General features: G+C 37.6%; 1 protein-coding gene across 1 annotated transcript; it reads right to left on the bottom strand.

Annotated features, from left to right (window-relative positions):
- Positions 1-2,935: 2,935 nt before the first annotated feature.
- On the bottom strand, positions 2,936-63,160 carry LOC137258167 (suppressor of tumorigenicity 14 protein homolog). The gene is made up of 12 exons (XM_067795741.1): positions 63,077-63,160; positions 43,164-43,235; positions 41,039-41,294; positions 20,513-20,697; positions 18,933-19,126; positions 14,639-14,807; positions 12,573-12,776; positions 11,646-11,858; positions 10,568-10,702; positions 9,771-9,812; positions 9,106-9,240; positions 2,936-8,613 (listed from the first exon to the last, which is right to left on the bottom strand). Exons 1-12 carry the CDS (start codon positions 63,117-63,119, stop codon positions 8,507-8,509), a joined length of 1,755 nt encoding a protein of 584 aa, XP_067651842.1. The 5' UTR covers positions 63,120-63,160; the 3' UTR covers positions 2,936-8,506.
- Positions 63,161-121,896: the final 58,736 nt, after the last annotated feature.

Below are 121,896 nucleotides of genomic sequence, written 5' to 3'. Positions count from 1 at the left end.
AATTGCTGCTTGTGTTTAGTCTGTGTTTCTTCTCAAATGTGCTGTTATACAAAGCAGTGTTTGCCTTAAAAATGACAGTTTAACATAAAACAGTTGTAGCTTACAAGGTGTACAGTTACACTTGTTACATACGTTGGCAAGTTCATTGTTGCCAGTCATGTGAATTGGGAGGGCGTTAATTTTTTTGTTGGAATTTAACCTTTGATGTTGATTATACTGTAGGGTACAACATGAAGATTATTAACAATAGAAGTTACTGGTGGACTTCTTCCAAGTGGCCCATGGGAATTCTTTTGGCTCATGTCATGAAAAGGTCATAGGTCATGAGATTGAAAAGTGCTTACAGTTTCAGAAAACAGTTTATGCAGTTACTTTTAAGTTTGGTATGTACCATTATTTGACCTTTGAAGAAATTTTCATCTGAATCAATTTCTCACAAATATGGCTTGAATATAACTGATAGCATATTTCATAATGGTCTTGTTCCACTTGGACTTGTAGTGACGTCAGAGTTACAATATAGGAAGATTTCACTCAAAAGTTTGTTTAACTCTCAAATAATGTAGTGATGAATGTATGATATAACTTGTGAAATGTCAAGGCTATCTCAGAGGGCATTGTGGTAAGATATTATGGTGTGAATGTTTTTTGACTGGAAGTACTTGGTGGTAAAATTAAGACTTTAAGCTTTTAAGAATTTCTGATGCTCATGCTTTTGATCACTGGATTGTCTGGTCCAGACTTGTTTCCTCATTGAATGCAGCATTAAACAAAGTAGAGTAGTAGTAGTCAAAGGTGCTCCTTCAGAAAGTAGCCATGGTTGAATGTGCAGTTTCAGTTTTCATGGCAAGTGTTCCTTATCTGACATCATAGTGAGGGCAACCCCTCTTATGGAAACAACATGAATAGTAACAGACTTAGTTTAATTTTATCTAGTTTTTCCTCATTTAATTTCATTTGTATGTATTGATATTTCAAAGAAAGTAGAATTAAAATATTATGTGATATACATATCTTGCTGTATTTTAGTAAATTCTGAAAAAGCATTGAAATCAAGTTTTCATGTGTTTGTAATTTAAATAATAGCATACTTTTAATATATTCAGCTTTCAAAGTTTTATCATGTGACTGGACTATTCTTTCAGGAACTTCATATTGATATGAGTACTAATCAAATGAAGTTAATGAACAATATTTTTTTTATCTTACTATGATTGGTTTATCATAATTGGTGAGCATTACAGCTAAGATATTTAAAAAATGGCTGTTCTTAAATAGTATATTTTTTGTAAATTTTAAGCCCATGGTTTTATCATCAGACTTCACTTTCATTTGTCGTGGCTCGTGACCATGACAACAGACAGCCTTACTATATTTTTTAACTTGCTTTTAACAGTTTCTGTTTTGTAGACATGTGGGCTTCAGATTTTATGTTGGCATTTAATGTTTCTTAAACATTCTGTGTCTTTGTTTACAATGGCAGATATTTTTAACATTCACACATAATTGTTATGGTGAAAAGACACAAGTCAAAGTGTTGCAGTTTCTTCTCAAGGTGGTTATTGTTGTTTTGGGTTGTTTTTCAAAAATGCTAATTTCATCAGAAAAGAAGTCTTAGAAAAGGAAATTGTGAAATAATTTCCAATAATTGCCTTGAAACAATTAAAGATTCTTGCAGCAATGCTCCCAAAGTGTTTAGTGATTTTAATATGTATTTGTGATGAATGCAGTCTTTGGGCAACTTCTCCACACTTGTCAATACGGTGTTATTTATTTTGTGAAAAGTCATCCTACTAGACATCACAGTGTTATTGCTGAATAATCAATTTTCAATCAAGACGTTTTCAATTGTACACAGAAAACATTGTTGTATTGTTTGTATTGTTAGTCCGAACATGCCTGATGCTTTGCACATGCAAACCTTGTTACTTTAATAACTGGAATAAAACAGTTTTATACAGAGGTGGTTGTTGAGTATACTCAGTTTGAAATTGGGGGGTGGGGGTGATGGGGTAGGCTAGGAGTTAAAACACTTGCTTGTGATGCTGAAGACCCGGGTTGGATTCCCTACATGGGTACAATGTGTGAAGCCGATTATTGGTGGCTCCCATTTGTGGTGTATCCTGCTGTGAGGTTGCTGGAATATTGCTACAACTTAACGCACTCAATTTAAGTTGTTTTTGAATTCCTGAGAGATTTGATCGAGGGAAATAATTTGAATCAGTTGGAAAGATTCTGTAAACTGGTTGATTTATGTGTGATCTTACACACAGAGACACTGCTCATGATATCAATCACTGGCATGTTGAGCCCAGACTCAATCATCTACAGGGCACTGTGATATAGCTGGAATATTTCTAAGCATTGAAACAAATTTCTCTAGAGACACATATAGCAATATCCAGGCAGAATAGAGGCAGTAGGGTAGCATAGTAATTACTACCAAAAACCCTGTTCAGTTCCCTGTATTGGTACAACAGGCTATTGTGGCATTGCAGGAATATAGCAAAAGGTGGCATAAACCCAAACCCAAATGCCTCCTTGCAAAAAAAGGACAACATTATTGGCTTAAACATTCCCATTGGGTCATGGTAGCTATTACCTTGTCCAGTCCATGGTGTGTTACACACTATTCTCTATACAGCATAAACTATTTATCAAAGTACCTGGTAGAAGGTTAGCTGAGAAGGATTGATTCCTTCCCCTAAAGAGCTCTTTTGAAACTCAAACAAGTTCATTTTTTTCCTCTGTATTCATACGTCTTCTTGCACGAGAAGTAAAAAAATGAGGTAAAACTGCTTGTCATTCACAGCCAGGACACATCATTAGCTTGGGATGTTGCAGGTGCTTTGCTTTAGATGAACCACTCCAACTTTAAAACAAACATGTCAAAAATTCATATTCTTTAAAGTTCAACACAAGCAAGAAGGAGCTAGTTATTTAAATATTTTTATTTGGTATTCATGCTGTGATATTAAACTCTCAAAAACATAAATATGTGCCCCGCTTCATCCTGGGTGCAGCTGTCGAACCATGTACACCATGTTTGAGAGACAGACAACGAATATACAGAGTCGTATATACAAAATGCTTTGTACATTAGAAGAAAATTTTCCCCCATCACATCATCGTATCAGAAGTATTCTTGTATATGATTCTATTTTGGATTTAATGCTTTACAGATCTGCTAACTCCAGATAATTAATATCGGCAATTCAAAAAAAACAACAAAAAAAAACCATCAAAGAGGGACAAAACTGTAGAAACAAGCATACTTAGTACTCACTTTCATAACATGTGATTCATACATGTACTTTTTATTTATTTCTCTCAATCAATAATACTGTAAGTGGCAAATGTCAAATGTATAAAATATTATTAAAAAAAAAAAATACTGTAAGTGTCTCACTGTAACAAATTACGTTTACAAAGGATTAACTTTTTCCATTACACCAGCTATATATATATTTTCCAAACCAAACAAGTCAAAAAGTACAAAAAAAACGTAGTTTCTATCTTAGATATTTTACCATGTTTGACCTATTAATTTTCCAGCTTCATTTCCCTAGGATGCTCAGACCACTTCACTGTTCCAAGAACATAATACATATTTATATATTAAAAGATTCATGTTACTAGCAGTCTCCATCAATGTTTATTAAAGTCCTTCCATTCTGAAGAATGTTTAACAATGCTTAGGCTAGACTAACAGCTAGTCTCTAAAATGAACATATTTTACTGAAAGAACATTCATAGTGAAAAAAAGTAATACAATGAAATGGAGCACTGAGACTTTCTTCATTTTCAGAAGCTAAGGAAATCTAGACTTGCCACATTTTCTATACTTGCGTGGGCTTTCTTGGATATATATATACTCCAGGGTCTGTACGACAGACTATGCTTAGGCCAGACCAATTTTATTTCTTGTTTTACAGATCTTCCTGCCATATTTTTTAAAGAATAAGAAGAATAAAATTAACTCCCCCACTAAAAAAATAAAATCCTAATGTTTTTATTGGCTAAACTCACAAGGAAATACTTTTAAAGTTGTTTTTTTATCTATATTCATTTCATAAATTGTTATGAGTAAAAATTTTATTTTATTTTTTTTCTTGTCTGCCTTTGGGTTTTCAGAGGACAAAAATATGTAAAACAAGAAATAGAATTGGTCTGGAATTACTAACAAATACAGTACAATGTAATACAAAGAGTGAGCTCCAAGTTCTGAACCTATAATATAAAAATATACCCAAAGAAGGCAATTATTTTCTTTCCTTGAAAATGGAGTTGGCAATATCAAATACAAGAACAATAACAGACTTTCTCTGTTACATCCAAGTTAAAATTGATTACACATTTACATAAATATTAACAAAACTGTAGACAGAATATTTAAAATGATGATTCATTCACAGATATACACCCATATATCTTACTGACTACAAGCAAGAAAGAAAAGACATGGTTTGAACTTCTGAACCTTTGATGTTAGGTCAAATACAAACCAAGAGAGCAAAATGGGTGTGCCAAGCTAGAACAGTCGACATAAACACCTAAACAGGAAGCTAATCAACCTTGAACCAGCAAAGCTCAAACAGGGACACTGACATAAACATGACAAGGCAATACTGACATACAATCATAGAGAAACAAAACAAGTGTTTTTTACACCCAACAAATGTTAATGTAAATTATTCTAAATATTCAATTCAAAGTAAAGATTATGCAAATATATATATTCGTCCTGAAGGATAAAAAATCAACTTTCACTTTAAAGATTTGACAAATGCTACACAAAAGATTCATTTGGCCTCCTCGTAAGACACAATATGTAACATGAACTTTGGCAAGTAAGTAACTCCAGCAAAGAGGAGGGCGTACTTATATATGAACAATATAACCGTAAACAATAGTTATTCTTAGTTTCAAAGGACCTCAAATCCATGTTGATAAGAGTGAAATGTCAATTGTCAGTCTGAATTTGAGAAACGTGAAGATGAACTGCAAGGAAAAAGTGTCTTGTGGTCTCATGACAAAATGCTTGTACATGCATAAGGGGAAGTCTGATACAATACTGCTGTTGCAAACAACGAGTTAATGAATTAAGTTTACGATATTGTGAGACTCCTTCAGATAGGAAACATTCCATAACAAGAACAATATCTCTTTTGTGTGTGTTGCCAAAAACAAGTGGTGGATATACAGTTTATACCCCCCTTCTTGTCTTGTTACCATGGTAAATCTGTAACAGTTGTGTTAAAGTGGTATCCTTCAGTCATCTACTGAGAAAGGGCCAATAAAGCTATCTGCATAGTTCATGAAAACAAGTGGGCTGATACACACTTTACTATGCAGCTATGATGAAGGCAGACACCTTATAATCACTGATGAATATACAATGGAACTATCTTTAATTGCAAATTGTATTTTTGGAGGACCTCAGGCCAGTATTTCTTGTTTTAAGGAGCTGCCACTCATATTTTGTTCAAGAACATTTAAAAAAACTTAAAATTAATTTTCCCCACTCAAATGAAATTCTCTTAGCCAAATTTTAACCCTTTTACACTTCATAAATTGCCCAAATTAAAATAAAGGAGTATTACTTTGACTGGTGAGCTTTTATTCTCTTTTATTTTTTATCTCCTGTCTTCGGGTTTGCTGATGACAAAACTCCATACAAGATGTAAAATTGGTCTGGATTTACGTAAAATACAAATTATTCTGTGAAAAGATTAAGTTTTGATGACTCCTTCTTGCTGCTATGCCATGTCACATGGACTCAGAATCAGGGCCCAAGCTTTAAAACAAGACAGGGATGCTTTGTTTGAAATTTGCAGACCTGAATTCTAAACATTTTGGAAAAATAATCTGGTTCTGGAAAGAAAACAGTCAAATTATGTGAAACATCTGTTGTGATGTGATGATCACACAGGTAACAAATGAATACCTTGATCTATTTCTGCTGTACTGAATCAATTGAGCAAATAGAAAGTGAATCCTGAGGGAAGGAACAACCTAACCATAGACACAGATCAGAAACAACAGTCAACCCTTGCTAATGGAGGAACAACCTTCAATAAATCCACAAAGAGTACCTGCCCTGGAAATTGGGTAGGATGTTATAAATGATATTATCCTTACACTTGTGTTGAATGTCTCTGGTGGCTGTTTCTAAACGCTTGTCATCTTTGTCCGATAGAGTCTTTGAATGGCATTTAGAAGTGATATACATAAAGGCACGAGTTTTTTTATGGATGACAACTTCTTTATTGTTTGTCCGATGACCATGAGGTTGCGATTCAGGACGTCAGGCGAGCAGTGGGGTAGCCTAGTTGTTAAAGCATTTGCTTTTCACAGCAAAAGACTGGGTTCAACTCCTAACATGGGCAAAAAGTGTGAAGCCCATTTCTGTGTTCCCCACCATATTAGTGGAATACTGTTAAAAGCAGTATTACTCACTCCCTGACTCAAAACTGACTGTCTACTGGTTGAATTTTGAGTAAAATCTGTTTTAGGGAAGAGGGGCACCTACCTTTCTTGTCATATTGGTCAATATTTATCATATTTCCCCACCTTTATATACAGCAAACCATGGTCTAACACTTTCAAAGTCTGCCACCAAGTTAACTGCTCATTTCATGTAAGGGCCTTGAACAGTGAATAGGTTTACCCTTCCTATCACACATTATAAGAATACAAGAATAACTCAAATATTGAACTTGTTATTTGTTTCTGTTGATTGTTGATCCAGTGAATACAACTTGAAATGAACAGCAGACGGACTCCAATATATCTGGGTTAGGCATGTGTCTGCAAACAGTCCTTGTTTTCTACATATTTACAGTATTACATGAGTGAACAGAATGCAGGAAATGGGGACTTCCCTTGAAGTCTGTGTGAAGGCAAGTGGAGAGGAACATGACAAAGGTGTGTTGCATAAAGCAATTGATATCACAATGGCAGCACGGGAGGAATATGTACATCCGATATATGTAGCACCTCAAGCCAACGTCTGGCACAAGAAACTTGCAGAAGTAGATATTGCATAGGCAGATCCAGAGGAAAGGTGCAGGGGTGCACACACCCAAACCCTCACCAACTCTCTTTGCCCTTAAAGTTTAATAAATGACCATTTCAACTCTTGTGAAAAAAGTGCGCACCAAAACTTTCTCAAAAATATGCGCCCCTACTTTCTCAAAAAGCTGGATCCGTCCCTGGTTATTGTAACAAGTGATTTTAACAAACCTATGACTCAGGGTCTACTAACAAAATACAACAAACACTCTTGTAGTTTATTTTTTGAGTATTGAAGCAACAACTATTGCAGCACTAAGATTGTCTTTTTACAAGTATCCCTTGCCCTAAGACTCAGATCAGAGGCACGTGTTGATGATGCAACTTTAGAATGACATCTCTGAAAATATCCCACACCTAAATGAAACAAAATTCTGCTTGTTTAAGTGGCAGTTCTTAATAAAATCCATTGAACAAGACATAATATCAACAGTATACAATAACGCTGGTACTGAATAAGTGAATATTGCTTAATGCTACATCAACAAATTTTGAAACTTATTCTTCCAGAAAGATATTGAGTCTGGAAGGATTTAACGTGCCACAGGTCGTAAACACACCTGCTCTATCAGGTGGCAGCACTCTATAGTGCAAGCAGGCACATGTGGAATGTGCGTGTGTGCGTGCGCACTCATCTTCCTACGGGACAGAAGTCAGTCCTATTGCTGAAGCTGGGATGTACGGACACCAACCCACCTCCCTGGGTAAATGTTTTATTGACATGTATTTAGAAGGGAGGTTTTTATGTATTTTATGAACAGTTAGTCATTCTTATATGCGTCAATTGGAATAAAATTGACATTGTATCCCCAACACCTATTATGTTATATATTGAAAAGAGTTAAGTGTAAGTACACTACATTACAAAAAAGAACAATCATATTTGAGATTGTGTGGTATCATATAGATGTACATCTTGATTGTTACATAATACTTTCTGTGGAGCTGAGAAATAAATTTCAGGGAGTACTGATACAAACACCAGGGAAATCATTATGTAGCTTTATAAGAATTTACTTAGTTAATGAAATCTAATAACTATTTTTGCTGTTAATCTTATGAAAATTTGAGGAGAATATTACAGTATTTGCAACTTTGTTGCTATATCAAACCTGCTACCCCAATGATATGGCATTTAACTTCTGCAAGTTTCTCAAACATCAATATTACCACACCCACCAATTATAAATAATACCTGCATTTACTGCTGCACTGTATGAAACAAAACCAGCCAATCCCAGCAGATGCCCCTCTTAAGACACCCTTTGATTGGTTGAATGGCCAACAGGTACATATCATTGTATACAACACTCTTTTATCCCTGGTATTAAATAAGGATAATCAGTGGGTGTGGTTGTTATACAATCTTAATTCTCTTGCACATATTCATATGTTCTCATACATTCTCAAACACACATTTTCACAATCTTGGCTACCTGTTATTGAGGAATATTACCAATAAAAACAATACACATATGAGATATAATCCATGTTTAGGATGAGATGATACGCCTGCTGAATGATCTGTTGTGGGTGTATCTGAAACAGGTAAAACATTTCAACATTAGAATTCACCCCACATAGCAAACACTGAAACATAATTCATTTTACATTTATTATTTCCCCCCAAACAAGTATTTATGATTTAAGCGATCTTTCAGAGAAGATGCTATAAATGTAATATTTTGGGTAATAAAATTTTGTAATTCTTATTGTATCCATATTAATGCTGCCATCCTTGCAGTAACAATCACAGACATGTTATCTCTGATATTAAAGTTAACTATATTACAAATGTATTAGAAGTTGTATTATCGGAACAAAAACACAGTAGCATTATGTATGATGTTGGGTAAATAATGACTGTAATGCTATAGGAAGTACAACAACAGACACATGGACAGAAACTAGTAAGATTTGGGGTAATCAATAGTTGTAATGCCTACAGCATGCATATTCAACTGAACTTTCCAAACAGAGGTATTAACATGGCCAAGCAACATGTCAGTAATAAATGTTCCTAATGCTTACAGCATCCATATTCATCGGAACCATCCTGACAGTCCAGGAGCCCGTCGCAGCGCTTGCTATGGGATAGACACTCTGTGCCACTTGCACACAGAAACCCGTCCTCACATCGTGGAGATGGCCCAGGGCTGCTCACATCTGCAAAATAAACGAACAGACTAAATCAACCCAAGAGGTACTAGAACCTGAACTTTACCAAGTGTAATCCAAAATATAACATACGTTACATCTAATCACTTTCTAAATGTCAGTGTGTACTCAGTGTATTTATGGGCAACTTCTAATGTTATTTCACTGGGATATCAGTGATTATTATAAGAATGATTTCATACGATAAAGAGATTATCGTCTATGTGTTTCCATTATGTAAATACCATGTTTGGGATCTAAAATATGTATTATGCTAGTTAAATATTTTTTTTTATTTATTAACAGTGATTCTTACGATATAGCAACATACTTAAAAACAATATCTATTTAAGGAAAGGAACACATCAACTGTTACCGTTACTCAAAACTATGATGTTGATGGACTCAAAGTGAAATTTTAGTTTGTTATATCCAAAGGTCAATATACACATTTTGACCAAGAGATAAAGCATGTGGCAAACACTAATAACCAAATTTGATACATCCATCAAATTGTTATAAATGTTCTTGGTACTTACCCATAAAAGGCATGGACCACTTGAAGCTCAGTCTCCACAGAGCTGAAAGAGAAGAGATGGTATTAGGATGGAGAGATTGTTGGGATATGTATAGTTCTCATTCACAATATGCAGATCAATAATCGATTTCTGTAACTGGCCAATAATCGATTATAATAGTGCATAACATAGGGCAAATAACAGGTCATCGAAGATGGTCAAGAATACTTCCATTTGAAAACAGATGCACGTTTGTTGTGTACAATGCAGTTTTACCAGTTATGAATAGGCATCAGTTGTCTATATCTTGAATTAAGAAACATAACTAACATAGTTTCTAAAGTTTCATGTTTCATTGAGCTCATTCTTAATTTGTCATATAAGCAAGATCAATTGATTGACCGATTATTCAATCAAACCTTCCAGTACTATTAAGGCATTACAACCCAACCTGTCCATTGTAGGCCTGTATGGTATCAAGTCTGAATTGGTCAATCCAAGGACTGACAATATCATGAGCATCGATCCATGCAATTGGGATAAGATGTCATACACACAACGAAGAGAGTTTTATGGATGTTCTTTTTATTATGAGGAACACGACATTTCAGAGTATATCCTTATTCTTTCTTCAGGTGAATGACAGTTATCCTGATGAAGGAGTAAGGATATACTCTGAAAACTGACATCCACTCAACTCTCTTCCTTACACTTCAACAAAGAGATCCCACCACCCAATCACATTAGTCGTCTCTAATAACAAGCATGTTTTGTTGATGATCTTGCACTTCCTGGTCCTGATGAATGCATTCCCTCACCTGATACTGAACAGTCAAGAGCTGGACTCTCGTCTGAGTTGTCTCCACAGTGGTCAATGCCATCACACATGAGCTCCTGATCAATACACATCAGATTCTGACACAGATATTCGAAGTAGCCAGGACAACTCCCACCTGGAAAACAAATAATAAATAACAGAAATTGTGGTGTTATTGTAGAAGTGTCTGTGTTTATGTCATTTGTATGAACTAACTTTCATGTACACTGAGACTGAATTGTGTTTTCTAGAAAAAAACATGTGATAACTGATCCAGGGAACAGATTGCATGAACAAATCACTGAAACAAGCTGCAGTCACTGTATCCGTGTTGCTTGATACAGTGTTTTCTTCACAGATTCCTGATTCATGTCGCACTACCCCTGCCATAAAAGACATGAACCGTGATCCCACAAAACTGGTACATGATCCGTTTCCTGACAAGCTTGCCTTCCTTTAGTAGGCCTGAGACCAAAGTTCCCCCTTCAGTTTTGCCATAACCCAGAGGGGGAACAGGACAACAGAGTGCCCTATTAAAAGTCTGTTCTCGCTTCTCTTGATTTGACTATGTTAGGTTGTGTGTTTCATCATTGTTGACAGTGGTTACTACAGATTTCTTAATGATGGACCTAGCATGATACTTTTAGATAGAAGTGATAGGTGGCGGTTCAAACAGCCTGCAACAGGAGAACAGCCTACTGTCTGGTGCTCAGTCATGACTTCACAGACAGCAAAGGAGGAAAGTGGCCAAATCAAAGCTTTGGTCAAGGGGAGATAACTCTTAACCTTCTAAAGCAAGATCCTTAGAAGTTAGAATCCATTTGTTTAAAGACCAATTTTGTTTGGATGATATCTTAAATAATGCAGTGTAGATCACTCTAAGCAGTTAATAATAACCTACTTCACTGTGGAAATATATCAGTTTCAATTATCATACAAACTGCTTGAACTTTCACTTCAATGTTCAACAGTTGCCTGCTACAGTTGACAGACTGCACTGAAATGCTACTGTCGTAAAATGCAGAGTTCATGTTAATTTTTCTTTTGTTTGATAAGTAGTTACTCCTACACTGACTCACCTGCAGATATATTTTTGACTGCTGTGAATATGAAGGAGAGTTTATCTGTGGAATAGAAACCTCCACGGAGTCGGATGTACAGTCCCTGCCCAGAGGTATAGAATGTCTGAGCGTAAGTCAAGTTTTTAGCCGTATATTTGTGCTTGATTGGACTCAGTGACGTTGTTCCCTGACGAATCTCCAGGCTGTTCAACTTGCCATACTGTAGCCAACCTGTAAAACAAGGACAATGTCAAAAGTTCAGGAAGCAGAATTCAATGTCACTAAATATCAATGACATTTGTCTTAAAAACGTTGTTAAACCTACAAGGATACTGGTCAACTAAAGATATTGTGCAGTCTACACAGAATGTAAAGTGGGAGGCTGGATAATACAATGAAAAGTATAGGTTATCTCCCTTGAATTGGAAAACCAAACTGTGTTTGAAATTGGCATGTTTGAGATGATGTACGCAGAAATTTGTAGTTATCCCCCTTAGGACACACAAAGTTTCCTGCAGGTCAGATTTAATGGATGTAAGGGTAATCTCCCTTGAATATCAGGGAAATTAATGTGTTTGATGGCGTGTTGAGATAATGTGCAGTCATCTCACCTCTTCTCACTGATAGCCTATAACAGAATTGTAGTACAGTGAACCACATAGAGTGAGTGAGTGAGTATGGTTGTATGCTGCTTTTAGCATAACTGCAGCAATATTACGAGTGGGGCACCAGAAATGGGCTTCACACACTGTACCCAGATCTTCAGTGAACGCTTTAACCACTAGGCAACCCCACCGCCCCAACAATATACATGACATAACTGTTAGTTGATAATGTTCACATTTCTTGTGAAAACACAAATTCATTTCTCACCCTGAATTATTTGGTGAAGATAAGATGTGAGATATTTGCATCACCATTTATTTCCGAGTTGTTGCCACTCACCATCTCCCAGAAGGACCTCCCTCATCCTCAGCATCACTCCGTCTGGTCGGTCTTCTCCAGGATATCTCTTAATGATCCACACGCAGTCAAAAAAGTTGGGCTGGCCTGGATGTGACATCGACCCAGTGAAGTCGATCATACCGCCGGATCTCATTGCATATGTTCTACTGCAGTCAGTTAGCGGTTTGTCTGGCCAGTCCTTCTCTGTAAAAAGAATTGGTAGCCTGGTATAAGAACAGATGGAGGTGACTATGCTTGTCCTAAGAGACAACTAATGGGATTGGGTGGTCAGGCTCGCTGACTTGGTTGGCACAGGTCATCAGTTCCCAATTGTACAAATCGATGCTCATGCTTTTGATCACTAGATTGTCTGGTCCAGTCTCAATTATATATAAACCGCCATCATACAGATGGAATTTTGCTGAGTGCAGCTTAAAATTAAACTCATCACTCACTCACTCAGAACAGATAGAACATCACTGAAATCAGGATGAACAAACACAACAAAATCACAACAAAGAAACCAAGACAGACAGGACAAATGAGATCTGACCAGGGCTGGAAAGAGTTCAACTACTACTACATGCTGCATTGGTACTGTTTTAAGTTCAAGAGTTGGGTACAAAATTGTCCAGTTTGTCCAGAGTTTTGAGGTTGAATTTTATGTCATACTGGCATTGTTACAGCCACACAGACCAAGTCTGCGCATATCCACAAGTAAATTTTAAGTACAAAGTTTACTGGAGCTTCCTTGAATATATATTTGTCCAGCTGGGAATTGTTTTATGACATCCCCACAAAATACCTTCTTTGAATACAAGAAGAGAAATAAGTCAAGATAATATATCAACTTTTTTGCCCATCTTTCTTGCTGATCATCCTGATTAGATTCATAGACTATATGAGGAAGAGTTTTGAGTGTCAATGTTTTTGTCTTTTTCAGCTGCAACTATCTGCAGTTATATGTACCACAGGCCCTTGTGTCTTTGTGATGATTTAAGATTTAAAAACATACACAAATATTGAACTACCTTGACACTAGTCTGTCGTACAGACCCTGAAGTACATATCCAAGAAAGCCCACGCAAGTCTAGAAAATGTGGCAAGTCTAGCTTCTGGAAAACGAAGAAAGTCTTAGGGCTCCGTTTCATGATATTATTTTTTTTTCACTATGAACGTTTTTTCAGTAAAGTATGTTCATTTCAAAGACTAGCTGTTAGTCTACCTTGACACAAATGGATGATGATATATCTTCACAAAATGAGGGTGTGGTTGAAACATGCCCTCTGATTGGTCAACGCTTGTAAATCTGCATTCTTTATAAATTCACAGGAATTTTTACTTTCATCAACTGCTTGACTTGGAAATGTAAGAATCTTTTTCCCAGCAATGGCTTGTCAAAAGAAAGCATCAATTGTAAATGTCTCAAAAACGAGCATCAACCAGAGGGCTGATATATCATCATTCATTTGTGGCAAGATGGTTTAGCTAAGAATCAAAATTGGGTTATAGTTGACTTGCAGAATTAGTGGGCATCATCAATGATCATGTTGACATGAAGTTTTAATCAGTTGCATGCGGCTATAGCTTAGCGAACAGCAATGCAGGCAGGTGGGGTAGACCAAAGTATCTGGCCTTGTCATGATGTCTTATGAGTGAGTGAGTGAGTGTAGCAATATTCCAGCTATATGGTGGCGGTCTGTAAATAATAGAGTCTGGACCAGACAATCCAGTGATCAACAACATGAGTATCGATCTGCGCAATTGGGAACCGATGACATGTGTCAACCAAGTCAGCGAGCTTGACCCCCAATCCCAGTAGTCGCCTCTTACAATAAGCATAGTTGCCTTTTATGGCAAGTATGGGTTGCTGAAGGCCTATTCTACCCTGGGAACTTCACAGGTCCATGATGTACTATGAAGCATTTTGAGTCGGGGATCATTTCCAAAGCAATATTCTTTTCAACTTTAATCCCCGCAAAGATGCGAGGGCCTGTGATATGTGCACCATATATCACATGGACATGGCAACTGATCAGAGTTCCCTCGCTTGATGGGGCACTCACCTGAGATAAATTGGTACGCAGCCTTGAAACCGGCATATTTACAGCAGCCTTTAGGATTGACACCTGTGTCAAACACAATGACCAGAGTGCTGGAGTCAGACACAAGCGCTGGACGCTTTTTTCGATCTAGCACCACAGAAGGGGATTTGGTAGATAACCCATCGTATAACTGGAAAAAACAAAGACTATGTTGTTATGGAGTTTATTTCCGCCGTAAATGATAATTGACATAAAGATAAACATATTGCTGAAATGCTTGAAAAATAAAATAATGCTTCAAACAGATGAACAGATTCAACAAGTATATGCAGTTTTAATAATAATATATTTGGTTTTGCAGCTGTCTTGCCAATTGGTGATAGGCACGAGGCCATCATAGTAGTTTTACTCATATTTATGTTTTTGAGCACTGGAACTAGTAATTGTATGCCATAAGAGAAACTGTTGTCAGTTAAATTAACTATTCCAAAAACCTAGGTCTCATCATCTGATAAATATGCAAATGAAGTCTTCTAGCTGCAATTACATTTACTGTCAGTCTCCTTACACAGTATGTTTTTTAACTAAAGACGACAGATTTCTTTTCCACAGCTGAATATAACCCAAGGGAAATAACTCTTCATGGTTTACATGACTACCATCTTGTAACCAAGGTGAGGTTGAAACTAAAATAGTGCAAGGTACTGGTGGCATGCTTCATTTGTTTTAAAAGAAACTTAAGACTTGATGTCAAATATCTGACAGTGAACATGCACAAATATTAAAATATTTTTCACATTAAAACATTGATGAACTGACAGATGTGACATTAACTAAGGAAAACATTGATACTAGTCTGTTGTAGCAAGACCTGTGAAGGTTATCTTACTTGGCCAAACAGGTACTGGAATCTGTAATTTACTGATAAAGAGCAATCCCAAATATTAATGTCAATATGTCAATATCAACAAATATGTCAATATGTCAATATCAACAAATTATGTAAATATTAACGTGACTCTTAATATGCCGTTACATTACAGCATACACAACTGTTAGCTCCTTTTTAACATCTTTCAACTCTAACAAACACTCTGAGAAGATTGAGTTATGAAGCCCTACATTTTTTTTCAGAGAAAAGCAAAAATGGTACATTTCAATGCTTTACATTAAAATAACACACTCCCAGGACAATTTTCAGAATCCTGAACAGCAGCATCATGTGCTGTCAAGCTATAGACAATGTCTTTGCAACTTGAACTTCAGCTAATCTTGTGTAAAACAGGGTCCATCCCAAGATAATATCCGAGAAAGTCACATATATGCTAAGTTTGAGGATAAACTTAAAATTGTCATTATCTTCCAACAGTACGGACAAAATGGAACAAACACTTATTTTGATATGTTTAGACATTTTAATAATAATTAACAATGAAATCACAAGATTTGAAGAAATTATGTCACCATAAACAGACGCCAAAGTGAGCATCATCAGATGTTTACACTCACAATATATACTGGACAACATAAGTTAAGGATATTAGCTTTTTCATCATTGATATCTTATCCATGTGTCAATTTGTAGATAGATCATTAGTTATAATTTCAAAATTGTATATATTCCTAACTATACTTGTCCAGTATATTTTGAGGAGTTTTCTCCGAGTTAAGGTCAAATCAAGGTCAAAATATCAAATGTAAATAAAATGCAGCAAATATGTGGAGCCCCAGCAATGATTTTGACCAGAAATGGCTGGGAAATGACTTAGAAATGTCAACAAAGGGTTCTTTAATTAGCCAATGGTTTCTGACAAGCCGATGTTCACTGTGCCATACTTTTCACAACCAGGCATGACATAAACTCACACTGTGTCAGACCCTACAACAGGGAGCTGAGCTACACACAGCTATGTAAACCAACAGATGTCAACCAGTCTTGATTTCTGACACATTAGAGATGTATACTTCTGATAGCAAGATTTTGATATTACTGACAATATATACCCAGGTGGCACCTTTATAGCTGCTGTTTCCAAACAAACCTTGGATAAATTGTAACCCCTTGCCCTCATATAAGGCTTATCTGATACAAGTGATAAAAAACATAACATTTCTTATCGCTCACATCAAAAGACAACAAATCAAAAGCATAATTATGTTTGGAGAGGAAAATTTCGTGTGAAGTTGTTTGTTTATTCAACACTACAAGGAATACATTAGCTGTAGATTCAACAAGCATGCCCCCATGATAGAGGGCGAGGTTACTGTTCAATAAGACCTGCACGAACACCTCCCCATTAACTGGGAGTTTATCAAACTGATGAATTGTAAATCACTTGAAGCTGAAATCCGTGAAATCTAAAAGATATCTGGCGTAAATACTATTGCTTGCGTAAGTTTACATAAGTTTTTAGACCTAGGCTGCTTATCACCATCTGTTACTGACATTGGGATACCTGTAGATAAGAGGGACATGTTCACACTACAGAACTACTCAAATCCTAATTCTGGCAATATGCTCCTACTGTTGCTGTACAGATGTTGTAAGTTTATGAGAGAGTACTTTTACATTGCATGTAGCAACATAACTGTTTGTTGGTACTGGACCCTTGACGATCTGGATTAGAATTATCGTCAGTAGCCCAGGCTTGTCAAGGCAACTAATGGTATTGGGTGGTCAGGTTCGCTGAGACTGGATTATTAAAGATGGAAACCATATAGCTGGAATATTGTTAAGTTAAACAACAACAAACAAAGTCATTGACTTCGAACATGAGCTTTGGTGCAATGAGCCACCACTTTTACCACCTGGCTACCTCACAGCCCCATACATGTAATAGATTGAGTCAGGGTTGTTGTCACCTGCTTCTTACAGTATTTGAGCATCATCACATTGGTGGTAGCAGGGACATCAGTGTGTGAGTTTGGTTTTAGCAATAATCCAGCGATATCACAGCAGGGGACACAAGAAATGGGCTTCACTCATTGTACTCATGTAGGGAATCAAACTCCTGCCCTCAGAAAGAATGACAAGCAAACACTTTGACCACTAGGCTACCCCAACACCTCAAGGGACAATAGGATTAAGCTTCATTAGTTGTACAGACATCTGTAATCAAACCCAGGTCTTTGGATAAATTAGACTAATGTCTCAATTTCATAGGTTTCTTAATTATGCTCCTAAAATACTATCAAAAGGAAGCGAGAGACTTTCTTCATTTTCGGAAACTGTGGTAATCTAGTCTTGCCACACATTCTCGACTTCCATGGGCTGTACTGAACTTATGACTATGGAGATACCCCCAAGAATTGGCTTTGCACATTGTACCTGAGCAGGGTATGGGATCTGGGTGTGACCAGCAAGCATTTCTAACCCCTTGACTATCCCATTTTCCTGAAAAAATATCAAGGTGATAAGATGTTGCTATGTCAACAACACCCCACCCCCCCCCTCCCGCCCCCCCCCTCCCATAACCAACCAGTTTTCTTTTACATCAGTTTCCAACAAGCATCGTACCGATGACCTACTTTGGCATACCTGTTTGTCCCACTACCAGACATTGCTCATTGTTTGGTTGTTGTATTATGACACACTCATCAATATTCTTCAGAAATACTCAGCAAAAATATACGAGTCAGGATCAGACAATTCAGAGATTAACAACATGAGAATCAATCTACAATCTGGATACGATGACATGTGTCAACTGTCTGTAGCCTTGACATCAGCTTGACCACACTTTGTTGGGCTTTACCAAAACAAACACTTGCCCAATTTCAAGGTCTTCATCATTATTTTATAGGATATTTATGTAGCGCACATATCCATGCAACTAGTGCTTGCTCAAGACACTGGTATTTGTTTCCCTCAATAACTGGATGTCTATCTCCACGTGTCTATCTCCAGCACACAAAGCTGACTCTAAGGTTTTTACACCCGGTCACAGGTGGGCTCGATCCCAACACCTCAACCTTGCTGGATCACTAGCCTGGCGCTTTAACCAGCTCGCCTATTGTGCCCCCATCAAAACTATCCCTGACCACACAAGTCTCTGACCATTCTCTAAGTGTCTGCATTGAAACATTGCACCCACCTCCATCCAGCCCTCACCTTGAAAAACTGTAGACATCACATTGTGAGTTTTAGACTCTAACTTGTTCATTCTGTATGTGTCAGTATTGAAACAAGCACCTGCCTCCTTCTAGCCCTCACCTTGAAAAACTGAAGACATCACTTTGCTAGTTTCAAACTGTAACTTGATCATTCTGTATGTGTCAGTATTGAAACAAGCACCTGCCTCTACCTAGTCCTCACCTTGACCACACTTTCAGGGGCAATATCCCAGTCATCAAATGTGAGTCGGACGTGGCCATATGGGTCCAGGTTTTGTATCATGTAGGTAAAAGTCTCTCCATTCAAGGCATATCCTTTAGGAAAATTTGGTGACAACACTCGGCCAATGGTGGTGCCGTACTCTGCCACCATCCCTTGTCGTAGCTCATTCTTGTCTGCAATGTAAAAACGAAAAAAATTATTCTGTACTGAAAAATATACCCACCAATTTCCTGCAAACTCTACTGAAGGAGTATTGACAGGAATACAATAGACCAAAATTCATTGGACTTGTGGAAAGTATATAGTGACCCCTTATATACCTCTGAACTCCATGCAGCTAAGTCATGCGGGAATATTATAACTCCTGATTACTCAAGACTTATCACACTGGATACCTATTTTCTGCTTGGTGTACAGAGACTATTTTGACCATGCTCACTTTCCTAAAGGGAGACCACATGTGTCATTGTGGGGCAGGACAGAAGTCCTAGAAACGCTAGGAATGAACAATTATCGAAGATTTAATTTCAAAACAGCATTATGAATAGTTAAAAACTATTAAAAAAACCAGTGAACATCTGGGGTGGAATTGACCCCATGCTGAAGGGGTCTGATGGGATGGTCAGACTTGCTGACTTGGCTGACACATGTCATCAGTTCCCAGGTGATTGTCATTTTGCTGTGATCAATGATTGTCTGATCCAGACTCGATTGTTTACAGACTGATGCCATATGGCTGAAATTTTGCTGAGTGAGTTGTTAAACTAATATAATAAAGGGTCATTGCATAGTAAAAAATAAAACTAAAAACCAACATTTTTATGCTACTAATACAATAAATCTCCTATACAAAGTTAAATAATGGACAATAATAACGTGTTGAACTGGATGCAACAGCGGCCATGTTGAAAATTACATAAGCATTCTGTCCATGAACTTTCAATCTCACCACTGCTGGTATCCATATATGGAGACATACAAAAAATAAAAAGAATGACATGTGGACGGGCAAATAGACACAATGAAACGAGCTCATCTTGATAACATATCTTCTCAGGTGCATGTCCTTCGTGAAAAGTTGCTATCTGCCTTTTGCAATCAGCTAAAACTTTGGGTGTCAAAACATGGTGGAAGAACGTATAATTTATGATTGAAAAATTCTTTGTATCTGACCATAACTCTTTTCTCTAGATATTACATGGAGTGTTTATCGTACCAAATTACAGAGGCAGTAAATAAACAGTCACATAAAGAGCACAAGGTAATAACACTCTCCTCTTATCCCCTCTTATTTTAATTCCATGTTGTAAAAATACCATCAACTGTTCTCAAATAATTTTTCGAAATTTGTTTTAATACTTCACAAATGAGGTCAGGTCTCTGTTGAATACTATCTGTTTTTGAAGAAAAATGATTGCAACTATAAATTTTACACAAAATGAGTGAGTGAGTGAGTGAGAGAGTGAGTGAGTGCATCAAGAATTATCAACTTTTCCTCAAACCTTGCATAAGGTCTACATTCAATGAAGTATTATTGACATATATATTCTTGTACTTACCTAAAATTAAAAATGAAACTTGGAATTTTTGGGCCATATCTGTTGTTCCATTTGCCATGCAGTGTGAAAGCTTGAGATGTGCTGATATGGAAACATATGTGTTTCCTTCGTCCGAATCGTAGTACACATTCTCTGTGATGGCATTGTATGGGTTGTCCACTTCATGGAGGAACAGGTGGTCACACCTACAAGGCAATAAACACATATACAACACTGTAGGCAAACAACAGTTACACTGGTCAATCCGGAACACTGTCACACAAACATCAGCACACCAAGATACAGGTATACTATTACTCAAAGAATAGAACAGATATAGTGATAAACCCAGAGCATCATTATAGACACAGCAACAAACACAGAGCATCGTTATAGACACAGCAACAAACACAGAGCATCGTTATAGACACAGCAACAAACCCAGAGCATCGTTATAGACATAGCAACAAACCCAGAGCATCGTTATAGACATAGCAACAAACCCAGAGCATCGTTATAGACACAGCAACAAACCCAGAGCATCGTTATAGACACAGCAACAAACCCAGAGCATCGTTATAGACACAGCAACAAACCCAGAGCATCGTTATAGACACAGCAACAAACCCAGAGCATCGTTATAGACACAGCAACAAACACAGAGCATCGTTATAGACATAGCAACAAACAGAGCATCGTTATAGACATAGCAACAAACAGAGCATCGTTATAGACATAGCAACAAACACAGAGCATCGTTATGGATATAGCAGTAAACCCACAAGATAGGCATACACATAGTAGTAAACCCATAGCATCGTTATCATTATAGCAGTAAACCCAGAGCATTGTTACAGACATAGTGTTAAACCCAGAGCATTGTTATATAGTATTAAACCCAGAGCATTGTTATAGATGTAGTATTAAACCCAGAGGATTGTTATACATATAGTAGTAAACCCACAGCATTGTTACAGATATAGTAGTAAACCCTGAGCACTGTTATGGTTAACCCAAAATGTCTAGAGCACTGTTATGGTTAACCCACCATGTCTAGAGCACTGTTATGGTCAAACCACCATGTCTAGAGCACTGTTATGGTTAACCTACCATGTCTAAAGCACTGTTATGGTTAACCTACCATGTCTAAAGCACTGTTATGGTTAACCTACCATGTCTAGAGCACTGTTATGGTTAACCCACCATGTCTAGAGCACTGTTATGGTTAACCCACCATGTCTAGAGCACTGTTATGGTTAACCCACCATGTCTAGAGCACTGTTATGGTTAACCCACCATGTCTAGAGCACTGTTATGGTTAACCCACCATGTCTAGAGCACTGTTATGGTTAACCCACCATGTCTAGAGCACTGTTATGGTTAACCCACCATGTCTAGAGCACTGTTATGGTTAACCTACCATGTCTAGAGCACTGTTATGGTTAACCTACCATGTCTAGAGCACTGTTATGGTTAACCCACCATGTCCAGAGCACTGTTATGGTTAACCCACCATGTCTAAAGCACTGTTATGGTTAACCCACCATGTCTAAAGCACTGTTATGGTCAAACCACCATGTCTAGAGCACTGTTATGGTTAACCCACCATGTCTAAAGCACTGTTATGGTTAACCCACCATGTCTAAAGCACTGTTATGGTTAACCCACCATGTCTAGAGCACTGTTATGGTTAACCCACCATGTCTAAAACACTGTTATGGTTAACCCACCATGTCTAGAGCACTGTTATGGTTAACCCACCATGTCTAAAGCACTGTTATGGTTAACCCACCATGTCTAAAGCACTGTTATGGTTAACCCACCATGTCTAAAGCACTGTTATGGTTAACCTACCATGTCTAGAGCACTGTTATGGTTAACCTACCATGTCTAAAGGACTGTTATGGTTAACCCACCATGTCTAGAGCACTGTTATGGTTAACCCACCATGTCTAGAGCACTGTTATGGTTAACCCACCATGTCTAAAGCACTGTTATGGTTAACCCACCATGTCTAGAGCACTGTTATGGTTAACCCACCATGTCTAGAGCACTGTTATGGTTAACCCACCATGTCTAAAGCACTGTTATGGTTAACCCACCATGTCTAGAGCACTGTTATGGTTAACCTACCATGTCTAAAGCACTGTTATGGTTAACCTACCATGTCTAGAGCACTGTTATGGTTAACCCACCATGTCTAAAGCACTGTTATGGTTAACCCACCATGTCTAAAGCACTGTTATGGTTAACCCACCATGTCTAGAGCACTGTTATGGTTAACCTACCATGTCTAGAGCACTGTTATGGTTAACCCACCATGTCTAAAGCACTGTTATGGTTAACCCACCATGTCTAGAGCACTGTTATGGTTAACCCACCATGTCTAAAGCACTGTTATGGTTAACCCACCATGTCTAGAGCACTGTTATGGTTAACCCACCATGTCTAGGGCACTGTTATGGTCAAACCACCATGTCTAGAGCACTGTTATGGTTAACCTACCATGTCTAGAGCACTGTTATGGTTAACCCACCATGTCTAGAGCACTGTTATGGTTAACCTACCATGTCTAAAGCAGTGTTATGGTTAACCTACCATGTCTAGAGCACTGTTATGGTTAACCTACCATGTCTAAAGCACTGTTATGGTTAACCCACCATGTCTAAAGCACTGTTATGGTTAACCTACCATGTCTAAAGCACTGTTATGGTTAACCTACCATGTCTAGAGCACTGTTATGGTTAACCTACCATGTCTAAAGCACTGTTATGGTTAACCCACCATGTCTAGAGCACTGTTATGGTTAACCCACCATGTCTAGAGCACTGTTATGGTCAAACCACCATGTCTAGAGCACTGTTATGGTTAACCTACCATGTCTAGAGCACTGTTATGGTTAACCCACCATGTCTAAAGCACTGTTATGGTTAACCTACCATGTCTAGAGCACTGTTATGGTTAACCCACCATGTCTAGAGCACTGTTATGGTTAACCTACCATGTCTAAAGCACTGTTATGGTTAACCCACCATGTCTAGAGCACTGTTATGGTTAACCCACCATGTCTAGAGCACTGTTATGGTTAACCCACCATGTCTAGAGCACTGTTATGGTTAACCCACCATGTCTAGAGCACTGTTATGGTTAACCCACCATGTCTAAAGCACTGTTATGGTTAACCCACCATGTCTAAAGCACTGTTATGGTTAACCTACCATGTCTAGAGCACTGTTATGGTTAACCTACCATGTCTAGAGCACTGTTATGGTTAACCCACCATGTCTAAAGCACTGTTATGGTTAACCCACCATGTCTAAAGCACTGTTATGGTTAACCCACCATGTCTAAAGCACTGTTATGGTTAACCCACCATGTCTAAAGCACTGTTATGGTTAACCCACCATGTCTAAAGCACTGTTATGGTTAACCCACCATGTCTAAAGCACTGTTATGGTTAACCTACCATGTCTAGAGCACTGTTATGGTTAACCCACCATGTCTAGAGCACTGTTATGGTTAACCCACCATGTCTAGAGCACTGTTATGGTTAACCTACCATGTCTAAAGCACTGTTATGGTTAACCTACCATGTCTAGAGCACTGTTATGGTTAACCCACCATGTCTAAAGCACTGTTATGGTTAACCCACCATGTCAGGAGTTCAAAAATATTTTGAAAACCACTTGCCACAGGGCAAATGACTTCAAGAAAGTAACTGTCCTGACCTTCAGTGTCAGGCACCTAATCACCAGCACCAGAGCTTCAAAAATATTTTGAAAGCCACTTGCCACAGTGACTTCAAGAAAGTAACTTGTCCTGACTAATTTTCCACTTGCCCTTATTTTATGACACAATGCATGATCTTAATGTTTACTGGACTATCTATCGAAGAGTGATAATTTCACTCTCTGCCAGCTCTACTTTATCACTACTGCGAATTTTAATAGTTTTGTTACGAGCAGATATGAAATGATTATTTGCAGTTTGAAACCATAAGTAGAAATTATCTAGTAGTCCACGAACAAGTTAGATGCCATTATTTCATTGCCTGAAGTGGAAACCGACTTGCCCAGGCATCGGCGATGGAATTCTTGAACCTCTGATTGTTATGGATAATATGCCTGGGTTATTGTCATTGGTACTTCATCATGTTAAGAGTATTGTCACATATAAAACACACATTTAAAGTGTCATAAATACACCACCTCTTGAGCATTTACACATCCACACTTTCTAAATATCAAGTACAATTAGAACTTTAACAGGATTTCAACTTGTCAAAATCAGAACCTCTTTTTCTTATCTGGACTTTATGCACCACTGCAGAAGTTAGTAAAATAGTTCTAAAATCAAGATAATTTTAAATAATTCATAAAATTTCATGGAAATAAAATAACAATTATTAGATTTTAACTACTTAGCCCCTTTGAATTAAAATAATGTGAAAAAGAACAAAGCAAATCTGAACATAGACAATGTCAGTCTCCATTACATAACTTCAACTTTTTCAAGTGGACTTTATTGGAACTAAAACAACAAAGAATTCACCAAATACTGTAAATGTTACAATGTTTTAAGAGTGTAACAAAGTATTTCCAACACACAAGAGATCCTGGTAGATATTTGTGTTAAACAACATCCCACCATGGCCGACATAGCTTGATTACTTAACATTGCTCACTTTTACAGGCCTGTTGACAGTTTTCCTCAAGCTGCTCAGAGCATCAGTTGACTCAATAACACCAAAGATTAAAACAATGTCTGGTGCCATCACAAGGTGAGTCTGTGGCAAACACCAGCTGCCTTCATAAATAGGCTGTAAATGTGCCACCCTCATAAAGCCTGACTGGGGAATATCACTCTAGGAATGACGGCTGTGATACATCACATTTGGGAAATAACACTCTTACAGCATGGGATTTTCACTGTTGTTACTTCAGTTGGATGTTTGCTGCACTATTGATTCTCTGCCATATCAATCTTGACAAAATGTAGTTTATTCCCTCTCTAACAAATAATTGTCACTTGTCATTTCCAATTATATGTTTATGGGGGTGGAGGCCACAGGTCATATTTAATTAGTTGTGTAATATTTAACATAGCAAAATAACAATACCATAGGGAATATGCTTACCATATTTAAGAAGAATTATCCATAATGTACACAAATGTTATTGTCTTAAATTTTGAATATGTGTTTGAACAATTCGTCTAACAAGCAGGCTGTCTGCAGAGGTTGTGGCTTAACAATCACTGCACCAAAGTACATTTTCAAATGTTGCAAAAATTCATGTGTTATACGCTCATTACACTTTAATATAAACATATCAAGTTCAGATTACAGGGGTTCAATTTGTTTTTGATAAGCGACTTGCCACAGGGCAAGTGACTTCAAGAAAGTAACTTGTCTTGACTAATTTTCCACTTCCCCTGATTTTATGGCACAATGTTTGATGTTAATGTTTACTGGACTATTTATCGAACAGTGATAAATTCCAAAGAACAATAGCTCTATATTACTATTATTGAGAAATGTAATAGCTTCATTATGAGCAGATATCAAATGAAATTAAAGTTCATTTGCAGTTTGAAACCATAAGTGGAAGTTATCTACTAGTCCACAGACAAGTAAGATACCATTATTTGATTTTCCGAAATGAAAACCTATTAATACAGAGTAGTCCTCGGCGTCAGGTGATGGGATGTTTGACCCCTGAAGATTGCAAGGAAACTAAAACCACTTGATACATGGTACCTGTTGCTACCTTGCCTAAAGCAGGTTCAATACCAAAGGAATACAACGAGATGAAGTGAAATAGGGTTTAACATCCTACTTAAGAATATTTTGCCCACATGACGACATGCATTTGTGAGCATGTGTGGCTGCTTGTACAAGCCTAGACTTAACCTGGTTTTATATTGGTAGTTCACTGAAATACCATGCCATAGTTAAGCATGAATACACCACTCAACACATTATGCAGAGTGACAGTCAGTGACCAACAAGTACCATATTTTAGTCTTTAGGCAGTCCTTGTACCTTATTAATACAGGGTGACAGTCAGTGACCAACAAGTACCATATTTTAGTCTTTTGGCAGTCCTTGTACCTTATTAATACAGAGTGACAGTCAGTGACCAACAAGTACCATATTTTAGTCTTTAGGTAGTCCTTGAACCTATTAATGCAGAGGGACCACCAAGTACCATATTTTAGTCTTTTGGCAGTCCTTTTACCTATCATTTTGGCAGTCCTTGTACCTATTAATACAGAGTGACAGTCAGTGACCAACAAGTACCATATTTTAGTCTTTTGGTATGAAGCGGTCGGGGATAAAAACAGTGAACTTTCACTCTTAGGTGGATGCTGTAACCACTACACAATGGAGGTAGTCAATAAAACAAGGACTCATTGCCTCCGACTCAGCAAACTGGGAGTAAGGTATTTATGCTACTATTTCAGAATCTCCCATTATAAGACCAGGATTGGTCCAAGTTAATGCAAGAAACCACACATACCCATCAATATATGTTGCTATTCAATTGCAATAAAGATGAACCCAACATAACCCCTCCTTCTGCCTCACCTGATCATAATGATATGGCTAGTATCAACTCTCAGATTATTAAGAATCTCAAGAATTTGCCAGACATGGGCAACAAGGATTAAAAATTGCCCATTCACTTACTTCCTGACTATGCAATACAACACCATTAATCTTTTAGAAGGAGGTAATAAGGAATCTGCTTTAATTCTGTCCAGAGTGGTAAACAAGAGTCCCTGTTACCCAGCCAATGTTGATTGAGCTGTCACGCTGGTTTCAGTGCACATCATAAATTGTCAGAATGCGGATGACTCTGTGTGTTGAGAAGCCCCAATTACTTCCCCAGTAGGGTGCCGACAATAACCTTCTCCAGGTGATTACTGAGCCATGGCTGCAGCACCTGTCTCCAAATTTACCACACAACTTGACAACACAGCTCCTGCATCCAGAACGCCAATATCTTCACCCATAAAATGTTAATCTCCCCTCTGACATACACATGCTGAAACTTGCTTTCAGATTCCAACCCTTGCTTCTGAAGACACACAAGTCTTTCTTTTTTTGTTAGACACCATTTCTCCCACGATACCCTTCTATTTGAAAGAGACTCTAAACTTCGTTTCCAAAGACATTAACCATTGGTTCAGAGACCACCAAGACCCTTCCTATCAAGACACATGAACCTTTCCTTCCAAGTCCATCTTTCCCTCAACAAACATTTACTGAGACTGATTATAGACACATTAGCCATGGCTTCTAAATACACCTACCCTTGTTTCCAGGAACACCAACCTTTGCTTTTTGACACACTGGCCATTGCGTCTAATGAAACCAATGAGTCCACCTGAACACACTTCTAAAACACATCAACCTTTGTATCTAAACTTACTGACTCCTGATTCTAAACATACTGACCCCAGTTTCTAAACATACTGACCCTTGCTTCTAAACACATGGACTCCAGGTTAATACTAAACCCTGCTTCTTAACATACTGAACCCTGTTTCTAAACACAATGATCCCAATAATCAGTTACATTCTGACCCCTGCTTCTAATCTCTCTGACCCCAGTTTCTAAAGACTCTGACTCCTGCTTCTAAACTCACTGACCCCTGACTTCTGAAGTCACTGGTCCCTGTTTCTAAACTTGCTGGTCCCTGTTTTTAAACTTGCTGATTCTGACTTCTGAACTCACTGATGCCTGTTTCTAAACTCACTGTCCCCTGTTTCTACTTCCTGTTTCTAAACTCACTGGTCCCTGTTTCTAAACTCACTGGTCCCTGTTACTAAACTCTCTGATTCTGGCTTCTGAACTCACTGATCCCTGTTTCTAAACTCACTGGTCCCTGTTTCTAAACTCACTGGTTCCTATTTCTAAACATATGGACACACTCACCCAGCCTCCAAACATATGGGTCCCTGATTCTAAACATACCATCCATACTTTGAAACACACTGAACTCTAGAGACATCACCCCTATTTCTAAACACACTGTCCTTCTCTTCAAGACACTTTAATCCTTATTTCCTTATGATTCCATTATGTCCTTACTCCCCATGTGAAGTCCTCACCTTCCCCAAACCTGCCTTCCCTCCTATTCCTCATGTATCCACGCAAGCTATAACATCCAGGCCTCCTAAAGAGAGCCACATTAATATTTCAAGGAACTGGTAAAGCAGGCATAAAGTGTGATGGTAGAGCTGTGTGCTGAGAGATGTACATTACCAGCTTGTAGCAGACCCATCACTCATTTGGCAGGGTACACTCACACAGGCATGAATGGAACACAACCATATTATATACAAGGGACAAAATGAAGAACCTTTTCTTTGAAAGCAAGCACCAAACAAACATCTTTAGTTCACATTTTTTTTATTAGGAGGGGGTATCCAGGGTGAATTTTTTAAAATGTTCTTGCAGGCAGTTAGATTTTTTTCCCCAGCATTCGTCGCATAAATCATAATTTTTACACAAACTCCCAGAATTTGGTTGGTTCTTCCAACTGACATATTGTTGGTCAGGTTTTGCGTTTCAAATTGCAATAAAGGCACCCCAGAATTTCTCAATACAGGTAAGAATGAAAATGGAAATGATTAATTGCATTAACCTAAGAAAATATCCCTGCAAATGTATTTTAACAATTCAGTGCAATTAATGCAACAATCAATAATGTGAAGCATCCACTCAATACAGTAAGGGAGACAACTATGCATGAATGTTAGCCACAACTGCGATATTCTCCATGTGAAGGCAATTAACACTTTCCATGCCCATGTTGACAGAAATAGCTGTTGAGCTGTGTAAATTAGGAGTGTTTCAGCCTTAAGAGCATCAATAATTACGGGTTAAATCTACAGGGGCTGATCCCTGGAGAGAAAATCAGTGGGTGTCCGTGTTTATCCAGGGTTTTACTGTCCATCTGTCAAAACCTCTAGTAGCCACACCATCTACAGTTGATCCCTTCCATGTCACAGGTTCACGGTTACAATTGCAATAATTAGTCTGTTTCACAGTCCCTGAACCACATTATTTTCCTTACTGCCAAGCCATCTCTGCAATGCTAAAGTCTCAAATTAATCTCTGGTCACCCTGAGGCTCCTTTTCAATTTATATGGGTTAGTTTTCTTTTTCAAAATAATATATGTATTCAGATTGAGCATTAACCTATTTCAATCATCTACACTGTTAGTTCTTTAGTAGTCTGTCTCATGGTCCCTGAGCCACATGTTTTCTCTAATGCCTAGCCTTCCCTGCAATACTAAAGCCCTATATAAAGCAAGTCTAGATTTCCCTTTGTTCAGGTTCCTGATCTCCCTGGTGCTCCTTTTCATTTAAAATGGATTCATTTATTACTATCAAAATTATATATATTCAGTGACTAAGCATTAGTCTAGATCTTAAGTAGCACTATTCAAAATAACTAGATATTGTGCAATAATGGCTCCCCTTGGATCCCTTCTCTAGCAATTAGTCTGCTAAGATTAACCAGAGGCCAGAGGTTCTTGTGTTGCATAATGTCATAAAAAGGCTAATTAATATTTTCTTATTCATTTGAAATATTTAATTTCACCATTTGTTTGTTTCATTACAACTCAGTTAATATCTTCCTTATAACTCTCTCAGATGCCGGTTTTCTTCATCATTATGCTGATGTTTGGCAACAATATGAGCGTGATTTAGAGAGGCTGACTGTCTAGCAGGGAGGTAGGTGAGAAGCACAATATGATTTGTAAGGATGGCTGGGTAACCGAGTGGATAATGCACATGCTTATCTTGCTAAAGACCCAGGTTTGATTCCCTACAAACCCACTTTTGTGTCCCTGCCATGATATTGCTGAAATATTGCTAAAAGTGGGGTAAAACTAACCTCACTTGCTCACTCTTCATCACGCTATTGAAGATAAATGAGCTGTGAAGATTGATCTTCACCAACCCAAGTGTGTCAAAGAAGCGACTACCATATGAGGACTGGGTGGTCTGACTTGGTCGCATCACTGACTATGATTGTATCACTATCACTTGACTTTATATCGATTTGGTTTCTTACATATATCGATTACTATTTCAAGTCTTAACACATTTGTCTCTTATATCTTTTACACAAAACAGCAAACATGATTGTTGAGAGTGAGTGATATGTACTTGGCTGGTGGATAGTTGTCCTTTCTCTAATAATAAACCTATAACAGACATGACTTGGATTAGTTGCTAACAGGTATATTCAGTGAGCTATGGTTTCAACATCAGACTTCCTCCCATGAAGGCAATCTCTGCTCGTTATGCAGAAAATGTCGGAAACACTATATCGTGATACATATCATATTGTGACATCAGTGTCATGATATGTACTGTATGGTGAGGCACCTGTATCATGACACCCCTACTATCATAGTATTCTGATTGTGTACTGTGGGTAGTAGGGGTTGTAAGCATGGTGGGATGAAATGGAGGGAAATGTCACAATTGTTTCATTGTCATAGTGGCATGCATGCACATATGGGAATTGTACTTATACCAATCCACACTTAAACCAGTTCTATCACAGTGCGGGTTAGACATGGTCTTCAGTAACTCATCCTTGTCGTAAGAGGCGACTAATGGGATCGGTTGGTCAGGCTTGCTGACTTGGCTGACCTATGTCATCGAGTCCCGTAGATATCGCTGTTGATCATAGGATTTTCTGGTCTAGACTCTATTATTTACAGACCTCCAAACTACAGCTAGAGTATTGCTGAGTACTGGATTCACCAACCAACCAACCAACCAACCAACCAACCAATAAGATGAAGAATAAGTCAGTTCAGGTAGACACTTGATGAACCTGTGGTAATTGTTCTCTGAATCTTAATTTCATACATTCTACAATGCATCAGGAAACTTTTCAATGTGACATACTGATCACCTGAATCTTCAACTGACACTCAACTTCTGCAGAATTTCTAAGGAAATAACGACATGCAGTCATATCTCCATGGATACCACCGCCTCAATTCCCAGTGTGATTTCAAGTTTTAGATTAGAAAAGATATATTTACAGAAAAACCTGGCATTCCATTGCAAAAAGGAGGCATTTTATAGACATGAATATGACCAGTTCACATAAATATTCAGGTAACATTCATACGAGCATATGTTCAAATATAGGGAAATACAAAAATTTATGGTACATAGTGATAAGAACATAATGAGTGAGTGCGTGGGTACATGCGTGTGTGAGTGAGTGAGTGAGTGAGTGAGTGAGTGATCTGTTTGGCATCTTAGAAGTTGGTTATCAATAAGGAAGTAAGATGTGTGAACATAGGTTTATACCACTTTAGCAATATTCCAACAATATCACTGCAGGGAATACTAGAGATGGGCTTCACAAATTGTATCCATGTAGGGAATTGAACCAAAGTTTGGGGCATAATGAGCAAACACTTAAACAACAGACAGATACGTCTCCTATTTCCTTGAGAATAAATGAATGAATACTAAGTCTGGAATCATTTGGGAAATCTAGACTGGCTCTGATGTTAAGAACTGACTTGAGGTTTATTTTGCCCTTTGTAGACATATGTTGTGGAGTACCGAAGTAAAGCTTGAATGCCAGAAATAGAACAGGGTCTATGGAGAGAGACATGAATCCTTGTTCTTCAGGTTGCCTACAAAAGTACTGAAAAAAGTCCTGTTGTAATAAAAACCTTTATATTCATCAACTTTGTAGTCAAAGATTTTAGAAAATCATTGACTACTCTGTTCTATTAAATAGATTAAATGATCTTTTATCTTTTGAATGAGGATTTTAAAAAAATGAAGCACTTACATACAAAGGATGATTAAAAAGACGCATTAAATATTTAGGTAGGTCTTAGATCTTTTAAATGACCATCAGAAACATGAAGTACTTGCGTCTTATGATTACAACAAACAGATTAGACATTCAAATTGATCTTTGATCCTTAAAAAATGTTTTCAAAGGAATGAGTTGTAATTTGTAAGTTTTCAATTTAGGACTATTTTTTCCAGAACACTTTTTACCTAGACAAATTTAGGACTTTTTTTTCACACACCGGCCAAAATACCCTAAACAGACTAAAACAAACCCCCCAGAAATCCTTGAACCCTGGTTGTCTGAATTCTTTGACTCTTTACCACTCCTTTGCCTGACCTTTGCGAGACCTCCCATCATCAACATAATTCCAGTTACCACTGTTGGTTGTACTAGCTCTGATGGACAGTTACAGAGGTATGTACCAATCCTTCAGCATTACACCATGGCCAGTTAGGATATAACAAACTGTTATTACCCTCCCAACTCTGGCTCTGGTCAGATAATTAACCTGACAAGTTACAATGAACAGTATCAGTGAATTATTCCTGGTGATGAGAAGTAAGGGTCAGTGAAGATTAAAGAAGGGTTGCTTCTTGTAATGGCACATCTTAGTCCCTCATGTTCTGTTATTTGAATTCCCTGTCAGGTTTAACAAGGATAATTAAGTGTAAGATTGGATAGTAAAGGAGTAATTTGTTGGTTACTACCACAAGTTGGATACAGTCTGTATGGTCAACTAGAGACTAGGAGGAGGTGTAATAACTTATATATATATACTGCTTGTATAACATCTTTACTACCAAGAAACAGATATGATAACAGTTTTTTTACCAAGTACAAATAGGGTGTGTATCGTTGGAAAGACACAACCTTTTAATATACGTTCAGGATGTTACTTAATTCTTTTAAAATATTCTTATTAAATTTCCTATATAACATGATGAGTGAGTGAGTGAGTGAGTGAGTGAGTTTAGTTTTACGCCATGCAGCAATATTCCAGCTATATGGTGGCGGTCTGTAAATAATCGAGTCTGGACCAGACAATCCAATGATCAACAACATGAGCATCAATCTGCACAAAAGGGAACCGATGACATGTCAGCCAAGTCAGAGAGCCTGACCCCCCAATCCCGTTAGTCACCTCTTACGACAAGCATAGTCGCCTTTTATGGCAAGCATAGGTTGCTGAAGGCCTGTTCTACCCCGGGACCTTCATGGGTCATATAACATGATGAAATCATAAGGATGCTTTTAAGTTATTTAAGTCATTCTATGTATCTATATAAGAGGCAGGTCAGAATGATTTATTTTGATATATATGTTGATACACATACATTCAGTGAGCAGAATAGCCTGTTACTAGTTAAAATCCAGTTGGGTCAGTAAATCTCTACAGTCACTGGTGTGACTGGCTAGTGAATTTTCATGATGGTACTTTACCTTTCTGTAATCATTTGGCTAGTGAATTTGTTTGCCGGCCGCTAACCTTCAGGCATAGCTAGCCAATTTGAGGACTACATACCACACTGCATACATTATCTAGATTCCTTAACAACTGGAAAAGTCATAAGAAAGTTCAGGTACGCAAGGAAATGATTTTTTTAGACTATTGAAAACACAAATATACTGACGTCTTTTACAGATGACACACATCCATCACAAACAATGATTCTCACTACATTGTATTGTACTGTGCACTGACTTCTCGGGATCGTTCTATCTCCATGGTGGAGTGGATGAAGTGAAGTGAGTGGGTTTAGTTTTATGCTGCTTTTAGCAATATTCCAGCAAAATGGGAACAAGAGAAATGGGTCTCACACATTGTGCCCATTAGGGGATAGAACCTGGGTCTCCAGCATGACAAGCAAACACCTTAACCACTAGGCTACCTCATTACAGCTATGAATAATAACAGGATTAATTATTGGTGCCAAGAGTGTGGAAAGTTCTGAGTTTGATTCCCTGGCTGTGAATAATGAGCATCAATCTACAGAATTTGGACGCAATGACATGTCAACCAAGTCAGCAAGTCTGACCACCTGATCCTGATGGTCACCCCTTATGTCAATCATGCATTGCTGAAGGTCAATTCTAACCCAGAACTTCATCAGTGAGTGAGTGAGTTTAGTTTTCGCTGTACTCAGCAATATTCCAGCTATATGGTGGCCGCCTGTAAATAATATAGTCTGGACCAATGAAGTGTCAATCAAGTCAGCGAGTGAGTGAGTTTAGTTTTACGCCATACTAAGCAATATTCAAGCTATATGGCACCGGTCTGTAAATAATGGAGTCTGGACCTGACAATCCAGTGATCAACAACATGAGCATCGATCTGTGCAATTGGGAACCGATGAAGCCTGATCACCCAGAACTTCAAGCGTCTTGAGCATCAAGAAAATGTGAGACAACTCACAGTTATTTTTCTCAGGGTCAGCATATCATGTCTGTTTTGGGAAATCCATATTTAGCTATAACAAGGTATCTCAGTGCGATAGCACTACAAAACTTTTTAAGTCCAGGGTTTGTTAACCCAATACTCAGAAACAATACAGTTATATGGCGCAATAATCAAATCTGGACCAGACAATCCATTGATCAACAGCATGAGAATCAATCTACTCACTTGGGATACGATGACATGGGTCAAGCAAGTCATCAAGCTTGACCGCCCAATCCCATCAGGCATCTGTTAAGCCAAGCACGGCTTGCTGAAGACAAATAAGACTATCCTGTATGCTTACCAGTACTGACATTGTCAGCAACTGACCATGTTGCACATGAGCTGGTACTACTATTCTGGTCTATATGACTGGGCTAGAATGAGTAGTACAACACACGAGTGCATACATGCCACTATGGAAGTGGGACAGTGGGGTAGCCTAGTGGTTAAAGTGTTTGATCGTCATACTGAAGGCCCCAGTTCGATTCCCTACATGGGTATAGTGTGTGAAGTCCATTTCTGGTGGTCCCTGCCATGGTATTGATGGAATATTACTAAAAGCAGCGTAAAAACATACTCACTCACTTACTGAGAAAGTGAAATAATTGTGATGTTAAACTCCATTTCACCCCCAATATACCTACAATCCTACCATTTAGCCAGGCTTGCCATACTCTATAACCTGAGAGTACAAGCAAGTCCATTTACTGAAGCCTACTATAAGTGGCACATGCAGGGTTAAGTAGGGCTCATCTCTGACTCAAGTGGCACACACAGGGTTAAGGAGAAGCACTCTGCCTGACAGGTGTCAAAACAAGTCGGACATTCTGTGAGCCCTGTCAGTACACAAGAACCACCTGGGCTGTCTGTTGCAAAGAATGGACTCCTGATTGTACAGATTTCCTTCACACCATTGTATAACACCACTGATACATATGGGTTACTAAAGTTACAATGACTGTGAGGTTGGGTAGTAATTAAAAAAGAAATTCAGCCAAAACAGAGCGCAATGCCTAAAGTGGGTTGTCTGTTCTTCAGCTGAATTCAAAATATCTTCCATGGCTTCTGGCTGTCTGGAGATCAATGACCTTTGACTAAACCTATACCACTCCATTTCATAGCAAAATTGTTTATCTAGCATGGATTTTGTTGCCACAAATGGTCTTCAGACATAAACATGACATTCTTCTGTTCATTTGTAATATCTCTTTACAGTTATTCAGGGCATGTTGAAAGTGCAGTTCCTCAAATTTATAAAATTTGGGCAAATATGAAACGCTGTATTTCATACAAATTGTTTAACCAGGTTAATGTGTTGTTACGGCTGTGACAGAGGTTTGTATGTATAGGAGAAAACAATTCTCCTCGGTTTTGGTAGACAATGCAAAACTGGGGAGGGAGGGATTTCATATATACCGTCAGCCTGGTGGCCATGCGGTAGAGCGTCTGCCTATGGTTCTGAGATCTGCAGTTCCAATCCTGCTTGGGAAAATATTTGTTTTATTGTGAGTTTAATCTTGAACGATATTTTTCGATCGATTTCAAACACTCATGTATCATTTGAATGTTGATGTTCATATAAAGTTAGGAAAAGTAAAACCTGGGAAGAGGTCTTTCTAGCTAAAAAGTAAAGCCTGTCCCTCCAAAACAAAAACCTCAACTGCGGTTATTCTGGGAAAACAAGAGATGACCAAATATATAGTGAGAAGCACACTTTAGGTTTATATATGATGAGAGGAGGATCACTGAATGGATAATGGGAACTCCTATGAACACTCTACCAAGGACTAAAATAGTCATATGTTTGTAGATGCTATGCAAAATCCTTGGGAAGCACACTAAAGACAAATTATAGTGAAAACAACTTCTATTTTGTGAGTTTTGATGTTTCACTAGCCTTGTGGACCATTGTTTTGCAGGAAATGTTCATAAAATTTGTCATTATTATGTAGAAACCTGTAATATAAAGATAACCTCTAAACTCTAAAGACAAACGTAATCGCCTTTTGAGGCAAGTATAGGTTACTGAAGACCTGTTCTACCCCAGATCTTCAGGGGCTTTTTAAAACAACCCTTTTATTCATAACTTTTCAGAAGAAACTGACATTTTCATTTTCCATCCATGTTTCTAGTGTCTTTAGAGGCGACTAACAGGATCGGGTGGTGAGGCTCGCTGACTTGGTTGACATGTCATTGGTTCCCAGTTGCTCAGATTTGATGCTCTAAAGATCCTACAAACAATTTACACTGCATGTTAGTTCTGTCTTTACATAATCCCAAACAGAATCATATAAATCAAATCCATCACTGTACTCTGACAGCAATAACATTTACATGAAATTTCCTTCCATTAAAAATCTACCTGGCCTAACATATTGGGTGTCCTATTGTGCCACTGCAATATGAACCCCTGCTTTTAAAAGGAAGCTGCAAGGTGTTATATCCTGACATTTGTACAACAATGTAGTCAGGATAGAGGATAGGGCAGTGCTGTGTGTGTCTGACTGATAACCTTTTGAAACAACACACAACACTGTTATCAACTCCTTCTGTTACTTTTATTCCATAGCAAACATTATTGTTACCCTTGCCATTTCCTCCTGGCATAATATAAATATGACACATCACTTTACCATTTCTCACAGGGATTAACAAATAGCACACCAATTTACTATTTTGCTTGGAGATTATCACTCCTCTCACCACATCTTATTTGAAATAACATAAATATGTATCACCATACCTTTTATTTACTGACTGACACATGATGCAGCACATGCCTTTATCGTATTACTTGCATTGAATAACATTATTGCAACACCTCACATCTGGGACCAAATTGTGCAGAATCGCAAGCTTGACACTGAGAAGTATGAACGTAGGTTTGAAGCTTAGTACAACAGGGGGTTGATGTGCTACAGCCAGATATCAAATTTTCAAAATTAGACTCATGGTCACGAAAAACACTACTGACCAAAGCCTGTTCGACCCCACCCCACCCCCCACCCCCCTCTCTGCCATCTTTGACGATAGTTATGCTGTTTCCGGATGCCATCACGGCCATTTTTGGATGCTATGACTGCTGTTCTGTGCTCTCTGTGACCATTCTCAGGTGCTGTTGCAGCTGATACGTTAAAGAGCGTTTGTTTCGGTTTTACAGGATATTGTTGCAGTTTTGGGAGCTTATTTTCCTATTTTTGTGATTTCTGTTGTGTTTTGGTGTACATGATTTCAGTTTTGATGATAGGTAAGCCAGCTAGGGAAATATGTTTTGTATTTTCCTTGATCATAGTGATGGGAATTGTTATTACCATAGTGTAACCATGACAATTTGTTTGCTAATGCATAGTAGTAATTGTATGAAGGACAATTTTTTGGATAAAATTGTTTCTATGTGGATCCTGATCTAGTTATCATGCTGAAAATAATGTTGCCATATAGATATATAAAAAGTTACAATCCATACAAGTGTTACTTTGTCAACTTTGCCCTCTTTAAAGAGGCCTTTCCAAAACTTGAATCCCAGCTAAAACTAACCCAAACAGTGCAAACAATTAAGGCATTATCCAGAACCAAGCTATAGCATACTGAAACAGATGGTCTGTACAATCAGGATCTTGTCAAAACACAGGAATCCAATGCTAGCATGACCTTGCCAGGAGCATGACCAAGGTCATGTTATATAATAATAACATCAGTTGATTGGTTTGGTATTTAACACCACACTCAGCCATATTCCACCACCATGGCAGCAGTCTGTAAAAAATCCAGTCTGGACAATCAACCGCATGAGCACCAATCTACGCAATTTAGACATGATGACACAAGTCAGCAGCCCTGACCACCTGATCCTGTTAGTCTTCTCTTATGACAAGCATCAGTTGTTGAAGATCCATTCTAACCTGGATCTTCATGGGTCAAGCTAGACTTTGTACAGGTTATTATAAATTTTAATTGTTGTGCTTCCAAAGCTCGAATATGGCAGAGTGCGGTGCTAAACAACAAACAAAATGTAGATAGATCATTGTTGACAGTATTAAAGGAGCTGTTATCTATTCAGATCATTCCAGTGATCCCTAATGACAAAGTTAGAGAAATTCATGTACATTTTCTGAAGTTTTAATGCATTCTCCTAGCCCTGCTCCAAGGCTGTACTGAAATCTGAACCCATGGATTTATAGTATTTCTATCCTTATAGATAAGCTGATAGTCTGTTATTTACCTTTTTGTTCCAGAAATTATAACTTAAACTTTTACTTTTTACCTTGTGGACTTATGCAGGTCTAGGCATTCTTCCAATACACACCAATACACATTTGTTCATTAAACATTAACACAGTCAGTGGTTATGTTCTCAGTGACTAATGGTAATTTCAGTAAGGAAGAGAAAATGCTGTCAGCTTCCCACAGATTATTACATCAGAGAAAACAACATTCCCTCTGGTCCTTCCCATCATGATGTAATACTCACATAGATTATTCTCAGGTTATTTGTCATTGTTGATGCCTGTATCACCTCAGTTACATAATCGGAAATCCCACCAATCTTCCCCAGTTACCTTTATCTAATTTGTGTGGGATCTTTGGAAAAATTGAAGCCTGGCACATGAGGATAACAATGGTAAAGGAAAACTATTATCCACACAACTAGTTTGGATCAGCTGTCTGAAAAGAAGCCTTCTGTTGAAAATCGAAAAGACTTTAATAGTGTGACGACAGCCAACCTACAGACATTATGGCAATGATGAAACAGAAGTGTGGTATTCTCAGACAAAAAGGTGTGTTTGGGATAAAAACAAACTGCAAAGCACTGCATCTACTCCCATATATAACAAAAGGTGTTGATTTAAGTTGAAATTCAGTGGTTTAGTGTGGAACAGGGTCACTGCCTATCATAACAAGAGCAAGACTAAGGCCTTGGTCCCTGGGAAACACCATACAGCGCAGTCATTCAGTACAGTTATCAGTCAGTGTGTTAAAACGGATATCACAGGCTTACTAATAACTTTGAATGTTTTCTCACAAAACACCAGTGTGTGTGATTGATGGGGGCACACAGCCTGCAGGAGTGGATCTGTGTGTGAAGGGCAAGGCAGAAACGTGTGGGGTAAATTGAATTAAAGATGAAACACCTTCACTGAAACAAGCTTGGAAAATTAGAACAGCAAATAATGTCAGTTGTGTCAAGCTGGCGAAGCTACTGAAGCTCACCTTCATGTGAGTGAGTGAGTGAGTGAGTGAGTGAGTGAGTGAGTGAGTGAGTGAGTGAGTGAGTGAGTGAGTGAGTGAGTGAGTGAGTGTGATTTTCAGCAATTTTCTAGCAATACCATGCTTCACACATAATAGTGTATCCATTTGAAGAATTTAACCCGGGTCTTTGGAATGATGAACAAATGCTTTAACCACAGGTCTTCCCCACTGCCCCCTCACCTTTAAGTAATCTAGATACTGCAGTGTTAAAGTGACATCATCAGCTATCAACACGTCTTGGAAGACGAAAGGTAGTCACAACATACCTTGAAAAACATTTCCTAGAAGGTAATTTATTATACGCTGGGTCTGGTAGAGATATTCACAGGTGTCAAAAAGGGATGACTTCAGATTCTGACATTGACCTCCATATCATAAACCTACTGCCACTTTTGCCTACTGGAATGTAGGTATCTTGGTATTTCACAGTAACCTTGCTATAAATAAGTGTGAATGGTATTTAGAGGTATATACCTGAACTGTAATATATGCTTTGAGGTTTCACATTTGAATTGTAATATATGCTTTGAGGTTTCACATTTGAATTGTAAGACGCACATTTACAGCTACAATATATAATTGCCTTGTGATATGTAAGCAATGTTTGACTGGCTCAAGTCCCAATGAAATTTCTATGATGTGAGGTAAGCTTGCATAGAACTACTGGTATTGTTTGTTATAAAGATGATATAAAGATGACACTAATATTTCACAGTATGGTTTTTCATATACCCTGGGTCTTTAAACACACGATGGAGGGTGACCAAGGTGACCATGTTCCATCCTATCCACAAACTGCGCACATCGGTTTTAGCATTTCAAATTCCATAACACAACACATAGTCAGTTCTTAAATAATGGAACAAATGCAGAAAAATCATGAAGATGACATGTTCAACATCTCAGGTACAGCTGTCTATTTCTGTGGCACACTTATTTAATGTTATCAACTGGCATTAAACTTCTACAAAAACTTACAAAGGAACAGTACTTACCCTGGAATGCATTTACTACCAGTCGGAGGAGCTGTAACAGTGCTGAGAGTCTCGTTGCATGATGGAAAGTCTATCTCAGTGAATTTTAATCGTATTTTACAGGTGCTACAAGCACGTATCTGCACTTCACACCAGGATCCTTGGAAAGATTTCGGGGAGTATGCCTCTGGGTATCCAGGTGAGGCTATATGACCAGAGTCTCCTTTTTCTGCTCGCACAACGATGTTGCGACGACCTTTGTTACAGTAGAATGTTCCTGGAAAAAGAGGACCCCAGCTGTGAGAAAAAATATATGTGAGAAACAAACAAAAATAAACAACAAAGGTGCATTGTAAGGTGTTTGAGGATGGATTTAGCCTTATACATATGCTCTTTCAAATAATCTTTTTTCCTTTTTGCTATGGTTTATAAGACAGTATCAGTTTGCTTAAATACATAATCTCTTCCCTTGTAGTACTGGGTAATGAACTAAAGAAGATATCATTGTGAAACTGGCCCTTACAGGTAGCATTCTCTAAGAGAGATACAACAGAGTTGGGGTTTTTTTCACATTATTAAATTTCTGATAACTAGCCATTTTCAATTCTCATACATGCAAATTTTGAAATATACAAAAAAATTACATCTAAAACAAGGCAAAAGAACAAACTAATAAAGGTGAAGTCTGTAGCCTATGGCATTTTAGCCTGACTTTCCCATGACGTGATGTAATAATATGTAATAAGTCACACTCAGTATTGACTTAATATGTAATAAGTCACACTCAGTATTGACTTAATATGTAATAAGCCACAATCAGTATTGACTTAATATGTAATAAGTCACGCTTGGTATTGAAAAGAATTCAGTTTAACGTTTGTAAGAACATATCTGACAACTTTCACAGAGATCTGGACACACTGTCCTCCTTTATCGAATCAACAATACCGCCTTGGTTCCAAAGTAGACCTTATCATACAGCATCCTTCTGACTTCTATGCATTATGTCATTTGAACAGAGATGTTTAAGGGATCGGGATATCTCAATATGTGTTTTTTTCTGGATCAGTCTCATCTCTGATTATATCGGTTAGAGTGATTGAAGACACTTTTGGGGATTTATCTGCTCAGCAGATACTGGGCCCTAAATGGCATCATTTGGCAGTAAAAATTCCCAACTTAGAATTAAATCATTCTCATTCATGTCAATACATTTTTTAACAATTACAGCTTTAAGTGGGTGATTTGAATTTCACTGATAACAGGACAGAAACAAGAGAAAGTGACATTATTATTTTAAATGTAATGTCAAAATAACTCCTTACTTGAAGAAACATTTAAAAAAATCAATATTTTGTAAAAAAAAATGATGACTTCCACCGAATTCCATGCCAAAAGCACTTACTTTAAAACTGCCCCCAAAATCCCTGAATTTTTACACATTCAACAAAATGACAACTGGAATGACAAGTCTCTATGGATGATCAACTTCTCTATTGTACAAGAGTGAATTTCACCTCCTCATCCTTGATCATGGTTTAAATATCTATTCCGAAACATTGCTACTGTACAATAAAGAAGTTGAACATCCATAAATGCTTGTCATTGTTATTACTTACAACTTCTAGAATGCCTCTCAAACAGCTCAAAACAACAATTTGTACAGTGGCGACACATGCATCAGATACTGCATCATCACACTTCTTACACATCTCTAACTTATCTTATTTATCGTCAGTATTTTATTTACCTTTACATCGGGTTGCAACAGTATGCTAAGCCATTGTTAGGTACGTGTCGTAGTACACAACTCTCAGTTCAGTTCATTAACAATAAGATTTGATAGGAAAACTCTTGGTTTGGTCAAAGTTCCAAGACGAAATCTTTCTGGGATTGGGACCTAAACAAACGTGCATTCACATGATCTCTCTCATCCAATCAAATCAGCAAAAGACATTGACAATTTAGTGTCCCTGGAATGTCAGCTACGTACATCATAATGTCATTGAGGATTAACAGAATATTTGTGATGACATTCCAAAAGTAATGTGCATAAGGTGAGTAAGATGATATTTTTTGTACAAAAAGTGAATTTTTGCATAAAAGACTGAAAACAAAATACCACAGTATACTGCTTCAGCCCTACCTTTATGTATTCCATTCTCTAGCGCCAGAATCTGGCTGAACACAAAGATCAGTGACACTGGCTGGGATAAACCTGAAACAGGAAAAATACTCAATCAGCAATCTCTTACCCTTGGTGTATATCTATAAAACAATTACCCTGATTTCATTCTCATTCCATCTTAATGCTATTCGATCAGTCTCTTGCATTTTCAAAATCACTCTTCATGGATCAATATTTAAAATCAAAGGAATAATTTTGATTAAACATGAAATATACCTAGTTTCAGGTTGCATATATTAATCTAATATGTCAATTAACTTATTAACTGCAATATATCAAGTTCAAAGTTGTAAGAACTGATTTTCTAAAGGTGTGTTGAGGTGGCCCACTTGTGGCCAAAGTGTTCACTCGTTATGCTGAAGACCTAGGTTCAATTCTCCACATGGGTAAACTGCTAAAAACAGTGTAAAACTTAACTCACAGATTTTCTAAAACAATGTTTGGGAAGGATCTGTCACCATAAATATGTAAAAGCATGACATAACTGGAAAATATGAAATTACCACAAACACCTTTACATGAAATAATAAAATTAAGTGAAAAAAAACCCTAACATGAAATAATAAAATTAAGTGAAAAAAACCCCTAAATTGTTCACAGCTCAAAAACAAAAAATTATAAGAAATTGGCCAAGACTGATCATATCTAAAAATCCTTGACGAACAATAAACATATAAAACCCCTAATCAACAAATAAATTACCATGTGTTGTCAACACATTGATCTCGTAAAGTCAAAACAAACATTTTGTAATCTTAATTACCAAACTTCCACACATCAATTCAACTATACCATTATGCCCTCTCTATAAACAAATCAATGTGCCTGTGTGTACATTCATAATTAGTCTTACATCACTGCTGTTTGCCCAATACATGTGTGGGGCTGAAATAACACCAGGTCAGCACTGGAATCTGCATAAATCAATCAAACTCCATACATGCCTAATCAGTGTTTATTATCCATGTTTCATTCATCACGGCCAGGAATTTATATCTGTAGTTCAAGCTGCGTATTACCAGAGACCTGTGACATAACCCATATATTGACCAGGAATACATGGTCTATGCTGTCATGCAGCAGTCCAAATCTGATGGGTAATACCAGGTGTTAACATAATTAACACCACACAGGATCCTTATTGAACCATTCAGAAATTCAAACTCCAGGAACATCTTAGTTCTAAATCTACATTTGATTGGGCTTTCTTGGATATGTATTTGTCTTAAACCATACAATTAACTTGCCTCATACTATATATGCCCCCACAGTTTTGTGAACTTGCATTAGAGAAAGAAATGCTTTGGTTAAGAAAGAGTGGAGCAGATTACGAACACGTCCTGTTCTATTTTAGCTAACAAAATATACAATTTTATGGATAACAAACTTTTTGCATAGAGTGACATTTCGGTGCAGAGACTTACATTGTTTCAAGCTAAAAGTGACAGTATACTATGGCCTATATACATATTTCTCAATAAGCAGTTTTATTATCGACAAGGGCGAAAATATCAGGATTCATATTTTTCATGCAAAGCCCACGTGCAAAATATCACTATTATTATGATGTGATGTCATAAACAATGACATGACATCACGTTTCTTCTTTGACATTGCATTCTACATGCGGCAAAGACGGGTAGGCAGCCTATGTTTGAAAGTAGATTTGGGTATATTTTCTCCAATTTGACGAGCAATAAATCGAATATTATATTAGTGCCCATGTCATACTATGCCACTTCTAGCTTAATGGTGTAAGATTCTAACAAAACAAACATTGAATAAATATTGTTTATAGTTGTCAGATAAATTAAAAATTTTAATAATAATTAGTATATTTATTTTCTGTACCTATGCCATCCCACTGTAGCCAAGCCCACCCACCCCCACCCCTACCCCCACCCTCACCATCATGACTGATAGGCAATCGAAGACGGAAAGCAACCAAAGCTGAAAAGACGTTCTCAATATTGACAAGGGTCCCATCTGTGTTCCATGTTCATCATGTTGTCAGATAGTTAAGGCCTTCCTACTTACAATAAGACCAGGTGGATTCCCCCAGAGAGTATAATATACTCATTGAAATGAACAAGGGAACACATCAACATACACATTTTCCATGACATGTTTCCAAAATTTCACCCTAAGTGCAATATATACCTTGTGAAGAAACCTGGAAAAGAATAATGGAAAGTACTTGTACTTTCATGTGTTCCCTTAATTGTTTCCATGAGTATATGTGAAGCAGATATTTGTGTTTTTTGTCCATGTGTCCTGGAACATTCTGAAAAGGTGGGTAAATCTTTCATTCACTTGCTCAATGTCTACAGAACACATCTCAAATACAGAAACTAGATTAATGCTTAGTCTCTGAATATATATAATTTTGGACAAAACAAATAATTCCATTTAAATTGAAAAGGCGCCCCAGTGAATTGGGAGATTGTGACTTGTTTCAGTAAAGGCTTCAGGCTTGCAGTAAGAGCTGGTAGGAAGGGCAATTAATGCGGTTCAGGGGCTGTCAGACTGACTAATACAAGGAACATGCACATCATGTGCATGCCAAGGTCACACACAGTCAGTCACAGGTTGCACTAATTACATTATGCATAGTCTGATTATAAGGTCAATTTGATACAAGTTCTGGAAGTCCTGACTTGATAAGCCCTGCCACCAAGCATGTCTCAAAAGGTAAGGAGAACCATCTCCCAACTCCCACAGTTTTCATGTTAATGCTTTCAGGCACTTGTCTGAAAACAAGTGTCTGTCTCTAACCTTTGAATCTAATACCAAACAGTCCTTCTGCATCGGTTCAGAGCTTGTAATGGGCACATGTGGACCCTTATTAGCTCAGGTTACCGGAGTGAAATAATTTTAATAGACTCTAGCTTTTGATTAGCAGCTGAGGTTGCTCACGGAAGTGTTGTGGTACTCCTTTGACTCAAATGATAATGCATGTTTCTTCAAACAAACAAGCTCTAGTTCTGATCAGATGAAAAGCTGAAAAGTCAATACAGAAATAATAACAGCGACTGTTTTGGCTTTAGAACCGAGAAGATGCGGGTCAGAACTGATCTCCAGTAATCCATGCTTGTTGCAAAAACTGACTAATGGGATTGGGTGGTCAGGCTTGCTGACTTTGCTGCCACATGTCATTGTATCCCAACTGCATAAATCAGTGCTGATGCTGTTGATCACTTGACTGTCTGGTCCAGACTAGAATATTTACAGACTGCAACAACATAGCTGGAATACTGCTGAGTGTGGTGTTAAACAACAAAACAACAAATCAAATCAACAGAAATAATAATCGTTGCATACAGGAGGAATATTGGCAGGTGCAAATAAGCCAGAATATGACCTTGCTCTGTCATTGTATCGCATGTTTATATCACTGCATAGTCTGGTCCAGAATCAATTGTCTACAGACTGGGTTGTACAACTGTAATACTGTTGAAAGCAGCATCAATTGACTGAGTTTGATTTTACACTGCTCTTAGCAATATTCGAGCAATATCACGGCAGGGACACCAGAAATGGGCTTCACAATGTACCCATGTGTACCAATGTACCAATCAAAGCCTGGTCTTCAGTGAGATGAGTGAATGCTTTAAGCACTAGGCTACCTCAATCACCACAAAATGCAGCATCAAACAAGCACATGTAAATGTCAGAATTGTTCAATTGGCTCACCTTTAAGGAGAAATTTCTTATGGATGTGGAAACATTTTTGTATTTTCTATTTACAGTACAAACATTTTTCTGTTTGACAGACATTTTATCTGTGAAGGTGTAGCAACAGCCTTGGCAACAACAGAATATCATCTTCAGATTAATCTAGCTTTCAGTACTCTGCTCCTCAAGCACTATACACATACACAGAGAAGGAGGACCTGTGATAATATTATACCTTCAAACTGGCAAACTGATAAACTATCTTCCTACTAACTAGCCATTCCCAACAACCAATGCTGATTAAATACTAGATGTGTTTTTAATGCACTTAGACCTCATTAATTTCAACATCTCCTTGAGCATCCCCAGCAGAGTGGGGCGATAAGCTGTAGACAAATAATCTACCTGTGTGATAAAATCTGGTTCTTGGAGGTGGTAATGTTCCAGAAAAGCCCTTGTCACAACACCACGATAAGACCATAAACCTAGGTCAGTAAAGAAGTGTTGTAGCTGGATGCTTGTACTTGTCAGTGGATGCAACTTTCTTTATGACTGTCTATTTTATCAGCAGAGGACAGCAGCGTTATAAGTAAATAATAATACAATGTTAATGGACATTTATATCCACACGTTCCCGTGCATGCTCATGTGGCAAAATGTTGTGTATGGAAATGTTCTGCATGACAGAGTGGTGTGAGTGGTTGTGATCGCAATGTTGTGTGTGGTTGAGTTCTTCATGATAGCAATGATGTGCATGGTAGTGTTGTTCATGATAGCAGTGTTGTGCATGACAGTGTTGTTCATGATAGCAGTGTTGCTGATAGCAGTGTTGTGCATGACAGTGTTGTTCATGATAGCAGTGTTGTGCATGATAGCAGTGTTGTGCATGACAGTGTTGTTCATGATAGCAATGTTGACATGGCAGTGTTGTTCACGAGAGCAATGTTGACATGGCAGTGTTGTTCATGAGAGCAATGTTGTATATGGCAGTGTAGATTATGAGAGCAATGTTGAGCATGGCAGTGTTGTTTATGATGGCAATGTTGTGCATGTCAGTGTTGTTCATGATAGCAATGTTGTGTGAGACATCTGTTTTGTGCATGTCAGTGTTGTAAATGTGTGATAATGTTGTACAAAACAGCTGTGTTGTGAATGCCTGGAAGTGTTGTTTGTGGTGACAGTTTTATGTTTGACTGAAGTGTTGTACTTGACATTAGTGCTGTGTTAGACACCTGCATTATACATGCCAGTGTTGGGCATGACTTCTGTGATCTCACAATTTCTGAACAAGAAACATTCAAATAAGCAAGCATTCATTAACAGGCCAAAAAATAAACTGCTACGTGTGACTGAAGATATAAATCAAAAGTGTAGAGCTACAAAATGTACATGTGGAATGGCATGGTCATCTGGTATCCCAAAGTGAGCTGAATTCGACGTTCTGGTGATTTCGACGATTGCATTGCTAGCGCTATATCGAGGAAGTACGTGCGCGATCGGAGTGCACAAACAGTTTCATCCGTAGGGCGGATGCCCAGTTCCTGTCGTGAGACGTTTTATTGACAATTGAAATCAAGAAATTAAGTTATGTAAAGAGCAAATAAACAACAATATTATTTAACCTCGATCGTTAATACCAATTCAGATGCAAAATCAATTGCCTGTATAACCAAAAATAGCGATCAAAATTCAACAAGATCAGTCGTCTGCTAGTGACAGGTTATGTATGAAACAGGAAGCCACGTGATCAAAACTCTCTCGCAGTGCGGAGGGAAAAGTATAGCTCACCGTCGAAAACACATACAAAAATACACGGATGTGACAAGCGACTGCAGTTTCGCTGATACGATGTTATAAAAGCTGTTTTCGTTGGAAATACACAATACTTTTTTGTGAAATAGATGAATATACCTTTATCACTCAAGGTTAGCAAAATCAAAACTTTAAAATGATATTAAAGATAAAAATTACGTTTTTGTCTTATACCGTCGAAAACCCTTAACACTGGGATATAAGGGGCAATGGGGTAGCCAAGTGGAGAAAACGTTCACTCATCATGCCAGATATGATTCCCAGATTGAGTCCCAGTTTTGATTCCCCACATGGGCACCATGTGTAAATCCCATTCGTGGTGTTCCCAGCTATGATATTGCTGACATAATGGTAAAAGTGACTTAAAACTAAACTAATCTCACTCATTCATCTGGTTTATACTATCCCAGAGACTAAAACAAGCTCAGAATCAGATCCACATTCTGAAATAGGGAGATAGCACACAAGACCAAAATTATGAAACAGACTTGGCAAAATTACAGTTAATACGTAAAGTGTCCCAAACTCTCTCCATCTCTGGATTAGCCGTTGCAAGGCCAGCGCTGATTCAGAACTTCAAGAGACTGATATCACAAAGTGAAACCTACCAAGTTCCCAGAATTCCTCTCTCTTCCTCATCATCATAAGGTTAATCCTCTTCAGTAGACACAACACGAACAAAAGATCATGAAGATATCTTGCCGAGATCCGTGTTAATCCACGCGCAACATTGACCACACCTGTCAGACATTGCAACTTCTACAACATGTCGACAGTGTAGCAAACCCACCAGCACAACTAACACCACTGGTATTTCTCATGTTTTGGTTCCCTATGGAACAGAAGGCTCGCTTGCACTGTAGGGCACAAACATCACTGTAAAGTGATTAGCCGCGGTTGAAATAAAACCTGTATTTCAACTATTGCTACAGGGTTCTACTCTGCCGAGATTGTTAAAGCTGAACATATGGCCAATGATTTACACTGAAACTCATCGTGCAGGGTATTTTGTCTCTATACAAAATTTGCTTACAAGCGACATTCTGTGATGCGAAAAAGAGCATGTCAAAATAGGATGAACTTACATTCCGTATGTATTTCAGTGCAGCAAGAACTGGAAAATCGGCTGGTTTATCATGAAAATTTGGATTTGAGTGTGATAAATGCATAGATGATTTCCCAGAAAATTGATGGCAATTATTTCATTCCCCGCTGATGCAACATGCATCTCATGTTAATGAAGCTTAACACCTGGTGAAGACCTGGGTGGTGCCTACAGTCTAGTCATAAAGGAACACGGATGATACTTAACATCTAACTTGTATCAGCCATCATAGAAAAAACAGCAACAAACTCAAAAAGAAACCCTAAAGATGGGAACAAATGGATCTATAGTTACATCGTATTGCTCTCATTTAGTTAAAAGCATGCATGCATACAAGCATTGTAGCCTTTCAGGTTGCATATCACTGATGGCTTTAACAGACTGTCCCTCGACATAAATCTGGCTTTTCAAATATATTAGAACCTTGTTTGGTTGACATCTTAGAAATAGCATCACAGGTGTCACCAATCTATTTCTTTATTTTCTTACATGATTACACTACAAATTAATCATATTTTTTCAAATACCTATTAAAAAGGCTCTCTAAAGTATCAACGTTTGCATTTTTGTTAACACTTTGATTTAAAGGGTACTTTAATAAAATATATAGGCTACGTGGGCCTGCTGAATATTTGTTTTCCGTTAAAACTTTGATTCAATAGGTACTTTTATAAAACATGTCTGTTTTTGGTTAAAAATGTACTTTTATAACACATATTTGTTTGTTTTTATTAAAACTTTGAATTAAGAGGCACTTTTATAAAACATATTTCTTTTTTTGTTGTTAAAACTTTGATTTAAATGATACTTTTATAAAACATACAGGCTACACAGGCCTCATAGCTGCATATTTTTGTGGGTTAAAACATTGATTCAGTAGGTACTTTTATAAAACATTTGTTTTTTGGTTAAAATTTTGATTTAGAAGACACTCTTATAAAACAATCTCACTTCAAAAAGACTTGAACTTTTTTTCTACTTTTTAACTACCTCATTCATGTCTATCAATGTAGAAACACATGAAACTTGAAATTTAATCCGACTTCCTTAAAAAGTGGTGTTTATTGCCAGTATATCACCCAGACACTGTACTGTAATATGTGCCAGAGGACATACTGATATATTGTCTCTGGCTGTATAGTTGTCCACAGGCTACAAGACAGGAAACAACCTTCCATGTAATAACACTTTTATTATAACATAACCGGCCAAACTAAAATAAAAAGCAGAACAAAATGTCACATTTCACATCATATGGTACTGTTGCGGTTATTCTCAAGTCATTGGATTATGGTTGTCGGTTATTAAGTGTGTCAGTGCTAGACTTGTGCCTGTATCACATAAATTCATTCCCCTAGGAATAGGGCACCATGATAAAACTTGAACACAATATAAACCTAAAACCAATTCACTCACTCATTTAATCTCAAACCATAACAACACATTGCTTTCCTGTTTTGTCTACTGCATATTGTACACTATCAAATAAATGTCTATAGAATAATCTAAATGAGAAAACATAACAGGCTGTAAAATCAATTCAAAAAAGGCAGCATTTTCCTAAGGTTTCTATTTCAGAACAATTGATTTTTTCACTCAGGATCCCTGCATTGTGAATTATGATGCGAAAATTATTATTTCAGGATTCAATTTGGTCGTTGATAAGCTCACAAAAAAAATCTTACATATCCTGAAGAACAATTATATTGTCTCCTATTTAACCAAACCACAATCATAAACAAACATGAACAAAACCACAATCATAAACAACTGAATATTTACATACCAGTTAATCTATTTGTTTTACAGGGACCATTTAAGAGCTGTTATATTTTTCTTAAATTGTCTGCGGTAACATTTTCATTAAATTAGCCCTCTCAATACTACAGGCAAGTTTCTAACAGCCTAAATACTGAGATGATCTATGTTGTTTGAACAAGTCTACCAAAACAGAAAAAGTAAAGGGTAGGGTAAATACGAACATCATCATGACATGAGATGCAATTTAACAACGAAAGTGTGTGCAGTGAGTGTTGTTTCTCTAAGCAAAGAAACCCTGAGAATTTTCCGAAAGGCTGAAGACTCAATAGCCCATTTAACTGTTCAATAATTACCTAGATTTCCTGCAGGCAGCATGCTAAGGGAACGCGGCTTCGTCTGCTCTAAAGCAAGCACCTGCTGTCTCTCTGTGTATGTATGGTTCAGAGATGACCAGTAGGGGCAGGTATAAAGATCAGTGACATTTCTACATGTGAGGAACCCTCCTATACACTATTCAGCCTCCAGCTGTAGGCAATAGACACAAGTCGTAGACTGTAGGGGGTAGGTACTGCTAATGCACACTGTCAGACACAAGGTGCTTGTTGGGGTAACAGCTTACTTTGACTACAGTACCACGCGGCAAAATCACAGGTACTCCTTAACTAATGAGCCAGCCATTTGCTTAAGAAAAACAGTCATTTCTCTGAAACGCATAACCTACTCCAATTGCCACAGTAGCACTGAGATGATTGTGCTTGCTTTCCTAAGTGATCTCCTGCATGTATCGGCAAAAAGATGGTAAACAAACGATAAGCATGAAAACATGTAATTTCAACATGTCTTGCAAAAATACAATCCAATTATGATATAAACATTACAAGTAATACACCAGTAATTATAATAGTATTCCATCAATGACACACCAGGTTAATATGAGAGATTATACACTAGAACACCATTGATTGCTTTTATCTACCAGGTTGGCTGGTGAACACACAAGTACTCCTGTTACAAGGCTGTATTCTCTCGTGTATGGTGCAGTGTTCTAGGTTGTACTAGGTGAGTGAGTGAGATATGGCTTGTCACCTTGTGAACAATCTACACAAAAGTGGGTGGTGATGGGGTGGCTGAATAAGTATGTGAGTGTGTGTGTGTGGATGTGTGAGTGTGTTAATGGCAAGGTGGATAAATGATTAGGTTTGGGTGAGTGAGTGAGTAGGTGGTTTGTTTTGGTGAGAGAAAAAGTGGGTGAATAGTCGAGGGAGTGTGTGACTTGATATTATGCGTGAGTGACTGAGGGGCTGGGTGTGTTGGGGACTGGGAAAGAAACCTCAAGTTATGCAAGGCCCACTTCTGTAAAGTATTTTAGCATAATGAGCTTGCAAAAAACAAACATGGCCTCATCATACCAGTTTGGACAACCCAAAAGAGTTTTGTCATTACCTATATAACAATGTATGGCAAAATATAACATCTTTCCAGTGAACTGAATTCTAGAGATCTAAAGCGATGTGCAGGAAGGAATATCTTTTTCAAAGTTAATTTTGAACCCTGTCATTCTCAAGGTTTTGTTATTCCTGAAGGGTTACTGGTATGCCAAAAACAAATTAAATATGTCCCTAAACAGCAAGTCCCACACTGAAGGAGAGATCCAGAGACATCAGTTTAAAAGTTATTGAGTCTCGTTTTACACTGCTTTTAGCAATATTCCAGCAATATCAAAGTGGGGGAGACCAGATATGGGCTTCACATATTCTACACATGTGGGGAATCGAACCAAGGTCTTCGGCATGACGAGCAAACGCTTTGACCACAAGGCTATCCAACCACCCCTTTAAAATTTAAGTTGAACAAGCTGGTGGTTAAGTTGCAGACTGCACACCTAGAAAAGCGACTCAGTAGGTCTCAACACAACCCTGGAAAAACAATCCAAATATATTTATAAACCAGCACCTATCCACAGCCCTCTGTAGCTTCTGACATTTGAATAAAAAGTCATAATGAAATTACAAGAAAGTCCGTCTCATGAATCATCAGACTGATGCCGAAAGTGTTTACAACACCCTCCAAGCATCGGAACCTCTACATCAACATTGTTGGACTGTATCCATTTAACGAATGATCTCCCCTAATTACGACATGGCTGCCCCTCTCACACCTCTAAAGGTGATTGGCAGCCAACAGGCTGAACACATTACCAGGCTTGTTTTTATTTCATGTCCGACTTGGTTACTGAAGAGGGGGAAACATGTCGACTCAGATCCCTCATACTTTCCTAATTCCTTTTGGCCATGTCACAGAATCAAGACACCTACATGAAAAAACTGTTCATTTTAGTTCCGGTTTTATCTCCGCGCAGTTAAACCTAAAAGAAGACTTTTTGATTGTTATAGATGCATTTTCTTGCTGTTTAAACATTCTCAATCACTCACTGTAAATTGCAGTTTTCTGTGTGACTGTTTAGGTCTGAACGAATGCGGTATCTATCAATTTGAGGTAATGGTCTTGAAGAACCTGATCTTTGAACTTTTTGAAATCAAATACACGGAATAATTCCATTTGACTGAAAAACAGTCTCGTTCCTTTTACATTAACAATGAGAATGAAACTTCAGTATTGATGAAAGAAAAATACTGTGATACATAAATAAGCAAAGATTCAAATTTCCCTTATTGATTTTGGTTTGCTCGTTGTTTTAAAGCACACTTAACAAAATTCCAGCTATATAGCAGTGGTTTGCAAATAATCAAATCTTTTGCATTTACAAAACTGGGATACGATAACATGTGCCAGCCCAGTCAGGGAGTCTGGACAACCAAATCTTTTACAGTTCACAGGTGTATGTAAAATATACCCTGATTTTTATCTACCAACAATAATTTTAGAGGATGTACATTGTATGAAGGAGGCACAGGTAGCCCTGTGGACTGTGGCAACCCAGTTAGCTGTGGAGAATTGAATACCAGAAACCTATGACTGTGGAGTTTGAATCTGGGTTCATCCAAACCATGTAAAAGTTTGCAAGCACCAAAACTGTTTTTGGGTGCCATCAGTAAATGTCTGAGATAAATTAAACTGACATAGCATGATATAACTGAAATATTTATCTCACCAGTGATGTGGTGTTACCAAAATATTAACGTCTAAGACACATTCATCTGACAAACCATGAACTGATATATTCTTCAAAGCAGTATTTACTTAAACTATCACTAATATGAAGTCACACATAACATGACAAATATATCTGGAGCTATCCGATGTACACACTTAATACACACTTTAAATCACAAAATTTATCTGGCATTTTATACGTGGACCATTGTATTATTCATTTTAAGAAATAAGGAAGGGTGTAATTAAGACAGGTTATAATCCAGCTTTAATTACATTCTACCATGAACTTTTAGCACCCTGCCGTTTTATTGGTCGTACAGAAACAAGGAATCTACCTGAGATAATGTTTTCCTTGATATCTCATTACAGTGAAAGAACATATTAATCAGAAGCCAGCTGTCTGCCAATATCAGGTACTAACCTTAGTTAATTAACATTGCCAAATAACATGCTGTGATTCCAACATTATTTCTAAAAGCATTGTGATATACTTCCTGTGGAAAACTTGACAAACAAATACTGAGAGAGAAGATTGTATTTTTGATTAATGTCACTGCAGCTTGACTCCTGTCACTATCATTCATATTTATATCCTGTTTCATGTCCACAGTGTCACTATGATTAGATTTCCTGTCTGTAGAACTCAATGCCAACATAATAATCTGTGTACTTCCTAACACAACTTTACAAAAATTACTTCGTTTTTTCTTAAGATGTCAATTTGAATAATACCTACAGGATATCTGCCTTCATGATTTTATTGTGTCTCACTGCAGTTGAGCAAATTTTAAGGTGAAAATTATGGTTTGAATACACAAAGAAAACATACCTGCAGACAAATAGATAATCATCACTGATCCTGTTGCCCTTTCAACATACAGAAAATAATAAGCTCTACCAATCCCACAACACAATTCATTTCCGTTATAGGCAAACAGATTGGCTTATTTTGTCATGGTAGAATGGCTGTGAATCATGAGCATGTCACCATGTCATCATTTCCAGTTAATCATGTCTATCCCTGTATAGACAGCACAAGACAGCATTTCTCTCAACAAGCACCTGTTTGTGAATCACCTGTCAAACAGCACAATGATTCCAATACGGTCTACCATCATTCATGTTCAATTATTAACCTGAGACTTCCACAAGTCCTTAAGGCAATTATTATCAGTTCAAACCACTCATTTATATGTTTCTAAATACATATAGGAACAAGTTGTGTCTAGGGTTCTGTCCCTATCAAGAGGCTCTTTATAGAGGTAGATGTAGACTTGCATATGTCTCTAAGGTAGTAATTCACAGTTTAAATGATAATTTCTAAAAACTACTCATCCCTCAAACAGACTGTCATTCTTACTGTCCACTTATCTAGACTTGTCTCTTTAAAGTACAGAATTACTGTACATACCTGGGGTTTGCATTGAGTACAGTCTTGTAGCAAGTCACCATTAAGTACCAGTCACCATTGGACCGGCCATTCCTTGCAGTCTTGAAGGAGGTAAAAAACTGCCACTGTTAGCACAGATGCTACATATGCATACTGCACTACATTTTTGTGTACAGAAATGCACCCTTAAGTCAAAATGCAGAAATGTTCCTGGTCCCTTAAAAGGCATACAAGTCCATATTCCATGTTACCATATCAAAAACTGTATGAAGCTGTTCATGTTCAACTGATTACATGTGGTGTTGTGCAAAGCAAAATATTTGTTACTGTGTTATGTTCTATAACACCATCAAATACATCTAACACATACCTGACAGAACATACCTGGGGTACAGATCTGCAGTGCCCCTGCTGCCTACAACTGGTCTAACAGCTTATAAAAAAATAACAAAACAAAACAAGAAAAGAAACATTTTTCTTTCATATAACCATTAATACAAATATCCTAATGCAACAGTATATTTAAAGTGTGATAATTTTGTTAACAACATTCATGAGAAAAGCATGATTTATGGATATCATCTTCTTTATTGTGAACAAACACAACATTTCAGAGCATATATTTGCACCTTCATCAGGGGATGAAGCTACATTATTTTGGCCTCAAGTTTCAATGACTGTCCCCCTACACCATGTATTCTGGTGACAGCTGTATGCAGGTGGAAGCCCACATGTCACAGAACCTTGTCCAACATAGTACCATGCCCAAAGACCATTCTGAAGCACAATACCAAGCCCTCCAAGAATTCCCCCGGGGGTACACTACTCTCTGTTTGGTTCACCTAACTGAAAACGTGATACTCTGTATCCATATTGAAATGGTTATACTAAAAAGGAAAACATTTTTATTGTGGGGATCAAAAAGAATTTGTTTTTCTGGGTCAAAACATCAAACACAACATGGAGGTTCACTATTCATGCTTTGGGGTACCTGGAAAAAGGCAGCAGCTGTTTCACTTTTTCCATACATATGCTAAATAGTAGTCAAGCTGCATCTGGTTATGATTAAACATGCTGATCGCAGCAATGTGATAGATGTAATATTTGTACAAGGATAAAAAAATCATTTGTATAACTTTTAAAGCTGTTTGTATGTAAGAGGGATGAACATCCCCCTCCTATGTATTTGCTTAAGGAATTGAAGCAGTACTTTCAATATGTAGAATGGATGTCTTTGAAGAAAACGTAAGTCGTTAGACAAACAAGATTTAATTGAATCTGACAAATGCAAGGCACTGTAAACATACCCTGAGGGAAGCTTTTTGCAACAAAACTTTGCTTTAGTTACATCAACTTGATTTTATTCAGAAGTCAAGGTAATAAATGTAGCACTTGTGCATACTATCTCAAATGTACACATTACCAAGATTGAGCATCTGGATTATGCGGCTATTTGTATCTAGTTCAATATTGACATTACTATTGCTGGTCAATGTCCTGTTTGGTCAAGCAGACAAGGAATGTAAATATACTTGATTGTTAAGTTCAGATTTCATATCATACAAAAAGATTAAACATGTAACTGGTTTACTTATTCAGAGTTGTTGTGAAAACAATAAAATGTTTTTCGAACTGTGTGACCATTCTTGATATTCCAAGCATGGGGTGCAAGCCTTTCAGAACAAGCATGGGGTGTTTGATATTAGCAGCAAGCCTTTTAGAACAAGCATGGGGTGCTTGATATTAGCAGCAAGCCTTTCAGAACAAGCATGGGGTGCTTGATATTAGCAGCAAGCCTTTTAGAACAAGCATGGGGGTGCTTGATATTAGCAGCAAGCCTTTTAGAACAAGCATGGGGTGCTTGATATTAGCAGCAAGCCTTTTAGAACAAGCATGGGGTGCTTGATATTAGCAGCAAGCCTTTCAGAACAAGCATGGGGTGATTGATATTAGCAGCAAGCCTTTTACAACAAGCATGGGGTGCTTGATATTAGCAGCAATAAGTGTAGATCTATGCTCATGCTATTGATCACTTGACTGACTGGTCCAAGCTCAGTTATTTACAGACTAGGGTTAGGATGGGTTCAAATCTTCTACCCGGGTACCCTACCAGCTATTACCCTACCCTACCCAGGTGCCTATTATATTAATTCCTGACATCAAAAATGGCAATGTATTCTTCAGCACAGAGGTTTAAATCTTGAGTTTTTCACTATCTTAAGCATGTCTTATATTCAAAACAGGTGACTGTAAATTATGTCTAAATCTTCCCAGACAATACAACCTTTTAATCATGAAATATTGACATATTACATTGTATAACAGGTCTGGGTACTGAGAAGGGTACCCAGGTCCAACATATTACCCACCCACCCCAGGTGTCTGGGTTACCCGTCCCAGACCTATTGTAGCTGCAACATTACAGAGTGTCCACTTTGGGTGGTATACTTCCCAGGAAGCTGAGAATAAATATCAAGTGCATGCTGATACACTGAAATAATGTTACTACTCTGAGCACACTAAAATGTCTAAAATATTATAAGCACACACATTATAACCAATATTACAATTATTACAGATTTTACAAACACACTGACATATATTCAACCACATTTGTTTAATTAACACATGAATACATTTCACTAATCCATAGTCCCTAATGTATGACAATTCCAAAACAAGACTAAAATATTTAGTTTTAGTTTCAGGAAATGAAGAGATTCTCCTTGCTCCTTCATATAACATACAAGAAGTCAACTTAATCAATTTCTGCGATTGAAGTGTGTGTGAATGGGAGGGAAGCCATAAGTTTCCACTCTGTGAGCATGGAACGCCAATAATGGACTTCACATAATAATTGTATTCACCTGGAAACTAGACACAGGTCTTCTGTCCTGAAAGTACTTGAGTCGAGTGTAATTAAGGGACGTACATTTACGAGCTAAATACCAACATACTCTCATCCACAGTCGAGGGTCAAGTATGTGTCAACAAGTATGGTTGAACAATGATTTTAACAAAGTTTCAGTTATATAACGCAGGCAAACTTGATGAAGGGGAAAGCCTAAAGTAAAGCACTCAAATGTGACTCTAGCATTAAAGCACAGCATCAAACATTACAACATCATAATTGCAAGAAAAAGAGGATGATGATGGTCATAGAGCATTAGTTTGGAGAGTTGAGTCATTTCATACGGACGGAATCTAAAGACAGTAGGTTTTGTAACTTCGTTGATAATCACTTAACAGATAGGGAGGTGGGGTAGCCTACTTGTTAAAGTGTTCGCTTGTCATGCCGAAGACCCGGGTTCGATTCCCCACATGGGTACAGTATGTGAGGCCCATTTTCTGGTGTCCCCCGCCGTGATATCGCTGGAATATTGCTAAAAGCGGCGTAAAACCAAACTCACTCACTTAACTGATAAAATAAAAGAACAGACAATTCAAGGTCAGAGTGCTTTGTGTGTTGACACTCTATTTCCAATGACTGATCATGACGAAAGATTGATGGATGACTTATCTACTAAACATAACATTTCAAGGGTCAGTTAGGATCTTGGTAGTCTGTCATACAGATCCTGAATCAAATATATCCAAGAAGCACATGACAGCCTAGAAAATGTGGCAAGACTACACAGCTTCTGAAAATAACGAAAGTCTCAGCGCTCTTGTTCATTGTATTTTATTTTTTCTACTATGAACTTTTTTTCTGTAAAATATGTTCATTTCAGAGACTAGTTGTTAGTCTAAGACACTGGCTTATTAATGAGATCAGCTTACCTATTGCAATATACGATATGTATCCCTGTTAATCCATCTTTATTTGATACAGAAACCTATCCAGTCTAACAAATCTCATCTGATTCCTGTTTTAATTGTATAAGCCAGAATGCCATAACCTCGTCCCTTGCCTGATTCTCAATCTGACAACACACAAGATCTTTAAACAAGTAATGATAGTAAGGTTAAAACACACTTTTACCTGTCTGCTGAATAATCTGCAGGCCCTATGGGCCAACACCGATAGAGGTGAGTCAGAAAGTTTAGTTTTATGCTGCACTCTGCAATATTCCAGCTATATTTCAGCAGTCTGCCTGGACCAGGCAATGTAGTGATCAACAGCACGAGCATCTACAAGCACAACTGGGAACCGATGAAATGTGTCAACCAAGTCAGTGAGCTGTATCACTCGATGCCGTTGTCACCTCTTATGAAAAGCATGGATTACTGAAGGCCAATATTCTAACATGGATCTTCATGGGTCGACACTGATAATAACTCCTGCCACTTGTCTACAGTCTATCTCTCATAATAACTACTGCCACTTGTCTACAGTCTATCTCCAGGTGTCAAAAGAAGGTGTTAAACAATACCTATATTATTAACACTGTACATTAACAGTGTCAATGGCAGGGAAGGTCAATTAACAAGGTAATAAAGAGACTAAATGTACATATCTCTCTGTCTCAAAGTCCCTGAACCATATTATTATCCCTTTCACCTAACTCTTGGTATTGGGGAAGCATAGCGGTTAAAGTGTTCGCTTGTCATGCTGAAGACACGAGTTCGATTTCCCACATGAGTAAAATTTGTGAAGCCCATTTGTGGTATTGCTAGAATATTGCAAAAAGAAGCACAAACTAAACTCACTCACTCATTCACTCAACCCTTCATGAAAAGCCTTAAATCAAGTAAGTCTTGAATGTCTACAGGCATGAATCTCTCATCTCAATAGGGGGTCTTTTTCCATGCATATTTAGTTTGTAACATGAATTATATATTTTCAAGCATTAGTCTAGGTTTTAAATCAAATGTATCAAAAACTATTATCAGGGTTTAAGAGACCTCATAAACCTAATTGAAAAAGACAAGACTTTCAAAGTACCCACTTTCAAATACTATACACCACAAAAGGCGACTATGCTTGTCATCACGGGGTCGGGTGGTCAGGCTTGCTGACTTGGTTGACACGTCATGGGTTCCCAATTGTGCAGGTTGATGCTCATGATGTTGATTACTGGATTGTCTGGTTCAGACTTGATTATTTACAGACCGCTTCCATATAGCTGGAAGATTGCTGTGGCATAAAATAAAATTCACTATGTCAAATACTACAGCAGCAAGTCTCCAATACCCAATGAACCCACACAAGTTGGAAAACTGTTTAACAGTAGGTTGTCTATGGCATGCATGGGATACCTGTGAAGAGGCGATGCCCTCTATTTACTTGAACCATGACATCAATATTGAAGCAGAGCCGGTCCCACAATAACAGAAGTTAGGTATAAGAGGGCCATGCAGTATTTTTATATGTTTATCTCTTTAACGCCTTTCATGTCTGATTTAAATGAAAATATTCTATTGGATGCATAAAAGCTAAACAATCGTATCTGGTTAAGCAAAAGACGACAAAAACATTTGGCATGGAATCCACATCTGGGTATGTGTTGTCAGTCATGAGCAATTAGCAGCAACCATGACTTCCTTATATTTTCCTCGGCTCTCTTTTGCAGAAAATCATTTTTTTGAGAAACAGAAAATGTGACTGGCACTGTATGATGGACAGCAAATAAATAAAGAACAAACAAAAACACTTCACCCAAACACACATGCCTCTGAAGATAGCACAGGACAGAGGGACAGATTGTTTCTTTAGAATACATGTGCAGTTAATATCACACATTCAGACACAAACTGGAAAAGATTGACATTTTACATGTAGAAACAGAGGGCTAGGCCCTGTTTCACAAAACTGTCATAACACTCCGACTGTTGTAAATCTATGTTAAAGTATTGAAGTCACGACAATCATTGGGCTGTGAGAGATTTGTAAAACGTGGACCTATACAAGCAGAGCTGACAGACAATAGCAGGGTTAGAAATTAAAGTTTAGTTTCATTTCACCAAAAAGTAGCTTTGACTTAGAAAATATGCATGTGACTTGTGACTTCAAAATGCAACATATGGAAAATGTCTGCATCAAGAACCAAATCGAGCTATTTCTCTCGGTACAAATACTTCCTAAATTGGAAAACCAGACTATGTTAATAATCATACATTATCTATTTGAATAATTGAGTATAACAGCTATAATGTTTACTTATTACTAATTTGTAATATAGACATCTGAACCATTACATGTCAAAAAAATATTTGTCAGTAATTGAACATATTTCTGCTGAGTCGACTGTATGGCTATTACAGGAGAACACCTTCGCACCATACTGAAATGACATCACCAAGCTACACAGGATGTCATCTCATACAGCAAACTGCTCGAGATTTTAAAAATCAATTAAGATTCATGTAAATAAATAGTCATTTTCTCTCACATTATATACAGATTATTTATCAGCTGCTGCCAAGCACAATCAGTATCTTGTTGGGAAGGCACAGAAGTTGATAGCTTAATGAATGATACAGTCAAAAAGGGAACATCTCACTTGCAGCTCTCAACGCTCTCACAGATACAGGCTAGCAAGAGCAGATAAAATCCTCTATGTCTTACATGAAACATGGGAAATAAAACTGCTGTTTATTACCAGAATGTAAATAAATGGACAGAGAAATTCTGCTGCTCTAATGTATAAGTGAAGAGTGATGCAGCATTAAGAATTTAGTATTATCAGAAGTGAACACATTTTCATAAATATCTTTTTCACTCTATATTTTAAATGTCTGACTTTCATGCCAAATGTGTTGTTACAAGTGAATTGTTAAACCTTTACAAATGTACTCCACATAAACTACACAACCATAATTTCTTTTATAGTTAATAAATGACAGAGAATGACGAGAGTTAACATGAGCTTGTAGATGGCATTTGTACATAAATGAGGTGTAACATACTACTTTCCTGACTTAAAAAATTGATTAAATTTGTAACAAAACTGTTAAAAGTAGTTTAAGGTGACTGAACACCATTTACTCTGAAAACATAAACTAAAAAATTAATCAGCTCTTCAATTCCAAATAGAGAAGTGTCCTAGGTTTAAGGGAAATAGTATTTACCCCACAGATTGCCTGGTAGTCCCAGGAGAAAGGGCCAGTCCATGATCAAGTGAGTGTGTAGCCTGGAGCTGTATGGTATCCTGACATGCTCCTACACAGTGCCAGGGAGAATGGCACCACTGACTAGCATGGGAGGCAGCAGGGCTATGAATGACAGCTTCCCCAACATTGGCCACAGTGGCAGACAGAGGCCCTCACAGGAACTACCCACGCAACTTGTTGGCAGCACCAGATGGGAGGCCCAGTCCACTGTAGGGGATTGAGGGGTTACATGGAGTGGACCAACAGTCCACTGAAAGGGTTTGGGGGACTGAGTCGTTACATGGAGTGGACATAACAGTCCACTGAAAGGGGGTGGGGATTGAAGGTGTATGTGGAACAGTCCACTGTAAGGGTTGGGACTGAGGAGGAACATAGAATGGAAATGACAAGCTATTGAAGGGGGTAGGGACTGAGGGGCTATGTAAGCGGACTGTACACTGTAAAGAAGTAGGGAAGGTGGGGATGCAAAGGGTACATTGAATGGATATGACAGTCTACTGAAGGGGGTGGGGTTTGAGGGGTACGTGGAGAGGACATAACACATGACAGTCCACAGAAGGGTTGGGGATTGAGGGGTGCATGGAGTGGACATAACAGTATACTGTTAGCAGGGTGGGGACTGAGGGGTACATGGTGTGGATGTAACAGTCCACTGAATGGGGTGGGTATTGAGGGGGTACGTGAGACATAACAGTCCACTGAATGGGGTGGGTATTGAGGGGGTACGTGAGACGTAACAGTCCACTGAATGGGGTGGGTATTGAGGGGGTACGTGAGACATAACAGTCCACTGAATGGGGTGGGTATTGAGGGGGTACGTGAGACATAACAGTCCACTGAATGGGGTGGGTATTGAGGGGGTACGTGAGACATAACAGTCCACTGAATGGGGTGGGTATTGAGGGGGTAAGTCCTTGTATTATCTGCTGGGAAATAACAGGTGCTTCTGACTGCCAACACCACCACCTTGGACACTGAAAGCCTCCTTTTGAAAGAAAGCAATGGTAGTCATCAATTGAAAGCTCTGTTTTACTAAAAGAAAAGGGTAATTCTACAAACCAACAGAGTGATGTAGTTCAAAATCTCATTTGACTATTTTATGTAGATGTTAGTGTTAATACTACCCTCCAGCGATGTAACATGTAAACAACATGTAACATGTATGTCGAAAGTGATATTGTCACGTATACAATAACTGATATCAAAATACATGCCCTTCCCCTAGTGGGTAGATATACAACATATATCTTTAATATTGTATCATTTCGTGTTTGATGACACTTAGAGGTATAGTACAAACAGGCTGTAAATAATCAGGCCATGGTGGCATGTGGTTCCATGCATAAAGCTCAGGTTGCAATCAGGGGAAGTTAAACAACGATGGGCCCAGAGAGTGCTCAGATGGGTGACCTGCAGATTGACTCCTGAGAGTTTCTAGGACTTCAGTCCAGCCCCACAATGAAGCACATGACACATGTGATCTCATCATTGGCAAGTGAGTTTGTTCAAAATTGACATTGTTCACCCTGCAGAAAATGGGTACCTGGTGGTATAAGTCATGTGACTATATCCTAGCACCTAACATGCAGCATGGGTTATCCGAGGTAACAATATGCCTGCTTTGACTGTTAGTGGTATGAGCATTCACCTCATGAGTGGAGTTCGCCATAATACATATTATTAACATATTATTATTATTATTATTATACAATCATGTGACTGATCCTGTGAAGTGTATGCAGGAGGACATACAAATGATAAAGTATCCAAGCCAAATCTGATCAGTTGCCAGTTGCCAAGTGTGCGTTAAACAATAAACTCCAAGTGACCACAAAATGGGCCATTGCTATGTATTACATATATCATAGTTTTCATGTCTTTGAGCATCACAGAACTCAGAACTGAAGGAACAAGTTGCTATGTGTTACCTGTCCACCACAGAAATTTCTCTGACTCTTTTTGGCAACACACCCAACTCATGGATATAGATGCATTACTCATACTTAACTACACAGAACTTCTGATAAACTGGTCATCTTGTTTCACATTCAATGGGATCAACTGATCATTTGAATTCAGAGTTCACAAATACATAAATGTTGTTCATCTCCAGCATAGCTGAATAGGGTGGAAATTTCCCTTATGTTTAAGGCACACACAAAATATTAGCCCTGTGTTTAACTGCCCGGTAAGGAAAAGAATTCTGTTCTTGATCAGTACCTGACAGGACTTTCACACAAGCCTTCAGACATCAGCCTGGACCAGACAATCCAGTGATTAACAGCATGAGCATCCCTTGACACAATTAGGATATGATGACATGTGCCAACCAAGTCAGCAAGCTTGACCACCCAATCCCTGTAGTCACCTCTTATGACAAGCATGGGTTACTGAAGGTCCATTCTAAAATACATCTTCATGGATCTCTAGGACTTTGAAAAGAATGGGTGAGCATAATACCCAGATCAAATTAAACATGTAAGATTAAAGTTTAAAAAGGTAGATTTCCTCGAAATATAAACAAACTTAATTTGCACACCCAAATTTTTCTTTTTCCAGGTTCTGTCTATCAACAGAGTAGCTTTTCAAAAACTTCTTCAGTTGACTCGTTGCCAACTTTCCCCAAAGACCTAACTGCCTGATAACTTGTACTGTCTGACCAAGTGACAGACACTGACTATATGAACATGATTCAATTAATGGCTTGTACAATTGTCACATCTCATTTGTAACAGTATATTGCTATGTCCGCACAAAAGCAGAAACCTTGTAATTATGGCATAAGTAATAAAAACCATCAGAGTAGGGAGCTGAGAAAACTCCCAACGGTTTTAACAGGAGAATAACAACTGCATCAACCCATCATATTTGCAGTTTGCATTCTCGAAGGATGAATTACGTTGTGTTGCAAACTCAGCAACAATCCACTGGCGCTAAGTGTGGGCACCTTGCTCCATGACTGTGCCTCTCCAGGGATCCTTTCACCTTGGGCATGGCTCCCCAAGGCTCCGAACATCAAGGAGCCATCACACTCCATCACAATTACAGTAGAGGACATGGTGCAGGCCGAATTCATCAGCCAAGTGATTACTCAGCAACTTTTGCATCGCTTTACCCTTACTAGTCATAGGCCACTCCACTTTTGTTGGTGTCATTTGTATTTTTCAATGATGAATAAAAAATGTATTCTCAAAGTATGTCAAGATTATATAGCATAGATATCTTATCTTATTCCTATCACAAAGTGAGTATTACATCAAAACTTTCAAATGTTGTTGCAGTAAACAGTTTTGTTGCATTTGACTTTAGAGAAAGTGCTGTGTTGGTCACAACAACTGTCCTCACCATTTTTGATTATACAAGTAAGATTATTGCTATGGATTGCACAAACACTTGCAATTTGAATTCTGCCTACCCACCTGTACACAGACATCAAATCATTTCCATATGGAATTGAACCCTAGACTTCTGCATGAAGATCAAACTCCTGAATGACAAGGCTGTCATAATGTCATAAAAATGGTATCAAATGTTTTCTCTGACAATACAGTACTGGAGTCACTTCTCATGTTATGTGTGGTATCTGTTTGATATAATGGAATATACACATACCGAGAATGAAAGAGAATGTATGTATACTGATGGAACCATATACTTCTCAATTTTTGGTGAAAAGATAAAATATATTAATAAGTATGAACTAAAAAATCAGATACAACCAATCTATCAACTTCTGTACCACATCTCCATCCTTGTTGATACACCCTGTAACGTCCTAGTTGATACGCCCTGTAACGTCCTAGTTGATATGCCCTGTAATGTCCTAGTTGATACGCCCTGCAACGTCCTAGTTGATATGCCCTGTAACATCCTTGTTACTGACATTTAGTTCCTGTGCTATGTAGCTCCTGGGATAATTTGCCATTTATTAACCTAGCTAGCATTTATCAATTATCAAAGATTCATGTGTCAAATCATGCCCAAATCACTGAATAATTCAGGGATGGCAAATTTCCCTACCCCTTCAGTTTTACATTGTCTACCAAACCCTTGGAGGCATATTTTCTCCCATACGTAACACGCTGGCTGATACACATGGAAGGGTGTGACATGGGACTACAATGGTGAGGAGCCTCACCATGTTAAAGACACTTAAGTCTATATCCTCCTTAACACCCTTGCTGATACACATGGAAGGGTGTGAAACAGGACTACAACAGTGTGGAAACTCGACATGTTAGAGACACCTAAGTTTATATACTCCCTAACACCCTGGCTGATACACATGGAAGGGTGTGAAACAGGACTACAACAGTGTGGAGACTCGACATGTTAGAGACACCTAAGTTTATATACTCCCTAACACCCTGGCTTATACACATGGAAGGGGGTGAAACAGGACTACAACAGTGTGGAGACTCGACATGTTAGAGACACCTAAGTTTATATACTCCCTAACACCCTGGCTGATACACATGGAAGGTAGTGAAACAGGACTACAGCAGTGTGGAGACTCGACATGTTAGAGACACCTAAGTTTATATACTCCCTAACACCCTGGCTGATACACATGGAAGGGAATGAAACAGGACTACAGCAGTGTGGAGACTCGACATGTTAGAGACACCTAAGTTTATATACTCCCTAACACCCTGGCTTATACACATGGAAGGGGATGAAACAGGACTACAGCAGTGTGGAGACTCGACATGTTAGAGACTCCTAAGTTTATATACTCCGTAACACCCTGGCTTATACACATGGAAGGGGATGAAACAGGACTACAACAGTGTGGAGACTCGACATGTTAGAGACACCTAAGTTTATGTACTCCGTAACACCCTGGCTGATACACATGGAAGGGGATGAAACAGGACTACAGCAGTGTGGAGACTCGACATGTTAGAGACACCTAAGTTTATATACTCCGTAACACCCTGGCTTATACACATGGAAGGGGGTGAAACAGGACTACAGCAGTGTGGAGACTCGACATGTTAGAGACACCTAAGTTTATGTACTCCGTAACACCCTGGCTGATACACATGGAAGGGGATGAAACAGGACTACAGCAGTGTGGAGACTCGACATGTTAGAGACACCTAAGTTTATATACTCCCTAACACCCTGGCTTATACACATGGAAGGGGGTGAAACAGGACTACAACAGTGTGGAGACTCGACATGTTAGAGACACCTAAGTTTATGTACTCCGTAACACCCTGGCTTATACACATGGAAGGGGATGAAACAGGACTACAGCAGTGTGGAGACTCGACATATTAGAGACACCTAAGTTTATATACTCCCTAACACCCTGGCTTATACACATGGAAGGGGGTGAAACAGGACTACAACAGTGTGGAGACTCGACATTTTAGAGACACCTAAGTTTATGTACTCCCTAACACCCTGGCTGATACACATGGAAGGGGATGAAACAGGACTACAGCAGTGTGGAGACTCGACATGTTAGAGACACCTAAGTTTATATACTCCGTAACACCCTGGCTTATACACATGGAAGGGGGTGAAACAGAACTACAACAGTGTGGAGACTCGACATGTTAGAGACACCTAAGTTTATATACTCCGTAACACCCTGGCTTATACACATGGAAGGGGGTGAAACAGAACTACAACAGTGTGGAGACTCGACATGTTAGAGACACCTAAGTTTATATACTCCCTAACACCCTGGCTGATACACATGGAAGGGGATGAAACAGGACTACAACAGTGTAGAGCCTCACCATGTTAAAGGCGTCAGGCACCTCTCATAAATATGTCAAATGGTAAAGTAGGCAAAATTCTTCAATTTGTTTTTGACAAGAGTAATGAGTTAGACAAGAGATTTCATTAGAGACGTAATTGCGTTCCCCTCCTTTCCTCATTTATATGTCTTCTTTCTCATACCTATTCAGGGGTACAACAGATTGTAAACAGTTTGTGAGAAATTAATGAAATATAAGTAAAATATTTAAAAACATAAATAGTTGGAAAATGTGGTATGCAATTCTTTCATAATGTGAAAATGTCTTATGATGAAGCATAAATAAGGAAGCTCATTAGCTCATTGTGCATATGTGCCTCTTTGAAATCACTTCACTTGTAACGTATCTGTTCCCAGTATGTTACAGAACAGAAAGTGAATTTCAATCCAAATTCATCCACAAGAATCAGAATATTATCTTATTAAGTGAGGAAAAAATTTAATACATTTATATCACTAGCCTCTGAATAAAAACAGCAAGACAACAGATAACATCCTCACAAAGTCATGTAACATATCTTTGTTTGTGAGCAGTCAAATACACACTAACTTAAGTCGGGTACTCTTCACTTAACAGACTCTCCAGATAAAGTATCACGAAGAGGTACTCAGACCCAAGAGCATGAAAGCCTACCACTGATGTGATACTTCATGTTTTATGTTTAGACGTATCATATCCTGATACATACACGCCACCATGGCTCCTCGTATCATATCCTGATACATACACGCCACGATGGCTCCTCGCAGGCTTCTCTGTGGAAGATTCCACACCTGCCTGCTCAAACCTTCATAAACCATCATTCCTATGGCATCAAAGAACTGACCAAAACAAATTGATAAACCAATTACACCTTCAGAAAAGGTTTCTCTTCTACTCCTCGTCCTAAGAGGGCAATAAGCACAATGTCATTTTTGTGCTAATTATAAGCATGATATTATTTCCAGGCTGATAAGTAAAATATTATTTCTTTGGACTATTTTCACTATTGTAATTGGAACGCTATATTAGCCAACTCTGTTGAAATAGTAGGCAATAAATGCAACAGTATTTGCAAGAGTTATAAACCAACTTGAACGTCCAACAATTATGTTAATGAATGTAAAAAAGTTTAAAGTCAGACCAGATAGAATTCTTAGCTGGCGCAATGTTGTCTCACATTGGCCCAACACTGGCAAACACTGGGCCAAAGTTGGGCCAGCTATGAATGCTATTTGGGGACATTCTGAGTAAGGACAATATTGCAGTTGCTGTATGATCAGCTATGGAATAGACAATCCAGTGATTCATACCATGAGCACAAACACAAAAAGCAGTGATAGTGCCTAATGCAGGACAACCATCATCCAAAAATTTCTACGAAACAAAAACTACATAGCCAAACATACAAGACTTGTTTGTTATTTATTCTGCATTCTTTATCTGTATCACTACCAGATTGTATATTGTCTTGCCAGCCACCCTGTTCCTCTTTGTCACTTCTATTAATTACTGTATATAACATTTATATCCTTTATTGGTCATCCCACTCGTCTGTGTCTGTCAGCACATCAACTGGTCCAGGAAGCGCTATTTTTTCTCAGTCTTTCCGATATTCAGTCTTTGCCTGTCCATTGTTGTCAAAAACTGTATATATATGCTCACTTCTATACTGAAAAAGTGGAGTCTGGTATTCTGCAGCTGACTGTGTAGAGACAACCAGAAGCAGGATTATACTGCTCATAGGAAAGACCCTGTGGTTGACCTAGAACTCCACTCACCTCATTCATGTATACTTGTTTATCAATTCTTGTGTAAGCAACTAAAGAAGTTTGAACTCAATGTATTCGTTCGTCTTCATCGACATGTAATTAATCTAAATTCCGAGCTAATTCACGTTGACGCTGACACTACTTTAAACAAGTTGGTTGGTTTGTTGTTTAACGCCTCAGTCAGCATAATCCCAGCTATTGATCTGTACCAGATAATCCAGTGATCAACATCATGAGCATTGATGTACACAACTGGGATATGATGACGTGTCAACCAAGTCAACAACCATGACAACTCGATCCCATTAGTCGCCTCTTACAACGAGCATTGGGTTAGTGAAGATCAGTTCTAACCTAAATCTTCACAGGTGTAATAAAGATGGGGTTAGTGAAGATTTGTATGCCTAAGGTTCTGTTAAGTAACTAAAATAATATATGAAGATACATGTGGATCACTGATCATATTTATTATCATAAACCATGAAGATACTTAGCCTCAGCCATTTATTTGCAGCTTTTTAAAGCCAAATTACTTGAATATATTCTCATCATATGCTACTTAATGCAATATTCCTACAACATCGTGGTGAGAGACAGAAGAAATGTGCTTCACACATTAACCCCATGCGAGAAAGAAACCTGTGTTTTCGTATGTACGACTGAAAGCCTAGTGGTTAAGGCTAAAGTCACTATCATCACTGAAAGCCTTATCCGCTAGACTTTTGAACACCGCCCCTTCAAGGCTGAATCATCTCTAAACTCTACAAACTGCAGAAAACTACCTGAACAGACATTACAAACACAAAAAATACATTTGGCTAAACATGATTTATATATATTCTGGCAAACACAAATTACAGATTCATTTTTTTCACAAATAGCCTCCTTTAAGAAATCTTTTTATTATCCAAAAAATGTTAGTAATAAATTTTAGATGTCTGAAGTAAGTAAAAGAAAGAAAAACAAACCCATTTCTGTTTATTTTAACAAATTAACCTTTTTCTGAATGTGAGAAAATCTGTACATCAACTTCATGAGAAATATTCTGACAGATAGGCCCATCCAAACACCATGCTCTCTTTAACATTTACTCGACATTTGATTATCTGTCATGAAAGAGGTTCACGGGAGCCTTAATCATTTTTGTAAGCTGTCGCTGCCTGCCCCAAAATACAACTGATTTACCAGATCACAATTCCCGCAGGCACTCCATTACTTAAAGCACCAGATATTATTTCACACTATTATCTATTAACTTTCAATATCAGAGTAGGAAAATAAACTTAACCACCCTGTGTCCCCAGCATATTGCTTCTAGATACAATCTGATGACAGATTTCCCCAGGGACGCCAAGCTGCAAGCTGAGATCTGAACATCAGCATGCAACTTAGGAGAGTTGCCATGCCTGCGACACATACAGCTGTAGTGCGATACATTGTCACAGAATAGCATTATTGTAAAACAACTGCTTCATATGACAAAAACAGAGCAATCTGTACAACCCCCAGGGATTTATCTAGGATTTCAAACTAAGTCCCAATGCCAGGAAGGCTGAGGGGAAAATATCCTTTTTCTTCAAAATTGCGAGATTTATTAAATTTATCATTTTCAGCCACTCATGGTCTTTTGACATTGCAATGAATGTGTCCATGAGTCTCAGTGTCAGATTCAAGTTTTGCGTGCACATAGGTTTCACCAAAATGGTAATGTCTAAATGACTAAAGCTGTTAGAAACTGTCGAAGCCGGCATCACGGCAGGCTTTTAAGCTGCCACGTCAACTGCATGGTATTACTGAAACACTACTCAAACATAACTCACTCAGTGTCACAGAATAACACTGATTTATGACTTTGTCATATGGATACACAAATTATTCCAGATTTTGCACCGGTAAGTCAAATAAGGTTTCAAGCTGAAGTCCATAACTTTCTATCTTCAATACAGATTCAGACGAAACTACTATCAGAGAGGTCTCAGATTTAGTTTTACACTTTGCATACCAGAAATCTCCAACTGGAACTGAATCCAATTAAGTCTTTAAAGTGATGATCCAAATCTTTAACCACAGCACTATAATATGATCTTGTAGAGAAAACAGAATACTGCTTTCACTAGCAAAACAGTACTAACAAGGATTCCATGTACATACTGTGATTCAAAATATTGATTAAATAAACCAAAGATCCTCAAAATTACAGCTTTTACAGGTAAACTGTTTCACAAGCACCCTTGTATCTATTTACCAACAACAAACAGCAAACTTGAAATTTTGGACTCCTTTAATCTTTAGATTTCTTCCAGTGTTAATACACTTAGCCTCAATGTTTATGCACATGCTTAAATTACCTTGTCATCTTTCAATGAAGGCATAATTTATTTATCACAGCTCTCATTAGCTGAGTGGAGGTCCTCTGGAGTGTGTCCGCATGGTTTTAATCAGGGCAATGTACACCAGACTGGCCACTCACTGGTCAAGGGAGTCCTCAACTCTGGTCTATATCAGCAATTATCCTTAACGACCTTACGCCTAGGTGATATATGTCAGTGGATATGAGCCCTAATGGGAATACATACACAATACATACTCGCACTCTTGACAGTATCATGTAAATATCCCTTGTAACCGCATACACCTAGGTGATATATAAGTCCTCATGTCAATACAAGCACAATACCAGGACATATTATGACACCTTATTACCTGCCTGTGGAAGATATTGCAGTGTAATATTTTTATGGCAGCATTACACTAGGGTAACACCGCTAGATGTATGACATAATGGTTTACAGTTATGACTTCACACTGCTAATACCTCTGTCACAATGGTATCTGACCTTGCACATATCACAGAAAGTTGAGTTATCACACTGTATGTTGGAGAGTAATAAACGGAATACTAAACAGGCTTCTATGAAAAACAATTTTCATTGCACTGTGAAAGATTTAATATAAAGCTTGCTCCTACTTGTTTGATACCAAATCACTGAATATCGTATATAAAAATAATATTACATGGTATGTCGTTTAGTATCCTGTTTTTCACATATGGGGAGATGTCTTACAAGTCTAAACTGAGCTCTGCTGGTGGTCAAGGAGTCTACAGGTCTGGTCTATGTCCTGTAATCAATACTAATTATATTACACTTAAGTGATATATGCTGGTGGATATAAGTAATAGATCACATCAAACACTACATAGCAGGAATTCCCGCTAGTTTTGTAGTCATGGAATAAGCCAATTTGTTCAAATTCCTTCTTCTCTAGAAATAGCATGTTTTTATAAAAGTAATATAACATAAACAAATATGATATTGTATAATTGTGAAATGTTACACAGTATCACTTTACAATAAGTTGGCAATTTAAGTAAACAGGCTTAAATCAGGAAGAGAGGCTGGATAAATGTCTGGATTAACGTGAATAAACTTGTGTCTGCAACATGTAAAACTAGCCATAACTGTAAGCATATTTTTCCTGCAACAAGACTTTTAAACAGCAGGAAAGAGTTACGCCTTAACAGCCCATGTGTCAAACAGGGAAATGCCAAATTCTCCACACCAACATTCTGACACATGTTTTGGAAAAATACAGTTATCCATATGGAGTTAACTAAAACGATCATCCTGAAACTTTTAATAAGCCAAATGTATACCTTTAGCTGTAGGGTAATTAATAATAGTGATAGACAAACTAGCATCTCATATTAAGGGCAATTCCATAATGTACTTTCAGTAACACAAGAACATCGAAACAACATATGCTGTAATTAACTGCCAGATTTTTTTCATGTGATATGGTTCATCACAAGTACGGAAGTCTCTCCAATGATAAACACACTATCACAGACTTTACGTTAGATTTGCCTCAAATATCTCCTACTGCTTGCATTTATCAATGTCCAACATCAACAGAGAAATATTTTTATAACATGTGAGATAGTGAATACCTGACAGTTTCAAGGTGTAAATTGTCACAAGGCACTAAATTTTTACAGAAACACACTTTCTGAAAATTGCAAGTACACGCCAGGATGATGGCTGGCATTAAACCAAAAATAGGGTGAATCAGATGATATGTACTTTATCTTGTGTCTTATACTGAATCAATCTCTACCTTAAAAAATACCTTGTTAATTTTTTTGCCTTAAAAATGCACGAATTGGCAGTATTTTAAACCTATTTGTCACATAAGAAGTATGATATTAACTAACTTGCGCAAACTCCTTGTACGTTAACACATAAAGTTTTTATAAATCATTACATTAAAGCCTTGCGATATGTGCATCCCTGTCATCGTGTGCTACTACATCATATAAATTAATCACGGAAAACAGACAATCAGAAAAGTTGCAGACACAGCTGTCAACTCGCCAGCAGGATAATACATAAGAAACCAAAGTAGGCAAACTGACAAACATTTGTCAATTTCCTGCATGACGTTTTAAAAGCCAGAAGAATTCTGAGATAATATCGCACTTGCACAAAACCATGAAGAACCTATATTGGTAGGCTGGCTTCACCCTTTAAATTATCTCTCTTTTGTTATCGGCGGAGTAATGCTTCAATAAGACACATTGCTGGGCTCATTCATTGTGGTGGAGATGTGGGTATGGATATGACAGTTTGGTTAACAGTGAGTGGTACAGCATGGACATATGGCTACAGTGTCTGTTGTCTCCATGGTGCTGTTAATCGTACCATCTTAATGGGGAAAATGCTACACATACAACCCAAATACGATGGCAGACTCAAACAAGAACACCTACTCTGCTCCTCGACATTACAAGTCTTATTGTTATTGGTCTCATCTGTCTGATGGATGTCAGCGTGATATCTGTCGTATCATATTAAGTGACTCTTTATGACCATATCTGCCTCTTGGTGTATACATATTTATATACGCTGTTTAAGTACCCACTGTGTAATCAGACTGTTCTTGAAAGAATTCCATACACTGATATTTATCCACTTCCAGATTAACGATGATACTGCGTAAAGAGTAGCAACTACGTCTCTTTCAAACACTTGATTATCATGATACCCTAAGACAAATCTCAATTATGGAACAATATTGACTTTTGGTTCATAATTCTCAGCAGGAACAGGATAAATATTGTTTGAAGTTATATTACTAGTTCTGTGTGAGACAATAACAAGGAGCCCATGTGGCTCTCTAGTTCATCTGTAAGAGATATGTTTACAAAGAACAACATCAAACAGTTAGGAACGAATCCTTATGGTAAAATTATCTGACTTGAATTATGTATGTAAACTAGAGATCTGAACCTAAAGATAAATTTAAAATACACACTGGTTCCAACAAGGTGTTCAGAATATCCTCCACTTAACAAACCACGGCTGAATAGCGGCATTTTAATAAAGCAGCAACCACTCAGGACAATGATGTTCTTCGAGTAAGTGAGTATAGTTTTGCATCCCTTTTAGAGCATGGTGGGCGACACAATGGGTGATACCCATGTGGGAAAACAAGCCTGGGTCTTCTGCAAGACTATTAAATGGTTTAACCATCACCCTGAAGATGAGTGAGTGACACCTGTTTAATGCTACTTGAACTGTGTGTTTCAGTTACATAACTGTTTGTGTGCATTATGATAAAGGAAAAAAATAGGTGAGTTGAAGTGAAATGGGGTTCAACCTCGCAGTAAAGAATATTTTGCTTTGACGTGCATGCATGTGTATGTGTGGCTGTACTAGCCCAGACTTAGGCTGGTTTTATTGTGCTAGCTCGCTGAGATATCATTTTCACGTATTCAATAAATGTAAGAGGATCAAAAAGCTTTCTCTTCAACATTTTCTGTTATTATTAATTTGTTTCTACCCCAATATAACTTGAGATGCAATGAATGACATGTTCAATGATACAATGCATGTAAATCGATGTATCAGTAGCCTCATCTCACATCAGAATACAGTATCATTACACAATCCAAGACATTTATCTCTCAAGTGAAACCTGCAAACAGTGGATGGTTGTTTTGTTGCGTAATGGCCCTCAGCAATATATGCGCTATATGGTACTGGACAGCAAATAATCAAGTCTGGACCAAACAATCCAGTGATCAACAACAGAAGTGCTGATCTACTCAATGGGACAAGAAGACATCTGTCAACCTAGAGTCAGTGAGCTAGACCACCTGATCCCTTAGTCGCATCTTACAACAAGCATCGGTTACTGAAGACCAGTTCTAATCTGTCAAGACGAGATGGAGCCCTCAGTTTATTTCTGTCAGGCCCAAGGTATAGACCCCAATTTCTAAGTGACTTTCATTCAGTTATGGTAACTATTTACTTTTTAAGTTATGAATAATCAAATATATTGCATACCTCCTACTACTGTCATACAGACCCTGAAACATATACACTAAAAAATACCATACACATCTAGACTATGTGGCCGCTCTAGATTACCGTACCACAATTTCTGTAAATGAAGATCTTTTCATTTCACTTTTTAATATGATTTAAGAACTGTTTTTATTCTGAAAAAAATGTTCATTTGAGAGACGTTAGTTCATAAACCTGTCCACTGCAAACCAACAAAATTTTCATCACAAGTGACGTAGCACTTACACTAATACAGGACTATGTAAAAGGCAAAACAAAAAACAAGTAGAATTTTTGTAATACTCATTGCCACAATCAACCATTCCCACAATGCAACCTTCTACCAGGCCCAGCATGCACTGCTGAGCCCTCCCAGCATGCACTGCTCTGTACAAATACAAGCATCTGTTCTTGCACATATTCCCATTATGATGTCATCAGATCTGTGTTAAAGACCTGTCAGTATTTCAAGATTATGAGTCAATTTTTCACACATTCAACCAGCCTCTTATCTAATGATCCCCATTACGAGGAAATGACTTTTGATGTCTGGGAAATACAGTTTGATAATGTCTGAACAATCATTATGGTTCTGTCTCACCATTTCTGATTAGCTAGCACTGAATACAGATTGTTTGTGATAAATCTCTCTAGATGTCAAACTCAAACTGTTTGAAATCCATGACAAGCGATTATTTACATAACAAGGTAGACCAAATACTTATCTTGTTAGCCAAAGAGCATTTAATTTGTCTTGATTGAAAACAGTTGAGAGACCGATAGTAGTTTTTAAGCACTCTGTAAATAATACCTCTGATTAGGCCATCTTGGAATGTTTTCAAAAATAACTCAATTACCCCCAATGGGGAGAAAATGTCACATGTCAAACACGATATGTTGGAATGTTCTTAACGATCTTATGAAACATTTCTGAAGCTACTCCAAAAAGAATATGTTCTATAACAGGAATTGTTTTAATGTTTGGTATCATAACTTTCATCTTGTTGCTCTTATTCGGATTTTATCAATTATAGCCAAGAATGTAATCTCTGGTCTAGCCAGCAGTAGAATGAGCACCCAGACGTTCCAGACTAACAACTAGTCTCTGAAATGAACATGAAAAAAGTTCATAGCAAAAAATATATAATATAATGAAATAGAGCCCTGAGACTTCCTTCATTTCCTGAAGCTAGGGAATCTAGCCCTGCCACATTTTCTGGACTCACAAGGACGTTTTTGGATATATTTGCTTCAATGTCTGCATGTATGACAGACTACCAGAGGTTCTTGATGTGACCAATATCCAATGAAACACACCAGGAACAGTGAAATAAGTTTCATATTCACCCCCTAATAATTCTTAAAACTCTAAGGACTGTTCCTAATTTATGGCTAGTGGTTTTCATGGAAAGGCATGTACAAAGTAAATGGCCCCTCCCCACCCCACCTCCATATGAATGCACAAAGAAGTAAGTGACCATGCATGATCGCACTCACACACACACAAACATCACATACAAGATCATTGACACTCCACTAGAACACATGTGTACAAAACTTATGACCCCTCTACTCCATGAAAACAAACTCATTACCATCCCTCATAAATTATTAAAAGGTCCCTCATCATCAACTAATAATACATAATAGTGGATGAGTTATATTTCTCATCAGATACAGGTAAGTGTTAGTGCTAGTCATCAGAAATACCTTGGGAGGGCTTTTTTCAATTTAACTTCGTTTCTGTGAAAACACTGGGAACAGTTAAACAGCTGTAGTATATCAGCTGATTGGGCAATAGCTGGAATAGCAAACATCTGTGTCAACCAACTGCACTGAATTCATACCACATAGGAAATACATGTCCATGTGCCTGTCACAACATGGCAGTTACAGCTCCGAGGTACACATGGACTAAATACACCATGAATACACATCATGGTACACAGGTACTATATATCTGAAGTATATACACTTCATAGGTTTATATGGGTACTAAGGACCTCCTCAACACATCTTGTCATAGAGACAAAGCACTTCTCAAGAATATATCCCTTAATGGTAGATAAACATAACAAGTACCTCATCAGCACATCATAGTGAAGAGGTACGGCACAGCTCAAACAAATACATATTGTTGGTACACTCACACCTTCTCTCACCAAGAACAAAACAGGGTACATGTGTCTCATTAAGTGGTACTTAATCTCACCCAGAGCCACCTTAGTCAGTGGTACTTTTGTACCATGTTCTGTGTTCATGTATCACATCATACTGTTCCCGAAGCAGCTCAGCTGCAACATTCCTGAACTGATGGCTTCCTAACAGACTTCAGCCATTTGTCAGGACAAAGACTGTTTTAGAACTAGTTTTCTTTATCAGTGTTTGCTGGTGTCACAACGGACCTAATTTATGTTGGCAGGCTGCATATTGATACATAAACTACACTGCCCCACAAAGTCCCATCACTCTACTTAAGGAGCTATTTCACTTGGATCCATCCTTGGGTATAGAGATGCATGTGATTGCATCAACTGTGTTTAAGGATGTCAAAATAATCTTCTCCTGATACCTGTATGCATAAACTAATACATGTAAAGTAAATAATATCCAACAGTAAAGACACTGACAACAAATGTGACACATCTAAGAAGATGTCACTCCTTAAAGCACAACACATTCTAATGTAGCTATCATCTGCAACAAAACCAATGATAGAGATCCTGCATGGATCAAGGCATAGGTACCCCGAGCAGTAGTAGTAATAGTAGTAGTAGTACCTGTGACGATCCATGTTAGAATTCGTCTTCAGCAACCCATGCTAATCATAAGTGGAAGCCATCTAAACTCGTATTCATTGGAACTGAAGAAAATATGCAGTTCAGACAAAGTGCTGGATTGTAGATGATAAATATATATTTTATGATAGTGTTGACATTTTGACAGACTGGACAGATGCCGGTTTTGTCAGCTCCCACTGTAATTGGATCTGGTGTTCTAGTTCACTGACTTGGTTGATATAGGTTGTCATATTGATAGATTGAAAATCATTCTGTTAATCACCAGACTGTCTGGTCCAGACTTGATTTACAGATCACCACTCCAAATGCACACACAAGCACACACGCACACACACACAAACACACATATGCCAAATGTTTTCAGTTTCTCAGCAATATTCAACCTATCAGCTGCTGGACCATTCAGATAGTCCACATGGGAAGCAATGTCCAGCTGAAAGTGGCCTAGGAGTTCCCAAGATCTGCCTGCTCAGCTGGTGAAGGTAGAAGGCCCACTCTGCAGTGAGTTACTGTCCTCCCCATCAAGGAAGATGTACATCAGTTCACACACAATTGCTGCAATCTCATGGGTCATTGGCTCTGTTATTTCTCACCCTTTCAAGCATGGGAATTTACTGTTCCTTGCTTTGTCACTGCTCCACAGACCAGATCATGAGATCCGTTGCCAGGTGATGCCTGCTAGTGTTTTATGGTTGCTATGGCACTGAAGGCTGTTTTCCTCCTTCCCACATATATCAATACTTGCCTTAACTGTTTACTGCACAATGCCCTCAATAAAGTCTCCTAAAATAGTACCTAAAACATAACCTTCCGAAGTCATGATAGTACATGTAATATTAAAAATAAGATGACACAACTTGCTCAAATTGACAAAGCTAATCTTTAATGCTTTAAGACCACCCTGAAAAGTCCTGAGTCCTATTGTTAATCTGTCATGTTTTTAGACAACCCTGAACCCTATTGGTAATCTCTAATGACATTGGGCAACCCTGAACCCTATTGTTAATCTGTAATGACATTGGAAAACCCTGGATGCTATTGGTAATCTGTAATGACTTTGGGCAACCCTGAACCCTATTGTTGCTAATCTGTAATGACTTTGGACAACTGTAAACCCTATTGCTGAAATGTTGTGCCACGGCAGAATAAAGCCACCTTTACTTCTCATCCAATCAGAGACGTTTCATTAACTTCACTTGAATGGGTTCTACACACTAATATGGATCAAAAATGAAAAGGTTTTATCATTCGAAAAGGGCTGGTTTACGTACAACAATCCACTGTAAATGTCTAACATTTCCTTGGCCAATACCTTCACAAAGTCAGAGAGACAACTGACATTTGTTCTTACTACATGCACACATGAACAAGTAACAAGGCAAATTGAAATTCAAAGTTTTCTTCTTAATCATGTTCTCAACTTTCTAAATGTCGTGTAACTCTTCTGATTACAAGCAACCTCTTTGGCTGTCAGATTTCTTTCCCCGACCTCCCACAGCGATCAAGATCCGACCATTCCCGCAACTTGTAGCAAGGAAAAACGAGCCCTCTCAATTGGTGTTGAACAACGCGATCGTCCTCCTCATCAGCTAATCTAGGTGTTACTTTGGTGTCAGAGGAGCGATCAGAACTACCAGGTGAGACTTATCCTGTGCAACTGAGCATCAGCTAATTACTCCATGAGGGATTCTGTTATATGGTGCCTGGGATGTACACATTTGGTGCCTGGACTTTGAATATTACTGAATATTGGACATTCCACTTCATAATGAATCATGATCGTGTAGTAATATTCATTAAAGCATAATATCACTGTGATATAAATAATGACAAAATGTGTTATTTTTTAGCTGATCTTTCTTTACATGATTAGTTTAACTGAAGGTTTATTATCATTAAAAAGTACTTTTTCACCGTATTGACTCTAAACATCCAAATCCTACAGTTAAAGTGAAACAGCTTGCATTGAAATATAACAACCCATGCTTGTGGTGTGATGCAACCAAGAGGGATCACAGTTCAAGTTCACTAACTTGGTCGACACGTCATTGTATCCCAATTACATTGATCGATTCTCATGCTGCTAATTGCCAGTTCCAGGCTCAATTATTTACAGACAGCTGGAATATTGCTGAGTGCAGCATTAATCAACAAACAATAAATATTTCTATTTTGGACATTCCTGTGGCTTTGACTCAGCAGCCCACCCATGGTAAGTGAGTAAGCGAGTTTTCTTTTTAAATACTTTTAGGCTTTCATAGCAAAATTCTAGCAATATCATGTCTAGGGACACCAGCATAGAGCTTCACACAATGTTCCCATGTGGGAAATAGAACCCGAGTGAAATAGAACGCTTTAACAACTAGGCCACCCCACTGCTCCTCCACCCATGGTATGACCAGAGTATGAAGATCATGTCATCGGCAATAATCGTACCATTACACAGTGAGATGTAGCTCTGTAACGATGCATCAAAATCTTGATGGATTGCAATTGTTGTTCTCTGACAGCAATTAATCACTTGTAGAAATGAAAAACTATTGATGCATCGATAGTATGTGTGACTATCAATAGTTTTGTAATTAACTAATTAACTAATTAATAGGCAGCAGAAAATACAGGATGTTTGGGTGCAGACTTGCAGCTTCTTTCAGTTTACGTGTCGACTGTTTATTTGATCTGGGTTACAGGTTTCTTGTCTTTCAAAAAGAGACTGAATATACTTCAATTTGTTTTTATGTCAAAAACTACACACTCATTTGAGAAGTGACTTCAAATGAAACAATTCAAGAAGAAAATAACTGTTGCAATAGTAATGACTACTATGTTGTCAGTCTATCACAATAGTATGTTGCAACAGACAATTGCATTAGTATGTTGCACTAGACTATGACGACAGTATTTTGCAACAGACTATCGCAATAGTATTTCGCAACAGACTATCGCAAGAGTATGTTGCAACTAACTATCGCATTAGTATGTTGCAATAAACTATCACAATGGTATTTTGCAACAGACTACCGCAATAGTATGACTATTGCATTAGTATGTTGCAATAGACTATGACAATAGCATGTTACAAAAGACTATTGCAATAGTATTTTGTAATAGACCATCTCTGTCGCATTGGTCACCCCTAATGAGATGCATACCACGTCATGATTACACTTCAACCAAAACAGAAACAAGCCAAGAATTACCACCTTGAAATTAAATAACGATGGGCTGTTGCATATGGTAATGTTTTCCAGGAGCTGTCATTCTTCAGATTGCAAAATCAGTTCAATTAGGAGGTTTTATAAAGAGCTGCACAAACAAACGGCAGAATACATGCTGATTGTGGGAAAGGAGACAATCACGTTACTATCACAACATCAAATTATTGCATTTAAATTCAAATTTTCTGATAACCAAAAGGATGGTTGTTTTTCCAGCTGATTGTCTCACTGTAAAAAGTGGGTAAATTTCAAATTAGAGTTTGAGAATGATATCGTTTGGCATCAGATCGATAAATCATGTCTTTACGTGACCTGTCTCTGTGGGAAGGAGAAGTCATTTCGTGAAATCAAAAACACCACACCAAGCTCTGTCACTCTTGACAATGGTGAATTGGAAATGAATTTCAAGTCGGATACTGTCGGATACAGAAAAGATGATTCTATGTTTTCGGCGAATTTCTTGTGTAACACAAAGTGATTCAGCCACCTATAGTGATTCAAACCTTTGTAATGCTACTTTGGTTTTTGGATTCAACACTGTCCAATCAAATATTCTCATTAACCAAAATGGCTCTCTGAGGCACAATCATCACCATGAATTCACTGATAAATTTGTCTGATTAATGAGCCGCACCAATATTCCAACATTTTATTGGCTGACATTTGCTGGATAATACTCTCCTCCCTCTTTTCTATTAATTTTTTTAAAGTTACAAATGCATTTAATTTAGTTCTTGAAAAGAATAAAAACATTTAAATGGCAGCTTATATTTCTTATGACATGTGTTATTGGTTATTCTGATTAGATTTAGAAACAAAAATTGGCAATATTTTACAAAAAGACACTGAGGGCAACTTGACCTAACCTCATATGACATCTCAAATGCAAAAAAACTGAATAATTTAATTTGCAATATGAAATTGAGCTAAAGAGGACATGCAGATGTGAAAATATTCACCCAGTCTTTTTTTCCCAAAATTAAATTAAAGGTCGTGAATACTTTACATCAGCAGACAATGGCACTAAAATACAGACACATTTCTTAACAATTCGAAATGGCGACAGAGTGTTCTTCAAATGCACAGTATCATCACACTATAGGTCACAGCACTGATAAAAAACAGCCCAACAGTGTGTAAATCGTCTTTAATTTCACACTTGGCCCATTAAATTTTCTGTTTTATAGCTGCACAGTATCTGTTCAAGAATGAGAAAGGCTGAGTGAGTGTTCTTTGAGAGCTGACACAACAGTGCTGACTGGGTGTGAGGAACCGGGGAATGTCTCAATAATCTTACCAGATATAACAGAGGCAGACACTTTTGGAAATACCCACCAGTACACAGTCTACAGCTGATTTCAGACTAGTTGTTTATGTAAATTAACTAGTTTCATATAGACATACAGACATCTAGACATACAGTCACTCTGGATATCAAGTTAAGTGTCAGAGGTTGTGAGGTAGCCTAATAGATAAAGCATTCACTCATCATGCCAAAGACCCAGGTTCAATTCTCCTCATGGCTACATAGTGTGAAGCCAATCTATGGTGTCCCTTGCCATGATATTGTTGAAATAGTGCTAAAAGTGGTGTAAAACTAAACTTACACACTCGTCTCTGGCCAACAGAACAGTGACTATTTCTATCCTTGTATTGTGTTAAATTCAATTCTTGGTGTTAAATCATTTTGAAGAAAATACCGCAACTTTGACAAACATTAGTGAACTATACACACAGCAACAGTGCCAAGTGCTGTAGCAGGTACTGTTGCTCACCTGCTGATATACTTCCTTAAACCAGGACACGCAATTCTTTCATATTAGTGTACCATAATCAATCTGGAATGCAAGGAAAAACTATAGTCATGGTAACATAAAAGAATTGCTTATCTTCAACCTATCTTAAGAAGAATATATCACGATCACATTTGGCAATGTTGCAGTCATATGACTATGACTCCATAAAGAGTAGGGCAAACCAGTGTCTGGTAAAGAATGGAAAAAAACTGTGCTTTCATGGTATAATGCAGTCTGTCGTACAGACCCTGAAACAAATATACTTAATGTAGTCCATGAAAGATTAACTATGTGGCATGTTTTAATTACCACAGTTTCTAAAATTGAATAAAATCCCTGAGCTACTTTTTATTGCATTTGAGTTCAATTTGAAACCATTTTTGTCTGTAAAATAAGTTTATTTCAGAAACTACCCAGCTGAAATGACACCATGGTTGACCATGGTTTTATTTTACCATGGTAAACTGTGGTGCCATTTACCGCCACCATGGTCTTTTGTTACCATGGTAGACCATGGCTTACCATGGTGTAATTTTGCCATGGTTTACCATGGTACACCATGGTCTCTTTTGTGACCATGGTAAACTGTGGTGCCATTTACCGGATGTGGTAAGCCATGCTAGACCATGGAAACCATGGTCTGTGAACCATGGTATACCATGGTATACCATGGTATACCATGGTATACCATGCTTTTTTCATGCTTATTTCAGCTGGGTAGCGATCAGTTGTGGTATAATGAAACACAACCAACCTGTTTATGCAAACTAACGGAAGCAAGCTCAATAACTTGGTAGACGCATGTCATCATATCCAAACTGCAAAGATCGATACTGGATTGTCTGGTCCAGACTTTATTTACAGATCGCTGCCTAGACTAACAAATAGTCTCTGAAATGAACATATTCTACTGAAAAAAAAAGTTCACAGTTAAAAAAAAATAACAAAATGAAATGGAGCCCTGACACTTTCTTCATTTTCAGAAGCTCAGGAAATCTAGACTTTCCACATTTTCAAGACTTGTGTGGGCTTTCTTGGATATATTTGCTTCAGGGTCTGTACGATAGACTAACCACTGCCACATAGCTGGAATATTGCTGAGTGTGGTGTTAAACACCAAACCAACCAACTTTTAACTGTCTGTGAAAGTTTTGAGACATTCCCTATCAGATGCTACAGGAAGCACTGAGAAGAGCTATCCAGTGCTATTACAAAGGATATGTTTTCAAAAAAGACTTGATTTGAGGGGATAACAGTAAACTTGTCTGGAACATACTCCCTAGTGATAAGATCTGCTTCAAAATTAAAGAGTAGGCAAATGAGACTGTAGTTAAGGTATTAAATCTCTTGGCTGTTTAAGGAGTGGGGAATCAGGCTCATAATCTCCTATCACTCCGCGTGATTTATGCTGAGCTCTTGACAGGATTGCACATCGGCCAGATGAAAACATGCTTTTGGCGTCAGTCTTAAGTATTTAATGAGTTTTTATTAGTCAGGTAATATAAATTGGCCTTTCACAAGGATCAGCCGATCTTAACGTTAAATACCGCAATAGATATTCAGTTTCGGCTTTCTTATCTACCTAATCTAAAGATGAAATCGTTAATGAATAACGGAGGGATTGACGGAACATGCTTACCCTTTTTCCGATTGGTTTTCAGTGATCCATGCATACAATTTTCATTAGTCTTTTGCCTTTATCGCCCAACAGAATCTGTCCCGGCTGATATTCGAGATTGAATAATCTCTGGGGTTGATTCGAATCAAGTACACATGCTGAACAGCATCACCAATATTCAACGTGCCTTTTAGATACTCACTTCCATACAAATGGGAGCATCCTGCAGCTTTGGACTTCCTTCTGTCATTACGAAAATGTTTTTTACTGTTAAAAGTTTCCATATTATATTACCTTTCAATTTATCTACATAATTCAAGGGCTTGCTTGTAACAGACATCTGAATGTACATCTATGCTGGACTCTCTTCTAAAGTGATATTCTAACTGGCTGCCTATTTTGAACTAACAAAGTATTGTACTGTGTTGGTGATGAGAGGGATCTACACACTGATGTCGGTTACAATACAAACCTTTGCTGTTGCATGGATCCAGGGAATTTATGGTAAAATGGGAAAATGAAACACTAGATAATCAAGAACTGTTCCCAGGTTGTCTGTTTCACAGTCTCTGAACAACATACCCGTGAAGGTCCCGGGGTAGAATAGGCCTTCAGCAACCCATGCTTGCCATAAAAGGCGACCCAGCTTGTCGTAAGAGGCGACTAACGGGATCGGGTGGTCAGGCTCGCTGACTTGGCTGACACATGTCATCGGTTCCCAATTGCGCAGATCGATGCTCATGTTGTTGATCACTGGATTGTCTGGTCCAGACTCGATTATTTACAGACCGCCGCCATATAGCTGTAATATTGCTGAGTGCGGCGTAAAACTAAACTCACTCACTCACTCACTGAACAACATATTTCACTTTGGATCCTCCCTACAATGCTAAAGCCCCACATGAAGCAAGACTTGCTTTTCTCAAGTACTTTCCAACTCACTGCAGCACCTTTCCTTCTTAAAAGGAATTGTTTGTTTCCATCCATTTATATATATATCTAGAGACGAAGTGTTAATCTCTGTCAAAGGCTGTACAAAGGCATTGAACTTGTTAAAATGGCTCTAAACACTCACGATATACACTATAAAGGAAATTAATAATTATCACAAAAGCAGTCTTTAGTCATTCTATAAGAAAGAACAATGTAAATGTGTTCATCAGGGGATTTGAATCCAGATCATTTGCATAATGAGCAAACACACTGTCTGCTTGGCTACCTCATGATCAATCAGAACCTCATGATCACGGTGCTGTTGTACAGAGCAAACTTAGGTCTTAGTTGATTGCAACTACAACACTTTTATAAAACAACATCCAACAAATAAAACCAGTCCACAAGAACTACCTATGACTTCTCATATATATATAATTCCAATACATACACTACATTTCAACCCAGCTCTTGCAATCAAGTAAGCAAGTTTCTTATACTTAGTAGAAACCATAATTTATATGCTAATGTGGCAGCTGAATCTGGGCAAAGAATTTGCTGCCAATTGCATGACTGTCCATTTTTTTTGTAAGTAGAACCAACATCACTAACATAGACATTTTACATCAAGTGTAATATGGTTTCATTGGGAGAAATCACTTGAATATGTTGATTATGAAGCATTATCATCAAGCCCATTTGAGTAGTGTTGATTCTACTTGTATCACCAGATCCTTGTGACGTCTGCTCTACAGAAGGAAGACTATCAGACAGGCCACCTCTGCGCATCTTCTTCTAATCAAGGACCACCCTTCTACGACTATGATGTGAGGCAGCATGTCTTTCCCCATTTTATTATCAGACGCTATCATTTTCTGCCAAGTGACTGTTGATAAGAAACAAGATTTTATCTAACCTTTTTGCAGACTCACGGCATAAATGTCACAAAAACAGAGGTTATTCCACCAAGTGACATGGATTCTGTTCTCAGGAGGTGCATTTAGGCATTCTTGGAGGCTTTACATAATGTCTGATCTTTAGATAACACTGTGCTGACAATAACGAGGTTTTTTAGATAATGCCAAACACTATCCTTACAGTCTGTCTGCAATTGGCCACTTTTTAAATAAACCAGATGATGTTTCTGCCTATAAATCTACCATTTTTAACAACTTCGTATCTTCATAGGCTGCTTTACTGTTACACCTCCTAAAAAACAAGACTTCTGCTACACTAGTGATGGGAATTGGAAACCTAATCCATTGTGGATTATCATATAATTGGAGGACTTCTGGTGAATGATTATCAGTCATAATTGATATACAACATACACATATTTTTAATGTAATCATCAATTTTAAGGATTTTCTCCCATTTTTTGCTAATTAATGTTTTTTTTATAACTAATGCTGAAAATGAAAAATATGTGTACAAGAAAGACATAGGAATTGTAATTAAACAATAAAAGTAGCTAAAATGTCACAGTGCACACTGTCATTTTATTTGACATCGATAAATATGCATACACCATCATTCATGAGTGTCCTGAATATTCATCAAATATAGTAGTCAGTTTACTTCATTCTGGTATGCTATACTAAAACAACAAAATTCTGATTAATCGAAAATGTGTCTTTTTTACCATCCATAATTATTTTTAATGCTTCTTTTGATCAATTATTTTTCAAAACACCACTATGCTACACTAAATATTTCACTTGAATATATGTTGAAGAGGAACTGTGTTACCATATCAAGTACAGTCTTCCAAATTCATGCTAGTCTCTTCACCCATCACTACTAACCAACAACATAATTCATATGTTATATTGCTTTTGGCTATGAATGAAATTTACAGGTTTTGAATAAAGCAGATAAAAATGTATAGGTATCAACTGGACCCATCATGTTTAGGAAAAATACTGAATCAAAATGGTACAATGAAGCAAGCATGTCTGTAAAAGCATCTATGAAAGTACATTAAGTCATTTTCTTACCAGTTACCACTCCAACCTCATATAAATTTTCTATTTCCAGATTTTTATCCACAAGGCAATTCAAAGCATTCAAAGAAACCTGGAAAAGAAGGTACCACATTAATGTGTCCCCTTTAATGATGAACTACAGAATAATACTTACTGTACTCTAAATCATAGCGAAAGACTTCTTCCTGCAAGTCTAAAGGTCAACACAGACGAATTTGCTTCCTAATAAACTACATACAAACTGCACCCAAAATACATGACAAATGTCGCTTCCCTGAAAATATAATTACTTTATAGACAGCACCTGTTGGAAACCCCTTTTCTATACAGCATATCAACGGGTAACATCTCCTGTCTTCGGAGAGAAAATGAGATGTGCATATTTTCAGTTCTACTTCAAAGATGTATTGATTAGTTGTTGAGAAGATGGTATTTAAGATATTACTGACTGAAATTCTTTGAATTCAACTATCCCTTAGCGATACTGATGCTCAAAGAGCTTCCAATGACAGTCTAAACAGTTCTGACATGTTTATAAATCTGTCACATGTTTGCCTATTAGGTAATATACACAAATAACAAGAGATTTATTAAGAAAAATGAGCAGGACTAATAAAATCACCTTATTTACATCAAACATAAACAATTTGTAAAACTGTCAATCTTCAGTTTTATCAAAAGCTTCCACAAACCTACTCATATTTGTCTGTAGAACGGCAGAGTATTTGTATTGAGTCATATCATTCCATCTTCGGATCATTTCAGGCATGGCTCTGATCCACTTCTTGATTACATATTTCCCATGGAATACTACTCAGAGGAATGAAAAAGGTAAACAAAAATCTGAAGTTGTGAACGAAAATTTAACATTCATTGACCCCCCCCATCCCATGAACTACAATTCTACAATTATGACGGTTGTAAATTATAGTGTCTGGACCAAATCAGTTCATTGCTGAAAGGAACAAGCAAACATAAAAACAAAACGGGAATTACGATACAAATCAAATACATCAAAAAGCTGGACCTTGATTGTAGTTAGTGTAAGGCTGAACAAGAAGACAATTAGTTTTTATCAAAATCTACACCACAGTGCTCTGTTCGTGTTTTTTTAACTCCACCACAACATTCATGTCCTGAAAACACATTTCTCTATCTGTCCATATCATCTTGGAAGGACAAATGGACTGACAGAGTTAGTGAGTGAAAGAGTGAGTATGGTTTTACACATCTTTCCAGCAACATCACGGTAGGGGACAACAGAAATGGGTTTGTCCCCATGTGACGAATTTAACCCATGCCTTCGATGTGATGAAAAGAAAAGATTGTTTATATGTGTATATGTTCCATGATTTGGTGTCAGTAAGGGAGACTATCCATAATTTTGGTGTGAGGTACTTTGTGGCTAATCTGACCTTGAACCCCTGACGGATACATGTAGAAATGAATGCAGAATTATTGCAAGAACTATAACACCCAGTGAAGGGTATTTGCTCCTACTGATGATATTTCTGGATACCTTTAGTGCCTCATAAGTAGTCTTCTTCATACGTAATATATCTGATACCTATGTTGAGCTGCCAGAATGGATACCCTGGACTGGAATTGGTTCCTAAATCACGTGTTGGTCAATGGATTGTGGACAGGATCTTGTACACTCAGAATTAAAAAATCATGTCCAAATCTACAGTGTTTGAAAGAGATGACCAAAGGAATCAGACTCTCAGGCTCAAAAGCTTTCCAAAACCCATGCAGGTTGAAAGAGGGAACTAAATTGAATGGGTGGTCACGTCAGCATTTTGCTTGATAGTATTTTCAAAATGTTGATCAATGGATTGTGTTGCCATAATGCACCTAGAATAGTACTGGGTGTAGCATTAAACAAAGTTGTACGTTGGTGTTCATTATAACATGAAAGTATATTGTGACACCTCAAGATCACTACGGTAACTCTCTAAACATATCAACATGATGATTCATGCACACAGAGGTACATCTTGATACTCTTCCATAAATGTCACGCACACCATCTATCCTGAATCAGGCATTTTTGTGTCCTTTTACACATTCCCCAGACACCGCTGTCAGAGGTGCAACCAAACGCAGTGACATGATACTAGTGTCCTACGACTTATTTCATTCTTCCTGTTTGATGTTGATCAACTGTAAAATGTTAAATACATTTGTCAGGTGATCCTGCAGTGATTTGGCTCCTTGTCCAAACACGACCATGATTTCTCTACAGGATGCTACAAAGATGTCTGGAAGCATCAGTACAAGGGAAGTTTATGCGTACAATAATGTATCTCTTCATTATTTACACAAGATAAGCTGTAGCGGGTTAGATAACATGTACGTCTGCAGGACACCACGTCTCATTGCTCACGCAAGTCGTGCTGGATGCACCAGTGGAGATGTGATAATGTACAGCACTCTTGTCTTGTGGAGAGGGGCCTCTCCACAGCTTCAACACTTCTCTCAATGATAGTTAGTGCTGAGGGAAATGGTCTTGGAGGAGAGACTAGATAAGTCTTGAATTGGTGCTTGAATCATCATGAGCAGGTGATGAAGGAAAGGTTGTTTTTATACTCTTATCATATGTGTTCATTATTTTCATAAAAAATATTAACTACCAAAATGGGATGGGCAGTTTTTGATAATAAAAACTGAACCTGTAGACAAAAGGTCTTTAAGTCTTTGGAGAAAAGATAAATCATAGCAATATAATAGACAAGCTATTTATGTCACTCACTGATGAAAGTTGTCAATGATAACACTGTCACAATCTCTATGAACAGGGCAGTTTGTATTTCTGCAACAGGTGCCCTGATGACAGAACCAAGACCTGAACAGTAGGGGTACACATTCCAGTTGTCAAAACTCCAGAATCATTTTGGCAAAGTGACGAAAACTCACCTGAAAAGTGGCAGACTTATCTACAAGGCTGACAGAATTAAGTGTGTTGGGGTTCTAGATATACCAATAGCTGTGCAAGTTAAGGGACCAGTTCAAAAGTACATGGTCAGTTAAAAATATTAATTCCTTAACTTTGGGGGTGTGGTTGGAGGTAATGGCCCTGCAAGTTTTTCCCTCAGACTTTACCCAACTTACCTCATTTCTGTAGCAACTATTTCACCAATCATATTTTTACCATTCCACCCCCAAAGTGTTGCAAATAGTACATTCCAGGATCAAAATTACTACTGAACTAAACACTAAATAAATGCTAAATAATGACTGATTCTGAGAAAGATGACATTACACTAATCAACAGTGAAGCTTTAATTTCACATACCTCGTACAGCAGATTTCCAAAATATCATCATTAAATATCTTCTCATTTCTTTTTAGCAGAAACATATTTCATTAACTAAAAGGTATTTGTTTGTCTATAATATCCAAGCTGTAATCAACCAATTTTCTTTGTGTGGGTTTAACTCAATTACTTTTTTCTCACTCTACTGAACTTTTGAATGAGTGAGTGAGTTTAGTTTTACGCCACACTCAGCAATATTCCAGCTATATGGCAGCTGTCTGTAAATAATGGAGTCTGGACCAGACAATCCAGTGATTAACACCATGAGCATCGATCTGTGCAATTGGGAACCGATGACGTGTCAACCAAGTCAGCAAGCCTGACCACCTGATCCCATTAGTCAACAAGCACAGTTGCCTTTTATGGCAAGCATGGGTTGCTGAGGGCCTATATTGAACTTTTCAAATGGTCCCTAAATGTGAATCGGATCACACTATAAGCTAATATATAATTCTGTCTTTCTGAGATTTCCAGGTGTCACTTGTGTAAAAGGACTACTGATGTGGGCGCCATTTGGGAGTGGAAAAAGAAAAGCCAAAGAAAAAGGTATGACAGCTAGGTTCAAAGCACTAGACTTCCACTCCTCAGAGAGACTCCCATCAAAAACATGGAGGCAGTCACAATAAGCATGGCGTTTTAGGACGAAATAACGTATATTGCACAATAAATCTTCATACTCTTTAGCATGTATTATATTACCTGAGTATCATCTTTAAATTACTTGTCTGGGGCAAAGTCAATTCCAATTTTCATGATTTTATTAGAATATATATTGCATTTCCTGTGTTTTTAGTGTATAACATTCCAGAGAAGCAAAAACAAAATGCAATTTTGCTTCAAAATCAAACCTTGAAAAAATATCTTTCAAGACACAAAAACCTTAACAAGTTATTAACTTGTTGAGTCTTCACCATATATTATTTGCTCAATCATTTCCTCATGAAAGCATTTTCTGCATGTGTAATTCATTAGGCCCAGCACACAATATACGTTGTCTGGGGAACGTTATTAAATGTAAGTCTACGAGCTTTCCCTAGTTTCACTGCAATATAACTGCTCCCCTTCAGTTGAGCATGCTGCAATTAAGAGAATATGCTTAAAGAATATTACTATCAATATCTGTGCCATCTCCAGAATGCCTCCATAAGTAGCTGAATGTCCTTCATGACATGTATGTCCCCTGTTTTTTTGCATGACAGCATAGATAAGACGTAATGACCCAGCCACTGCTGGCTTCCAATGACTATTTTCCATCTGGAAGACATGTCAGACAGAGGTGTTCCTTCAAACGTATATTCATAACAAAATAAAGTAGGTTCGGGGATAAAAACACTGCAGAAATTTGTGCAGATGGTGAAGAAGAATTGATGACAAAGTGATAGAAAGGGTCACACATAATGAGCTTGTCTATTAGCACTGCAATCCTTGAGCCTCGGTATGTAGCAGAAACATGGGTACCCTTCTTGACTGACAACACAAGTGATGCAGGATATACATCTCTCAAAGACTTCTGCTCCTGTAGAATTTGCGTCTGCTTCAGCAGTCTCTATTTGCTGCTTCTTCTGTCAACTCTGACAAGCATTATCTACTGGTAAATACTTCTACTGAAGGAATCTGGTCTGTTTTTTATTCGGACATCAGTAATGATGGAAAAAAGGCCCAACTGACAGAACAAGTTCCATATCTATTAACAGTGTTGTCTGATGATGAGGGTTACAAATTCTTTCTTAAAGTCTGCTTGAAGCCTCTTTTAACATCCAAGGAAGTTTTGTTAAGATCCACTGAATTCTTTTGACTGTACATGATACATTGAATGCATTTCAAGCGGAACATCAAGTCCCGGTATGTTACATACCTCCAACAGGCGAGAGGAAATTGGATTGTGATACACCCGTACTCCGAACAGCCCCCATCAAATCGCTTCAACAGATTCTCTGTTTTTGATGTTTTCCTTCAATAGGTACAGGAGTGTTTGGAAAAGAATCTGACCTTGTGATGAGCAGTCTTCACAGACTCCTCAACCCCCCTGTTTACCCTGGGAGGTTCTCTTTTTCTCATCGCTAAAAATCAACATTAAAACCATACTTCTGAAGTTGTTAAAATGGTACCTTACTATCATGAGGTTTTCCTGCTAAATATGCAGTTCAAGCATCTCACGTTGCAGAAATCAGGCACCAAACTGCCTTTTCTCATTTGAAAAAAGGAGGTATTTTGTAATAAATAATGTTCTTAGCAGCAGCTTTGACACTTACAAAAAAACTGCATTTTCATTTTGCCTGATCTTTTTCCTATCTCTACTTCAGGCAATTAATCCCCTGCTAATTTGAGACTACAGCAGGCAGCCAGTTGAAACGATGGTTGCATCATCACTCTCTGATATGATTTGATTAAATCAATGCCAGTACCAATTAAACTAATTGCTTTATGTCATACTTGATGAAAAATATAATGAAATTGACACAGGAAAGTGAACTTGTTTTTGATGCTCTCAAGTGTCTAAAAGAGGCATAGTTTCTTTCAAATGTTTAATAAAAGGTAGTATTAATTAGGTCAGATCAAGATAACATATCAGAGGTCGATATAAGGACATGAAACGTACTTGCACCGTAAGGCAATCACCTTGTTGCACAAAATATAAACATGTTGCACCTGCTGCTTAATACAGAATTTTATAATGCTAGAGTCTTGTTAAAGACCGTTTATAACAGTATTATAACAAAAGAAATCTAGGTGCAAGTTACATTTAGCTGTTTCCGGCTGCACCAGAGCAAGTTCTAAATCATTAAATTGAGCCTGCATATTTTCTGATAATCTTATCCACCCAGAAATTTATTTTGGTCTTTATATCTGTCTGTAGAGAACCTCTTGGATTTATATTTCAGTCACGGATATAAAAATGGAGGTATCTTCACTGCAGATGGATAATGATGTTTTGAAATGTGAAACACTTTAAACAAAAAATTTAATGATTTTATATATACCATAACCAAGGGAAGATGCTGCCACCATGGAACTGAAAATATCACTGTTCACTGAAAATCAAATGGTAAAGACAGATGCCTTATAAGCATAGGAAAGACCTATGAACACGATCTAAGAACTAAGAACTGATCGAACACTTAAACTATATTTTTATGCATATAACCCAAATCTTCAGGCCTACAACTCAGGTGAGATGATGCGACCAATATGGCCAAAGTACTGCAGATTATCTTCTGACTTTGGTAACAAACATGCTCCAGGAGGAGGATATATTACCTCCCTTGTCACTTGCCACTGCCGACAATCACAATTTACATGGAACTCACACGCTAGAAAGTTATCGAAAAGTCAAAAGTCAGTGATAACCTGAACTTCTGTATTACCAATTTGAAGGCATTTCCTTTGTGATCTCTCAGCAGCCGTGGCAGCACAGATGGCATTACATGGAAATGAACACGAGAGAGATACATTGATGTGCGTTTCATCCTGATTTTTCAAGTTCCCCACAAATTAGCAGTTCAACTGGCAAACAGAAACATCAAAAGATTTTAAGTCCGTAAAACTATCCATGCTATTGAGGGTTGGAAGTGTATACTTACCTCTCCGAGGATACTTTTAAGGTTATTCCTTAATATTCTGGTGTAGAAAATGACTTTCGTGAAAATGAAGGTGAGTGAAACAGAGAGGAATGCAGAAGATTGGAATTGCAAAGAGGGAACATAAGAGGTAGAGGTATTATGAAGAAATGCAGATGAAAGCAATCAGATCAATATTACTTCTCATTTTAATAGACTTGTGTTGAAAATATCTGAACATACTAGTGAAATTCAGATACTTGGTTTGTTTGACAGTGCACTAAGTAATTTTCCAGCTATATATACAGCGGTCTGTAAATGATTGCATCTAGATCAGTCAATCCAGAGATCGACAGCAGGATCATCAGCCTATGCATATGGGATACAATGGAGTGTGTCAATCAAGTCAGTGAGTCTGACCACCCAATCCTGTTAGTCGTCCGCAACAAGTAATGCTGCTGAAGACCGGTTATAACAAATGAAGCCAATAAATAGTTCTCACCTTATCTTCATCATAATTGAATTTCAAAAAGACTTTAGTTTTGTACTTTACATGAATCAGCAAAGTACAGCCTTGACTTCAGCTCTGAACTGACAAATACACAAAATTAAAGGCACTATGTCACACCACATTTCTCCTAAATACATTATACCGCATTTCTCTCAATATTACTATCAGCCCTCAAGGAAGCTACGATATAATTTATTCAAAAAGAAACTACATACTTAGGTTACAATCGTAAATTTAAAATGTTTGAGTGAATTAATGTAACACTACATTAAATCGACCTTTGTGCCCAGTACTGGACGAACATTATTTCAAGCGAACCAGAAAGATATATGTCCCATGAAGAGCTCTTTACAAATATCATACTCACAACTTGTGATTGATTCGGCATACATCAACAACGCAGTGTATGGCAGTTTTTGATGTACAGGAGCAATTGTTTACATTCCATATATGGCAAGTGTTTTCTGTTTGGATGCTGTCTGCATCGAAGTTCCAATTATTGATTTCAGGAAAGTTGTAACGGATAATAAGTCTTTTATTGCATCAATAGGAAGCCAAAGTGAGTGCACATGCCCTAATATATATAATATAGGCAAAAATATTGTTGTAAATGTGTGACATTGTGCCTTAAAACATGTCGAATACATTGAATTTCACATTTTGTACATTTTGAAGTTTTATAAAAAATTGTAACATTCACAAATTGTAACACATCATGAATTGTAAAATTTGGAAATACAAAGGGATCTTCAGCCCCAAAGAATTTCTAGACAAATCCTCATATGGGTTTGATAAATACACACACGAGAGCAGTGAAAACACTACCAACCTTGTAAAATGCGAGTGTGAGGAATGAAAAACCTAAATGCATGGCTTCTGTAAATGAATATAATAAACAGTGTTTGTCAAACAACTGCATGCCACATGTCCCAAGGGAGAAAAACACTTGTTTAATAATGGAATGGAATTTTAAATCTGACATTTACAATTCATCAAAATAATGACTGAGATTGATTACAGTGAAAAATTCCTTCAAGAATGATGGCATCACTTGTTCAAGATGTCCATCATGATGGTACAGGGCCTTCGTTTTTAAATTGCTTTTCTTTCAGAGTGTTATGTGGCTCAGGTCATCATGACATGTGGGAGCATATACGACAGACTGTTCTCCATCACCTCCAATATGAAGATCACAGCTGACAGTTTACAAATGTTTATCACATTTTCTGCATATAAAATGCAAATCACATGGGAACATTCATGTGGTAACGATTTACATTGTCATTGCTTTCAATGAATGATTTCCATTAATTACCACCATATTTTATCCTGAAAATGTCAAATGATATTTTGGGACTCTAGTATCTTAGCAATGTGACTGTGAGCTCAATAACAGAGGAAAAGATAATTTGATGTGTTATACATTTTTCATTGTGCCTCCATGAAGGTCTAGGTCAGATTACTGGCCTTCAGTAACCACTGCTTGATGTAAGAAGCTTATAACAGGGTCGGATGGTCAGACTCGCTGACTTGGTTACTCAGATTGATGCTAATGCTGTTGATCACTAGAATGTCTGGTCCAGGCTTGATCATTTACAGACCGCCGCCATATATCTGGAATATTGTTGAATGTGCCATTAAACTCAACTTATTCACTCACTCACTTTCATTGTGCTGGAACCTGTATGATCAGCTCTTATGATCAGCACAGGTTGTGAGAGCTGAAGAACTGCTAGAGCTGGAGAGGGAATACAGCAGCAAAGGATGTGATTGTTTCATTGAATAAATAACCTGATATCAGTAACGCATGCTTGATGTAAGAAGCTTATAACAGGGTCGGGTGGTCAGGCTCGCTGAATTGGTTGACATGTCATCATATCCCATTTACGCAGATCGATGCTCGTGCTGTTTGTCACTGGAATGTCTGGTCCAGACTTGATTATTTACAGATGCCTGCCATATATCTGGAATATTGCTGAGTGTGCCATGAAACTCAACTGACTTACTCATTTTCATGAAACCTGTATGCATTGGTATGGAGCTGAAAAGGATAATAATCAGGATGCAAACCTATCATCAGCACATCCTGTCACATCTAAGGAACACAACTCTCCATAAGAGTAGCACATTGTCAGGGGGTAAAAAAATTAAAACACAATCCCAATAAAAACCAAAAAGTACCCTTAAAGATAAGCAAAACTCCAACTTCTAGTTGTCTATACAGCTCCTTTTCATTAGATCACAAAATCCAATTAGTCAGCAATCATCCAACTGGGTTTCAGATCAACTAACTAGGGCTGCACTGACATCGATGGGAATCATATTGATTTCTTATATTTTTTTAAATTATCATACAAAACTGTTTACTTTGCAAATTCACGTGTGTGTTAATGGGTATATACACTTATATATGTACTTCAGTATACAACAATTGCACAAAAGTACATATAGTCATGGAAACAAGGAAATACAAAAGAATGCAGGTGTTCCTTGACACTTTTCAAGGTGTCTTCACAAGGTGTGTGCATTGTGGGTGAAATTCTAAAAATAAATAAAGGAACACCTGCTCTTTCATGATCCCTTATTTTTTTCGATGAGTATATAATATTTGTGGCAACAATGATATTCCACTAATATAACAGCTCTTACTTTTCCATTGCACGTAATGAACAATTACTAATTCTTTTCTAGTTTTCCATGTTTTATGGTACAAGCCCTCCACTTGCGTATTTGTCATCATTTAACTGATAGTCAAATAATGACTAACATATGTTATATTTGTGATTACACTTTGTTGGTAAAGTGCAGATTCTTGTACTTTTGTTGGGTTGACTCACATCTGGAGTTTTCAATTATTTTTGATCATCAGAACACCACTACATGACAGCACAACGAAAGAGCAATGATTAGATGAGTTATAAAACAACATAAATCAAAGGATTAATGGTTTAATCAATCTTATTTCGTTTTGTCAAATCTGTTTACCATAGCAGAAGGTATACACCCATATTTTGGTGCCTTTGTGGATAAGCCGGCAATATGTTGATTGTTCATTGTTGTCTCACTAAATCTAGTTTTTTAACGAACTGTGTATATAAAAAAAACATGTGCTGTTTCAGCTGACCAATGGGGACATGACATGAATGAGTAACAGCTGAAACAAGCTTACATAATTATTTGAGAGATGAATAGGTTACGATATCCCAAATCACAGATAGTTTTATAAATTAGATTGTTACATTTGACAACACATGACATCAACCAAGTTTCTTCGTACAGCTTACCTGTGAAGATTCAGGTTAGAATCGATCTTCAATAACACATACTAGTCATAAGAGGTGACTAACGTGATTGAGTAGTCAGGCTCACTAGCTTGGTTGACATGTCATCATTTCCCAATTGTAGATCGATGTGTAGATTGATGTTCATGCTATTGATCACTGGATTGTCTCGTCCAGACTCAATTATCTACAGACTGCTAAACTCACTAAATTCACTCAATCATTCAGTGTACAGCTCACATGTAAGACATATTGTTCCTGTTGATATCGACAGATTTATCCCCTTGAACAAGGAAACTGCCTAAACTCTTACATGTAAAATGTAAGGTTTTTGGTTGTAACAATATCTGTATTTTACTTTCTTTGACTGTAGAAGGAATTCAGGAGAGGACTCAGTGGTTACTGATAACACTATTCCTAACATTATACCTATTCCAAAGTGTAACTCTTTTTCAAACTGTACAGTAAAATCTGCAACATAAATAACTTGATACTGAAATATGTAATTTCTGAATAAATACGATTCTCTATATTAAAAGTGTGCTGACAAATCATATTGTTCCCATGATGATTTTAACATTCATGAATGATGTCACAAGAGAATTGAATCTAATTAAGACACACATTTCCATTTGACACCACTGGTTCAATGTTGGCCCTTCTCCAGAATTTCATTTTGACTCGCTTCATTCATCTGAAGTATCAAAAATACCATATTCATGAAATAATGCTGATCTTTTTGAGAGCTTGACCTGGTCGGTGCCCGATCTGACCCCAATGGTACAAAAAATATGCTTGGGGTGTAATGGTGCATTCCTACAATGGTATGGTACATTTTGCGTTACAATGCCTTCGATTTGGTCTGTTTTGCCTCAATGTATGGGATATTATTATAGGCAATGAGATCCAAACCTATATAGATTTTTGACAAAAAATGATTCAGTTTCTATACCTATTAGAAAGGATGAAAAAGGTTTCCAAAAGCTAACAAAAGATGGTACAGCAAACGAAAACACTGAATTTTTGGATTGCCTAAAGGTATACCAAACCATAAGCATAACACAGCAGTACCATTAGTAACAGGGTACTAGTATACCGTTTCACCCATACAAAATGCTAGGTCATAAAATCACTTAAGAATTATCAATAAATAGCTCATTTCAGGTTAATTCAACCAGAAACAAACCCATTTAACCCACACTTCCGTATAGCAGTACAATGGAACAGCTTTTTGACTTTCTAAGCGCAGTGCCCTGTTTCAGTGGTAAAACAATCCCATATAACTTCCAGCATTCTCTACAGGAGAAACACAATTGTATCCTCATCTTACAGACTCTGTTAAACTTTTTCAATGAATACATTTATTACCATGATTCATTTAAAAGATAACATATGTCCCCTATGCTCCCTCCCACACAAGTTCCAACATCTGACCAACTTCAAATCATACATGACAAAATCTTTATGCATGTCATAATTGTGACAACTAACTGGTCTACAGCAACCCATGCTTATCGTAAATGGTGACTAATTGGTTGGTCAAACTTGCTGACACTGGTCAATGTATCCCAATTGCGTAGACTGATGCTCATGATGTTAATCACTGGATTATCTGATATAGACTCAAATACTTACTGATCGCCACTACATAACTGGAATTGTTGAGTGCCAGTTCAACAGTAAACAAACATAACTCATAACAGTCCATACTTTCCACTGCATACTACAGATTTTAGCTGCAGAAAAAAGAGTGATTATAACTGTCTTGTAAATAATTCTGATTTCATTTTGTATCGCATTGAGAATTTTCTGTATCGTCACACCTGTAGCGTTCAGGTATCAATCTACATGATGATGCTAAGTAATCAGAAAATACTTGTTCTATGTAATATCAGTACACTATTTTAATATAATCATTCCTTTAATGAAATCTAGTGTCTTGTAGACCTGATGGCCACATGCTGTTTAGTATATCAGTGTTTTGTGTATATCTATGTTGCAAATCGTCGTGTGACATAATGATAAAATCTTACAACACCAAAACAATATCATTCTAACTTGGTAAAGTTGTCAATTCTGTTTCAAATTGTTTCAGCATTTGTGTAGTAGAGCACAAGATGTTTCGATATGAGTAAGTGAGTGAGTTTAGTTTTATGTCACTTTTAGTAACATTCCAGCAGAGTGATGACACCAGAAATGGACTTCGAACTCAATGTATATGAATGATCCTGAATAAGTGTATAATACCAAAACAAACTTGAGATACTAAACCCTCTGAATGGAATGGCATTATGATACACAAAAATATACATTATGAGAAAATATGGCATGTCTTAAAAGCAGGACCATTATCTTGACATTTGGGTTGACGTACATGTAAAGATCCATGAAGATTCAGGGTAGAATAGGTCTTCAGCAACCCATGATTCACACAAAAGCGACTATGCTTGTTGTAAGAGTTGTAATGGCATTGTGTGGTCTGACTTGGTTGGCACATGTCACCGGTTCCCAATTGTGCAGGCTGATGCTCATGCTGCAGATCACTGGATTGTCTGTTCCAGACTCAGTTATTTACTGACTGCTGCCATATAGCTGGAACACTGCAAAAAGCAGTGTGAAACTAAATTCTCCAAGTCACTCATACACATGATACCTGTGTGGCACTGTTGCATACTGAAACAATTAATTGTAGACCAACGCCTAGCCCCTGAATATATATAATTTTTAAACTGACAAACAAATCCATTAAAATTGAAAAGGAGACCTTGGGAGATAAGTGATTCCAAGGGCCTGAGGAATTCTAGACTTGCTTCATTTAGACCTTAGAAATGGAGGGAGGGATGGGCAGTAAGGTACATATTGAGGTTCAGGGAGCGGGGGACAGATTAAATTAATTGCAACAATACCAGTTTAAGTGAGTGAGTGAACAAGACCTTTTTTCGCATTACGCCAGTAATATCATGGAAGTGGATTACAGAACACGTGTCTGTACTACTGTACACACTGTACTAATGTCGACTATCCAACAAAGAGAGTGAGTATTGGTTTATATTGCTTTTAGAAATATTTTAGCAATATCCTGGAAACATCAGAGTTGAGTTAAGTTGGGCTTTACGTCACATCGGCATTGTTCCAACCATATTACATAAGTTACGAGACCAAGTCTGAATTCACAAACATTTTAAGAACAAAGCACAAATGAGTTTATGTTTGAAAACATATATTCTTTACATTATTATTTAAAACAGAAAATGTCCTAAAAAATTCAAAAGGTGACTTCACTCACTGTGCCCATGTTGGGAATCGAATCCAGTTCTTCAGCATGACGAGAGGAAACTTTAACCATTAAGGTACTCCCTCCCGTTATCAACCTAAGACATCAGTCAGACAAGTGAACTCTTCAGCCAGTAATCTACCCTACTGCCCTAACTTGCTGAGTCAGCAACTAATACAACACCATACTAAGATACATACTCAGCAATAAATAATTTTAGCGATCAATTAGTTTGGCCAACACAGTTGTATTTTTAACCAACTGAAATTTGCCATTTTCATTCACAAATGCAGTATTTCAGAGAAATGAAGAATCATATTATAAGTCTTATCACCATAGGGCATGTAATACATCATGTATTCCACCCTTGAAGATAATGCTCTCAAAACAATTTAGTTTCTCTGTAATTATCTAATGTTAACATGTAACTCCATCATAAAGAAGTTAATATAAGAGAGGTGTGCTTGATTTTTATCAATAACTAGAGATACTCTCTATAGAAGCTTCAAATTCAGGCCTTTCTGGCAGTCTGCCAACATGGAGAAAGATCAAGTAGCAAACAACTATGATCTTCTCTTGAGAATAACGCAATGTCCAAACAGAAAACATGCACTTCATGCATCAAACCCTGATTTGTCATTGTCACACAGATGTCACAATCCCTACAATAGGATCAATACTCACTAATTCCTACGCAGTTCCAAAACCAGCCCATGGTCCATATTCCTTAGCATGTGATACGAGCTGTTGTAGCACAGGGTGTTATGGCAGGAACAGTGCTGTTTCTCCCTCCTCTTTGCCAAACATTGCTACATTGTTTACAGAATGGGCCAGAGTCTTATCTATTTTGCAGTAGCCTCCATGGGAATACTATAGGACATTTTAGTTCTCATTGTGAACAAGACTTGTAAACACCCCACCATTAACAGATGCTCTCCAAGCAGATAGACTTTCACATTCTGCCCCCCAGAGTGTACCACTGAGGCCTACCACCGATGAGGCACCCTCGTTAAATGAATGTCATCAATTAAGATAATGAGATTTTAATACCTGTGGTTCTCTTTGTAAACAAGCATCCTTGTAAAAAGTTCTTTGACTTCTTGAATTGGCTATAATTTACTGCTTCAAAAAGTGGCAAATTGCTTTTACTAGAACATGGAGTTTGAATTTCTATAAAAATAAACATTTTGAATGTGATATAGGAGGATAGAAATTGTCAACTGTTCCCAGTTTCTTAAAGGGGAAAATATGGCTCCATCACTCAAGTTATTTACATGTTCAACATTTATCTCGGGACATGACTAATCACAATAATGAAAATTAGAATTTCATTTGTTAGATTTGCTTCCTAGCCAGACTCTCTCTACCAAATGAAAATTAACGTTCTTCTGGAACTTGATTCATGTATGTCACTGTGCAAATATTTGACATCTGAAATCGGTGGTAAAATGTCTTGCTAAATTTGTCATCATTTCCCCTTGGTCTGGTTCATTCCTGCAATTTATTGCATTATCCTTAGTGTGAAATGCACAAACCATGTTGAAATGATTTCTTTATGCAAGAACCATTGACGCCTAGCATGATTTGAGGCAAATTTACACAAGAAATCTATATTTTTAAAGCCAACATCCATTACCTTATATAAATATACAGATATGGGAGGAATGTGTGGATTTCCTCTGACATGCCTGCCAGTTCATTGATAACTTACTTAACTGGGGGTAGTTTTATAACGATAAAATGGATTCTGCAGGGTGGAGAACAATTCCTTGACTGCGCTCCAAGACATGTATTAACAAGTCAGGTACTGGATTCTTTAAAGGGTCCCTGCTACTGCTGTGCAGCATGGAGGAGGATGCAGCTGAAAATGAACACTGCATGATGGGGAAATTGTAAACACACGGCCAGGTGCAGGTTCTCTGACTAAAGAGACATGATGCATTCAGAGACAAGCTATCAACATCATTATCAAAGTCAAAATAATAAACATACAAGCTATCCATTGATTTCTCATATTTTAATAACTCAAGAGACCTTCAAACCCTGTTTTGGAAGTTTTATCAACTGAAACCGAAGAACACTGCGCCATAGCACATTAAATGTAACCTGTTGTTGAAAGAATTTTTTCTTGCAGCAAGTTGTGAAATGAATGGGATACCTCTACAGAATTGTAACGCCTCTGTCAAAAAAAACAGTACAATATGATACTATTTTACAAAACAATACGATACAATACTATACTATTTTCCAGAGACACTGTGTGAAATACAATGATTAAAATCCAAATAAGTGAATTTAATCTCTATGCCTCTCAGGAAACAATGCTGAACCGTTATAATGGTAAATCCTCAGACACCTTGATCCTGTTACAGGTATGGGACACAACTCAATGTGAAAAAATTTGGAAAACGTTTATGAAAAAAAATCTATTCCTATTAAGTGTGGTGTACAAGTTCATTTGAAGCTTTGTAAATACTCTATAAATTTTATCTTACTTGAGCACACAGATCTTAGCTTGGGGGTTACTGAAGTTAGATGACATAACTAAAGTATACTGAGTGGTTCTACTTCAGCACATGAACATGGCAACTTGTACTCTTCCTTACCGTGTCTCATATTACTGATCAAACACATAAACAAGCATTTAAACTTTATTACAGCTTTACAATTAATGGAAAATGGCATAATACCCAACTGATTTTGAGTCAGATGGATACAATATATTTCGTTACTTAAATGATGCCAAATTGATATGACCATAAAAGTACATGACCACAAAACGTGCCTGTAGCTCTGTAACTTAGAGCACTAGGCAGCCCTTAGTACAAATCTACATGGAGTACTGCTAAATGAATGTTAAACAATTTGGGATGTGATGTCTATATGCTGAATTGTTAGGAATGTACAGTACCTTTAAGTGGCATTTTGTAGCTGTTGTACTGTAATTAATCATAAACAGTAAATTTTCCCCAAAATATACGAGGCCCCTTTAAATTCCTTCACATCCGAATCAACCAATTCTACAGTGAGGTCCTTAATGTTTTCACAACATCAGCATTAGGTGAAAACTGGCACTGACAAATGCCACCTCTTCGGTCAGGTTTCCCCTCACAAACCGTAGTTTAGGAACCCAATCCTACCAGGGTTTTACCAACTATTAGTGTCTTTCAAACAACAAATGTTTACATGTACAGAAGAGAAGCAGGATCCATGTTTTCCAGAACCGTCACCTGATAAAATCAGAGAGGAATATAATCAACCTGCCCGATGTTCAACTGGCACTGAGGGCCTGTCTAGCAATACCCAGTGAGGGATTAACCAATGTGTGGAAGGAGAAACGTAGATGGACTTGCCTTCAGAGTGCCAAACAACATGTGTATTCTAACCAAGAAGCGAGGACATCTGATCTCTAATGATATCCCCACACAGTATTCAGTCAGTTACACAGGGCGGATGGTCAGTTGAACTTTAATGAATGACTGAGTTTTGGTGGTCTGGGCCTTCATATTGCACATTTGACGCACTCTTTGTTGAAAATAATTAAGGTAATTTTTAGCAGTATTTCGATGATTGAAAATAATCAAATCATTCAAAAAAGGATCAAAAATGATTATCGATTGTAAAAAACATATTTTCAATTAATTAGAATTTTGTTGTTTTGGCATAGCACACTTGAATGAAATAAACTAGCCATTAAATTTGACGAATATTCAGAAACATGCACTCAACAGCATAAAGCAATATGCACTGGAAAATTTTAACCACTTTTCCTGTTTAATCACAATTCCAGTGTCTTGCTTGCATGTGTGCATTTCGTGGCATGATTGTAAAAAAATTAATTAAAAAAAATTGAAAACCCTTAAATTTGGTAGTTACATTAAAAATGTACATATTTTGATTATATTCGAAAATAGTTCACCAAAATCCCTCAACAATCAATAGTGGATTTGGTTTCTGTTTCCCAACACTGTTAAATTTGCCTTTGGGTTGATTTGACAGCATGCATCCACAAATTCTCATTAATATTACTCTGCATGCGTGCGTGCGTGCGTGCATCTATCCAAAGCTGATCTCAGCAGTTTTTCATTATCACAGCGCTTGATCGACTCAAAAAATATCTTGGATATTTTGGTTTTTTACTTAAGTTTTGTATTCACAAAGAATTAACAAATAACCAACTGGATAATGTGAACATTTTGTTTTATATTTTTTTTCCTTTCATAACAGTAAACTAAAAGGATTTCAGACTTTTCATTAAACAGTTTTGACTGACTTTTATTAAACATACAATGCAAACAACTGATCTAATAACTGTAATTTTACAAATACTAGTAAACAGCCTGAAAAATGAAAAATGAAAACCTTTCATTCATTATTTTTCTGACTGCCATACTAATGTAACCTATCAAATATGTTTATAAAAACAGTTCCTACGTCAAAATATCACTTGCCATATTTCTTTACATTTGGCTAAAACTTAAATACATAAATTATCAATAGTTTAGAGTTACCGTCACATGGTTTGAATAAACTAAAACAACCTTCCCCTGCATGTCATCATATTACAAAACTATCTATCCTCACAGCACAGCATCCCTGCTAATGAAATTATCCCCAGTTTTAATTTGGATAAAGCTGATTCAATGTGTGGGTGTATTTGGATACCATACCACATCCTGACGTCCACAACATCTTGATTTCTCTTTGTCTCCTTCAGAGTTTACTTGGCGATGTTGAGGTTCATTTAGACTCACTCAAGCGGACAGTGATTGGGGAGAGTTTTTCTTGTTTTCCAGGATCTCTCAAACATGGAGTCCATCCATGGCAAAGGGAAGTAATAAAGGACACAAGCTCAGTATAAAACTAAAGCAGGTTTCAACGTCTTGAAGTATGCAGCAAGTCATTTCACGATAGATAGCTAGGGCTAAGATCATATGACCAGCTGGGGTTCTTTGAAGAACAACTCAGTTGGCTAAATATAGGTAATTTTTTCAAACAACAGAGAATAAAATTTTTAAAACTGTAAGCCATAATGTTTTCCAGTCCATATCATGAGCGAAGGTATGCATACACTGACTGTATATGCAGGAACATAGCCTCTTAATATTCCTGTCTTGAGAAGTAAACACATGTCTTGGGGCATTGTGTAGAGTTAGTGAGTGATCTACATGGGGGGCAATGTTCTCTTACTATTCCAGCCTTATGAAGTAAACACATCTTCGGGTACTGTGTGGAGTTAGTGAGTGATCTGCATGGGGGCCAACGTTCCCTTAATATTCCAGTCTTGTGAAGTGAACACATGTCTTAGGGCACTTTGTGGAGTTAGTAAATGATCTGCATGGGGGTCAGTCTTCTCTTCATATTCCAGCCTTATGAAGTAAACACATGTCTTAGGATACTGTGGAGAGTTAGTGATTTATCTGCAAGGGGGTCTTTGCTATCTTCATATTCAAGATTTTCCATTACATCAGAAGTAAATTATTCCATTCAAATACTTGAACATCAACTTTGGGAGCAAGACGGTATAAAAGTGGAGGGTGGACGGTATAAAAAGTCACAACAACAAAACCCAGTTGTTAGAGATGAGTAGCCTTATTCCAAGCTGTACTGAAGGTTAAGTTCATGGATAAATGGTAATTCTATCCTTCAAACAAGCAAGTCCAGATAAGTGGACAGTACAAGGACTCTGTTATTTATTACATTTTTTAAGAATTATCACTAACAATTTAACAGTTATCATTAACTCCTATGTTTACCTCATAGTCTTGAGCAAGTCTAAGTGACAAACACACATTGTCAAAACATGCACCCTTCGAAATTCCTGTACTCGTCCTTAGAAGTAACAATTCAAAGTACATTCTGCCCCTGTCTTGTACACTATTTGCATCCTTTCAAAGGGCAGGGATCAACAATGCAGGGGGTAGCTGTAAGTTGTCCTCACGGGACTATGGGGAGGATCTTCAGGTGTTTCTCTTCAGACCTCACAGATACCAAAAAGCTACCCCGGAGAGAAAATCTACATGTAGACACAACTGTCGGAATGTACCACGAATTGCAGTAAGATCCATGACACTTATTACCTCAAAACTGAGGGTTCCAGCTTGCCAAGTGGCTGGATCAGAGAGATTGTTTCCCTGCTGGGAAATCTCCCAGGTTGGAGGTGGGTAGACTGGCATGACAAGCATCCCGTTCATCAGAGTAATGGTGGTCTTCAGAGAACTGGTGGTGCCATTTACTGTGGTCTGACAGAGAACCCCATACCAGGAGACTGTAGTCTTCACCTGAGTACCATGGAGTTTTATACACATTGTCAGTTGTCAGGAAAGCAGTGAGAAACCGAAAACCTCATGGTCCACAAACTACTGATGACTTTTTTTCGAAATGTGTTTCTGTGTTTGATGCATACTATGAAAGTTAGAATTTCATAAATGATTTTTAAAATCAAGTTTGAAGCATTTGACACAGCTGTTTAACAATGAGAATGACAAATGTCTAGTGTCTAGTTTGTGTGAATATCTAATACCCAACACTCACTCACTCACTGAAACTGACAAAAGACTATTGCAATAGACACCTGATAAACACAATGATGATATCGGAGTAAGTATGGTTTTACTCCACTTGTAGTACTGTTCTAGCAATATCACCGTGAGGGACCCCAGAAATGGGCTCCACATAGTCAGAGATGACAACCCCAAAGTGTTGCAAATAATAGTTCCAAATTGTTCAAAATTAGTAGTTTGACCATAGAATTAGTAGTCTACTAAATATACAAAATCATGATGGATTCTGAGAAAAAATGAATGACATTACGGTCATGTGGTTAAATTACTTCCGCCGGAGCTAAATGTGTCAAATCACAAAGGTACTAAAATCAGCTACTCCAAAAACTACATTTGTTACTTGCAATCATTCCAGTTCAAATATGTCATTAAATTTGAAGAATGGAAGGTACCTGAAGTCAGAAAATGTATTTCATCATTAAAAATATGTTTTTGTCCATATGTCTTAATTTTAATTCATTTTATTCAAATAGAACCTGCACCACTGCAACATACACATATTTTACATACATTAGTAGGGGTGACCATTCAGGGGGAAATGACCTTTGCCATTGCAACAGTCTATTGCAACACACTATTGCAATATGTTTTTTCTCCTTGAATTGTCTCATCTAAAGTTATATCCCAAATGAAGGTATAGTTTGTATGAAATATAAGCAGTATGAAATAGTTTCAGTCTCTATTGATAACTGACAAGTTAAATCATTAACTCAATGAAGCTGCACCCATACTTCTTGTATTCTTCACTGTTAATATATCAATGGAAGTCAATTACTAAACTGTCGATAGCTACACATACCATTAATGCATCGATAGTTTTTCACTTCTACCAGTGATTAATTGCTATCAGTCTCAACAACTGCAATCCATCTATAATTGGATGCATCATTACAGCACTATCCATCAGCATCCCCATTAGTTACAAGAGCCAATAGAAACACCTCAAGACAGGGCTCGATTGAAGACACGTTAACCTACTTGCACCAGGTGCAACCTAACATCAAAACCTAGTTGCACCAGACATATTCCAGATACACTGCTTTTATTGTTAAGTGTAGTGAAAGAAATATGCTTTATCATTATATGGATGTTGTATTCTGAAGTTTACCCATTCAAAAATTCACTTGCGCCTGGTGTTAAACTAATAATTTGGTTGCACTTTATAATACTAGGTTGCAGCCTGAGCAAGTAACAAAGCGGTAAATCGAGCCCTGTTCACATACATACCTGTATGTCTAGTCAATACTATGGGGGTTGTAGTGCCCATAAAAGAGCAGTTTAGCTTAACAGTGACTAATACAAATGCACAATGAAATTCACCGCACCCCAAACTTTCCACATTTCTGAGAATTTCAGGACTTGAAATTGCCTTATCTGGTATTGGAAGATGATACCTGTATAAACACTCTTGATATGACTGTTATTAGCCTTTATATCCCAGTTGGGATTATTTTCACACAATGTAAGACAAACTGTAGACACCATCCATCTATATTTCACAGCTGACATAACTGTTATGAGCCATTATATCCTGAATGGGATCAATTTCAGCCAATGTAAGAACCAGAAAAATGTAGCTGAAATACCCTTTTTATGTCCTCTTCTCAAAAGACCACAATTTTATGAGACCATTCTCAATTGCCGTGACGGAAAGATAAGACCTAGGAAAGTCTAATGCAAATGGTGCCACACTCAGGAAGCAGTTCAAAGAGTACCATGAAATGTTCATAGGTGTGTTGATATTGCTGTTTTCCTTCATGGTAAAGATTGCTGATAATTGGTCACAGCCATTCATGTGACTTCACTATATATGGTTTTCGGAACTTATCTCACATAAATATTTTGAGGCCACATTCTCCTTACACCCAGTGACCACCCACATGGTCTAGTGGATTGAAAGTGTGCTGCAAAGGGGAAGGTTGGTGGTCTGCATCTTATTGTGTAAATACCAAAAGGTGTCAAAGATACGAACTGTTACCTGTTTGACACTGAGCATTAAATATGATATTGTAAGGACTGGTCAATTCAGACACCATATACTATGTCTAAATACTGTAAACTGTCTTATTTCCACGCCTTTAAATTTTCGCGAGTGATGGTCACTAAACCTTTTCACGACTTCTTATTTTCGCGAGGTGATCTTGTTACAGGGGCGTCTCTGAATGTTTTTACACTACACGCAGATGCGTGACCATTGAGCTGTTGTAAAATAAACAGATTTGAGAAGTGATCTAACAACAAATTATGGTAATTGATTTCAAAATTAATCCTTTTTAATTAGGATTAGAGCAATGAAAATAGAACGTGATTGAGCCGTGTTAATCCAGATTAGCCCAGCTGTGACACGTGATTGAGCAATGACACCTGTATTGTTTTTGTGTTGTTGACTTACCTGCATAGAGTGTATGATATATCTATATTGTCGCATGTTTTTATTCTTGCGTCGTGACGTCTGACGTGAAGTTCGCAAAAATTAAACAGTCGCGAAAATTTGACTGTTTACAGTATACAGGTTCGATTTCTAGCATGGGTACAATGTGTTAAACGCATTTCTCTTTGTTATGATATTGTAAGGATTGGTCAATTCAGACACCATATACTATGTCTAAATACGCGGATCCAAAGAAGAGGGGTACAGGGAGGGATTAAAGTAAGTCCACATTGAAGTTATTGTTTCGCATTGGTGAATCCAGATAGGGTTCAACCCCAACCACATCCCCTTTGAAAATTCCTGGATCTGCCTATGAAATAGTGAGTTTAGTTTTCTGTCTCACTCTGCAATATTCCAGCTATATGGCAGCGGTCTGTAAATAAGCTATCTACATGGCCCTGGTATGTATATAAAATCGAGTCTGGACCAGACAATCCAGTCATCAACAGCATGATCTACGCAGTTGGGATATGACACATGTCTAAGAAGTCAGCAGACTTGATCCATAAGTCTGATGACAAGCATCGGTTAACCTGTTTGAGACGCAAAAGGTGTCAGTAATAGGAATGACAAGTCATTTTGATGGTCAGCCTCTTATTGTACAACAGCGACGTTTTGGCATAGATACTTATCTTCCCAAAAACTTTTCAAGCAGTGGTTATCAGGGATTGGGAAAGAGAACTTTGACAATGGGTAATTTTCAGGATTATTAGCCATTTTCTGAACTTAGAATGGGCCACTTCCCTTGTATCAATAGTAAACTTCCAAATTTTAAAATGGCCATTTTTCCTTCCAATGTGCAAAGTGGCTCATGGGGTGCCTTTCCAAATCCCTCTGGGTTATTCAAGATCAGTTCTAACCCTGATCTTACAGGTTTGTCTAAATGGAGTATAAATGTTAGACTGTGAGAATAAAATCTCAGTAAACTTGCACAAAAATGCTGCCATGTCTGGACCATCAGAAGAAACCACATACAAAAGTATGTGTGCACTTTGTTGTACACAGTGCAAGAATCTTGCAATGTTTAAACCCAATTTCACCTCAAATCACACATATCATACTCTCCATGAAACTCAACACCTCAGCATCTCATACTTTCTTGATATTTGCGACATGTTATCACCTGATAACACTTTTAATAAACACAGCCCCAGGACATTTGAACAGGACTGTACTTCCTTCTCCATGGAATGATATCACACGAAAAACTCCTGTTAACATTACATTCAAAAACAGTTTACTCTTAAATTTTAACACACTGTTTTATAAAATAAACATAGACTGGCATGATTTCGCAGACTGACAGCTTGCTAAATGCATTACTATTTGCAACTGCTCACTCAATACACACACAGCACAATAAAATGACAAGACGACAATAGGCCCTGCAGGAGCTAACCATTTTTTCGAAAGAGAAAAAGCTGCATCTCTCTGTAACCAGTTTAATCGCTTCCCAGTCAATTAAGTTTATGGCACTGTAAATGTTGTCTTCAAGGACATCTGTATGTGCTCAGTAGTGATACGGGCATTATCGGGCCTAATGCCTTCACCAACAGCAGCTCTGTGAGATACATCACTTCTTGAAAATTACTCAAAAATAAATTCAATGCAACTTTGTAACACACTTCTTGGCATGTGCTTGAAGTGCTATAACATTGTTATACACTTGATAACATGAGCATCCAGGTTAATTATTGTAACATAGTTGTAGCATCTCATAACTTCCTCTAGGATTTATGATCTAATGTTTTTGACACATTGTCCTTATTTGAGATTTTGAAAGTAGATTTGTAAAATTATTAGGTAACATTTGCTTGAAGTAAACAAAAGATTGCATGTGAGAAGACATTTGTTGATGGCACTTTGTTTTTGTTATGAATGGCTTGAAGAAAAAATAATTAATATATGTGTGATGTTATTTCCCTTGTGTCTTTTATGTTTTACTGATTTCCTGCTACTAATAAATATTTGGATAAATCATAAAATTATAATGTCAAAAAACCTGAGCTGTCCTATCCATAAACTTGAAATCAGTACATCAGGGTTCCAGATAAGGGCCATATCGGCGTATGTACGGATAAAAAATATGCACGATACAGTAAGAAAACAATCAGAAAACGTAGCAGATATGCACCACAGCAATGGTGTACAGTCTTAGAATCATATATGGATGTATTCATATAAAATAGTATTGCTTTATTGTTAATTGACCTGCATATGAAAAGAAACATGAGATTACATCCACGCCGTTGAATTCCATTCAGTACTCTAACTTTTCCCAGTACTCTTTTATTGAAAAAAAGAAGAAGTACATATATATACTCATGTTGAACAATTATCTGGAGCAATGGTACATCATTAATCAGTAAACCTGAAACACTATTTACATTTAGTATTATCAAGCCCTTAAATGATGTATTTAACTTGGTCGATGAAACTGCATACATCAATGCCCATTATGTCAATCACTGAATTATCTGGTCCAAACATAATTCTGCATAGACTACAGTATTACAGCTGGAATAATCATGACAAATTCCAAATTAGATAATAACAAATAATTAAATAAGTAAATGCTATGTGCCCAAATATTTCGAGAACTTTTTTAAAACATCATATTCAACAAACATTAATTGTTAGTAGGTGGAAAGTTTTGAGTTCAGTTCACTAACCAGAACAAAGTTTTATAAGACCTGTGGTTCAGATGAGTGGTTAGAGCTGCAGACTGAACATATATTTGTGTGTGTGTTTTGTTTCTTGTTTAATGCAACTCTCAGCAAATTATTCCAGCTATATGGCAACAGTCTGTAAATACCCGAATACCCGATCTGACAATCCAGTGATCGACTTCATGAGCACCAATCTACCCAATTGGGATATGATGACATTTGGCCACTGGATACCGTTAGTCACATTTTAGAACAAGCATTGGTTACTCTACACCAATTCTAACACGAATCTTCACTGGTTGGCTGTATATATGGAAATCCTGGATTTTGTCAGAACCTGGCTTCATTAATAACCTTGTTTGACAATTCCAAGAAGGGAAACAGCAAACTGTCCAATGCAATATACAATCATTAATCTATGGGTGTTCTGCACCATATCAACAAATGTCTACCAAAAGATCAACCTTGTGCACTCTGTCCCACAAAATGTCTTGTTAAAAGGTTATTAATTAACCTGCTAATGTTGGAAAGATTCTTCAATTAAAACCATAATCAGATCCAGATATTCAACTGGAATCATTACAAGGCTTGCAGGTCCAATTAATTATGGAAATCCTAACATAAGACAAGATGTAGCCAAACTAATTACACATACAATTAAAACTTATCAATTTCTATCATCCATGCATTTATAATTTCCTATATTTTCTTTTCCATATGTTCATAATATCATTAAACTCTTTGCAATTAACAAGACAAATTACACTTAAGCTGATTATCCGGTCTTCAGTCTGTATAAGAGCATAGATTTGTTAAAAGCACATACATTTCCTTCTTAGTCTAACGCCCTTACGGCCATGAGATCTGTCATCAGATCTGTCATCGTAAATTTGGTATAACAAGATATTTGAATGCCATAAAGTTGTGACTGGACTCTGTACAGTACCCTCTGTACAACCCAATGTCAAGATCAATTGTCAACAACGCCTAATTAGCATCTTGCTTTTGTCAAGTTTATCAGCCATAAAACTTTTCATAGTCCAACTGTTTTACACCTTAGAGGTGCAACGCATGTACTGGGAATTTGGTTAGAATTTGGTTAGATAAAGGATCTGTTTTTTTTGGCACTGTTCCAAAACATGAAGTCTTCATGCAGTGAAAACGAATTTTATTGCACAGTTTTATGCGGATGGTTATTATCTATTTCAATTTTATTCCTGAAATAAAAAACTAATAATTCCTTTCTTCTTTTTGACACTATGTAAATTTTCAAACTAGCAATTACAGTGAGCGAATGAAGTTATAAATTAGGTGCTTTTGACAGCATATCAGTAATGTCACAATATGTAAAAAAATTATTACACAAAACTTATGATTGACTGTTTCCCAACACACTATGTTTAGCAAAACCCATGCCTGATTCAGGCACTAACAAAGCAAGGATCTTAACCTGGGTGATTCTTTTATTTCTAACCCTATTCACTAGATCTTTGTCAAAAGCCATGTCGAAAATTTGAAACTTTTGGACCCCTGATTCGGCAAACCACACAATCTGTGGAACAGCTCCTCTTAAGTACTTACCAACAAAATAACTTCAAACTTACAATAAACAACAAATGCCCTCAATATGAGCAAGGCTAAATTTATCACAACTGTTACTCAAATCTCAGCTGAACAATTAAAGGTGACTATTCTTAACAAAAATGCAATGTCTGTTTGAAACTGTGGAGGGTAATCCCCAAATTTCAAAACAATCCATTCAAATGTATCCAACTTATTGGCTGAAAAACATTCCAAGTTCAAGATATGTAAAATGACTCAACTCCTTTGTAAATTAGAAAATTAGAATAAAACATTGAACAGCAGTGCCACTCCTTTAGAGGAAAAACTGCTTTCTAAATATGAAAACACTTACGATAGAACAGTACTTTCCAACAAACAGTTTTGAAAAGTATTGTAATTTTTGTAAAAATTAAAGTATCTCTATCACAATTTGAGCTGCACCTCTCCTTGAAACCATGAACATGATACCTACAGTAGAGCCTTCCAGCAAATTATTTATTTGGCCATAAATAAGCATTATGTTTGGAATTGAATCCCTGATTTCTGGTTTCCAGCTAAAAAATGGAAATGTTAAAGGTAAGGTTTGAATTGTACAGATTCAAATATTTGACAATATTTAGGTTTTCTTATTAATCCACACAACCTGATAAAAAATATAGTAAAAACACTCTCTATAACATATATATGTTAACCATGCCAGCAAACATTTTCTTTTCACCTTGTCTAAAATTTCAAAGTATTTAAAGGAATCGTTTTTGAATTTTCATATCTTTTACAAATTATTACTAAATCACAGAAAAGGTACTTCTTAAAGCAATAATGCACTAAAGTTATAAATCTTCTGTCTTTTTCCCCACTGATATTGGCATAAGTGTTTTTTTCATTTATTAATTCTTCCAAATATGAAATGTCACTTTCTAGGAATGTTAGCTTAAAATGTAAAAAACAAATAATCACCTTCAACATAAAAAAATCCTTAAAAAAGTTAGGATGACCTCTTTGTCACAAGTTACAACTCATCAAAACTAAAGCCAAATTTCAAATCTGATTGTAAAATTGGATCACTCTGCAGCACTGGATATAACTCCAGAAATGTCAAGACAGATGAAAAATTCCTCATCTTGGAAGATTTTCAGCAGTGCAGAGACACCAGCAGGTGAGATGGAGATCTTTCCATTAATCATGGCTTCGCTACAACAAACCATCAGACAAGAAAACCTGGTTCTGATAACACTTGGGTTTTGTGTTCTAATCCTGTTTCTCTGAAAAACTGGTTGATAATGGAGCCTTTATCAGCTCACTTTCAAAGCAAGAGAGCTTACATCATACTGTCTTCATGTATACGGTGCTGAACAGTTACAAGGCTTGACAAATATTAAACAGGAAGACACCAGGTCCTACAGACAAGTAGCAAGGAAAAGGACATAGGGAGAGAGCAAGTTAGTAAATATGGTTTAACATCACTTTGAGCAATAATCCAGCAATATCACAACTGGGGACACCAGAATGTGCTTAACACATTGTACCCATGTAGGGAATCGAACCCAAGTCTTTTGTGTGATGAACGAACTCTTCAACCACTACGCCACCCGTCTGCCCCATAGGACACTAGGAATGGAATACATGCGAGACAAAGAAAAAACTCAACCTGATAGTTGTCTGTAAATGGTTCAATCTGGACCAGACAATCCAGTGAATGTCATCTTCAGCATGAATCCATGGTACTGGGATGTGATGACATGCTATAGACCAAGTCATCATGCCCAACCTTCACAAAAGCCTCTGTGTCTCCCATTTTGCTATTTATGCCCGTAAAATGTATTGTGAAGACTTCAAATTCAAGGATTCAAATCCATGAAAATGCACCATAGAGTCCCAGTACACATATTCAAGTTATACAACCATCCCCTTGCAGCCTCATCACGGTGCTCCATAAGTATAGATTCATCCTATTTTCAGAATAAGTTTTGAAGTATGAGATATGAAGATTTGGGTTAGAACTGATTCTCACTTGCTTGTCAAAAGAAGCAACAAACATGACCAGGTGGTCTGGCTGGCTGACTTGGTTGACACATCTCATCTTATCCCAACTGCCTAGAGCAATGCTCATGTCATTCACTGGATTGTCTGGTCCAGACCTGATTATTTAGAGACCAACTCCATGTGGCTGCAATATTGCTGAATATGACATAAAACATCAATCAAACAAGCAAGACTATGAGACTTGGGATTTTCTATAAAAAAAATAGCTGTTGGTTCTCTCAAAGAATTATACAGTCACCTCACGCAAGTGTCATTTATGACTATTTTGTCCAGTATGTCCTTCGTACAATGTGAAGCTTGTAGATCTACATTCCTGGTATCCCATCATGATATTGCTTGAATGTTGTTAAAAGCAGCATAAAACTAAACTCACTAACTCTAACATGCCCCTCAATGTATAAATTGAACACCAAGGCCATTAAATAAATTATCACCTGAAAACAACTTACGATACTGTCAACAATCTACTGCAGCTTCCTATCACTGATTAAAATTAAAACAGAACTTTTTCTAAAAAACAAACTATAGTTGCATCTCCTAGAGGACAGAAACCACTCAAATCTAACTAAATTAAAGACCCATCGGCTGCATTTGCGTAATAGTTTTTGCCCCCCAGAACAGGAAATGCTTTTAGCCATCACATGTTTTACAATTAAACATCAATTTATTGACACTGTTTGAGTAACAGGGCTGTATTTTGTTTTGCTAACACTGGCCTGGCAGGGCAGAACTGGCCATGCAATATTGTGTTGTTTGTTTTATTCAAACCCAGAGGTGCCAAAGAGGCTGTCAAGCATGAATGGCTCTTTAATAAAACATTCAGAGGCCCAGTGGCATTAAAATTTGTTGCAAGACACGTGGGTCTGTAAATCAGCATCGGGTTCCAGTGTTTTGGTATCTCATCATTTCCCCTTCTCTAGAAACTAACCTACACATGTTGAAGTGATATAAAAAATAAAATTATTGTAGAAACGAGGATGAAAAAATACTCATGTGTAAAAATGGTTGAAAGTCATTAAACTGGCAGTATTGATGACAATGTCGACCGTTCGGAAACATACCAGGCACTTGGAAACGTGATAAGTTAAAGGTAATGCACGTGATCATATAGCAGACGACAGATTCATTGCAATGAACTCGAGGAGCGAAATGTGTTCATCCCAACAAAACTCACATCCGCAAAATCAATTCTTTTAATCTTTTTGGGAGAAATCGTCACGCTGACAACCTTTGCAGGGTGAGACGGGGGAAATTCGAAACAAATACAAAGTTTCTGTTCCCAAATCATCATTTTTTTCCATCGTCAAATTCTGATGAGCGCGGCATGTGTGACTTTAATAAAATATCATTAAAAAATGTGAAGCGTGTGATAGAAAAATGTGAAAATAAATCCATGACAGTGGAAACCCGCCATGTATGAATCCCCATAGTAGTCATTCTGAGAGAGGATGACGCTAAGTAACTTACCTAACATTGCGATGCTTGTTTATAGGGAGGCTATCACTCCGCCAAGAAGACGATACTCACAAACACACGTTGTATGAGCGCACGCGCCACAGCCCGTGCCTCTTGAAGTGTCTTGCTCGACTATCGTTCACTGTCATTCGCAGCTGTCGAGGAAGCGCGCCACTTATAGCAAGTTTGCGGCAACACACACTAAGTTCGCAACAACAATCCAACCATCTTCATGCCCGACATGCGATACTCACGCCTCTTTAAAATTCATAACTCCCACAACCCGAATGGTACCGTCGCCATTGCCGGGCCCCATTCAGGCATTATAGACAGTCTGCAATAGCTTTGTAATGCTGTAAATCCTATGGAGAGTTAGCAGTTCAGGGCTGGACACTTGTTGACAACTATTCGCGATCTTCGCTCCTTGAACAATTTAATTTTTAGAACGGTCATCGAATATGACTGTGTAACTTAGCAGAGAAATATGTTTGTACATGTAATTTAAAAGCTACTGAGACCGTCCATCCAGAGATTTCGAATCAATCAAAACACTTCCAATGATTGTTCCGTCTGCGGAATCGTCCTTAACTCCAAGGTATGTAACAACAAAGTTACAAACTTGCATATTACATGGTTGTGAGCCGTAAGTCAGAAAAACATCCACCCTGGGCGATTGCGTCCATGCTGTGGGCGTTCTATCTCGCCACAAAACTCCAATGAACCATAGAAGAACTTGCGACAAGCAGATGGTCTAACGAGACTTGAGGTTCCAATACATAAACCACAAATCACTACTTAACCATCTTGCCCTACCATTGTATTCACAGACAGCTCGCATATTTACACTACCAGCATGATATTTCTGTATTTCCTGTAATCCTGGACTGTTTTACTACCTTCTTCTGTTGCCTACTTTTGATATTACACAGTGCAGGCTGGTGAACCTATTCACCAGACGCTTCCACGGTACCACACGAGAAAAAACTACTTCTGGATCGCCGTTTGATTAACTTGCCATCGCGGTTTTAAAATAACCGGGTTTCAATTCCACGTGATTAAGCCAAGAGATGCAAGATTGTAAAAACAAACGAGGAATTAAAACGAAATCGGCGCCATGGATCAAATGCGGCTCGTCAGCCATCGACAACTAACGTTTAAGGAATACTTGATTGACCGGAAGCTTGCCATTTGAAAATAATATTTCCCGATCGGGATGTTGTTAAAAATGTCTTCCGTCTGAAGTGATGACCGACAGACCAGAACTATCACGCCATGACGGTTTATCTCGAGTCTCGGTGGTCGTTACATCAATCACAAGGAGATTTCAGCATGTGCCACTCCATTGGCAGTCACTGTTTTCTCCATAGGCAGAAGAGGTATAACGCATGCATGGAATGTTATACAACACGGACCGTGTCACTTGGACGATGGTTCCATCTCAGAGATGTCTATGTCAAGAGGCGTACAACAGCGGGGTGCTGTGTCTATGTGTAGAATGATTTCTCATTCTCTTGGGATATTTATCGTTAATGCATTTCTGTAGTGTTCATGAAATGTTAAAGGATAAAATTACATGTGATTGCAGATGGGAACCCAAATGTTCCGTGATGGCCAGTTGTAGCCAAGCAAGGAAACTATACAAATAACGGAATGTAAGAGTTTAACGATGAGCTAGCTATACCCGCCCTACTAGAGGGTAGTTTGTAGGCAAATGTGATTAAGGATGCCTAACTGTTTCTCTTTAGGAAATCCAGCAGCCGTGCAGATCCGGATTAGAATTGGACCTCAGCAACCCAGGCTTGTCCAAAGAGGCAACTTATCCTTGCAGATGCGGATTAGAACTGGACTTCAGCAACCCAGGCTTGTCCAAAGAGGCAACTTATCCTTGCAGA

Source organism: Haliotis asinina, chromosome 12 (assembly GCF_037392515.1).
Source record: "Haliotis asinina isolate JCU_RB_2024 chromosome 12, JCU_Hal_asi_v2, whole genome shotgun sequence".
Classification (NCBI taxonomy): domain Eukaryota; kingdom Metazoa; phylum Mollusca; class Gastropoda; order Lepetellida; family Haliotidae; genus Haliotis; species Haliotis asinina.
Note: the sequence above shows the minus strand (reverse complement) of the source record. Positions and strands in the feature narration are given on the sequence as shown.

What these genes read in the sequence shown, in the direction of transcription:
- LOC137258167 (XM_067795741.1), bottom strand. Translation starts at nt 63,119, where the DNA reads ATGGACTGGCCCTTTCTCCTGGGACTACCAGGCAATCTGTGGG. An exon ending in ACTACCAGGCAATCTGTGGG is followed by an intron (nt 43,236 to 63,076) that starts GTAAATACTATT and finishes TTCCTGTTTCAG; the next exon opens with GTTTATCCCAGCCAGTGTCA. An exon ending in AGAGAATGGAATACATAAAG is followed by an intron (nt 41,295 to 43,163) that starts GTAGGGCTGAAG and finishes CTCTTTTTCCAG; the next exon opens with GAACATTCTACTGTAACAAA.